At 33.3% G+C, this 144,179-nt stretch overlaps 11 protein-coding genes, 3 long non-coding RNA genes and 1 pseudogene across 19 annotated transcripts; 7 read left to right on the top strand and 8 right to left on the bottom strand.

Moving 5' to 3' along the window:
• Positions 1-12,766: 12,766 nt before the first annotated feature.
• LOC144544196 (uncharacterized) lies at positions 12,767-13,896 on the bottom strand. Its single transcript, XR_013508164.1, has 3 exons — positions 13,778-13,896; positions 13,350-13,671; positions 12,767-13,085 (listed from the first exon to the last, which is right to left on the bottom strand). It is a non-coding gene; the product is annotated as an uncharacterized LOC144544196 (long non-coding RNA).
• Positions 13,897-30,621: 16,725 nt separating this feature from the next.
• LOC144544582 (uncharacterized) lies at positions 30,622-31,958 on the bottom strand. Its single transcript, XM_078293113.1, has 3 exons — positions 31,601-31,958; positions 30,853-30,953; positions 30,622-30,760 (listed from the first exon to the last, which is right to left on the bottom strand). The coding sequence occupies exons 1-3, from the start codon at positions 31,752-31,754 to the stop codon at positions 30,677-30,679; spliced, it is 339 nt and encodes a 112-aa protein (XP_078149239.1). The 5' UTR covers positions 31,755-31,958; the 3' UTR covers positions 30,622-30,676.
• An 11,850-nt stretch (positions 31,959-43,808) lies between these two features.
• Positions 43,809-45,104, bottom strand: LOC144544567 (uncharacterized). Its single transcript, XR_013508260.1, has 4 exons — positions 44,855-45,104; positions 44,445-44,573; positions 44,227-44,310; positions 43,809-44,134 (listed from the first exon to the last, which is right to left on the bottom strand). It is a non-coding gene; the product is annotated as an uncharacterized LOC144544567 (long non-coding RNA).
• Positions 45,105-52,655: 7,551 nt separating this feature from the next.
• On the top strand, positions 52,656-54,282 carry LOC144544041 (cullin-3B pseudogene; annotated as a pseudogene). The gene is made up of 2 exons (XR_013508135.1): positions 52,656-52,832; positions 53,766-54,282. The product of XR_013508135.1 is annotated as a cullin-3B pseudogene (transcript).
• Positions 54,283-59,876: 5,594 nt separating this feature from the next.
• LOC144544040 (E3 ubiquitin-protein ligase ATL9-like) lies at positions 59,877-60,524 on the top strand. Its single transcript, XM_078292460.1, has one exon. The coding sequence runs from the start codon at positions 59,877-59,879 to the stop codon at positions 60,522-60,524; it is 648 nt and encodes a 215-aa protein (XP_078148586.1).
• A 466-nt stretch (positions 60,525-60,990) lies between these two features.
• Positions 60,991-62,610, top strand: LOC144544543 (cullin-3B-like). The gene is made up of 2 exons (XM_078293068.1): positions 60,991-61,148; positions 62,096-62,610. The coding sequence occupies exons 1-2, from the start codon at positions 61,000-61,002 to the stop codon at positions 62,592-62,594; spliced, it is 648 nt and encodes a 215-aa protein (XP_078149194.1). The 5' UTR covers positions 60,991-60,999; the 3' UTR covers positions 62,595-62,610.
• A 6,307-nt stretch (positions 62,611-68,917) lies between these two features.
• Positions 68,918-71,806, bottom strand: LOC144544641 (uncharacterized). The gene is made up of 3 exons (XR_013508281.1): positions 71,757-71,806; positions 69,976-70,052; positions 68,918-69,294 (listed from the first exon to the last, which is right to left on the bottom strand). It is a non-coding gene; the product is annotated as an uncharacterized LOC144544641 (long non-coding RNA).
• A 4,166-nt stretch (positions 71,807-75,972) lies between these two features.
• On the top strand, positions 75,973-77,151 carry LOC144544039 (E3 ubiquitin-protein ligase ATL31-like). The gene has a single exon (XM_078292459.1). It carries the CDS (start codon positions 75,973-75,975, stop codon positions 77,149-77,151), a length of 1,179 nt encoding a protein of 392 aa, XP_078148585.1.
• Positions 77,152-83,378: 6,227 nt separating this feature from the next.
• Positions 83,379-88,715, top strand: LOC144544038 (uncharacterized). Its single transcript, XM_078292458.1, has 9 exons — positions 83,379-83,474; positions 84,221-84,443; positions 84,559-84,663; positions 85,338-85,766; positions 86,092-86,337; positions 86,590-86,949; positions 87,139-87,339; positions 87,434-88,469; positions 88,599-88,715. Exons 2-9 carry the CDS (start codon positions 84,244-84,246, stop codon positions 88,713-88,715), a joined length of 2,694 nt encoding a protein of 897 aa, XP_078148584.1. The 5' UTR covers positions 83,379-83,474; positions 84,221-84,243.
• Positions 88,716-90,475: 1,760 nt separating this feature from the next.
• On the bottom strand, positions 90,476-95,859 carry LOC144544493 (uncharacterized). The gene is made up of 12 exons (XM_078293004.1): positions 95,758-95,859; positions 95,623-95,685; positions 94,731-94,907; positions 94,075-94,206; positions 93,293-93,432; positions 92,846-92,962; positions 92,154-92,261; positions 91,584-91,736; positions 91,350-91,451; positions 91,074-91,262; positions 90,757-90,830; positions 90,476-90,676 (listed from the first exon to the last, which is right to left on the bottom strand). Exons 1-12 carry the CDS (start codon positions 95,780-95,782, stop codon positions 90,550-90,552), a joined length of 1,407 nt encoding a protein of 468 aa, XP_078149130.1. The 5' UTR covers positions 95,783-95,859; the 3' UTR covers positions 90,476-90,549.
• Positions 95,860-105,905: 10,046 nt separating this feature from the next.
• LOC144544037 (uncharacterized) lies at positions 105,906-110,269 on the top strand. The gene is made up of 5 exons (XM_078292457.1): positions 105,906-105,979; positions 108,025-108,101; positions 109,172-109,348; positions 109,598-109,729; positions 110,232-110,269. The coding sequence occupies exons 1-5, from the start codon at positions 105,906-105,908 to the stop codon at positions 110,267-110,269; spliced, it is 498 nt and encodes a 165-aa protein (XP_078148583.1).
• Positions 110,270-110,751: 482 nt separating this feature from the next.
• Positions 110,752-112,643, top strand: LOC144544036 (uncharacterized). The gene is made up of 5 exons (XM_078292455.1): positions 110,752-110,843; positions 111,421-111,528; positions 111,989-112,141; positions 112,268-112,369; positions 112,452-112,643. Exons 2-5 carry the CDS (start codon positions 111,481-111,483, stop codon positions 112,641-112,643), a joined length of 495 nt encoding a protein of 164 aa, XP_078148581.1. The 5' UTR covers positions 110,752-110,843; positions 111,421-111,480.
• A 1,975-nt stretch (positions 112,644-114,618) lies between these two features.
• On the bottom strand, positions 114,619-119,585 carry LOC144544697 (uncharacterized). 5 transcript variants are annotated; one of them, XM_078293250.1, is made up of 8 exons: positions 118,727-118,996; positions 118,352-118,630; positions 118,042-118,122; positions 117,788-117,877; positions 116,795-117,040; positions 116,186-116,542; positions 115,256-115,916; positions 114,619-115,124 (listed from the first exon to the last, which is right to left on the bottom strand). In XM_078293250.1, exons 6-8 carry the CDS (start codon positions 116,530-116,532, stop codon positions 115,077-115,079), a joined length of 1,056 nt encoding a protein of 351 aa, XP_078149376.1. In that variant the 5' UTR covers positions 116,533-116,542; positions 116,795-117,040; positions 117,788-117,877; positions 118,042-118,122; positions 118,352-118,630; positions 118,727-118,996; the 3' UTR covers positions 114,619-115,076. The 5 variants fall into 5 exon arrangements, with proteins under 5 accessions (XP_078149376.1, XP_078149375.1, XP_078149374.1 ...); XM_078293249.1 differs by adding an exon at positions 119,550-119,585 and having other exon boundaries at positions 117,788-118,630; positions 118,727-118,899; XM_078293248.1 differs by having other exon boundaries at positions 117,788-118,122; positions 118,727-118,997.
• Positions 119,586-128,405: 8,820 nt separating this feature from the next.
• On the bottom strand, positions 128,406-129,446 carry LOC144544035 (F-box protein At2g05970-like). Its single transcript, XM_078292454.1, has one exon. The coding sequence runs from the start codon at positions 129,444-129,446 to the stop codon at positions 128,406-128,408; it is 1,041 nt and encodes a 346-aa protein (XP_078148580.1).
• A 10,798-nt stretch (positions 129,447-140,244) lies between these two features.
• Positions 140,245-143,928, bottom strand: LOC144544034 (ankyrin repeat protein nuc-2-like). Its single transcript, XM_078292453.1, has 7 exons — positions 143,851-143,928; positions 143,714-143,776; positions 142,469-142,645; positions 142,087-142,218; positions 141,404-141,543; positions 141,057-141,173; positions 140,245-140,480 (listed from the first exon to the last, which is right to left on the bottom strand). The coding sequence occupies exons 1-7, from the start codon at positions 143,876-143,878 to the stop codon at positions 140,277-140,279; spliced, it is 861 nt and encodes a 286-aa protein (XP_078148579.1). The 5' UTR covers positions 143,879-143,928; the 3' UTR covers positions 140,245-140,276.
• Positions 143,929-144,179: the final 251 nt, after the last annotated feature.

The raw sequence follows: 144,179 nt of genomic DNA, 5'->3' as shown, positions 1-144,179 counted from the left end.
GTAAGGTATATTAGCCCCTTTATGTGTCAATTCGGGTACACAAGTCTAATTCATACTGGTTGGGGTTTACAACAGACTTTTCATGTACCGTTATCTTAAGTTCCTCAAATGTGGTATTTTTATTAACTTAATTGGAAGGCATAACTTGAATCATGTGTATTGTGCTCCTTCCACACCTTTTGTATTTTTTTCGCCCACAAACAATGCAATTAGCATTGTTCCTTCAACAAACTATATTTGCCAATAAACCTTTATTAGTAATCTACTAATTAAAAATAAAAAATAACTAAAATTGCTTAAGAAATCGTCTTTTTTTTATCTTTCTCTTTCTCCTCAACTGCTCGAAATGAATTGTGAGTGGACAAGAGAGAGAAAACCACTATTTATAGGACATTTATTGGATCAATCCACTTCCAGAGCACCAACCCATTGTGGAGCGGTCAGGCAGATTTCGAAATTTTTTCATGTGAATAAAGAAATTATGTGAGTTAGCATAGGTCCGTGAAGCGAGTGATGGATTATTAAATAAAGAACACATTATTTGTACAGCTCGTAAAAAATAATTCAAAAAATACTATTCAAAACAGTAATATGAATTAAATATATATTTATGATTCCAAAATAATATTTCAATGAATATTTTTGTGCTCAGGCGTGATATCGTTCAATAATCATATTGTTAAATTATTGTTAAAATGTTTTTCAAAGTTTTTATTACATACTGGCTGATAAAATACACAATATTTACATCTCAATAAAATAACGTTGTTGACGCAATAGAAGAATTTTTTATGTTGGCCACTTGGCTTCACATACCCTCTCTTCTCGAATCAATGACAGGAAGAAGGAACCTCAATTAGAATAGCTTTTGAATATATATGTGATAAGGTGCTCTAAGCCAATTGCTTGTAATTAACCATGGCAATGCATGAAATGAGGTGGTAAATGAAAGTACCTACGGACTTCAAACCAAAATAAAATAGAATAGAACTTTTTTTAAGTTGAACCTTTTGACCTTCTTTATTACTTAGGCGGATAGAGGATTAGAATTATCTTTTTTTTTTTGGTTACATTGTTTAGGCAACAATTATAAGGCCTGTAAGGTTGAACTTGAGTGAATGCCGATCTTCTGTAATAAATAAAATTTTGAATTTGTTTAAAATCGAATTGATTGATTTGAATTCGGACCAAATTTAAACTTAACGCTTTAAGAAATATTAATAAACAAAAACTGAATTTGGACCAATTTAAAATTTGTTGAGTATTTTAAGTATAGGATTTTATGCTTATTTTTATATTCTTTAGACTTTTAAATTTATAAACCTAAATACTCAAATAATGGTCAGATGCAAGCACACAACCTATCCTTGTAGTACTTTGGATATCGATCTACAGGGAAATCGGGAAATACTAGTCTTTAACTCTATTGAAAGTAAAGATTGATTGGGGGATTTTGTTCTAACAATCCTAAGGTTGGGGTTCAATACCCTAGAAGAGGAGGTTTAAAACAATAAAAGTAAAAAAAAAAATCTTGGTTGCTTTCAAGAAATGGAAAGATCTAGTGACATTTGGTCTACAATCTCTTGCTATTCTATTTATTCGTTTGTTTAAATTCATATTTGATTATGATGAGGTTTTTAACTTATGTCGTCCTTGGAATAAATATTGACACCATTATCTTGGGTGGATGGTTTAATATTCCTCAAATTCTAGGAGCTACCTTGCCTAGCGGGATATTTAATACACATGCTCCAAAACAAACATCAATATTTATTCTAAGAAAGCTTGAAAAATGGTTTATAATTTGTGTTAGCCTTTGGAACAAATATTGATACAAGTACTTTGGGTGGATGGATTAATGTTCCTCGAATTCTTTGGCTGTCACTACCTAGAGGGATATTTAAGTCACATGCTTCAAAGTATATATCAATATTTGTTCTAAGGTGTCATAATTAGGTTTTGACTTCAATTTAACACTTCACCAAACCCTAACCATAATTTCTGGAAATCCGGTTTAGATATCAAAGTACGGTCGCTTCTAATCCAAATTTTAAGATGTATGTTTATGGTTTCAATTAGTATTATCCTTACCTTGACCAATGCTAGAATTTAATAAACTAAAGCGGAAAGATACGATATAACATGATTTCAAGCTACTTTAATTAATTTAAACCTAACCAGGTGAACTATAATTCAAGTACTAATGAAATTCATAAAGAATAAATCACAGAAATAACATCAAATCAAACAATCATCATAAAAACTAAAATTCGAATAAAGTAGAATTAAACAAGTTCATGCATTGACCTAAACCCCTAAAGAGAAAACTAGCCTCTCATGGAGATGCAAGAATTCAACAAAAGATTAATTAAATAGAGAAATAGATTACATCCTTCTCTAGATGAAGAACTCTTATTCTTGTTTTCTTCTTGAAATCTTCTTCTTCCTCTTCCTTGGATTACTTCCTTGATTGCAGAATTTTACGCTAAGTGGTGGAGAAGAGATTTTGAGAGATGAGATGATCTTTGCGAAGAGATGCATGCCTTGAATGGGAATGAACTCCCTCTTTTATAGCTAATGACCATTCCCAATGTGAGGTTAGTGGGTGCTATCTTTGCATGTTTTCCATATTGGCATGTCTAATTTTAGACCCTTAAAACGTGGTCAGCAGTTCCGAAAATAGAAAAACGTGTCGAAAACTCATTTTTAGGCTGTCTGCAACCAAAGTGCATTCATACTATGCTTCTCAAGTTGTAGATCTTCTCACTAGCTTTCTGAAAAGTGGTCATATGCCCAAAACAGAGTTATGAGTCAAAAGTTATGGCTATTTTAAGTTTATGCTCCAGTTCTGCGTGCTGCTACAGTGCGGCCAGGCCACCCGCACTGGCTGCTACAATGCATCCGCACTGGGCTCAGATTTTTTCTGTGCGACCAGAGTGCGGCTGCATCGATATCCATGCGTCCACACGGATTTTGATGCATAGCTCATTATACATTTTTAATATTGGCGCGTGTCCAGAAATCCATCTAAGTACTTAGTGCGGCCGTATCGCAATCCGTGCGTCCGCACTGAGCATTTTTCTTCGGTTTTCATCATTTTTCTTCATTTCCTGCAAATTAAAACCAAACAAACGCAGTAACTTGATTCTAGGTATATTCTATTCTTTTTATATTCAAAATACAAAATATTTGGCGTTATTTCATGATAAAAATTAGATCGAATATATATATAATTTAGGTCTAACAAAATTTCAAGAAAAATGTCTTTCATCGCATATGTATGATTTTCTCTAGAACAAATGGTGCACCAAATGATATGAAATTTTGAGTTCTTCCCATTCTCTTTTATTCTTGGGTCATAAATTTTTTGGACTCATATCAAACATAAAAAACAATAATTTTAACATTATAAGTTTTGCCAAAAAATTTTTTTGAGGTTAGGTATACATCAGGTCAAGACGTAGAATTTAGTGTTCACTGATCTTGCAAGAATTGTTCAAAAGCTATTTGCTTCTTGAACATACAACCTCACTTGAAAAAAAGGTATCTGCGAGATTATCATTGTGAATAAAATTGACAGAGATGATTTTTTGTTGCTGATAATATTAGTAATAGGTTTTTAATTAATTTAGATAAGATTAACAAAAGAAAAAACAGTTCTATAAGCATGTTGGAGAATATATAAATAATATATCAAAAATTTATGTGAATGTTTTAGTATTGTTTGGAGATGCAAGTAAGCAACAATGAATACAAAGATTTAGCAGGTTTTTTTTGGATTGAAAGGAGGGCTTAAGACTTGAAGTTCTTAAATCACTTTAGTGATGTGACATGCAGTCAATTTCAAACACGTTGTCTCGTATACTGAGAGCAGTGCTTTAGTCAATTGTTCGATACATGTTTCTCAAATCATCCCAAGATAGTATTAAATCTAAATTGTCAATTTTATTTTATTGAATAGTAAACACTAGTGGAAAAACTGGAATCAGGATCGGCCTATCAGGATCGGTTATATGAAACAACCGATACTAATACCTATCTGGATCGGTTTTCTGAACAAAACCGATCCTAAAAACTAGTTAGATCGGGTTTTTTAGTCAACCGATCCAAATTTGTGAACTATCATGATCGGTTTTTTATAAAACCGATCCTGATATTATCAGGATCAGTTGTTCTAAAAAACCGATCCTAATAGTTAAACTATTAGGATCAGTTGTTTAGAATAACTGATCCTGATACTATCAGGATCGGTTTTATAAAAAACCGATCCTAATAGTTAAACTATTAGGATCGGTTTTTAGCAATAAAACCGATCCTGATACAATTTTTTTGAAAAAAAAAATTGTATCAGGATCGGTTTTATTGCTAAAAACTGATCCTGATATTATCTGGATCGGTTTTTAGCAATAAAACCGATCCAGATAGTTTTTTTCTTTTATTCGGAACATCTTTTCATATGGTTATGTTTAAATAAATATAAAAAATTACATATTAGAAATATAAGTTAATTATTTAATAGAAATTTTATTTAATTTTCAAATTCTACTTAAATAATATTAAACAGCAGATAGGTACTATGCTACAGTCTTTGTTTTACTATTGTTCATCAGTTTTTTCTAAGAATAACCCTATGATCTTAGGAACTTGATTTTTGGAGATTGATTTATATTTTATTTTGAGGTTTATACAAGGTGTTGATTTTTTTTATTATATTTTTGACTGTCAAACTTCAAAATTAAATTCTGGACAAACTATAAACCAAAATTTTTGTTTTTTTTTATAAAAATGTAGAAGAAAGCTCAGTCTAAATGTCTAACATGAGTCAGAATTTTTGGAGACAGAGAACTATAAGTTTTGTTTTTATCTCTACAGGGGCATTACAGTAAACATTAGATTTTATTTAATAGTTTTTATATCCTTCAAAGATGAGATTCAAATGCACATATAAAATAGCAAAAAAATCCTTAAAATGGAAAATCAAGCAGTAAAGTGTTTGTTTTAAATTCCTAATACTATTAGGATCGGTTTTTTATTAAAAACCGACCCTTTTTTTTTTTTTTTTTTTTTGCAGAAATTTTTTTGAAAAAAAAAATTGTATCAGAATCGGTTTTATTGCTAAAAACCGATCCTTATATTATCTGGATCGGTTTTTAGCAATAAAACCGATCCAGATAGTTTTTTTCTTTTATTTGGAACATCTTTTCATATGGTTATGTTTAAATAAATATAAAAAATTACATATTAGAAATATAAGTTAATTATTTAATAGAAATTTTATTTAATTTTCAAATTCTACTTAAATAATATTAATGTAATTTATATTATTAAAATTTATGTGATCATGGTAGAGTTGATTTTTGCCTAACCAACTTTTAAAAAAAAAATAGTATCAAGATCGGTTTTTTATAAAAAACCGATCCTGATACTATTAGGATCGGTTTTTTTATAAAAAACCGATCCTAATACTTTATATGAGAAACATCACTAAACCCCACTCATATTGATGGTCTATCAACCATCAAACGGCTACCATTTATTTTCTTTTCTGTTTGGTAATGCATCTACACGGATAAATATTAAGAAAAATGTGAAAAATATAAAAATTATTTATTTGTTTTTGTATGGCCAAATCAACTCTACCATGAGCAATTTTGTACAATTTTATTATTATTAATGGCATCAAATTGTTAAATGGAATGCAGACCGTTCATTTCTGCATGATCATCCAACGGTGGATCTGTAATTAAATGAATTGTAATAATTTTTAAAATGATCAAGATATAACATGGAACATTAATAACGTAAAAGTGCCGAAGGCCCGACAACTGTAAGTCTTGATCCAACGTAAACTATTTACGGCCGTGTGATGTTGCTATATTGTTTTGCTTTGATGAACTAGTAAATGAATCCCGAATTGTATCAAATTTTATAATGGTGAAATTAATATGACATTCTTTCATTTTAACGGTTCCGATCGACCAAATGCTAATGTTCGTATTCGTTCCTTCACAACCCCACACAACAAGGGTTCAAGTCCTATGTATATTATTATATGGCACAAGTCATTGATGCATCATGCATGATTGTATAAAAAAATTCAATAGTCAAAATGACTTCAAAATGAAATATCAATGTCAAATAATTAATTATATTATCACATAAATTTTAATAATATAAATTACATTAATTTTCATCAAAATTACATTAATGAAATATCAATGTCAAATAGTACCTATCTGCTGTTTAATATTATTTAAGTAGAATTTGAAAATTAAATAAAAAATTTATTAAATAATTAACTTATATTTCTGATATGTAATTTTTTATATTTTTTTAAACATAACCATATGAAAAGATTTTCCAAATAAAAGAAAAAAACTATCTGGATCGGTTTTATTGCTAAAAACCAGGGTTCTAAATAGCTAGCTATAGCGGCGCTATAGCTACGCTATAGCTCTTCCAGACCATAAACGCTAAGCTATGAGATAAAATTGCGCTAACTCAGCTACGACCGCTATAACTATAATAGCTGACCGCTATTACCGCTATATGAGACCCGCTATAGCTACCGCTATGCTACATGATTTTTTTTTTGCAATTTATATGGACTTCTGTACTTCTATTCTTATTTCTAATGCTACATGGTCTTCTACGATAAGTATACTAAACCAAACTATGTGCTTCTATTTTTATTTGTGATTTATTTTATCATTCTATATCGAGAAATATTCAAATACTAATTCTTCATTTTGATTACTCTTTTTATAGTATTCATTTGTAAAATTATTATCGTTCGTTTCAATTGAAAGCTGATTTTGATTATTATTATAATTATAAAATGTTTAAATATGTATATTGACTTCATTTACCTTATAAAATTAATTGCTCTTTGTCTATTATAATATGTAATATCATGAAGTATAAACTATTAAATAATGTTACTTTTTAGATTTTTTTCCCCTTATTATTTGCGTAATTGATAAAAAATATAGACTTAAATTAGTTGTCATTTAGTTGTTACATCAATTCTTTAATATTGATTATGTTGATAATTAGTAGAAATATAGAATATAAAGTTTGAAAAGGGAAAATCGCTATGTGTGATAGCTTCCGCTATAGCTACGCTATTCGCAATAGCTTCCGCTATAGCTACGCTATTCGCAATAGCTTCCGCTATAGCTACGCTATTCGCAATAGCTTTTTTTTTTGGTCTCCCCGCTATGCCGCTATAATTGCTATTTAGAACCTTGCTAAAAACCGATCCAGATACTATCAGGATCGGTTTTTAGCAATAAAACCGATCCTGATACAATTTTTTTTTTCAAAAAATTTTCTGCAAAAAAAAAAAAAAAAAAAAAAAAAAAAAAATCAGGGTCGGTTTTTTATTAAAAACCGACCCTGATTTTTTTTTTTTTTTTTTGCAGAAAATTTTTTGAAAAAAAAAAATTGTATCAGGATCGGTTTTTTATAATAAAAAACCGATCCTGTTACTATTTTTTTTCAAAAAAATTAGTATCAGGATCGGTTTTTTTATAAAAACCGATCCTGATACTATTAGGATCGGTTCTTCATAAACAACCGATCCTAATGATAACTTCCTATATAACCAGCTTAGCTAGGGTTCTTCTTATTTTTATTTCGCGCCTCTCATTTTCAATTTAGCGTCTCTGTCTCTGTCTCCGTATCTCCCTCTCAAATCCTCAGTACTCTCTCTCTCTCTGTCTCCGTCTCTCCCTCTCCTCCGTGTCTCTCTCTCTCTTTCTCTCCGTCTCTTCCTCTCAAATCCGAGCCTCTCGCACCTCCGGCTCAATTGTGCCAGTTTTTATTTTTTTTTATTGTTTCAAAAATGAATTAATGATGTTTGTATATTGTTTTACAGTTTTGAGGACATCTCTCTCAAGTTACTTAATCATCCGGCCGATCAACTATTATGGTATTAGCTTTATCTAATTTTCTCATTATTATACTTTTAAAACACATTTTTTTGTATTTTTTATTGGAAAATGTTTTTCCATCTAATTGTTACCTTTGTTTTTGTTTTTAGGATTTTTTTTAATCTCAAGTGATGTGATTGCAAAAGAGGTAATTATTGATTTTTTTATTGTTGTGCTTTACATTAATTGCATAAATGTGTATATTGCATAAATGTGTGTTAATTGAAGAAATAGCCCAATTAGTCACTTGTATGTTTGTTAATTAATTTTTTTTTGGATTTAAATTTCTTGTTATAAAATGTAATGCTTCACAAAACTCTGTATGAAGTACATGAATTTTTTGTAATAGTTTAAGATGTGTATGATAATTAATTTAGAATGTGTATATGATATTTAATTGATTATTGCTTCTTACTGTGCAAAAAAAAAAAATTTAGGATGCTGGCCAGCAAAATATATATGAAAGCTGGTCAAATAAATAAAAATATTTTTTTTAGCCTCAATAAAACATCAGGATCGGTTTTTGAATAAAAACCGATCTTGATAGTATGTATCAAGATCGGTTTTTATTCAAAAACCGATCTAGATATGTAATTTTTTTTAAAAAAATCGAAAATACTATCAAGATCAGTTTTTATATAAAAACCGATCTTGATATGTAATTTTTAATTAAAAAAAAATTCAAAAAAAATATCAAGATCGGTTTTTATATAAAAACCGATCTTGATATGTAATTTTTAATTAAAAAAAAATTCGAAAAAAATATCAAGATCGGTTTTTATATAAAAACCGATCTTGATATGTAATTTTTAATTAAAAAATTTCGAAAAAAAATATCAAGATCGGTTTTTATATAAAAACCGATCTTGATAGTACGTATCTGGATCGGTTCTTAGTCAAAAACCGATCTAGATAACAACTATTAAGATCGGTTTTGTTAAAAAACCGATCCTAATAGTTTCTATTTGGATCGGTTCTTTAAAAAATATAAAACCGATCCTGATAGTATCAGTATTGCCTTCATCAGTATCGGTTGGATTCCGATACTGATATGTGTATATAACCGATCCTGATAGTATCAGTATTGCCTTCATCAGTATCGGTTGGATTCCGATACTGATATGTGTATATAACCGATCCTGATTCCATATTTTCCACTAGTGAAATAAACGAATCAAGTCGATCCCATCGTTTTTAATTTACATAATAATATAATATGTAGACGTATGGATCATGTGCATATGTGTTAAATTTTAATTATTTTATGCCTTTTAATTAATTTAGCTAGTTAATGACAAATCATTTCGTCCAATGCTCTAGCACGGTTTTTAGTGCATAAAAAGATGGAACTATGTATATTAAGAGTGAACTATATAAGAACTTTAAAGTGAAAAAATGATGAACTTTCTGATGAAACCGAATTCTCTGTCCACCTATGGGCAGAAAAATCCTCCCAACTATTGAGTTTAGTCAATCTATACTTGACACGTGGCTGCTATCTTTCATCCCATTAATGAGTATCAAAAAATAACTTTCTAATTAAATCAATTAATTAATGAGAATCTTTTCTCTCTCCTTTGTCATTTCAACTTCTTTTTTCTTTTCTTTTTAATAGAAGCCAGTAGACAGGCGTTATGTGTTAACAGAGAGGTTTCAACATTCCTCTAAAGAAAAAGTAAAAATAATAGAAGAGAAAAAAGCTAAAATAAAAGCTACAACTACGTGATAAAAACCAGAACTTAAATAAATTAACCAAATCTAAAAGTTTAAACTGTTAACTACCTTTCTATTCTAAATCATAAAATAAGGAGAGTTCGAGGGCTTCTTTGAAAACTTTATTTTACGTTCTGGTAATTCGTTGAGTATATTTGGTGGGTTTTTGCTTGAAGTTCCAATTTGTTAAATAATATGCAGAGAATCCACGTCAATGCATAAATTCAAATAGAAGGTGAAAAGACAAAGGAAAGTGTTAATTAATTTTGAAATGGAAGGTGAAAAGACAAAGGAAAGAGGAAAGATTCTCATTAATTAATTAATTTGAAAAGTTACTTTTTTTAATCCTCATTAATGAGATGAAATATAACAGCCACGTGTCAAGCAGAAAATTGGCTAAACTCAATAGTTGGCAGGATTTTTCTGCCCATAGGGGACAGAGGATTCGGTTCCCTTTCTGATAAATGAGAGATATAGACGCGCGATCTTTTATTGATGATATCATGATATAGTAGGCAACCATTTTATTTCATCAGTGCCAACTGTCAACTTATTCTTTTTTTCTTACCATTTTGACCTTAGCATAATTTCCATGTCTGATGCGTTATTATTTTTTCGAAGCAAATTATACCGATTGTCAGGAGCTGCAATAACATGCTCTCAATTAAAACCACCGATGGAAGCGGACTGGAAGGATTTTAGTTGTCAGTATGAATAAAAGGGTCTAAACTGAAACCTTCTCTTTATCTAAATTGTGATCATGATTTACATTGTAAGCGAATCTCAATCGTCTATCAAATGAACACCAAATCTGACAATGTTTAGTGAACCTTTTTCTCCAAATTGATGTTAAATTAAATGAACAAATGAAAAGAATGAATCTCAGTGCTCTCCAATATTCAAAACATGCAATATCTGTCATATGCAAGAGATCACCTTGATTCTAGTTTTATACAACTCCAGTCTCAGAATATCCATAATCCTATGTCATATGATTTATATATATACAATTTAGGCACTTGAATATCATTATTTTGTCAAATAAAACAAAAACAACTAGACTATGTAGGGGTCATCCAATTATACAAGGGACTTCCATTTTCAAATACAACCAATCTTTTTCGATACCTCTAAAAGATAACCAATTATCCATGGACTAAACTGTAAAAGCTCCTCTAATATGCCATCTCCATAAGCATTAATTTTATAATATCTTAAAAATACCGTAGATAATGTACATATACTTTGGTACATGCATTACTTTTATGGTTCAGGTTCGTTTCTCAAAATGAAAATAACACAATACTGTACATGCCATGGTACACTTACCATTATACACGTTATACTTGTAAAGATACAAATAGTGTTTTATTGGTAAGACACAAGTAGTAGCCCGGTACTTAATATCATGTCAAAATTAACAGATACTTTGGATCTGTCGAGCATCATCTGAAAAAGAAAATAATAAAATTATTCACTATGTCACGACACTGCCCGCTATGAACAAGCCTATACACCAATTTATCTCTTTCATGATCACAATCTGCTTTCAACTCTGATCGAACTTGATTGGCTTTCTCCCTCATCCATTGAATCGTTCATTGATAAGCACGGCGACAAATGTATGCAACTACATACCAACATCTCACTGAACTTGATTAGCTTCCATGTATAGTTTCTTTGCTCGTCAATACTAACTGTTCGTGAAATTTAACCGATGGCAAAGGGGGGGATTAGGAGGAGGTCTATCAATACCATCATTTTTTTTTCATAACAGACGGTAAAAAGTTCAACGTAATTACAGTGCTGTCACTCGTGACGTACACCATTGTGCAGAAGCACATCCAATTGTAAAGGGGCGATGACAAAAATATATTTTGTAGTAGTGCACGTACGCAACTAGAAATTAACCTGATGAATTCAGAATATGGTTACATACGACCACATCAAATCTTATGCAAAGATACTATTTAAAACACTAATTTATTATAAATCGTTTCTGGTGAGATGAATTAGTAAAACTAAACGGGGTAGTGTTACCAGTGTAATCTGTGAGACACTATCTATAGCTCATGCTCCGAATTTATTTTCTCCGAGTCTTAAATTCAATGAATATTTGTTTGTGTTTTCCCTCTCGCTCTTCGAGTCCATATTATCTGAGGTAACATAATATTTTTGCTTTAGATCTGACCCGCCTGATCAGAATCGGAACTAATCCGATCCAAGGTGGAATGCATGGAGCTCTTTTAATATCATGGATATTCTGATTGGATCGGCGGTCCAGTTATATACAGAAAAGTTCTGTTACCTTGAGTGATATGAATTCCTGGCTAGCTCTTCAATTCACTCAATCTCTCTCCCTCTCTCTCTCTCTCAAGGTCGCGATAAAATGCATTATTCACCTAAGATTTGGTCAAGATAGAGGCAGCCAAAAGATGTCGTGTAATTAAGAGAGTTGTTGCCTTTTTTTTTCTTTTAACTCGACCGAGGATTCAAGTAGAGGGTACTGGGTACACTATTAATTCACCATAACAAAACATGCAACAAGCCACTTACCTCATCGCTATATAATTGAAAAATTGATCTTTCTCCCTGGACTGTACCTTTAAAAACTACTTACTACGTACTGGGGCTGTTTTTGAAGCAAAATTTTGTTCCCGGCAAGATGGCCATTTTCTAGAACTTTTAACCTGTGAATCATCTCCAGCAGCTAAAATGCTACTACTAATCATATCGAACAGTGTATTTCACTTATTCATTGGTTTGACAGAATTATTTCTGTTGCTCCTTCACAAAACCCTAGAATACGGCCGTCTTGAACCTAGGCCAGGTCAGGCCCAATAACAAAACATAGGCCAGGCCGAAAATGCAATTACTTACGTTGCAGTGGTTTACAATGATTATTCTAGCGATCATAAAGCATAACTGATGTCGAGGGTTATCTGGAATAAGAAAGAGTGTCATTTCTTTATTATCGTCAATAACACTTAAAGTATAAATGATGCACATTCAGGTTAGATCTTTGCATTTGACACCTTTCATTTTTGCCCCAAATAAGTTGTCTTTTTCTAAGTCAATACAAAACAAAAAAATTAAGCCAAACATACGACTATTACAAAATGTGGATGCAATCAGATTGAAGTTAATTTATTAAAGGGCTAATGATGACAATCTTTTCTAGGTCTATTCTTCAATTTTAATAATCAACAACTTTTGCAAATAGGCAAACTTCTAGAGTGCAAATTGCAAGAGACCTCCAATGAGTCGATGACAGCATCAGAATTATGATTTACAGATTAAAGAGACCTCCAATGACAGCATCATGGAGAAGACTTGAGCCATTGGCATCTTTGACATTGAAATCAGCACCACAGTTGATGAGAGACTCCATGGCATTTGGATCCCCAAAGTTAGCTGCATAACATAACGGTGTCTTTCCTACAAATACATCATTACAATTTACAACATAAATGAAAAAAACATTCATAGGAAAAAAAAAACGAGATGAAAGAGAACTAACAGAGATGTTCAATTTTTTGGAAAAAAAAAAAATTTACTGGTTAAGAATACTAGTTTTGTTCACAAAAATCTCTAAATAATATCTACAACATTCTCCTAAAAAAATCATAGTATAATAGAACTTGCTGCAAATGCAGGGCTTTACAAGGTAGAAAAATAAAGAAGTTCGATCTCAATTCTCACCTGACTGAGCAGTCAAATTGACATCCAACATAAAATTCTTGATCAAATATTCGCATATCTCTTCTTGCCCCAGCGGTGCTTCATCATGGAGAAAATTAGACTAAAAAAGAGTAATTTAAATATTGATGTGATTAAATGAAATTGCCTCTCAATATTAGGCATTTGCTATGATCGTGATCGATCAAGGGTGCTGGCTCATAACTAGTGCAAACCTCAAGTTCCAGAAAAAAGAAAAGCATAACAGTTTCAAAACAGAACGCTAAACCTCAGCACGGTCATGGGAACCAGGCGGAGACCATGCACACAATGCCTCACCTTGCAGCTACAAATTCCAACAAATACTTGTAAGACAACGATTGAGATAAAATTAATTAAAATTAAAGAGTACCAACACAAACAAATACTCATTCTAACTAAATGTACCATACTCATCAAAAAGTTCATCACTGTTTATACAGGGACACATCTCCCCATTGTCTCGCCGAGAGTTTCACGTCGTCAAGTCCACCATCGCACTACAAACATAATTGGTTGCTCCTGAAAATAGGTAGTGCATCATTAAAATTTATAACCTAACCAATTTAGCTAATTTTTCAAAAACGCTATTAAACAGAACAACAACATGATAGTGGCCAGCAGTTATTCTATAACAGAGATGATATTTGTATTCGTACAAGTTGTCACACATTATCTCTCTCTTCGGCCAATGATTGAAAATACATTAGTTGGGATTCAGTTTTGGTCATTATCTCCAAACAAATATCATCTTTGTTATAGAATTGAACTTGCTGTTCAGTTTAGGAGTCCAGCCTTGGTCATTCGGGTGCAAATTATAAACCAGCTGACAAATATGATAAATGACACAAATATGTAAAAGGAAAAGAAACACTTATCTCGCAAAATCATCCCATTATGGACCCAGACAAACAGCTTTGGCGCTGGACCAACAGATGCCCGAATGACGCAGTGGGATGCGCTTCACCATAGAGCAAAAAGTCTGAAACCCATCTTATTCTGCAAAACAAAAATAAAATTAAAACAGAGTGCTAAAAACATCCCATGTCTGAAACACATATATCACAGCAAATGCAAAATGTACCATACCAATATTTGGATTTCGTCACTATTTATTCAGGGACATATCTCCCCATTGTCTCGCCATGAATTTCACCGCCAAGTTCACAACCCCACTACAATAATATTTGGTTGTTCCTGAAAATAGGTACCACATCATTAAAGTATATAATCCAACCAATTGAGCTAATTTTTCCAAAAAATATATTAAACAGAACTACAAGTTCATACCTTTCAGACATGATAGTGGCCAAGAATTATTCTACAACAAAGACTAGATTGGCTTATTATTTGGGAGATGATGACCAAAACTGGATCCCAACTAATGTATTTCCAATCATTGACCTAAGAGATATAATGTTTGACAACTTGTACGAATACACAAGAAGTCCAGCCTTGGTCATTCATGTGCAAATTATAAGCCAGCTGACAAATAAAAGATAAATGACACATGTAAAAAAAAAAACTTATCTTGCAAAATCATACCAATATGGAGCCAGACCTACAGCTTTGGCGCTGGACCAACAGATGCTCGAAGAACGCAGTGGAACGTGCTTCGCGCATAAAGCAACCAGTCCGAAACCGATCGTATTCTGCAAAACGAAAATAAAATTATAACATAGAAAATTAAACTAGAAAAAGTAATTTAAATATTGATGTCATTAAAAGCAATTGCCTCAGAATATTTGGCATAACAAGTGCAAACCTCAAGTTCCAGAAAAAAGAAAAGCATAACAGTTTCAAAACAGAACGCCAAACCTCGGCACGCTCATGGGAACCAGGCGGAGACCATGCACACAATTGCTCACCTTGCAGCTACAAATTCCAACAAATACTTGTAAGACAACGATTGAGATAAAATTAATTAAACTTAAAGAGTACCAACACAAACAAATACTCATTCTAACTAAATGTACCATACTCATCAAAAAGTTCTTCACTGTTTATACAGGGACACATCTCCCCATTGTCTCGCCGAGAGTTTCACGTCGTCAAGTCCACCATCGCACTACAAACATAATTGGTTGCTCCTGAAAATAGGTAGTGCGTCATTAAAATTTATAACCTAACCAATTTAGCTAATTTTTCAAAAACGCTATTAAACAGAACAACAACATGATAGTGGCCAGCAGTTATTCTATAACAGAGATGATATTTGTATTCGTACAAGTTGTCACACATTATCTCTCTCTTAGGCCAATGATTGAAAATACATTAGTTGGGATTCAGTTTTGGTCATTATCTCCAAACAAATATCATCTTTGTTATAGAATTGAACTTGCTGTTCAGTTTAGGAGTCCAGCCTTGGTCATTCGGGTGCAAATTATAAACCAGCTGACAAATATGATAAATGACACAAATATGTAAAAGGAAAAGAAACACTTATCTCGCAAAATCATCCCATTATGGAGCCAGACATACAGCTTTGGCGCTGGACCAACAGATGCCCGAAGGACGCAGTGGGATGCGCTTCACCATAGAGCAAAAAGTCTGAAACCCATCTTATTCTGCAAAACAAAAATAAAATTAAAACAGAGTGCTAAAAACATCCCATGTCTGAAACACATATATCACAGCAAATGCAAAATGTACCATACCAATATTTGGATTTCGTCACTATTTATTCAGGGACATATCTCCCCATTGTCTCGCCACGAATTTCACCGCCAAGTTCACAACCCCACTACAATAATATTTGGTTGTTCCTGAAAATAGGTACCACATCATTAAAGTATATAATCCAACCAATTGAGCTAATTTTTCCAAAAAATATATTAAACAGAACTACAAGTTCATACCTTTCAGACATGATAGTGGCCAAGAATTATTCTACAACAAAGACTAGATTGGCTTATTATTTGGGAGATGATGACCAAAACTGGATCCCAACTAATGTATTTCCAATCATTGACCTAAGAGAGATATAATGTTTGACAACTTGTACGAATACACAAGAAGTCCAGCCTTGGTCATTCATGTGCAAATTATAAGCCAGCTGACAAATAAAAGATAAATGACACATGTAAAAAAAAAAACTTATCTTGCAAAGTCATGCCAATATGGAGCCAGACCTACAGCTTTGGCGCTGGACCAACAGATGCTCGAAGAACGCAGTGGAACGTGCTTCGCGCATAAAGCAACCAGTCCGAAACCGATCGTATTCTGCAAAACGAAAATAAAATTATAACATAGAAAATTAAACTAGAAAAAGTAATTTAAATATTGATGTCATTAAAAGCAATTGCCTCAGAATATTTGGCATAACAAGTGCAAACCTCAAGTTCCAGAAAAAAGAAAAGCATAACAGTTTCAAAACAGAACGCCAAACCTCGGCACGCTCATGGGAACCAGGCGGAGACCATGCACACAATTGCTCACCTTGCAGCTACAAATTCCAACAAATACTTGTAAGACAACGATTGAGATAAAATTAATTAAACTTAAAGAGTACCAACACAAACAAATACTCATTCTAACTAAATGTACCATACTCATCAAAAAGTTCTTCACTGTTTATACAGGGACACATCTCCCCATTGTCTCGCCGAGAGTTTCACGTCGTCAAGTCCACCATCGCACTACAAACATAATTGGTTGCTCCTGAAAATAGGTAGTGCGTCATTAAAATTTATAACCTAACCAATTTAGCTAATTTTTCAAAAACGCTATTAAACAGAACAACAACATGATAGTGGCCAGCAGTTATTCTATAACAGAGATGATATTTGTATTCGTACAAGTTGTCACACATTATCTCTCTCTTAGGCCAATGATTGAAAATACATTAGTTGGGATTCAGTTTTGGTCATTATCTCCAAACAAATATCATCTTTGTTATAGAATTGAACTTGCTGTTCAGTTTAGGAGTCCAGCCTTGGTCATTCGGGTGCAAATTATAAACCAGCTGACAAATATGATAAATGACACAAATATGTAAAAGGAAAAGAAACACTTATCTCGCAAAATCATCCCATTATGGAGCCAGACATACAGCTTTGGCGCTGGACCAACAGATGTCCGAAGGACGCAGTGGGATGCCCTTCACCATAGAGCAAAAAGTCTGAAACCCATCTTATTCTGCAAAACAAAAATAAAATTAAAACAGAGTGCTAAAAACATCCCATGTCTGAAACACATATATCACAGCAAATGCAAAATGTACCATACCAATATTTGGATTTCGTCGCTATTTATTCAGGGACATATCTCCCCATTGTCTCGCCAGGAATTTCACCGCCATGTTCACAACCCCACTACAATAATATTTGGTTGTTCCTGAAAATAGGTACCACATCATTAAAGTATATAATCCAACCAATTGAGCTAATTTTTCCAAAAAATATATTAAACAGAACTACAAGTTCATACCTTTCAGACATGATAGTGGCCAAGAATTATTCTACAACAAAGACTAGATTGGCTTATTATTTGGGAGATGATGACCAAAACTGGATCCCAACTAATGTATTTCCAATCATTGACCTAAGAGAGATATAATGTTTGACAACTTGTACGAATACACAAGAAGTCCAGCCTTGGTCATTCATGTGCAAATTATAAGCCAGCTGACAAATAAAAGATAAATGACACATGTAAAAAAAAAAACTTATCTTGCAAAATCATACCAATATGGAGCCAGACCTACAGCTTTGGCGCTGGACCAACAGATGCTCGAAGAACGCAGTGGAACGTGCTTCGCGCATAAAGCAACCAGTCCGAAACCGATCGTATTCTGCAAAACGAAAATAAAATTATAACATAGAAAATTAAACTAGAAAAAGTAATTTAAATATTGATGTCATTAAAAGCAATTGCCTCAGAATATTTGGCATAACAAGTGCAAACCTCAAGTTCCAGAAAAAAGAAAAGCATAACAGTTTCAAAACAGAACGCCAAACCTCGGCACGCTCATGGGAACCAGGCGGAGACCATGCACACAATTGCTCACCTTGCAGCTACAAATTCCAACAAATACTTGTAAGACAACGATTGAGATAAAATTAATTAAACTTAAAGAGTACCAACACAAACAAATACTCATTCTAACTAAATGTACCATACTCATCAAAAAGTTCATCACTGTTTATACAGGGACACATCTCCCCATTGTCTCGCCGAGAGTTTCACGTCGTCAAGTCCACCATCGCACTACAAACATAATTGGTTGCTCCTGAAAATAGGTAGTGCGTCATTAAAATTTATAACCTAACCAATTTAGCTAATTTTTCAAAAACGCTATTAAACAGAACAACAACATGATAGTGGCCAGCAGTTATTCTATAACAGAGATGATATTTGTATTCGTACAAGTTGTCACACATTATCTCTCTCTTAGGCCAATGATTGAAAATACATTAGTTGGGATTCAGTTTTGGTCATTATCTCCAAACAAATATCATCTTTGTTATAGAATTGAACTTGCTGTTCAGTTTAGGAGTCCAGCCTTGGTCATTCGGGTGCAAATTATAAACCAGCTGACAAATATGATAAATGACACAAATATGTAAAAGGAAAAGAAACACTTATCTCGCAAAATCATCCCATTATGGAGCCAGATATACAGCTTTGGCGCTGGACCAACAGATGCCCGAAGGACGCAGTGGGATGCCCTTCACCATAGAGCAAAAAGTCTGAAACCCATCTTATTCTGCAAAACAAAAATAAAATTAAAACAGAGTGCTAAAAACATCCCATGTCTGAAACACATATATCACAGCAAATGCAAAATGTACCATACCAATATTTGGATTTCGTCGCTATTTATTCAGGGACATCTCTCCCCATTGTCTCGCCATGAATTTCACCGCCAAGTTCACAACCCCACTACAATAATATTTGGTTGTTCCTGAAAATAGGTACCACTTCATTAAAGTATATAATCCAACCAATTGAGCTAATTTTTCCAAAAAGTATATTAAACAGAACTACAAGTTCATACCTTTCAGACATGATAGTGGCGAAGAATTATTCTACAACAAAGACTAGATTGGCTTATTATTTGGGAGATGATGACCAAAACTGGATCCCAACTAATGTATTTCCAATCATTGACCTAAGAGAGATATAATGTTTGACAACTTGTACGAATACACAAGAAGTCCAGCCTTGGTCATTCATGTGCAAATTATAAGCCAGCTGACAAATAAAAGATAAATGACACATGTAAAAAAAAAAAACTTATCTTGCAAAATCATGCCAATATGGAGCCAGACCTACAGCTTTGGCGCTGGACCAACAGATGCTCGAAGAACGCAGTGGAACGTGCTTCGCGCATAAAGCAACCTGTCCGAAACCGATCGTATTCTGCAAAACGAAAATAAAATTATAACATAGAAAATTAAACTAGAAAAAGTAATTTAAATATTGATTTCATTAAAAGCAATTGTCTCAGAATATTTGGCATAACAAGTGCAAACCTCAAGTTCCAGAAAAAAGAAAAGCATAACAGTTTCAAAACAGAACGCCAAACCTCGGCACGCTCATGGGAACCAGGCGGAGACCATGCACACAATAGCTCACCTTGCAGCTACAAATTCCAACAAATACTTGTAAGACGTCGATTGAGATAAAATTAATTAAAATTAAAGAGTACCAACACAAACAAATACTCATTCTAACTAAATGTACCATACTCATCAAAAAGTTCATCACTGTTTATACAGGGACACATCTCCCCATTGTCTCGCCGAGAGTTTCACGTCGTCAAGTCCACCATCGCACTACAAACATAATTGGTTGCTCCTGAAAATAGGTAGTGCGTCATTAAAATTTATAACCTAACCAATTTAGCTAATTTTTCAAAAACGCTATTAAACAGAACAACAACAACATGATAGTTGCCAGCAGTTATTCTATAAGAGAGATGATATTTGTATTCGTACAAGTTGTCACACATTATCTCTCTCTTCGGCCAATGATTGAAAATAAATTAGTTGGGATTCAGTTTTGGTCATTATCTCCAAACAAATATCATCTTTGTTATAGAATTGAACTTGCTGTTCAGTTTAGGAGTCCAGCCTTGGTCATTCGGGTGCAAATTATAAACCAGCTGACAAATATGATAAATGACACAAATATGTAAAAGGAAAAGAAACACTTATCTCGCAAAATCATCCCATTATGGAGCCAGACATACAGCTTTGGCGCTGGACCAACAGATGCCCGAAGGACGCAGTGGGATGCGCTTCACCATAGAGCAAAAAGTCTGAAACTCATCTTATTCTGCAAAACAAAAATAAAATTAAAACAGAGTGCTAAAAACATACCATGTCTGAAACACATATATCACAGCAAATGCAAAATGTACCATACCAATATTTGGATTTCGTCACTATTTATTCAGGGACATATCTCCCCATTGTCTCGCCATGAGTTTCACCGCCAAGTTCACAACCCCACTACAATAATATTTGGTTGTTCCTGAAAATAGGTACCACATCATTAAAGTATATAATCCAACCAATTGAGCTAATTTTTCCAAAAAATATATTAAACAGAACTACAAGTTCATACCTTTCAGACATGATAGTGGCCAAGAATTATTCTACAACAAAGACTAGATTGGCTTATTATTTGGGAGATGATGACCAAAACTGGATCCCATCTAATGTATTTCCAATCATTGACCTAAGAGAGATATAATGTTTGACAACTTGTACGAATACACAAGAAGTCCAGCCTTGGTCATTCATGTGCAAATTATAAGCCAGCTGACAAATAAAAGATAAATGACACATGTAAAAAAAGAAAACTTATCTTGCAAAATCATGCCAATATGGAGCCAGACCTACAGCTTTGGCGCTGGACCAACAGATGCTCGAAGAACGCAGTGGAACGTGCTTCGCGCATAAAGCAACCTGTCCGAAACCGATCGTATTCTGCAAAACGAAAATAAAATTATAACATAGAAAATTAAACTAGAAAAAGTAATTTAAATATTGATGTCATTAAAAGCAATTGCCTCAGAATATTTGGCATAACAAGTGCAAACCTCAAGTTCCAGAAAAAAGAAAAGCATAACAGTTTCAAAACAGAACGCCAAACCTCGGCACGCTCATGGGAACCAGGCGGAGACCATGCACACAATAGCTCACCTTGCAGCTACAAATTCCAACAAATACTTGTAAGACAACGATTGAGATAAAATTAATTAAAATTAAAGAGTACCAACACAAACAAATACTCATTCTAACTAAATGTACCATACTCATCAAAAAGTTCATCACTGTTTATACAGGGACACATCTCCCCATTGTCTCGCCGAGAGTTTCACGTCGTCAAGTCCACCATCGCACTACAAACATAATTGGTTGCTCCTGAAAATAGGTAGTGCGTCATTAAAATTTATAACCTAACCAATTTAGCTAATTTTTCAAAAACGCTATTAAACAGAACAACAACAACATGATAGTTGCCAGCAGTTATTCTATAAGAGAGATGATATTTGTATTCGTACAAGTTGTCACACATTATCTCTCTCTTCGGCCAATGATTGAAAATAAATTAGTTGGGATTCAGTTTTGGTCATTATCTCCAAACAAATATCATCTTTGTTATAGAATTGAACTTGCTGTTCAGTTTAGGAGTCCAGCCTTGGTCATTCGGGTGCAAATTATAAACCAGCTGAGAAATATGATAAATGACACAAATATGTAAAAGGAAAAGAAACACTTATCTCGCAAAATCATCCCATTATGGAGCCAGACATACAGCTTTGGCGCTGGACCAACAGATGCCCGAAGGACGCAGTGGGATGCGCTTCACCATAGAGCAAAAAGTCTGAAACTCATCTTATTCTGCAAAACAAAAATAAAATTAAAACAGAGTGCTAAAAACATACCATGTCTGAAACACATATATCACAGCAAATGCAAAATGTACCATACCAATATTTGGATTTCGTCACTATTTATTCAGGGACATATCTCCCCATTGTCTCGCCATGAGTTTCACCGCCAAGTTCACAACCCCACTACAATAATATTTGGTTGTTCCTGAAAATAGGTACCACATCATTAAAGTATATAATCCAACCAATTGAGCTAATTTTTCCAAAAAATATATTAAACAGAACTACAAGTTCATACCTTTCAGACATGATAGTGGCCAAGAATTATTCTACAACAAAGACTAGATTGGCTTATTATTTGGGAGATGATGACCAAAACTGGATCCCAACTAATGTATTTCCAATCATTGACCTAAGAGAGATATAATGTTTGACAACTTGTACGAATACACAAGAAGTCCAGCCTTGGTCATTCATGTGCAAATTATAAGCCAGCTGACAAATAAAAGATAAATGACACATGTAAAAAAAGAAAACTTATCTTGCAAAATCATGCCAATATGGAGCCAGACCTACAGCTTTGGCGCTGGACCAACAGATGCTCGAAGAACGCAGTGGAACGTGCTTCGCGCATAAAGCAACCTGTCCGAAACCGATCGTATTCTGCAAAACGAAAATAAAATTATAACATAGAAAATTAAACTAGAAAAAGTAATTTAAATATTGATGTCATTAAAAGCAATTGCCTCAGAATATTTGGCATAACAAGTGCAAACCTCAAGTTCCAGAAAAAAGAAAAGCATAACAGTTTCAAAACAGAACGCCAAACCTCGGCACGCTCATGGGAACCAGGCGGAGACCATGCACACAATAGCTCACCTTGCAGCTACAAATTCCAACAAATACTTGTAAGACAACGATTGAGATAAAATTAATTAAAATTAAAGAGTACCAACACAAACAAATACTCATTCTAACTAAATGTACCATACTCATCAAAAAGTTCATCACTGTTTATACAGGGACACATCTCCCCATTGTCTCGCCGAGAGTTTCACGTCGTCAAGTCCACCATCGCACTACAAACATAATTGGTTGCTCCTGAAAATAGGTAGTGCGTCATTAAAATTTATAACCTAACCAATTTAGCTAATTTTTCAAAAACGCTATTAAACAGAACAACAACAACATGATAGTTGCCAGCAGTTATTCTATAAGAGAGATGATATTTGTATTCGTACAAGTTGTCACACATTATCTCTCTCTTCGGCCAATGATTGAAAATAAATTAGTTGGGATTCAGTTTTGGTCATTATCTCCAAACAAATATCATCTTTGTTATAGAATTGAACTTGCTGTTCAGTTTAGGAGTCCAGCCTTGGTCATTCGGGTGCAAATTATAAACCAGCTGAGAAATATGATAAATGACACAAATATGTAAAAGGAAAAGAAACACTTATCTCGCAAAATCATCCCATTATGGAGCCAGACATACAGCTTTGGCGCTGGACCAACAGATGCCCGAAGGACGCAGTGGGATGCGCTTCACCATAGAGCAAAAAGTCTGAAACTCATCTTATTCTGCAAAACAAAAATAAAATTAAAACAGAGTGCTAAAAACATACCATGTCTGAAACACATATATCACAGCAAATGCAAAATGTACCATACCAATATTTGGATTTCGTCACTATTTATTCAGGGACATATCTCCCCATTGTCTCGCCATGAGTTTCACCGCCAAGTTCACAACCCCACTACAATAATATTTGGTTGTTCCTGAAAATAGGTACCACATCATTAAAGTATATAATCCAACCAATTGAGCTAATTTTTCCAAAAAATATATTAAACAGAACTACAAGTTCATACCTTTCAGACATGATAGTGGCCAAGAATTATTCTACAACAAAGACTAGATTGGCTTATTATTTGGGAGATGATGACCAAAACTGGATCCCAACTAATGTATTTCCAATCATTGACCTAAGAGAGATATAATGTTTGACAACTTGTACGAATACACAAGAAGTCCAGCCTTGGTCATTCATGTGCAAATTATAAGCCAGCTAACAAATAAAAGATAAATGACACATGTAAAAAAAGAAAACTTATCTTGCAAAATCATGCCAATATGGAGCCAGACCTACAGCTTTGGCGCTGGACCAACAGATGCTCGAAGAACGCAGTGGAACGTGCTTCGCGCATAAAGCAACCTGTCCGAAACCGATCGTATTCTGCAAAACGAAAATAAAATTATAACATAGAAAATTAAACTAGAAAAAGTAATTTAAATATTGATGTCATTAAAAGCAATTGCCTCAGAATATTTGGCATAACAAGTGCAAACCTCAAGTTCCAGAAATAAGAAAAGCATAACAGTTTCAAAACAGAACGCCAAACCTCGGCACGCTCATGGGAACCAGGCGGAGACCATGCACACAATAGCTCACCTTGCAGCTACAAATTCCAACAAATACTTGTAAGACAACGATTGAGATAAAATTAATTAAAATTAAAGAGTACCAACACAAACAAATACTCATTCTAACTAAATGTACCATACTCATCAAAAAGTTCATCACTGTTTATACAGGGACACATCTCCCCATTGTCTCGCCGAGAGTTTCACGTCGTCAAGTCCACCATCGCACTACAAACATAATTGGTTGCTCCTGAAAATAGGTAGTGCGTCATTAAAATTTATAACCTAACCAATTTAGCTAATTTTTCAAAAACGCTATTAAACAGAACAACAACAACATGATAGTTGCCAGCAGTTATTCTATAAGAGAGATGATATTTGTATTCGTACAAGTTGTCACACATTATCTCTCTCTTCGGCCAATGATTGAAAATAAATTAGTTGGGATTCAGTTTTGGTCATTATCTCCAAACAAATATCATCTTTGTTATAGAATTGAACTTGCTGTTCAGTTTAGGAGTCCAGCCTTGGTCATTCGGGTGCAAATTATAAACCAGCTGAGAAATATGATAAATGACACAAATATGTAAAAGGAAAAGAAACACTTATCTCGCAAAATCATCCCATTATGGAGCCAGACATACAGCTTTGGCGCTGGACCAACAGATGCCCGAAGGACGCAGTGGGATGCGCTTCACCATAGAGCAAAAAGTCTGAAACTCATCTTATTCTGCAAAACAAAAATAAAATTAAAACAGAGTGCTAAAAACATACCATGTCTGAAACACATATATCACAGCAAATGCAAAATGTACCATACCAATATTTGGATTTCGTCACTATTTATTCAGGGACATATCTCCCCATTGTCTCGCCATGAGTTTCACCGCCAAGTTCACAACCCCACTACAATAATATTTGGTTGTTCCTGAAAATAGGTACCACATCATTAAAGTATATAATCCAACCAATTGAGCTAATTTTTCCAAAAAATATATTAAACAGAACTACAAGTTCATACCTTTCAGACATGATAGTGGCCAAGAATTATTCTACAACAAAGACTAGATTGGCTTATTATTTGGGAGATGATGACCAAAACTGGATCCCAACTAATGTATTTCCAATCATTGACCTAAGAGAGATATAATGTTTGACAACTTGTACGAATACACAAGAAGTCCAGCCTTGGTCATTCATGTGCAAATTATAAGCCAGCTGACAAATAAAAGATAAATGACACATGTAAAAAAAGAAAACTTATCTTGCAAAATCATGCCAATATGGAGCCAGACCTACAGCTTTGGCGCTGGACCAACAGATGCTCGAAGAACGCAGTGGAACGTGCTTCGCGCATAAAGCAACCTGTCCGAAACCGATCGTATTCTGCAAAACGAAAATAAAATTATAACATAGAAAATTAAACTAGAAAAAGTAATTTAAATATTGATGTCATTAAAAGCAATTGCCTCAGAATATTTGGCATAACAAGTGCAAACCTCAAGTTCCAGAAAAAAGAAAAGCATAACAGTTTCAAAACAGAACGCCAAACCTCGGCACGCTCATGGGAACCAGGCGGAGACCATGCACACAATAGCTCACCTTGCAGCTACAAATTCCAACAAATACTTGTAAGACAACGATTGAGATAAAATTAATTAAAATTAAAGAGTACCAACACAAACAAATACTCATTCTAACTAAATGTACCATACTCATCAAAAAGTTCATCACTGTTTATACAGGGACACATCTCCCCATTGTCTCGCCGAGAGTTTCACGTCGTCAAGTCCACCATCGCACTACAAACATAATTGGTTGCTCCTGAAAATAGGTAGTGCGTCATTAAAATTTATAACCTAACCAATTTAGCTAATTTTTCAAAAACGCTATTAAACAGAACAACAACAACATGATAGTTGCCAGCAGTTATTCTATAAGAGAGATGATATTTGTATTCGTACAAGTTGTCACACATTATCTCTCTCTTCGGCCAATGATTGAAAATAAATTAGTTGGGATTCAGTTTTGGTCATTATCTCCAAACAAATATCATCTTTGTTATAGAATTGAACTTGCTGTTCAGTTTAGGAGTCCAGCCTTGGTCATTCGGGTGCAAATTATAAACCAGCTGAGAAATATGATAAATGACACAAATATGTAAAAGGAAAAGAAACACTTATCTCGCAAAATCATCCCATTATGGAGCCAGACATACAGCTTTGGCGCTGGACCAACAGATGCCCGAAGGACGCAGTGGGATGCGCTTCACCATAGAGCAAAAAGTCTGAAACTCATCTTATTCTGCAAAACAAAAATAAAATTAAAACAGAGTGCTAAAAACATACCATGTCTGAAACACATATATCACAGCAAATGCAAAATGTACCATACCAATATTTGGATTTCGTCACTATTTATTCAGGGACATATCTCCCCATTGTCTCGCCATGAGTTTCACCGCCAAGTTCACAACCCCACTACAATAATATTTGGTTGTTCCTGAAAATAGGTACCACATCATTAAAGTATATAATCCAACCAATTGAGCTAATTTTTCCAAAAAATATATTAAACAGAACTACAAGTTCATACCTTTCAGACATGATAGTGGCCAAGAATTATTCTACAACAAAGACTAGATTGGCTTATTATTTGGGAGATGATGACCAAAACTGGATCCCAACTAATGTATTTCCAATCATTGACCTAAGAGAGATATAATGTTTGACAACTTGTACGAATACACAAGAAGTCCAGCCTTGGTCATTCATGTGCAAATTATAAGCCAGCTAACAAATAAAAGATAAATGACACATGTAAAAAAAGAAAACTTATCTTGCAAAATCATGCCAATATGGAGCCAGACCTACAGCTTTGGCGCTGGACCAACAGATGCTCGAAGAACGCAGTGGAACGTGCTTCGCGCATAAAGCAACCTGTCCGAAACCGATCGTATTCTGCAAAACGAAAATAAAATTATAACATAGAAAATTAAACTAGAAAAAGTAATTTAAATATTGATGTCATTAAAAGCAATTGCCTCAGAATATTTGGCATAACAAGTGCAAACCTCAAGTTCCAGAAATAAGAAAAGCATAACAGTTTCAAAACAGAACGCCAAACCTCGGCACGCTCATGGGAACCAGGCGGAGACCATGCACACAATAGCTCACCTTGCAGCTACAAATTCCAACAAATACTTGTAAGACAACGATTGAGATAAAATTAATTAAAATTAAAGAGTACCAACACAAACAAATACTCATTCTAACTAAATGTACCATACTCATCAAAAAGTTCATCACTGTTTATACAGGGACACATCTCCCCATTGTCTCGCCGAGAGTTTCACGTCGTCAAGTCCACCATCGCACTACAAACATAATTGGTTGCTCCTGAAAATAGGTAGTGCGTCATTAAAATTTATAACCTAACCAATTTAGCTAATTTTTCAAAAACGCTATTAAACAGAACAACAACAACATGATAGTTGCCAGCAGTTATTCTATAAGAGAGATGATATTTGTATTCGTACAAGTTGTCACACATTATCTCTCTCTTCGGCCAATGATTGAAAATAAATTAGTTGGGATTCAGTTTTGGTCATTATCTCCAAACAAATATCATCTTTGTTATAGAATTGAACTTGCTGTTCAGTTTAGGAGTCCAGCCTTGGTCATTCGGGTGCAAATTATAAACCAGCTGAGAAATATGATAAATGACACAAATATGTAAAAGGAAAAGAAACACTTATCTCGCAAAATCATCCCATTATGGAGCCAGACATACAGCTTTGGCGCTGGACCAACAGATGCCCGAAGGACGCAGTGGGATGCGCTTCACCATAGAGCAAAAAGTCTGAAACTCATCTTATTCTGCAAAACAAAAATAAAATTAAAACAGAGTGCTAAAAACATACCATGTCTGAAACACATATATCACAGCAAATGCAAAATGTACCATACCAATATTTGGATTTCGTCACTATTTATTCAGGGACATATCTCCCCATTGTCTCGCCATGAGTTTCACCGCCAAGTTCACAACCCCACTACAATAATATTTGGTTGTTCCTGAAAATAGGTACCACATCATTAAAGTATATAATCCAACCAATTGAGCTAATTTTTCCAAAAAATATATTAAACAGAACTACAAGTTCATACCTTTCAGACATGATAGTGGCCAAGAATTATTCTACAACAAAGACTAGATTGGCTTATTATTTGGGAGATGATGACCAAAACTGGATCCCAACTAATGTATTTCCAATCATTGACCTAAGAGAGATATAATGTTTGACAACTTGTACGAATACACAAGAAGTCCAGCCTTGGTCATTCATGTGCAAATTATAAGCCAGCTGACAAATAAAAGATAAATGACACATGTAAAAAAAAAAAACTTATCTTGCAAAATCATGCCAATATGGAGCCAGACCTACAGCTTTGGCGCTGGACCAACAGATGCTCGAAGAAAGCAGTGGAACGTGCTTCGCGCATAAAGCAACCTGTCCAAAACCGATCGTATTCTGCAAAACAAAAATAAAATTATAACATAGAAAATTAAACTAATATCATCCTACTAACAAATTGTCAAGTTAAAATGTCAACCTTGAAAACCAAGCCATAATTCCATAGTACATGTTGACTTAGAAAACATCTCAGAAAATAAAAGTTCTCCCATTTTGATGCTCCAAATGCTTGTCCTGCAATCGTCTCCACGTGATAAATTGCATCATTTTATATCGCCTTCTATTTTTTGTTCTTTTAATATTTTCAAAAGTAACTTGTTTTTATTTATTCTTCTTAATATTTTCTACAATATTTAAAATGATGTATACCATGACCCAAGTTGCATCTAAAGTTTGGGGACTATCATGCTGGCCTTAGTAACATAGGGTTTAGGGTTTAGTTCTAGCATAAACCAAAGCAAACAATTTACACTTGAATAAAACCAGTTCTGTCCCTAAAAAAAGTACCTCAATACCAGAAAGCAGAAGCGTTTCAGATCGGTTGACCACAATTGGCAGATGATTGCAAGGGTTAACATGTCCCTCTATGTAAGACCGGGCAACATTCCTGAATCGAATAACAAATACCTTGATCTGAATTTTATAAAGGTGAAAAAATCAAAATCAAAATAAAGAAAAACAATATAGATGTTTGACTGCAAGGCAAAATATTAATCATTCTTTTCCAAAATGAGATATAACACATCTTGCCCCTATTTCATTATAAATGACAACCTCCTTTTATCCTTCTGAACTAAAATGAGCCTATTTTATGCTTGTGTGTTATTTTCAAGGAAATATCCAAATCACTCATCTTCATAACTACTTTTTCTAATATTTCTGAAAAGTTTAAAATAGATACATGTTCTATATGGAGATTTGCACCTATTTTGTGTGTAACTATATATGTGTTCACATGAAGCATTTTCTTCAAGACAAGACATAGTTAAAGGCAACAATAAAAAGATTGACCCCCAGTTTGCCAGAGAATTGGGGAATTTTATTTAAATTGAAGAATAGGAAAGCATCTAACTGAACCATCCACTGAACTGGCTATGAAGTAAATTTCATCAGATGATAGAGAAACCATGTTGCACATATAACTTATTTCAGATTTCTCAGAAAGAAACCTCTTAAAAAACATAATACTGCATGCCCGCACTACAAAGAACCCCATTTGCTATGTTGTCAGGAATGATGCCAAAACTAACCCCATTTGCTCTTCTTCATGTGCATGGATGCAATCAACAGAGATATTCACGAGTTAACACAGATAAAATAATAACTGAAGGAATATTGTTTCTATACCTACAGACTGCAGAAGTGCTATATGTGAGTCATTGAATAACCTATTGATGAACAAAAGGATCAAATTGTCCAAATAAATAATTTTGACATTATAATATTGATTTAGTTCAACCAGAAAATGTTGAAACAACTTTATTTGAACAGTAACACATGATCCTAACCGCATGTAAGCTTGTCATGTGAGAATTTGGGCTGGCACTAGACAAATCAGAGGCCTATGTATTACCAAAAATCTGCTTTAGTCGTGGGTCAAAAGTCAATATTGACCCACTTCTCAAACCGCATAGTACAACATTTCCCTGAAAATTAAATAGCAAATATTATTTATGTAATCAAAAGATTTTTAACAAATCATGAAGGGGAAGGGAACACCCAAATTAATATGTATTACCGAAGAAAGAAATTGCAGTGATAAAATATCACTTTCAATGCGATAGAACCGTACTAGTGATCTGGTTTCCAAGTCGAGTAAAGCTGGCCCTGTACTAGTTCCTACACATAATTTCAAATTTGTCCAGTTCAGAGCAATAAGATAATAAATGATTTTTGAGTGAGGCTATGGTAGTATGCATATTACGGATCAACTCATGCTATGGATCCATAACTCTATTTTGAAAGTTCAAATAGCCAATCCGAACCGTTTTAAACATAATCTTCATATGAAAATGTAGTTACATACTGAATTTTTATATTTTTAGAATTTTTTTTTTTGTATTTTTTTTTAGATAGGTGAAAAACCACTGTTTTTGGATTGTACAAAATTTTCAAATCAAGTGATTTTCTATCTAACTAAAAATATAGTAAATATGTTCTAAAAAAGGGTAAAATTGTATGCAAGTACATTTTCATATGAAGATCATGTTGAACAATTCATATGGACTTTTTGAACGTTAAAAACAAAGATTTGAATCCATAGCACAGACCGCTAGCTGTGTAATAACCATGTAATGTGGCTTTGTCTAAGAACCATATAATGATGTACCTCCTATTTCCCCAATATAGAGTTCTTAAACAAATATACCTTCATAGCCTACATTTAGTTGGATTTCATTTTTCTATCATAGTGTGTCTTGGCATTCATTACAATATAGACAATATCACGAATCAGAAAAAATAAAAGAAAGAAGAAATGAAATAACCTAATGCAGCATAGGTTCCAGAAGAGTTGCAATCGACAGTCCACACAGTAACATTCACTTCAAAAAGGAATTCAACAGCTAAGCGGGGTGTATCATTTGCTTTAAAGGAGTGGAGTGAACCTTTAGATACGCCCAGTCTGGCAGTTGTGAGCATGTTAATTGTTGTCAAGGAACACAAGATATAATTATTTAGAAATATTTCCTATATCCCTCATCTATTGGAAAGTACCCTGTTTCCCTTCATCTATCTCACTAGATAAGAGTAAATTATTAACAAGGTATCAGATTTTTTGTATATGTTTTCCATTTCCCAGGGGAATCCAACACACATTTGTTTCTCCAGGAGTTAATGTGATATTTGGAGCCCTAATATTTGTATACCCCTCACTCTTTTATCCCTCTGAAGCCCAGATGGAGTTGAAAGTGAATCATCTTTTTCTTAATTTAATCATCGAAGTTTAGTAGAGAACAGGCTAGGATACAATACATGACCACTCAAACCACCACTTTGTTTCACGCATGAAACAGGAGATGGGAACCACACATTTTCAAATACTGAAAGGAATGGATTTGTCAAGTGGGGAAAATCAGAGACTTCATTCTGTGGACGTGGGGACCACACTGATTCTACATCAAGATGGGGATCCTCAGGATTATCTACCTCAAAAACACTATAAAACAAAAGTGTAAGATCACTAAGTCAGTAGTCTAAGAAATCAAATTAAACATATCAATTCTATCTCAAAATAAATGTTGAATAATGTCAGCCAGTACACCACCTAAACAGACATCTGGAAGTATTTCAGTGTTCTGTCTAATTTAACATCAAAGAGGGGGGAAAGGAGAAAAAAAAATTGCTTACCTTAAAACATATAACATTAACTTTACATCCGGCAAGTGCCATTTTTCACACCAAAAGGAAACGGGTCTTCCCATAATGCTCTACTTTAAATTAACCTAATCCATAAAAATAGAGAAATTAATTTTTACATTAGGAAAGAACAATGGTCAACATGTCAGCAGCTGAAAAATAAAAATGAAGATATGAACCAAATATTTTGAAACAATACTGCATTTATCCTGCATTTATCCCTTCCCGCCGTACAAGTAATCTGAGCAAATTCAAAATTATTTCCTAAGCAGCACAAATGCACAATAGCAAATCTCGAATGAAATTGATTTATCTGTGGCAAATCGCTAATCATTTCACAAATTCACAATTGAAAAAAATAAGGGTTTGATTTTGGTACCGTATGAGGGGTAGCAGTGAGCTCCTCAGGCTGCCGCGTACACCTTCTCCTCTGGATCTCCTCAGGTAGTCTCCGGCGACGCCATGCACTCCTCCTCCGTCCGACCGCGTTAATTCTATTCTTCCTGCTTCGACTTCTCTCTCCGTCGAGCGTGGTCCGACTGCTCTCTCTCTCTCACGAATCTGGGAAGCTGGATTAGGAGAGATGGGTGAGCAAAGGTTATTTACTTTTTAGTGAGGCTACTTTGGGTCGCGTAGAAGAGGAGTAAAAGGCAACAGGCCAAGAAAGATGGAAATGAGTTACGCTAACTAATAGAGAGATTTTTTAACTTTAACTCGTGTCTTTTATTGCCTTTTTTACTTCTTAAACAAGCAAGCCCAGTGACGTCACTGACGGTGCGGTGAAAAATTACGGGAGAATAAAGGAGTCAATAATTAATATGATAGCAATCAATTATAGAAACATATACAAAGTATTATGACCTGGGATTTGATTCACCATTTAATTAATTGCCTTACAATATCAAATATTTCCATACTAGACACGGGAGAATAAAGGACTCAATTAATGATCAAATATTTCCTTCCTTGACAAGTTACTTCCTTGACTAGAGACAAAATAAGTATGGTAGCAATCAATTATAAAAACATATACAAAATATTATGACCTGGAATTTGATTTACCATTTAATTAATTACCTTACAATATCAAATATTTTCATACTATATATTGATTGTATCCCTCCTTTAATGCTTTTTTTTTCCCCTTGCCCTTTTATTAATAATAAAAGTTATTATTACAGGAATGAGCGAGGCACACATGTTTGGTTCATTGTCATACAAAAAAAAATACCTTTTTTGTTCTTTTTCTTTCTCTAATATCAGCTAGCTGTATTTTTGAATTAAGGGATCATTGCTCAATTTTTTATTAAAAGATATCTTTACTAATATGTCAAAAAAATAAAAAAATGACAGTATTTACTAATATGTCAATAAAAATAAATAACATATCTACTTTAGTTTCATCATTTATTTCCTGTATTTCCATGTATCAATATCTTTCATTAATCACAAAATTTTCAATTTGTCAGTTTCCTTTTCTGAAGAAAGACAGTATAGTATAGTCCAATAAAATAATTTCTTTCATCTCAACCCTGTGGCAATTAAAATGCACATGTTAAAATATGTACCCAATTACCTGCCTATTCTATATTTCTTAAAAAGTGATTGAAATAATAAAATCAATAAAAAGTTAGGTCTTATATTCAAATAAAATAAAACTATTTGGAAAGGTGGGTTAGTATAGATCAATTTAGGTCAGTCTAAGGATCGAATTATTATATTTTAGTCCGACTCAACTAGATTATATATGTTTGACAAAATAAGTAAGATCTAAGATCTTTATTCCACTATTTAATTCACAATCAAATATGATAAAAACATGACCAAAAGATCGAATAATTAATGCTTTTCAACCAAACCAGATGAATTAAAAAACTAAGAATGAGAAAGATAGATGAGATTTGAGACAACTTTTCTGTGCAAGTCCATGTTATCCAAGACTTGTAACTTGTTGACAAGACTGCACGTAACTGCATAACTAAACGATAAGCAACCCAAACAAATAAAAGAACCTACTGCATGTCATGGTCTTCATGCACTACAGCAAATCCCACTTTCTGCAACCGGAAAACCGGTCGCAGAAAGTATTGGCGCCGGTCGCAGACAATCAATCCGGTCGCAGAAAGTGAAAAACGGTCGCTAATACCCCGGTCGCTGAAAGCATTGTCGCAGATACCCTTCTGATGACGTCACCGGTCGCTGAATGACGTCATCCGGTCGCTGATACTTTTTCTGCGACCAAATTTTTTGGTCGCAGTTCTTTTTTACTGACGTCATGAAAAGGTATCAGAGACTGGTGTAACCGGTTTCTGATACCTAAATACCGGTCGCTGATACTTATATCAGCATTTTTTTTGTGCATGCTTCACGAAAAGGGGCGTAACTTTTGATCCGTCTGTCGGATCGAGCTGAAATTTTGACAGGAGCTCCACAGCCCAAAATCCAAGCTAACTTCCTTTCGAGCCCGATCCGACCGTCGGATTCGCAATCCGAGCCTTCCTTCATGGACCTTTCTTTATAAATATATCAAGCAATTTGAAAAGCTGAGATTCAAAAATTCATAGAAAATAGTATAAAAATCCAAATAATACAAAATTTGGGTCTAAACTGCATGAAAAAGAGTCTTCTTTCTGTTTGTGAACTTGGATTTGACAGAAACATGGCCTATGCCCTCTGATTTGTCTGTTTTCTCATAGAGGGCATTTCTTGGATACCAAACAATTTATGCATATTAATAATTCAGTATAAGATGGTTTAATTACCTCTGCAGTGAGTTCATTGGAAGAGTTTGCATGACCAGTATCATTGAAAGAATGGCTTCTTGCAATCTATAGTTATTACCAGGAGGAAGATAAACACAAAGAAAAAAAAAATCAAGCAAAAAAAATCAAGCAAATAAATTAAGTAAAATTGCACTTTGCACTTTGCAGGTACATTAAAGGGCTTGAGCCTAATGTCATGACCTATTACACTCTTATAGATGGAATATGCAAGAAAAGTCAAATTGATAAGCCTTGAGTTTTCTACATGACATGATTTGTAAAGAATTTGAGCCTAATGTCATAAATAAATATACCATATATTAGCTTACATGATACTTTTAGGGTGATGTTGCATGACCGACCACTGCAAGTAGAACCTCTTAAAATATATTAATGAAATGGCCTACAACAAGCACATAATTAGTTAAATTTATGCAATATGATACATGAAAGGATATAAATTAAAGGTGAAGCACAACATACCTAAATTTTAATGGGGAATTGAAAGACTTCTTGTATCTCTTGTTCATAAAAGATTTTATGTTTGTATTTGGTTCGACTGAAATTGCAAAATAAAGAAATAATTAGGGGGGGCTTTTGCAATTGGCACAATTAGAGGCAGGGACTTACCAAATCAAGTCAGGGTTTTCCTTTGCTCCACTGAAATTAAACAACCTAGTTGTTTAGAAACCCAAATCAAACTAAAATTGGTCCCAAAATTGAGAAATTTGAGAAGAAACACTTAACACTTAACAAACAACGAAGATTGATCATTTCATATGCACTCAACACTTAACAAACAAAAGTAAAAAAATAAGCACAGCTAGCTGAAGTTGCTGAACTGAACCCACTGATCAAAGCCCGTTATACAGAGATCATACCAGTGAGCGAAGAGAAGTGGAAGAGATGCCATCTCTACTGGGGAGTCGCAATCGCAAGAGAAGTGGAAGAGGTGCCTTTTTTAGCGATCGATTTCAGCGATTGATTTTCTAGAAGAGAGAGGTTTGAGGTTTTGGCAATCGATTTCAAAGGGTTTTGATGATAGATTTCGTATCAGCGCTGGCGCCTATTTTTTTGGCGGAGAAGAAGGGTTTTGGCGGAGAAGAAGGGCGTGGGCGCCTTTTTTTTCAGCGAAAAATTTCACCGATTTTTTTTTTTAAAAAAAAAAAAACTTTCAGCGACCGGTGATGGCGCCGGTCGCTGATACCGATCGCTGAAAGTGTTGGTCGCCGCAGATTTTTCTTTTTTCTGTTTTTTTGGAAAAAATTGAGTATCAGCGACCGGCGTCAGCACCGGTCTCTGATACCGGTCGCTGATAAACCATTCTGTTGTAGTGATGTTATGAAACTAATTAACATTAAATAAATTAAAAGGAGTTAGTGAGAATAAGTTTCATATAATATTACAAGCAAATTTTGTAGGTATATATATGATCGATGTTGAACTCGGTCTCAACTCTCAATTCCGCTATTGACGGGTTTTGAAATAATTAATTTAACGGAATTAGAAATAATTTTGTTTGGTTTAGTGAGATATTGAACAATTTAGCAAGATAATCAAGTAAAAAACATTTATATATTATCAAAAGCTTCAAGAAGATGGCATGTCATCTCTTCTTATAATACATTCATCACATAATAGATAATATAGAAAAACTAAAAGTCCAACTTAGAAAATGACTATTTCTTGTAAACTCTAACATAATTAAAATAATATGAAAAATATAAATAGTAAAACCTAGAAAATGATAATATAATAAAGTTTTATAGAAAAAACAATATAATTTAATATTGTAATTATTCATCATAGAAAATGGTGAACTAGTGATCGAGATCCGTGGGATCTCTTCCTTAAGAACTTGTACTTAGCCATTTAAAAATATTAAAGAATAATTAACTTGTATTGAATATGAATCCGAATCCAAGTCCGAATCAATTTGATTTTCGTCAGTTACCCACCCAATTGAATGAATATATTATCAAATGCATGTATAGTTAATCAAATTATTATGAGAGAAATAATTTTGTTGATTTTGAATATAGCACTGCGTGTATACTATTTCATACGTGACAACCGATCTAGAGAGACCAGAGAAATAGACAATAGACAATTGTCTACTTCTGTATTTAAAATTTTTGTTAACTTAGTGATAAATTAAACTTATATTTATCTTTAGATAGACTTGTGTTTACTCCTGGATCACGTGTCGTATCGTGATCAAGTCAGATTTTTATGTGTCATATCGTGCTATGATCGAATTTGGAAGGATAATCACATTTTGACCACACGTGATCTGTTTGTCATGTTTGATCATATTTAACTATTTTTTTCATAATTTATATTAGTTTATTCAAGATTCACCATTCAATCAAGATTTAACGGTCATAATTACACGTGACCACGTTCCGTGCCGTGATTAAATATTTCGCATGACGTGTTGTACTAAATTTTTGAAAGATAGTCACGTCATGCAAACGGTCACAACACGTGACATGTGAGTCACAACACGTGATCGACAAATGTGTCGTGCCGTGATCGAAAGGTACCGTGCTATGACGTATCTAATCACGCTATTATTTTTTGAAATTTATGTCCACTACTATATGTTCTTATTCATGAGAAAAAAAAAATTACACTATTATAAATAATTTATGTCTACTCTAACTGAAATCCTAGGTCTGCCCATATTCACACGTGTACGTTGATATTAGTTTTGATGACCGCTTGTAATTATATGTATAGACAAAGAAAACCAATAGATATATTAAGCATGTAGCATCGCATTAGTTTTAAACAATAAGTAGTATATATAACCTACACATTTAATGTTTTTTTTTTAAAAACAATTGAGGATAAGCCCCTATTTATATTAATCTCGATTGGTTACATGTGTGAAGCTTCTGAAATTGGAAATCTTGTGTTGTGTAGAAGAATAAAATGCCAAAATAAAGGAAAATATATAAGAAGGAGATCCTATATTATTAATATATGAGGTGCTAAGCTGGTGAGGGTTGGGTGTTAAAGAAAAAAAAAATACAAAGCTGCTGTGCTAGCTTAGCTCTATACATTTAATTTAGGTAGAAATTAAGAAGATTATTAAATGGCGTTGACTAGAGCTTTTGAGAGATTTCACAGCCTATGGCTATGGCTATGGCTATGGCTATGTGATTCATTATTATAACTTAATTTGTACAAGAGTACAATTTATACAGACTAGCTAGATGCATACTGCATGCATGAAGCTCATGTATACTTCATCATCGTTGCATAATTAAATATTCAGCAATTTGTTTTTATAAAATCTACTATTTGACGTTCTTGAATTTTCATGGTACATGTATATTTAAAATTTAAATTTAAAGAACTCAAAATTTCTATTTCCAGATATGTATTGTAATCTTCTTTTTGACTGACAAATATATAATTAACTTTAATTACCCAATTTTAGATGGTCCAGCTTTCAATCGTGTTTGAATATCAAGTCATTTCATATCAGATCGAGTCAACTTTGAATCTTTAAGTGGTTTCAAATTAAGTCGACTCATATTGCATTAAATAAATTTTACTTTTAAAAATTGTGAGTCCAATTTGAATTTAATCGGAATAGATAAATCCTTAGGATCGGATAAATTTTTTGCTGCTTCTAATAGCCACAAATCCATTTTGCTAGCTAGCTCTGATCACAAAGATAAATTCATAGAATTAACCAACTTTGCATATAATTAAGTTGATTTTTTTTCTAAAAAAGAACATTGTAATAACGACTCGAATATTATGCCAATCACTAAATATTTAACGCCAACTGGGCCGCATAAAAAGGTTGCAGCAAGGATTTGAGAAATGGCATTGTTTTGAGAAATTTTCAAAAGTAATGATGATATTAAAGCAAATCACACTATTGCTTATACAAATTAAATGTGAACTTATCATATAATATACAAAATGCCAATTATCATGGTTAATTTTGACGGTGACTCATGATTAAAAAAATAAAAATACAATAACACCTAGCAGTACAGTAAGAAATAGACGTTGACTATGATAAAATTAATTGAGTTAATTGTATTTTAAGGTTTATGATATTATAAATTTATTTTATTAATATCAAATGCTTACAAAAATATGATAATGTGATTAACTCTTGACGTTATTTAAACTTATTTGACTTACGCAAAACCAAACTCCAAACTGATAATTTTTTCGAGTATACGGTGAAAAATAATATAGATCACATCCAATATATTTATTTTGATACATAAGTTTTACTATTTTAGTATTTTATTATTAAAAAAATATCAAAACAAAGAGGCACAAAAAAATATCTGAATCCTTTTTCAATCAAAATTTTCTATTACATATTTGTATAATAATTAATAAAGTTTCATAAGTACTGCAGAGTTTGCAAAATAGCTTTCCTCTTACAGCGCACCACCAGACCACCTGAAAGGCTGAGAATTTGAACCGCCTACATAATTATTTCTCGAAAAGTGTAAGAAAGTTCTTAAAAAAAAAAGTGTAAAAAGTATGTTTTCTTGTCTTAAGTCTTAACATGCTATGATTCTAACGAGTTTTACGTCGTTGAAACGCGCCTTCAAACGAGCCATGTAAGGTGTGTATAAAAGGAGTGTACATCTGTTGAAATTCTGAGAGGATTTCAGCGAGTCTGCAATCCTTCTCCTCTCTCTTCAAAAAGTTTAGGAGAGAGAAAGAAGAGAGAGGAGAGGGATTGCAGGCTCGCTAAAATCCTCTCAGGATTTCAGCCAATCTGAATTCGTATAAAAGTTATACGTGTAATTTATATATTGATTTTAGTCTTGAGTTTCTAAAAAAAATAGACTTCACTCTTGATTCAAAAGATTCAGGGCTGTAAACGGAGCCGGAGGATATCCGCTCCGAATCCGGATTAAATGGATGAGGATAATTTGAGATCCATCCGGATCGGATATTGGATATTTACTGCTTATGGAGAATAGTACTCGGATCGGATATTGGTATTTAAAGGCCTCAACTCTGATTATAAATTATAAATCTCACAGTGGGATGTGGGATTATTCATTTTTGAAACGGAGCAAAGAAAAGTGAATGTGTGAGACATTAGTCAATAAATGCCATGTCACGTGGACAAGGTGCATGTGTTGTGTTGTGTTGTGTTGTGTGGAACTATATATATATATTAACTCTTCATTTCCTAACTATTTATAATCATGGGAGTACATCTCTACATGCAATTTTATTTTTATTTTTATTTATTTTTCATATTATTAAATATTATGTTTTGATTATAATATATTATATTGTTATACTTAATTAGGATTGTGAGTAGATTATTCATATGACTCAATATCTGATAATTATTCGTTTTATATCTGTATTCGAATCCGTATATGTGGACTATTCATTCCGTATCCACTATCCATATCCGTTTAAAAATTTACCATCAGTCCATAGATTCTTATATGCAATTTTATTTATTGGTCAGTAAGGTACCAAGTAAATGGAATGTCAATTATTTCATCACATCACTTATTTAGTCATTAAATATACCAAATAATTGATGAAAGTAAAGGAACTGAAGTATATATTAGTAGTTAATTTGATGTATGGATATTTTTTCTAAATTTCTTCTGTTAGTTTATTGATAAAATCAATTTTAATGACAATGATATTTTTTTTTAATTTTCTGAAAACAGATCAATAAAGTATAGGGGCCGAACTAAAGATTGGGATGGAATGGAAGTAATTGTTAGTAGATTTATCAAATCCTTATGCAAAGATTAGTATCTAATAAGTCTCGAATTAGTTCCAATCAACATCAAATAAAGCAACACCATTGTTAAATAACTTACTAATTTATTTGAATTTGCTTTTGAAGTTGTGCTCATCAAACTCTCTTGATGAGCACATCACACCCTAGCTTTACTCTAATTTATTTATAACGAGATGTAACAAATATTTATTTTGATAAATTATGTTGTATGACAACAAAAAAGGGTATCTTATTCGAACTAAATCTACCGTCAAATTAAGTTCCAAAATCCAAAATCGGTCTTTTTTATAACCAGTACATGAGAATAAATTAAGATGAATATAGAGGGAGACATATAATTACCTTTCTGTTGTAAGGAAACTTTGATATGCAAATTTCGTTGTCGGAAATCAGCATGACATCATATGATAATGATACATATCTTTGTTTTGCAAAATTTGATTAGTATTTATCTTACGAATATCTCAACAGTCGCATAAAAGTTATATGCGTAGTTAATTACGTATATAACGCATATTTCATATATATATATATAGAGTAAGGCTACGCTACTTCGCGAATTAAACAAGTTATTTTAATTCGCGCTCATATCTCTAATTTTGAAGTCCAAATAGCCGATCCAAACCGTTAGATGTTTAATCTATATTAAAATGTGCTTGGAGACCAAATTTTACATTTTTTGGAATTTTGTACTATTTATTAAGATGATTTGAAAATTGCTGTTTTGCTGTGAACAGTAAAAAACGGTAAAATTTTCTGGACCATCAGATCAGCGACTTTCAAAATTGCTTAAAACTTGGTCTCCAAGCACATTTTAATATAGATTAAACATGTAAAATTTTGTGAACAGCAATTTTGAAACCATCTTAATAAATAGTAAAAAAATTCCAAAAAATGTAAAATTTGGTCTCCAAGCACATTTTAATATAGATTAAACATCTAACGGTTTGGATCGGCTATTTGGCCTTCAAAACTAGAGATATCAGCGCGAATTAAAACAACCCTTTTAATTCGCGAAGTAGCATAGCATTACTATATATATATATATATATATATATAGAGTAAGGCTACTCTACTATGCAAAGTAAAAGCCCCTCTGTGCTTTGCATTTCAGACCGTTTGATCTCCTTTAAAAATTGTGTGAATCAGTGATCAGATCAGTTCAAATTTTCGGAACTGGATGTCTCCAGTCCATTGATTATACTCTCTTCCATCTGAAACCTCTTTGAAAAGAAAAAGAACGAAAGAAACCCAATCACCTCCCGTCAGGGGCCTCCGCCTCCCGAACCCCCTCCGGCCCTCCGCCAGGGGCCTCCCGCCTTCTGACCTTCCTCGAACCTATGCTCGGAAACCCCACTACTCTCTCCTACCGACCTTATTTTCCCGGCCTCACCCTCCTCCGCTAACGTCACTCGTCTCCAGCCCAAGTCGCACCTCGCGCTCCAGTCCATCCTACCTCGTGCCTCCAAACCGTCATGTCTGCGCACCTCTCGCCTCCAACCCCTCATGCCCCGTCACGCCTCGTGCCTCCAAACTCTCCATTCCTTTCTAGCTCCCTAATTTCGGGTATGAAAACCCTAGTTTTTATTTTCTATTTTTTTCTTAATCCATGGCTGAATTGAACAAATTGATAAACCTTAGTCTGTTTCGATTAGCAGAAAAGAGGCCTTGTCAAAATTCATATATTTTTGTATTTGATTGGCTCTATGAAAATGTAATCATGAATAAATTGGCTCCCTAAGTACTCTCCATGTTCCTGACTTGAAAAACTATGTAGTTTTCTGTAGAGGTAAGGCTAGGTAAGGAAAAAAAACACAAGTGAAAGAAAAAACAATTGGAAATTACCAAAGCATGATAGCCTATCTCATAGAGAGTGATGCATTATTTGTATTAGAGAGTGATTCATGATAATTCAAATGCTTGTTTTCTTTCACTTGTGTTTTTTCCTGACATTGACAGAGTCTCTGGTTTAGATAGTGATGCATTACTTGTATTGCTTGTGGAGAAAGATGCAGCTTTCATGCGTTTGGTTGATGATAGGTTCTATAATAGGACAAAAGTACATGCTAAGATGATTTCAATTACAAAATATGAGAACAAAAGGACCATTGAAATCGGGTGATGATTGACACTAGTTGCCTCTTTGATATGTTTTGTGATCGAAATTAATGTGGGCTTTAATTTGGGTGACTTTATTGCCCATGGAACCGCTATAGAAATGAGGTTACTAAATTGGTGATTTGAATTTGTAGGTGTACATGTGCGGGTAAAAGAACATGTCATATGACAGTGCAAACCTGACATGTCCTGACATAAAGTGGTTAGGCATAAGACCCAGTGGCCTGGACAAGTACCGTGTGCCAGAGCAGTGCTGGCTTCCAATGACAGAACAGGATGTAAAGGTTGGAAAATATTTACTGGAGGAGGATTTTGTGAAGAGAAATGAAGGATGGGTCAAGGAACTGGAGATGATGATTAAATTCAGGCTCTCAGTTCAGTCAATTTCCAGTACATTACTGAGGTTTACTTGCCTCTCAGGTTGCAACAGAGGGATTGGCTTTGAATTGTCTTTTTTATGTTATTTGATTATCGCTGTAAGACAATGTGTATTTTTCTGTGACCTTATTTAGCTTGCTTAGAAAATGATAGATTGTATTATGGAATGAGTGTGATAAGATTATATCATAACAAGATGTTTTCGGCTACAGTTATTGTACTTATATTTTTACATTTGATTATATCTATAGCAATCATTCATTCCAAACCCACCCAATGCAATAGATTGTAACAAGAAATCAACAAAAAATATAGAAAACAACTCAACAAGAATTTAACGTCATTGGAAGTAAATGTTGTTTTCACATGTACATATACAATATAAAACTTTAAAAAATAAATACAAGACAAAAAAGATAGATAAATTATTAAAGCTGAAGATCTATTAAAGCTTCATTTGTGGAGCACATAAACTTTAAGAAAATAATACAAAACAAAAAAAAAAATATAGATATATCATTAAAGCTGAAGGTTTATTGACGAATTTCATTTGTTGAGCCATCAATACAGCGATTCAACAGGTACCATTACAACTCCAAGATTTTGCGGCCTCCACTCGCTTTCATATCCTTTAAAACCTAAATCACAAGTGAAAGAAAAAACAATTAGAGAAGTGGTAAGAAAACAAGCATTTAAATTACCAAAATTAACACTGATGTAAAGGACTAACCAGCAAGGAATCTCTTCTATACTCAGAACGAGTTGGCTGAAAAGTTTTTCAAAGATGGAAGATCTTTTGATTTGGAAGGTAAACCTAAAATAAACAAATATTACAATAATTTATGATCATACATGATGAACCAAGGGAGAATCAGCAGAGTTCTTAGTTGAGTACTAAGGGTAAATAGTTGTATAAACTCTAATAATTAAGCAGACTGAAAGAGTAACCTAGCTCAATGGCAGAGATGACTAGCTAGCTGCCTCAAAAAACTTCCAATTCAGATGGCACTTGTAAATGTGGTAGCTGCTGCAACTCAGATTCTTACCCACACAGTTTTTGAGCATATAAACAGTTTCCTGCACATATCAAATTAATTATATCAGAACCGATTAATAAACAGTTTCCTGCACATATCAAATCAAACAAATTATTATGCTCGTAACTAATGCAATACATAAACAGGATTATTGATTAAATAAGATAATTTACGCTAAACTACAATTAGCCCTTCTTTCATATAACAATTGAGTTAATTTGTTTACTCAACTGCAATCTAGGGTTGGCTGTCTCAATCTAGGGTTCATCAAATAAAAGGTGAGAAATTGAAGGTCAAATTGAGTTAATTTGTTTACTCAACTGCAATCTAGGGTTGGCTGTCGCACATAGCTGTCGATTTATTGCAAGCCGCCAGAGAAGGAGGGGGCAGCCGCTGGGTCGGGTGAGAGACGGTGGAGCTCTTCCATGGTCGGGTGAGAGAATGTGGAGATAGGCGTGGCCGGGTGAAATCGCCTCCCTGGCGCCTTCTATCGCCACTGGGAGTGAAGTTGCGCCAGAGAGATGGCCCTGGGAGTGAAAGTTGCACAAGAGAGAAAGACAAGGAGGGAGGAGTCGGGAGAGGAAGAAAAAGGGGTTCAAATTGCAAATGGAGGGGTCCATTTAATTTTTTCAGCGAAATTTCACAGATCAGGTCAGATGGATTTGAACGAATTTTGAAGGGGATCCAAGGGACCATAATGCAAAGCACGTATGGCTGTTTGCTTTGCAAAGCAGAGTAGCCTAACTCTATATATATATATATATATATATATATATATATATATATATATATATATATATATAGAGCTGGGCTACGGTGAGTTGCGAAGTAAAGCGACTATTTTACTTCACGCTCATATTTTGCGATTTTAAAGTTCAAAACGTCGATCCGAACCGTTCATCTTATTCTCCATATTAAAATGTGCTTGGAGACCAAATTTTACATTTTTTGGAATTTTTTTACTATTTATTAAACAATTTTGAAAGTCGCTGATCTGATGGTTCAGAAAATTTTACTGTTTTTCACTGTTTACAGCAAAACAGCAATTTTCAAAAATGCTTAATAAATAGTAAAAAAATTCCAAAAAATATAAAATTTGGTCTTCAAGCACATTTCAATATGGATTAAACATCTAACGGTTCGGATCGGTCGTTTGGACTTTCAAAATAAAAATACGGCGTGAAGTAGAAACGCGTTTTACTTCGCAACTCACCGTAGCCTATCTCATATATATATTTAATTAGAGACCACGTCGCGTAAGACGAAATGATGCATTGCGTAAATCGAAAAGAGCGGTAAGTGGTAACATTAAAAAAAAAAATATATATATATATATATATATTATTTTATGATATTGTAGTATTTTATTAACTTCCTCCCTAGCTAGTCACGCAAAAAAAAAAAATGTTTGTTTTACGGTATTAGTTTGGTTCAAATTTTGAAATTTTTTGGTTCCAAACAGGATTTCATTCTATGGGCAACAAATGAGTATCATAATCATATAATTAATTTATTTGATTCAAATTTGCATGTGAATCTTAAAAGCACATTTCATAATTAGGAATTATTGGACCATATATTCATTTATTAAAATATCATAAGATATTTTTTGAAAATACACAGTCAAAGTACAAAATTTATTCTATGCAAAAAATTAGGTCTCAGAATTTTTGGAGTGTACTATATAATATATATATATATACTTTTATCAATTTAATTTATGTATTTTCTGTGTTATCATTTGTCATGATCTTATGGCTTATTGGTCACGTTACTCTCTCATTTATTTAAAAGTAATATGTATTTCAAGTAAATTCTAAAGGAATGCAATTACTTGTTTTATGTACGAATTATTATTTTTTATGTTTTAGAGAAGAAATTTATTAAATACTTAGGCTTTTATAGAAATTTGTTATGTTTTTTATTATTTTAATTATATTAAAATAATTGTGCGACCCTTCAATCAAATCAACTTGTAGACTTGTAGTACGTCTCAGAGAAGCATGCACTTGTCATTTCCATTGCCTTAGGCGGTTAGGCCTTAGCTTACATAAAAATCACAAAACACAATAATAATATAAAACCCCTTCCATTGCAACTTTGCAAGTAGGCAGCGTAAAAAAATTGATCTTCTAAAGTAACTGAAAATTTGGGGTTTGGATAGCTACAGTACTTCAATCAGAATTTGAACATTTTGAGTTACTTTGGAGGATCGAAATTCGTTTGTCTTGGCTTTAGGCCGACGGAGAAAGCGGTGATATTCGATTTTTTTTTTAATTTAAAAATAAAATATTATTTTATATTGGATAGGAAAGTAATTTAGTTGATTTTCAAAAAATATATATCACCGTAGAATTCTTCTTGTGTAAATGTGAAAATATTACTTGCAACGTAGAAAAAATTTCATGCAAGTCATTTTTTCATTCTGACTGTGCACTCAGAGGCAGAACTAAAAAATAGAGATGGGTTCTGAAAATTAAATATAGTGTAATTTTATTTTATAAAGGAGACTAAAATATATTAATGCATATAAAAATTACAAAATTTAATAGACCAAACGACAAATTTTTAAACTATAGGGGGTGCTTAGCATTCTTTTCCTACCACTATATTCCGCCCCTGTATGCACCATCAATCCACCACATGCAATAAAGATAGAGTGTGTATCCTTTGAGATATCTCATATTTTGCATGACCAACGTGTCCGGTGCCTATTCGAGATAGCACAGGGGCTAGTATTATTTGAGCTTTGAGATTCATGCATAATGTATTTGAAAGGTTGAGATTCTCCAAAAAGTCGCGCAAAATATGAGATATCTCATGGGATGCGAATTCATAAAGATATGGGGATACTTCTTAAATCAAATTTGCATTATTCCCACATTTACATCGGAAGAATTCTACAGTGATATTTATTTTTTGAAAATCAACTTGATTATTTCTCTTTCCAGCAGAAAAAATATTATATTTTTAAATAAAAAAATCTTCGTGTTGTAGTGTTATAGAATATAGTACGGATATTTTATATCGACATATAATTCCATAATATTTTATTTTTACATAAAAAATCATCATATTACAGACTTACATTGATCTCATATTTTATGTGCTCGATCTTCTAGAGTGGTTTTGTAAAGACTTAAGCATGAGGTTATGTTTGGTTGTGGAGTAAAGTTAAACCGGATTAAATTTCTTACTCCAAGCTAAACCGGAGTAAGTTAATTATGTTTGGTGGAGTAAGCTAAACCACCTCTCTAGGTGGTGTAAGTTACTCCGGTTTAGCTCAAATCTTACTCCATCTTAAACTGCCTATGTTACTCCTCGTTTGGCTCCTTAAGCGTGGAGTAAGGGGTTTATTCCACCTCTTACTCTACAACCAAACATAGCCTAAGAATTTAGGAGAAATTAATTAACTTTTGGTTTCCTAATTAAGTAGAAAAAATAAAACAAATCAGAAGCCAAATTTGTTGGCATATTGTTGGGTTAATAAGATTGCTTATCTACCAAGTTTGTGAAATTTAAGTGTTTGATTTTGAATAAAAAATTGTTAAATTTTGGTTAAGCTCTAAATAGCGATTATTGTATTATAGTGAAAAGATTAAAATAAAAATTATTAGATGAATTGCAAGATAATGCACCAATTGTTTTCATTGTCACCATATATATATGTTTCAGGTAGAAACATCCCAAATTTTATATATGAACTTTCTAGTACATTTAATTTATTAAAAGTTGTATCTATTTTGAGAATTATTTTTGAATAACAATTATTAAATAAATTAAAGTTTTTATTTTTTTTTCAAAATAGATACAACTTTTAATAAATTAAATGTAATAGAAAGATCATAATATTTTCTGGATTACCTAGAAGTGATTTTTGAACCGGGATCAATAACTCGGAATCTAAGCATTTTTATTTTTTTCCAATAACACATAAATAAATATATTAATTTTTCTTACAGCCGCGAAAAATCCGATCTGAAAAATATTGATCCGGGTTATTTGTTGCAGTCTTTCTAATAAATCAAATTATATTGTATTCCATCTATTTTCAAAGAAATATATTCAACATTTCTAATATTTTAATACAAAAAAAAATTCTGTTTAAAAAAAAACACAAAACCGGTGCACCATTAACCGGACATATACCATACCATTTTTTTTTGCTCATTTCTGGTTAACCAATAACCGGACCCATTTCAATAATCTGGGAATTGGGTAACCGGAAAAAAAAGAAAAAATCCGGTTACTAGGTAATCGGATTGGGTAGTTTTCGAAATTCAACGTCAAATTGGTTATTTTTTGTAATTTGATTTAATTTTTGGATATAAATAAAAAATGAGGATGTATAGCTTATGAAAATTATAATTTAAATAATTAGTTTAGGACAATTCAAAAAGATATAACATTAATGAACAAAATATTTTTCATTTTAACTGGATATAATACTGAAGGAACAAAAATTATATAATTAATAGAGAGAATGTGTTATTCGAGAAACAACTAAGCTGCTAATGATTAAGATTCAATTCAAATTCGGCTCGGCTCAATGAGAAAAACAAAATGATTCGGCTCTAACTCGGCTCGCTTTTGAAAGAGAAAAGTTCAACTCAACTCGGCTCATGTAAACACTCGCGAGTTTGGACTATTTTGTGATATCAAATGAATATATGTTTGGAAATAAATATTGTGAATTGATTGAGTTTTGTGAAGTGTTTATTATTTAAATTATTGTTGCATTAATATATATAATAAACAAATCATTTATGAAAAAAATATTGCACAAATATATTTGTATTTTCAGCAGCTATATAATTGATCAACTGCATGGGTAGTAAATTTATTGAATGGGATGTTAATTGCATGGGCCGCAATTTTTTAGCCCATCTAAAAGAGGTTTGCGCACCCATGCAGTTGATCAACTGCATGTGCCCCATCCAAATAAGTGTCATTACCATCGAGGTCAACTGTATGAACTTATTTGCATGGGATACCCATGCAATTGGCACCAATTACATGGGTATCCTATGCAAATGAACATTTTTCGTCCCATGCAAATAATCAAAATTCTAGTAGTGTCGACTCGACTCAATTCGGCTCAGCTCGCGAGCCGGCTCATGAGCCAACTCATATTTTTAATTATCTATTCATATACATGATCATAACAAATTTAACTATCTCAAATACATGATCATAACAAATTTAACTATCTCAAATTTATGTGGCTTCTTACACGTCAACAAGCGCTTAAACTATCTAGAAATATAGTTATTTCATCATGACATGCCACGTCAGACTATATATATATTCAAGTGCGAACCCTCTGGGTTGATGCTTTTTCTGGAATGACTTCTCTGTGGTTGTAAAACAAACAGAAAGTTTTGTAATTCTTTAATTTTCACCAATCATATAAATTCGAAAATAATTTAAACAGATGCTGAAATAAAATAATACAAAAGTTATTCAGAAATCTTATTATACTCTAAGCACAAAAGATTTGAAAAAAAATTTAAAAATAATACAAATGTAATACAAATGTTATTTAGAAATCTTATAATACAAATGTAATAATACAAATTTTTTCAAATTTGAAAAAAAATTGAAATTCGAAATTTGAAATTAAAAAAAAATTGAAAAAAATTTGAAATTAAAAAAATTTGAAATTTGAAAAAATTTTGAAGTTTCAATTTTTTTTTTTAATTTGAAAAAATTTGAAATTTGAAAAAAAATTGAAATTTAAAACAATCTTTAATGATTTGATGAAAGATTGATTCTCAAATTATTAATTCTGGACCGATCCCAATTGAAAAGCACAGCCTGGTCCATTTTAATTAAATTTCTCTTTTACTTTATTTTCGGCTTGGGACCAAGGCCATTTTCATGTCATTTGATTGATAGCTAAGCCTGGCAAGAAAATACCAATAAATTTTCTATTTTAAGTCCTCTTAACAAGTGGTTATTACAAGACTTGTTAAAGTAAAAATATGAGTCGGCTCGCGATCCGAATCGAGTCAAGTGTTTACATGAGTCGAGTCAAGCTGAGTTTTTTTCTTTCAAAAGCAAGCCGAGTCGAGTTTGGACTTTTTTCAATTTTGAGTCCGATTAGTTATGAAATATTAAGCCGGCTCGACTCATTAGCAGCCCTAGAAACAACTAAGCAGGGTATAATTGCCCACCAGCTAGAAAAAATGATTGTTGTTGTGTTCATAACGCAAAATGTTGAATGAATATCAGCTTAAATAAATTAGATACGAAGAGGGAAACTCAATTTATAAATGTGAGATTAGTATTGATAAAAAAAAAAGGTAATGTCTTATATTATTAAAGTATTAAACCATAATCAATTTATAAATACAGAATAAAAAAATAAACAGACAAACCATCGAGACTAGGTGGTCTTGGCCGAAATTTTTATTAATATCCTCAATTAAAAAACATTACATAGGTACCTCCATTTTTTTTTAAATTGTCCTAACCGCTGGTATTTTTTATGATTTTATTTCAAAGTGAACTGCGAATTGAGTAATTGAGGAGTAAAATTGTTCATCAATTAATTTTTGTAATTATTAATGTCAACCTCACAATTTAAAATACTGACTAAATGACAGAATAAAACAATAATACTAGATTAGTTTAGTTTAAAAAAAAAGGAGCATCCTTCTTCGCTGATGGGTGTATATGAATACTCCAACAATTGTGCATAGTTTTAATATATGATCCGTGTGTGATAAAATAAATACAAATTTGTCCACGTTATCAATTTATGTCTTTCTGTTATAATGCATCTCTGTCTATTTGTTCCAAGTCATCTCTCTCAGACATCTCTCCTAAACAAAAGGATTAGGCAAGAGAGACGGTATCTTCACCAATAAGACAATATTTATTTATTTATTTATATTTTTTTAATGGTTAGCGGCAAAGGTTGCCACTAACAAATATATTGATAAAAAAAGAGTTTATGTACCTCTATTTAAAAAGAAAAAGAAAACTCCGGAGAAGACTATTTCTGACGAATAAACTTCAAACGGGCGTATCTCAGTGTCCGAGTGTTCGATTTCAGCGTATGACTACTTTTTGAAAAGCTTGTGAGGAGAAGATATCAATTTTGAACCCATAGTATAGGAGAAAGACACGACATTCTAGAACAAACAAAATTGCAAAAAACAATGGGAAAAAAATAAAAATTTGAGTTGAAGTTTTGATTAATTCTTTCTAATTTTCAATTTTGTACTCCTTTACCAAGTTATCTATTTGCACTAGTTTTTAGACATTATTCATATAAATGTATAAAGTTTTAGATCTAGAGTTTTTTTGTTGTATTTTTATTTTGTTAGTTAGAATGTTATTCATCAACTAATAATATATGATATTTTTCGGGAGACATTGTTCATATAAGTGTATGAAGTCTCATATTTAGAATTTTTTGTTATACTTTTTTTTTAATTTTAAATGTTATTCATGTAAATGTTTTCATTTTAAAATTTAGTTTAGTGTTTTTGATATTCAAATCTACGATATGCTATGAAAAACAATATCATTTTGAGATTAAATAAGTGCTTTATCAAAAAAATAATTTAGTGTTTTCATTTAAAAAAATAAATAAAAATATAAGAATTAGAAGTTTAGAACCGCTAAAAATCCTAAGAGTTATGTACCTGGTGGATCATCAGAAATTTTGGCGGTTTACTTGGGAATAGAATAGCCAAAATTTTCAGCTGTTGGGCATTTAAAACAAATAAAAAAATGGAGAGCATGTCTGTAATTTTTTTAATTGAGGATATTAATAAAAATTTCGGTCATCTCGGCTAGGTTTAGATAAGAAAATATTTTCCCTAATCGATTTGAGTTTTTTTTTTTTTTTTTAAAATAGAACTGATTTTAAATATTTTAACATGACAAAGTATTATTAATTTCGTACCGGTATTATTTAAGCTTTGAGATTCGCGCAGAACGTATATGAACGGTTGTGATTTTCTAAAAAGTCGCGCAACATATGAGATATCTCAGATGATGCGAATTCCCTCGATTTCCATTTAAAGTCTCTTTCTTGATCTGTTTTCTTTCTTTCTTTCTTTCTCTCGTTTCTTTCCCTCTCCTCGATCTCACTTCCCCAAAACCAAAACCCTAGTTCACTGGAGAGTTGAGCGATGAGTAATCAACGAAAAATCTTTGAGTTAACGGTCTTGCCGTCCAGGAAAGATCCCAATTACGCTGATCGCTCATGGCAAATCATCGAGCACGGGATTAACAAGATTCTCAATCACAACGATAGCGAACTTAGCATGGAAGAGCTTTACATGTAACGCTTGTTTTTATTTGTTTCGTAATTTGAATTGTTAGGCGTGGGGGAAGTTTAATCTAAAATGATTGGAAAATTGGGGAGCACCTAAAAAATGTCTAATTAAGTATTGGATGGGAATTTAGGCAATAGTTTCCAGTTAGGTTTGTTTTTCTCATCATAGTTTCTTTGGGTCTGTTGCTCATAATTTCAGTGAGCTGTTAAAGTTTTAGTAACCTGTACTATACCAATATATTTACTTCTCAGTTTGGTTAGACTTTAATTGTAGATCTGTCATTGCAAAGCTAGTGAATATATGCTTATGTTCTTACTAACTTGCAGTGATAAAAAAGGAAAAAAAATATCAATAGCTCTCTTTAATAGATAGAATAAATTTACAATTGTTTGTTTTGAGGGCCCCATCTTATGTATGCAAAAAGTTTTGGTAGGGAGATTGTTAAGCGCAATACATTACTGGTATTTGATCACAAGTTTGTTATCTCTAATGCCTATAATTGTGTAGCTATAAACTTTATTATTGGAAAGTTAGCATCAGCTGAGGTGTATAAAGTAAAAGTAGATAGTGTAATACTACAAAGAAAATTGAAAACCCTTTTTTTACTCTCTTTTTTGTTTTTTTCTGTAAGCACCTGGCTTGCTGCAAATAACAAGTCCTACAAGCTTTCTTGAATGTGTTCTTTAACTATATCCTTGTTGATAGTCTAGGAGAAAGACACGAGCAAATTGAGATTAATATTCTATTTTTCAGATCAGCTTAAAGAGTCCATATGCAATTTTTGTTATTTCCTTGTTAACACAATTTATGCCTAAAGATGTCATAAAGCATGTGAAAAGGGAAAAAATAAATAAATCAGATATGCATCGTGATTTTGAATGAGAAAAGAAGAGTTTCTCTTGAAATTTGTTCTCTTCTTACGAGTATCTATTTTGCAGGGTTGCATATAACATGGTTTTGAACAAATTTAAATTTGGCGAGATGCAATACAATGGATTAGTTGTGACAGTTACTAGGCACCTTGAAGAAATGAGGACATCAATAGAGTCAGCTCAAGGCTCATTTCTAGATGAACTCAACCACAAATGGATTGACCATTCTGTGTCCATGCAAAAAATTCGAGAAATACTGATGTACATGGATCACACCTACGTACTGACCCACCAGAAGACACCTATCAAAGAACTCAGATTCAATCTCTGGCGGGACCACATAATGCATTCGGCAAAGATCCAAACTCGGCTGGTCGACTCACTACTTGAGCAAATACATAGAGAGAGGATGGGTGAGGTGATAAACGACGGGCTTATGAGAAATGTGGTCATGATGCTTCTTGATTTGGGAGTGTACGATGAAGTTTTAGAGAGTATTACCAAGTCGTTTAACAATGATAATGGATTCCAGGATGTACTCAACAAGTCTTTCATGTCTTTGGACAACTATCGCCCATTTTAAAAAAATAATAATAATAATTAGTGATAGATTAATGTTGTTGCAATTAATATAGCAACTAAACAGAGGATATTGTGAATAAAAACTGAAAACTTCTTCTTTTAATCAATCTTAGATGGAATTAAATGTTATTTGCTGGTTGCACGCCACTTATTTGATGAAATTGTTCTGTTAGTAGTGACTAGTGAGGTAACTAGCACAATTAATGTGCTATATGATCGGAATTGACACCAACACATTCAGCAATACATTTTTTTTATATATATTTTGAAGAGGCAATGCTGAATGGAGGTGGAGAGGATCTTAATTAATTGCTTCAACTTCAATTTGACTAATAAGACAGATGGACAAAGCATGAGAAATACAGAGAACAGAACTACATCTTGTGTAGAAAATGAAAATGATGACTGAAAAGCGAGAGCTTGCCAGAGAGGTGCTTCAATTGTCAAGACAGACTAACAGAGTAACAGGTCATATGCCAAGCATCTAGCATCGAATATTATCACTGTGAATTGCAAATTGTAACGGGCTTTTTAAGTTCAAATCAGCACCAGCATAACAAGAGATTCAAATAGATTACATCATTAGCTTGAGTTATGTATTATTCTACTCTATCTAATGATGTAATCCACTTGAATCTCTTGCTCAGCTGGTCCTGCTGATTTGAACTTAATCTAGAAGCCCTAATTGCACAATAAACCTTTGCAGAGTGCCTGATCAATAGATCGTGTTGAACGGTTTACATCGACTGTTTAGATTGTGAAATGAAAATAAAGATGTGAAGTATGATTGTAGCACAACAACAATATATAAATTTAATTTAGGAAATTATTAAATCATTGAGGCATAGTGTTGAAAATTATAGTTTAAATATTTAATTTAGGAAAATTCAAAAATATATAAATTTAACCAAAAAAAACTTTCTCATTTGAGTAAGGCCACGGTGCTATGGGTTGCATAAAGGGCCTCTATGCAACAACTCAATATTAGAGTTTTTAACATCCTAATGGTCGATCCGAACTATTCAACATGATCTCCATATGAATATGTACTTGCAAACCAAATTTTATATTTTTTAGAATTTTTTTTACTATTTTATTAGATTTTTAGAAAATCACTTAATCTAAAATATTATGCACCATTCAAATATTTAATTTTATAAAAATCTTAAAAAATAGTAAAAAAATTCTAAAAAATATAAAATTTGGTTTGCAAGTACATATTCATATGGAGATCATGTTGAATGGTTCGGATCGACTGTTAAGATTTTAAAAATTCGAATATTGAGCCGTTGCATAGAAACCCTCTATGCAACTCATAGCACTGTAGCCTTACTCTTCTCATTTTAACTAGATATTATACCGAAAGAACAAAAATTAAATAATTAATGAAGAGAGAGAGAGCGCTTTATTTGTGAAACAACTAAGCATGGTATAATCACCCACCAGTTAAATATTTTGATTATTGTTGTGTTAATAATCGCCCACCAGTTAAAATATGTGATTGTGAGGCTAATAACGCTAAATAGTATGAATATCAGCTTCAGTAATTTAGATATGAAGAAAGAAAAACTTCTCTTTACCCGCATTAATTTAATTGTTGCATTCAAAATAGCACCGATTTTTTTTTAAAATACCAAAAAAAAATTATTTTATTAAAAATAACTATGTTCTGAGTGGAATTTTAAAAATATCTAGGCCGCAGATTTTTTTCCGCACCCCGATTTTTTTTATTATTATTTTTTATTCCGAGCGCGGATTTTTTCCGCGGCCCGGATTTTTTTTTTTTTTAGAGTGGAGAGAAAAAAAAATATTGTTTTTTTGGTTTTTTTTGGCCCAAATTTGCACCTCTGATTAACATATCAAAACACCTTCAAAAATTATGAAAATTTACTGACATGCATTATTGACTTCATAGAATAAGACTGTGAAGTTTCATACAAAATGTCAAAACAGATCGTGAGATATCGGCTCTCAAAAATTGCCCGAACTGCTGTGGAGAAAATTATATAGATCAAATCTTACAATTTTATTTTGATATTTGAGTTTTAAATTTTAAGTAAATATTAACATTTAAAAAATGAATGTATGATGGAGGCACAAAAAATAATGACATTTGAACCCTCTATTATGAGTCTATTTTTGGAATGAAGTTATTCAGAATAGCTTGTTCTATGTTTGGTTGGGTTTGAATAGCCAGAAAAGAGAATTCAGATATTTTGTCTCATTAGGATAAAGTATTCTTACAAAAAGTTAGATTTAGCTATTCTAATAAGGCAAATGACAAAAAAAAATTTGCTATTCTCTTTTGAGAAATGTTCATGTACCCCGAGCCACCAAACTCGAGTCCATCCCCGAATTGGTTTAACTGGGTTTAACCGTTCGCTAATAACGGTAATTTATTAATTTGCCATTAATTAATGAATTAATATTTTAACGCATTGCATTTTTAATTTGATTGTTTTAAACGTTAGCTTTGCATGCTTTTGTATTGTGTTCTAATATGGGCTCAGAAGCACTCCTTCAGCAGTTTGGGTAACTTTTGAGAGCCGATATCTCACGATCTGTTTTGAAATTTTGTGTGAAACTTCACAGTATTCTTCTATGAAGTCAAGAATGCATATAGGTAAATTTTCATGATTTTTGAAGGTGTTTTGATATGTTAATCAGAGGTGCAAATTTGGGCTCAGAAGCACTCCTTCAGCAATTCGAGCAATTTTTGAGAGCCGATATCTCACGATTTGTTTTGAAATTTTGTATGAAACTTCACAGTCTTATTCTATGAAGTCAAGAATGCATGTCAGTAAATTTTTATGATTTTTAAGGGTGTTTTGATATGTTATCCAGAGGTGCAAATTTGAGCAAAAAAAAACCAAAAAAACAATATTTTCTTTCTCCAAACTCTAAAAAAAAAAAAATCCGCACTTATTAAAAAAAAAATCGGGGCGCGAATTTTTTCCGCGGCCCGGAATAAAAATTCTGGGGCACGGAAAAAATCTGCGGCCTGAGTATTTTTAAAATTCCACTCAGAACTTGATTATTTTTAATAAAATAAATTTTTTTTTGGGTATTTTAAAAAAAATCGAAAATTAGCACCTTTCAAGAAAAAATTTTAAGAGGCGTTCTCAAAAATCAAAATACTGTACTGAGCGCTCAACATACTGTATGAAGAGAGAAATCCAATTTATAAATGTGAGATTAGTATTGATAAAAAAAAGATAAAAATCTTTAAGATAGCGGCCAATATAGAGGTCGATCCCAATTACGCTGGTCGCACATGGCAAATCATCGAGCACGGGATTAACAAGATTTTCAATCACAACTACAGCGAACTTAGCATGGAAGAGCTTTTCAGGTTACCCTCGTTTTTATTTGTTTCGTAATTTTAATTGTTAGATGTGGGGGGAAGTTTAACCTAAAATGAAGTAATTTGGATATTTGAAAACTGAAATTCCCTATTTTATATTTTGTACGTGGTTTTCCCGTGGAACAATCAACAATGAGAACTATGCTTTTGATTTAGTACTCCTGAAGTCCTGTGGTTAGGTTTGTAGAACAAAATGTGTAATAATTGGAAAATTGGGGAGCACCTAATTTTTTTCTAGTTAAGTATTGGATGGGAAGTTAGGCAACAGTAGTTTCCAGTTAGGTTTGTTTTTTTCATCATAGTTTCTTTGGGTCTGTTGCTCATAATTTTAGTGAGCTGTTTAAAATTTTACTAACATATATGTCATTGCAAAGCTAGTGAATGCTTATATATGTTTTTAGTAACTTGCAGTAATAAAAATGAAAAAATATCGATAGCTCTCTTTAATTCATAGAATAAATTTACAGTTGATTTGTTTGAGTTATGTATGCAAAAAGTTTTGGTAGAGAGATTGTCAAGCTCAGTACATTACTGGTACTCGATCACAAGTTTTCCTATCTCTAGTGCCTATAATTTTGTAGCTATAAACTTTATTGTTGGAAAGTTAGCATTAGCTGAGGTGTATAACGTAGATAGTGTAATACTACAAAGAAAATTGAAAACCCTTTTCTTCTGTCTCTCTCTCTCTCTTTTTTTTTTTTTTCTTCTTTCTGTGTGCACCTGGCTTGCAGCAAAATAACAAGTCCTACAAACTTTCTTGATTGTGTTCTTTAACTATATCCTTGGTGATAGCCTAGGAAAAAGATACGAGGGAATTGAGATTAATGCTCTATTTTTGAGATCAGCTTAAAGAGTCCATATGAAAGTTTTGTTATTTCCATTCTCATGCAATTTTTGTTATATCCTTGTTAACATAATTTATGCCTAGAGATATCATAAAGCATATGAAAAGAAAAAAAATAAGATATAAATCACGATTTTGAATTGGGAAGAAGAGTTTCTCTTGAAATTTTTTCTTTCTTCTTACGAGTATCTATTTCGCAGGGTTGCATATATATAACATGGTTTTGAACAAATTTGGCGAGATGCAATACAATGGATTAGTTGTGACAGTGACTAGGCACCTTGAAGAAATGAGGAAATCAATAGAGTCAGCTCAAGGCTCATTTCTAGATGAACTCAACCGCAAATGGGCCGACTATACTGAGTCCATGCAAAAAATTCGAGATATACTGATCATTTACTTGGATTGCAGCTACATACCGACCCACCACAAGACACCTATGAAAGAACTCGGGATCAATCTCTGGCGGGACCACATAATCCACTGACCAAAGATCCAATCCTGGCTGGTCGACTCACTGCTTGAGCAAATGCATAGAGAGAGGATGCATGGCTTATGAGAAATGTGATCAAGATGCTTCGGACTCTATCCACTATGTTGTCTTTTTCGTAAATATAAATTATATACAAATTTTGAATTTATATAATGTTTACACACACTATATATATTTGTACGTAATTAATTCTATATGATTGTCTTTAGATTCCATGGAAAAATATTCATTCTTTTAGGCTGGCTGAATCATAATTCAGTTGCTTTAATTTACTTTCCAGAAATTAAGCAATTTCTTGATTGACAGGATATATATAGGTTATTGCATTCGAATAACCTCACAAATCTTCCTTAATCTTTATATATATATATGGATCATGATGCTACCGCTACCAGCCTACCACTGATGTTCTGATTTATACTTTTCTTTGATTCTTTGATTTATATTATTCTTTAACGGGTACAGTTTCAGGTATTAAATTAAAGGATTGATCAAATTATAAATTTTATTTTTTATTATTAAAGAGATCAATATTAACTTCCTTTAATTATTTTACTCTTTTATATTCTAGTAACTTTTCTTACTAACCATTTCCTTTAATAACTTTCTTAATTAACGAGACAGTCAGACAGATATAAGGAATTAAGGATATATAGTTGAGCCGAAAATAGCAACCCCAATTGTTATGCATTCTAATTTTCAACCATGCATGATGCATGCAGAGTGCAGACTTTGAGTTCCTTTTTTCAGATGTTGCAAAAATAAAAGTTCCTTTTTTAGAGGCCTTCATCTCAACCCGGCCTCCTTATAAGAACCTCAATTTAATTAATTTGTCCTCGCAATGTCCTTTATCTTTCTTCTTTCTCAATCTACCATCAAATAAAGCAATTTAAAATGTGGCGGTCGTGGACTAATGGTCACCCAGTCGCCATTAGCCGAGAGAGAAACTCGCTCGGTTTGATGCTGCTGTTTCTTCTGGTCATACTTTTGCCGGCAACAGAAGCGCAATCGTCGCCACCATCAACAAATGACAACGATTCTTTAAGTCCTTTAACTGTCTTTATAATAGAATTGGTCAGTGTGGTCTTCAGTTTTCTGTGGTGGTACTTCTTTCATAAGTACATTGTAAATTGTTGCGGTGCACAACGAGGTATTGATGCAGCTGTGCTAGAGACCTTTCCGATAATGCCTTACTCGGAGGTGAAGGAACTCAAGATTGGAAAAGGGTCGCTCGAGTGTGCCATTTGCTTATGTGACTTCGAAGATGACGAGAATATTCGTCTCCTCCCCAAGTGCAGCCACATGTTCCATCCTGATTGTATCGATGAATGGCTTTTGTCTCACAGGACATGTCCGGTTTGCCGGTGCATCCTAACTCGTGATCCAAACCAACAGTCAGAGCAAACCGAAGGAGGCGAATCAAGTAGTTTGACACAAGTCGATGAGATGCACAACCCAACAAAACAACCCGATTCAGTAGTTGTAATCGATGTTGATGAGCATGAAGATGAGACGAGGAGAAGGCAAGAGGCAATTGAATAACTTATTTCTGTAGTGTTATTAGAACAGAAAAGTTTATTTTACATTGCAAGCTTAGGTTAAACAAAAAAGAATTCTTTCACGAATAAAGCCCATAAAGCCCATAAAGCCTATGAGTAGCAACCCGCAGGCCCTCAGCAGGCCGATGTAAATAATATGTCCAGATATATAGTATAACTTAAAAAATTCAGTGTAGTAAAAAAAACGATTGACTAAATCTATTAATCAATTGATATCTCCAAATTTGACTAAATCAAAAATCAAAATCAATTTAGATGTATAGAAAAAAAAAAAAAGATACAGATAAACCATCGCGACTTGGCGTGTTGCGAGGTTTAGATAAAAATCTTTTCCCTCCTCGATTTCCATTTATAGTCTCTTCCTTTCCGGCTTCTGTATTTTTCTCTCTCCTCTCTTCTCTCTTCTCTCTTCTCTCTTCCCGAAAACCCAAAACCCTAGTTCGCCGTAGCGTTGAGCAATGAGTAATGTACGAAAAATCTTTAAGATAGTGAGCAATATAGAGGTCGATCCCAATTACGCTGATCGCACATGGCAAATCATCGAGCACGGGATTAACCAGATTTTCAATCACAACGACAGCGAACTTAGCATGGAAGAGCTTTACAGGTAACCCTCGTTTTTATTTGTTTCGTACTTTTAATCGTTAGCTGTGGCCTGTGGGGGAGGTTAATCTTAAATGAAGTTAGGATATTTGAAAATTGAAATTCTCTGTTTTATATTTTGCATGTGGTTCTCCCGTAGAACAACGAGATCTATGCTTTTGATTTAGTAATCATGCTGTTCTGCAGAATTATTTACTTTTAGAAATTCATTAAAAATAATATATGAAAATTGATGGATTGTCTTGGCATTTCGATTCCATAGAAGGAACCGACTCAGTTCCTTTTGTCTGCTACACTAAATTTATATATATAATATTCTATTTATTAAAAATTCCTATGTTAATTTCTATAATTTTTGTATTAATTGTTATAAATTTTTTTATTCTTGTTATTATGAATTATTTTTATTCTTACTCTCATCATACATTAACAATTCCTAAGGAATCAAAAGCTACAAAAATTAATTAAATAAATCAATTTTGAGACTTGAGACGATTTCTTTTTGTTCCAAAAACTGGAATATTCGGGTTTCACTTCTGCAAAACTTTGTAGGTATCTTCGTGAGCTTTCCAAAATCAGGGTCATAATAAGAAATCAGAATTACCTATAATTAGTACGGTACATTATGATTGGAAACCCTGAGGTGTATAACATAGATAGCTAGTGTGCTACTACAAATAACAAATTCTAGAAGCTTTCTTCAATGCGTTCTTTAACTATATCCTTGTTAAGTCTAGGAGAAATACACGACCAAATTGAGATTAATCCTCTATTTTTTGGATCAGCTTAAAGAGTCCATATGCAATTTTTGTTATTTCCATACTCATGTCTAAATATGTCATCAAGATATGGGAAAAAATAAAAATTCAGCTATACATTATGATTCTGAATGGGAAAAGAAGAGCTTCTTTTGAAATTTCTTCTTTCTTCTTACGAGTATCTTTTTTGCAGGGTTGCATATGTCATGGTTTTGTACAGATTTGGCGAGAGGCAGTACAATGGATTAGTTGTGACGGTGACTAGGCACCTTGAAGAAACGAGGAAATCAATAGAGTTAGCTCAAGGCTCATTTCTAGGTGAACTCAACCGCAAATGGACCGATCATACTGAGTCCATGCAAAAAATTGGAGATATACTGATGTACATGGATCGCTGCTACGTACCGACCCACCACCTGACACCTGTCAAAGAAGTCGGGCTCAATCTCTGGCGGGAGCACATAATCGAGTCACCAAAGATCCAAACCCGGCTGGTTGAGTCACTACTTGAGCAAATTCATAGAGAGAGGATGGGTGAGGTGATAAACCACGGGCTTATGAGGAATGTGATGAAGATGCTTACTGAGCTGGGAGTGTACCAGGAGGTTTTAGAGATTAGTAGCAAGTTGTTTAACAATGATAATGCATTTCAGAATTCAGTCATAAACTCTTTGGAGTGTTTGTCTCTGTAGAACAATATCCCCCCAGTATTTTAGACCACGAGGTGATCAATCTAGCTTGACACAGTTTCTGGCAATAAACAAGTGTGTTCTAGTTGTAATTCTACATATTATTGTTAGTTGTTTACTTGTTTTTAAGAATATTTATTGATATGCATTATGAATAAAGTTGCATAAAGTTGTTTTTGGTTGCATGCAACTTCTTTCTAGGATGTGAGGGAAAGGGAACTAGCATAATTAATGTGCCACATGATCAAACTTTACCCCGTGTTTATTCTTCCACCATCAGCAAGCTTCAGAGCTAGTTAGATGTAAGATCCCCACCGATATCAGCCAACAAAGTCAGAACAGGACACGACGTGATGCAATTTACCAAGGTTAATCTTGAACTAGACTTCCATTCAACCAATTGCCTGTGGCAGATTTCGGAGTAACCTTGGAAAAACCAATCAACCAGAAAGTATGAAGCCTTATTTATGCAACCAGCAGTCAGGATAAACACAGAATGCATGCACCTAGATTTTCGAACCACTTTCAGTTCTGAGAACATGCTATCACCAAGACCACACAAGACCGAAGGAAGATCATTTGAGGGAACATAAAATATAATTAGCCACAAACCTCTTCATACCAAGCATCACTTTATATATAAGTTTAACATATTCAGGTATCCCTTTCACGCTTGGGATTGGGGATGCCCTGGTGTCAAACACATCATAATTCAGACTATACATATTTAAGTTACCAGAAAAGATATCATATAGCTTATTGCATATGAATTTATGAGTCAAATTAAGAGCATTATACAAGTCATCACAGTAACTAATTTGCTAAATTTATGTGATGCAAGTATGTTCCGATTATTTTATTGACATCCAATATTAAATAAAAATTAATAGAAATGCCCACGATTTTGAGGAAATTATAAAAATGCCCAGACCGCCGAGATCCACCTTTTTTCAGAAGTACTTTTGTCATGAAATTTATGAGATCCAAGTAACTGCAGCTTTAATTACACAACAAATATGCAAAGACACAAACCCACAGAGCATGGAAGGAGATCTAGAGAGTTCAGAGGGGTCAAGCCCAGGTTACCAGTGGCAGTAGGATGTGCTCCATGGTTGATCAGGTATTTTCTGGTGACAACTTTGACTTTATTGTGGCAGTAGGATGTGCTAAAATATATTTACGATTTATTGTAAATTCAGCATTACAACAAACTTGCCATAGAATTTGATGTTGTCAACTAAAAGATTTTACAAGTATCTTTAATTAGACTTTGGAGAAAAGTAAAAGATAAACAATTTTGAGTTTCAACATATTGATAGAATGGCAAACATCTATTTTTTGTAATAATGAAATGTGAATTGAACAATTGTAAATTAGTTAAATATTTTGATATAAAATTAGAAAAACAAATGAATATTTTAGTAAATTGATTTAACAATAGCAATAATAATAATATTTGTTTTTTGTCATCTATCCATGTGTCTTATATTTTTTTTGTTATTTGAAAGCCTGTTAATTGTGTTTTATAAAATTATGTATTTTTCTCTAAATTGTATACCTTTTTTTTATATATATATTTAGAGTTCAAAGTTAAGATATGATTAAGATATCAATGTTTTAAACTAATTGGATGCATGGATCGTTTTTTATTTATTTCTCATCAAAGCCCATCTGCCCGTGAAATCGAAGGATTTTTTTTTTTGGAGACACTTAGCACATCCGATCTCAGTTAATTTTTAATTCTTCTATTTAATGTACTAAATAATAGATCCATTATCGTTTATTTTTCAAAACTTCTCACAAGAATTTTTAATGATTCAATGTTGATTTTATTTATTAAATTAAAAGTTTCACCTGATAAGGTGATGCAATTATGCTAACATGTTTTTCCAAAAAAAAAATCTCTTCGCTTTTAATACAATAATAACTTTTCCGAGCCCGATTTGGTAAAAGAGTCAAAAAAAAAAAATCAACGTAGGAATTGATTTGATCCAAGATTTTAACATGTTGATGTTGTACTAAAACTAAATATAATTATATTTGGCACATATACATTGTTTTTTCTATTAAGCAAGATAAATCATTCATTCTTAGTAACTGAAATTGTAAAATTAAATTAATGTAACAACTAATATATTATTGTGATGTATCACATATGATTAGTCCGTCTTCTTGTTAATTTGCATTTTAATTATTTAGCCCTTTAGTTACACTTTTTGTAAGCATGTAAATTCTTTGAATGCTTGTTGCATAACTTGTATCATCGTTCAGTCATCAGATCAGGAAAGAGAAAGAAAAAAGAGAAAAAAAAAAAAATTGTGTAATGTCCGATTGGAGTTCCGATGCTACATCGTTAATGAATCTAAGCAGTCAATTGTAATTCTCGCTATTAGATAATCAAACTTCTCAATAACTTGTGTTTTAGTTTTGGTTTGTTTGAATAATGGGTATTGTATTGTATCTCGATATTGGGTCGAAGAATTTGAATATAATATGGGATTAAACTGTTTGAGTGTTGTAGTATTTCAAAGTCTAGTTCTAGCCGGTTAAATATGCGTACTTAATACGATATATTGTGTGAATTAATTCAAATCTATTTGTACTATTGTTATGAATAAACTAGTTATGGAGAAGCATGTTGTTCTTTGTAGCTGATTTTATTTTGTTTCATAGTTAATTTCTGTTTGAGATGTAAGTTTATGAACCGACGAACATATACTAGGATCTCGTTCGCGCCCAATCAGAATCCAGAGCGTGTATGTTATTAGAATCCTTTTTGTTATTTGTGTTTTATCTGAATTATGTTTGCTTTTAGCATGTTATTAGAGCATCATCTAAATTTTTTTCCAAATAAATCTGATATAATTTTGTTTAATCTATTTCATTTAATTTGTTATTGGTCGTTTGAATTTTTGAGGTCAAAATCTTTTTTTAAGGAAGCTAGAAGGAATGTAACACAATATTTATGAATAGTTTTAATAATATTTTTAAATTTATTCTTTAAATTGGAAAAATAAAGTATTTATTTATTTTTGAAAAACTTGAAAAAAAAAATGTGTCATGGAAGCCCCTTGTACATGCAAGCACCATTTCCTCTTGGTTTTAACGTAATCCATTTATAAAAGTTCACCGCTCTCATTTTTTTAACCACTTGGTAAAAGAGAGAAGAAAAAAAACCGAAGGAAAAAAAAGGAAAGGGAAAGAAAAATAGAAAAATGGAAAAATAAGAAAATTTTGTAATGTTCTATGAATATGAACAATCAATTCCAATCCGATTTGGATATCTGAAATTCTCGCTATCAAATAATGAGACTTCTCAATAACTTGTGTTTTCGTTTTGCTTGAATAATGAATATTGTATTGTATCGCAATATTGGATTGTCAAGTATATTTATGAATTTGAATATGATCTAGCTAGCTAGGTTTAAACTGTCTGAGATTTGAAAGCCTAGACTCATTCAGTTAAATATGTGTACTTAATATGATATATTTGTATGGATTAATTCAAATATGTTTGTACTATTGTTCTAAATAAATTAGTTATAGAGAATCGTGTCATTAAATAATAAAAAATTTGTAACTGACTTCATTTTGTTTTCTGTTTATTTCTATTTGTGAAGTAAATTTATATGTCGATACACAGATACTAAGATCTTGTTCTATCATCGCACCCCCGATCAAAATCCGGGACATGACAACTTGTCTGGATGAGCACAAATTATGTAACCGATTTATTATATTATAACATCAGTATCCAATTTGAGCTCCAGTTGAAGCTAGGTATTTACGATTTATAGTAAATTAAACATTACAACAAACTTGTCATAGGATTTGATTATATAAACTGAAAGATTTTACACTTGCTATCTTTAATAAGATTTTGGAGAAAACTAAATTAATAATAGTTTACAGGTCTGGTTAATTTGAGATTTTTTGGCTACAACAAAACATCTTTTAATCTAAATTTCTACTAATATAACAATTACTTAATAAAAAAATAAAATAAAATGTGAAGTACATTTTAATTTTCGGTAAACAAGACCGTACAAGATATGCGGTCGTTCAAAATAAATAGCCAAAAACAGAGGTGACTCGTTAAAGTTTTGCACGTGAACTAGAATGTTACTACTCTGCATCAATTCAGAATTAACATGGTAAATTAAAAAAGAAGATTTACTTTATATAAAATATATGTTGTTGCCATATAATATAATACCAAATAAAATATTTATTAGATTTTGGTCTAAATATAATTATTAGATTTAATTGTGCTATTTTAATGGTAATTAATTAATTCAACAAAATCAAATTAATTTAATAATTATTTTTCTTAAATTTAGGTGGTAATAAGCTGCATGCAGTTATCTGCGACAAAATTATGTAATTAACTCACATCCTCGCATGTTTCGCATGAACAACGAAAACAAGAACAATAACTTATAACAAAGATTACTTATATGAGGAGGGATCCAGTTACAATAATTTTGAGTTACAACAAAGTTATCTCAATCATTTTTTACATTTTGAAAGTCCAAATCGTCAGTCCAAACCGTTCAACACGATCTCCACAATAAAATGTGCTTCAAAATCAAATTTTATATATTTTGAAATTTTGTTACTATTTATTAAGATGCATACAAAATTCAATGATCTAAAATTGACTAGTTTTTGTAAAATACGTAATAAATAGTAAAAAAATTCTAAAAATGTAAAATTTGATCTGCAAGCATATTTTATTGTGGAGATCATGTTGAATGGTTTGAATCGACGATTTGAACTTTGAAAATATAAAAAATAGTTGTGATAACTTTTTTGTAACTCGATTCTTCCTCTACTTGTATATAGTAGTTATTAACTTATTATTATGACCACCGTAGTAAAATGTATTACAAATTTCGTTACTTTTCATATTTTTTAATTATGGAATTACCTTGTTGGACCATTGACACCATGATGCTATTCGCCCGTTCCTCTAAGCTCCTGCTCCCGCTCTCTCTGGGGCTGTTTGGCAATAAGAGATTAAGAGTGAAGGATTAAGAGTTTAAAGAGCACTAAGGAACTGATGTTTAGTTGTCTTAATCTGTGAATGAAAGCTAAGCAAGCTAAAAAAATGAGTAGAGATGCCTTAAGAGGTGAAGAATTAAGGTCTGAACAGAGAATTAATATCCGGACAAAATGAAGCTAAAAGAGGTGATTCTTAATCCGTGTTAAACAACCAGTGTTCGCAGAGGCAGAACTAGGTACAAGCAAAGAGGAGCCAGGCACTCCTCCATAAAATCAAAAGTTACTTATTGGAGTGGTTATTTTCATATGTATTTTTTACAGATGCATACCGATTGGCACCCCTCATGCGGTTGTTTTTTCGTCTTTCGGCGACTCCCCCCCTCCCAAATTCAAATTCTGGTTTCGCCACTGGATGTTTGACAGAATTAAGCGGCTAAAGAAGCTAAAAAAACACAGATTAAGTCTCTTATTGCCGAATGGCCCCTAAGACTAAGCATCGTTCGCTCTCAGAATCGACCTCCTGATGCAAAAGCTCTAGCGAGTTCCGCTAGTGGCAGTGCCGCGCGCCCTCTCGCGATTAGTTCGATCTTTGATTTAGGAATTATTTGATTTTTTATTTTTGTTAGTTTTATTATTGTAGGATTTCTAGTGTTACTGGGCACACAATGAAATTTGTTCTTTAGAAGATAAATCTAGAAGAATTTAAGATTAACATTCTAGTTCACTTTGAATAATATAATTGTACTTGTGATACTCTTCTTGTGGGCTGCTTTTTCAGTTTGATTGTTTTAGTAAATTCCAATTACACACTTACCAGTATTGTTCTTTTCTATGAATATAAGTTCATACTTTATGGGTTAAGTGTAGGATGAATTAGCATCAACCTTGAAATATTAAAAAATAAAAAAAAATTCGGACGTCCATGTTTCTTTAGCAAATTAACACATTAACATGAGATCATATTTGCAACTGATATTTCTTGTTCAGTCCACATGTCTGAGTTACATCTACATATAGGAAAATAGTACCAGTACCAACCATACCTAACTCAGCAGAACTGTAATAAACAAACTACCATTTTTATAACTTCAGAAAAGATAAGCACGCTATATTTCCAACAATTTCGGCACTGTAATCTAACTGCAGTGTTCTTGTTTGTTTGAACTTTAGCTTGGAAGAAAATGTGTACAATTTTAGTAAACTATACCCTATCCATCATAATGCATGTTAGTGTTATTTTGGGTTAATGTGCAGGGTAATTAGCAAAAGTAAAAGAAACAAACAAGCACATAATATAATATTTAATATGAATGAAAAAAAAAAATCATATTAGATCAAATTGTATGAGCAAACTCTTGCCCTCTATCAAAATAGAACAAAGCCACCGCTAAGAATATAAAATAACAAAAACCATCTTTCATTGGCTTAAGCTTCAGAAGAGAATCAGTAGCAAGTCTCTGAATATCTTGACCAGATCCTTTGCCTTCATCACCATCATCTCCACCGTCATCACATCTCCAACAGCATCATATCATCATTGACATCACCTTTCTCCATATCAACATCATCATTGCCATCCCTCACCACCACCATCATCATCATCATCAGAAGAAGAAAGATCGCTTTGGTGGTTTCGGGGGTGGTATGTTGCTCATGTCGATCCCCTCCAGTTCCTTTGCTCTCTCCTTCCTCTTTTATTCTGCACCACATCAGAAACAATGCTGTAACCCACTAGAACACAAAAATGTGGACGGGATAAACATTCCTGTCCATGTTTTTTTTTTCCATTCATTTTCATTGTTGATTATAGTTTGTTTGGTCAGTTGATTAGCGTGATAAGTGGGCATGGATGTCTATCCCGCCCAGGGAATGAACATTCCTATGAAACGAAATTTCATAGGAAAAAAAATCAGTAAAAACTTTGCACTACAATTATGTATTTCTTTTTTCTACTAAACATATATTATGGAGTGTGTTATATATAGATGTTATAATATAGGACCATATATTTAGGTAGGGCAGAGATTTAATTTTACCAGGTCCAAAAATTTTTATCACTCAATATGTTACTTTCATAAATTTTTGCATTTAAGGGCATCTGTTTACAGATTCATGGTGATATTTTCTGTTAACAATATAATTAAGTTGATAATATTTAATATTTAATAGCATTACTTTGAATCCTTTTAATGATTGGATTTGGATTTCAAATCACAGACTCATCATGGCAAACACAATAATTTACAATATCTCATTGGCTTATTGTAATGAGATAACCAAACATGTTAACCATCCTTAAAAATAACTATCAGCATTTAAAGTATGTGTTGCGTAAAAAAGCAGAAAGTGAGTAATGAAGCACATAGGTATTAGGCATTACCTCCTTTCCTAAACCACCCATGCCAAATTTGAGGTGAATTATCTCCATCATGACTAATGAAGCAGCCTCATGAGTATCTGCATTTAAAGAATAAAAAAAAAAAGTTTATAACATATTAAAAACAATTGTGACAAGGGCTGAAAAAATAAAATTTATATGCCAACCAGACATTATTGATTGATAAGCTAATTTTGGAGACTGATATCAACTAACTACAATTTTGCTCATATTATTGGGATTCAATCAAGGATTGTCAAAGCAGGTATACCGAGAACTATGAGGATGATCACACAATGCATTCATCTAACAGGTTGAGCTTTTGCATCAATTTTTTTTTTAAAAAAAAGAAGATAAGAATTGCACTGGAAATGTTAGATGAATAAGATCTCATTTGTTATTTCTATACACGCAACAGTTTACATTCATCAATATTCTTGAGTATGTTAAGAACTTTAGATAAAAAAAAACAATATACAGCACCAAAAGGAGTCTTTTTTTTTCCTTGTCTATAAATATGATTCTTTGAAAGGTTGTCATTTTAAAAGTTCATATTTGTCTGTGGTTTATGATTGTCATTAAAAAAACTATATGAATACAAAATGACCAAAGCAACATCCTAACTCCTAAGAAATGTTTGCTCTAATAGTACAAACTCTCGCAAACAACACATGCGATATTATGCTTCAAAACAATTAATAAGGACTAAACCTTGTAATGCTTATCTGAATACCAAATTAAATTCCAAGATGTCTAATATTTCGCATAATATATTTGCGAGAAATACAATAGAAAATAACATTCCTAGCAAGGTACACAAAACTATTTATTATATATGGCATTTTTCGATATTGATAATATTTGGGGAACTATGAATTAGACATAAAATGCATTCTGGCATTAATAACATAAATTTACACCTAACTATAAGCATAGAAAAGAGCCGAACAAGCTTATAGATTGCACTGGACGTGTTAAATAAACAAGAGTTAATTTTTACTCAGTTCTCTATACTTGCAACAGTTTGTGTTCATCACTCTTCTGAAGTATATTCTAGAATAGCACCAAAAAGTGGGGTTTTTTTTTTCTTTTTATATAAATATGGTTTCCTGAATAGTAATCACTCTAAAATTTATGATTGTATGGGGTAATCATGATCATCATTAACAAACTCCAGGGGAAAAAAATAACCAAAGTAATATATCCTAGGAAGTGCTTGTGGTAATAATACAAACTCTCGCAAACAACTAAAGTGGTGATAATTTTGAGGAACCAATCAGAAGGACTAAAACTTTCAAGTCTTTTCTCGCCATATACAAGGCATAAGCAAGATGTTGAAACTTCCGTAGAAAATATTTGCAAGATGTAACAATTGAAAATAACTTTCTTAAGAGTACTACAACTACACATTACATCATGAATATAGTCTAATTTAAGAATTGTCAACATCACTCGAGCTTTATTTTTATTATTTAAAAAAAAACAAAACTAGTAGCTTCTAGCTACCTGTTTTCATCAACAAATGCAAGAATTACAACTGTCCAATCTATAACAACTACCCTCAAAATTAAAAAAACGCAGGTAAAGCTAACTAGAAACTCTGTGTGTCAGCTGGGGATAATGAAAAGAGTTAAAGACAAGCATGCGCTATCTTATCCCTAGTACCGAATCAATTCCTATCCCCCCTACTAATAAAATATCACCAGCCTTCACCTTCTTACACAGATTGTCACAAACCCAAAGAACATCAATCAGTAGAGAAACAAGAAGAGAATTTTAGTTACCTCACCGACGGTAGAATCAGATATGGACGCAGCTGGATCCCTCTCAGATATGTGTGAATTGTGATCGATCGGGTCGGATTTGAACAGCAGAAGCATATGTTATCCCTATTTAAATGCAGCGGCTGCTTGGGTTTTATTATTCTAGGGTTTCTTAATCTCTCTTTTCCAACTTTTATTTCTTCCATTAATTATGGATTTCTTTATCTTATATTTCCATTTCTTCGCTGCTGTTTCTGGGCCCAGCTTATTTGAGCCCAAATTTTAATCTTTTTATTCAAGGCCGCCTCAGTGACAGTGATTGATTTAAGTCGTATAATTTTTGGGCTTAAGGTTATTTGAGCGTTTCTTGGTGTTTAGTTGCACATGGTATGGTATGTATAAAAAATATCTGTTTAGATTAGTTAATGCAGTGAATGCAAATTGGCAATACTAATTTTCTTGTGATCAACCATGCCTGTAGTCCTGTACCAAACTATATCTTTCCCTTCATGCATAAATTAGTTATCAAATCATATGTGGCACTCATTATTATATACAGTCATGATTGCCACAACTGCAGTTAATTAACAATAAATTTAATAGTCCTCACTCCTCACTCCTCACTAGTACATAATTGCAGTAACGGGTGACAACACTTTAATTTAGTCTATCGGTTTCAACCTAGAATGCTTAAAACCGTTAGAAAATGAGCGTAAGAAGAGCCCATTTCTGTAATGATAAATTTTTATTTAACCCCCATATATAATATTATATTATTTATTTCCATTATAAATTGGTCTATTTTTGTTATCCTTCCGTTCAAATTTCAAACGATCAAAAAATGAATAACAAATGCATTAAGTCTCTTTCACTTCCAATTTGACATTTTTAATCACCGCGCGCAGTTCGGATCTTAATAGTTACTAAACATGACAAGTAGATTTGAAAAATCTAAAGTGATGTATAACCTACATATATGTAAGAATATTGCTTATTCTTTAACTGGAGGTAGCACGGTTTGAATTTTTTGAAGAAGTGTGGATATTTTACTTGTAACGGAAAATATCTTTTTAAAAAAATAAAATAAAGAAGGAAAAGGAATTGTGTGTTGTTTAAGTTAGTTCAAACTCCAATAAGATATATATGATTAATTTTGGTAGTTTAACTCTTCAAGGCATGAGTTTTTAAACATAAATAATTAAAGACATCATAAGTTCTCAAATGGAAACATTTATTTGTTAACCCCATTTTATAGCAGTACAATTAATCCTCCAAGCCTACATATTAAACTTTTCGAATATAGCATTAGTGACAATTTCATAGCGTGTTGGAGAAAGCAATCAAGCTTTACCCTTCACAAACGGTAGCGAAATAGTATGATGCCAATATATATACGAGGATAATATACTAGGCCATGGCAAGTGCAAAATTTTACCAAGAGTTTGCATCTGCCACTATAGTTTATACGTGCGCGCGCACGGGGATTAGTGGCGGAGCCACAATGCTGCAGGGGTAGGCAGCTTGCCTACCTCAGGATTTTTTTTTTTTTTTTGGACGAGGTTCTTTAATGGATTGTGTCTACTCCTGTATTTGATTCTGTCTATCTCTGAATTCAATTTGGAGTGGCAATTGTCAGTTCAGATTTCAGAGATGGATGTGTAAGTCGTTTAATCTAATTAGGAAAGAAAGATATTTTTAAATTTTTGTTCAATTCGGAGTATCAATTCTCCTTTACCCAATTAATATCAATTATTTTAGAAATTATAAGTAATTATTTTAGTAATTTTGACATCAATTAGTAATTTAGAAATTATAACCGACTCGGTATGCAGATGCAATTTGGTAGGCGGACGGAGGTGAGAAGAGAATTATGGAAGCGATTTGAATCCGAACCCGATTTCCGTCTATTCCTGACTCAAATCATAGCTACACCACTGTGTGTAATTCAAATTTTTGTTCTAGCTAGCCATTGTGCCGTGCAGATTTGTTTGATTGTATTTTCTACAATATATCTGAATGGTAGCACCAGTCATGCAAGTTCAATTGTTTTGTTTGATTTCGTTTATTTTTCTTTTCTTTTTTTCTCAAAGAAACAAGTTTATGCTTATGCAATTATTTGTTTGATTGTTCCTTTGAAAATAGTTGTTGGATTTATTGTAATCTACCCAAGATTTTATCCTAATTAACTTCATTCCCCATTTTAGACAAAAACGAAGGAACGAGCAAATTAAGGGGCAAAATGATTGTATTCTTTTTCATATAAAATACAAAAGTATAAATCTAGGTGGAAAGAAAAGAAACGATTATTATTTATCAATCATTCTCAAAATTGATTCAAGTTTCTTTTTGGGCTCCGAGAGGTCAGGTACCGCTGTTGTTTTGCTTACCAAATAATATCTTCCCATTTTCCATTAAGCCCACCGGGCCCAAATAATTTTTTTTTTTTTTTTTTTTGAAAAGCATGGTAGTAGCTACCAGCATAGAAAAAAATAAAAAAATAAAAAAATAGTCTCTATAGTCCCATGCAGCTCAAGCACGCAGACAAATCATTCTCTATATCTCAACATGCTGCTAGCTCATGTGGCATCATTCTTTTCCTCCCTCTGCAGTACTTGATCCACATAGCAGCTTCCTCTCTGATCCTTCTACACAACAGCTCCGGTATCACATGTTTTCCTCTGAAAATTTTCTCGTTGCGTTGTTTCCACAGTGTCCAGATTATACATAGAAAGTGCGTGGCCAATTAATTCCTTCTTAGCCTTGGCTGTTAGGCTAACACACCTGATGGAGTTATCCCAAATCTCCTCTATTGTGTCACCTGTTCTCATCAAGCGAAATCCATGCAAAGCACTCATGGTTCTCCATACTCTCTGTGCATAAGAACAACAAAATAAGAGATGAGCCACATCGCACAAGTGGCACTTCATGTCACAGATCATGCCCCTCTTCTCCATAGTGAAATAATATTTTTCTTTAACGGGTACAGTTTCAATTATCAAAAGAATATTGAAACTATAAATTTGGTTATAGTCTTTATATTCTCCCTTTTCTAATACTTAAAAGAGATAAATAATGTTAGATTATGAACTAAACAATAGAATAAGAGCTTTAGTCCTTGGTTATTTTTCTAAATATGCTTTAGCCTAAATTAACCTACTTCTTCAGGTTTCTTAACTTTATGGAGCATTCTGAACTCAAATTTTGTCCTATCTCTTCATTAATCATCTTTCCTTTTCTGCGCATAAAGGGAAAAAATGCGCAAATAAAAAAGAAAATTTCTTTCCTACCTCTTTGGTCTCTCTGCCTCTGGTACTAAGCAACGAGCATAGCAATAAAAAAATAACTGACTAATCAATGCTAACTACACATGCAATATACAAATTGGAATTAAAATGGTATCTAGATTAACACGGAACTTCAAGATGAAATGAAACCCATAACCGATATCAAAGGACAGGTACCGTTCTTGCTCAAAATTACTCAATTTGATATCAGAGCATTAAATTAATACTAAGAACATGCTTCTTTTTTTTTTGCGGGAACTAAAAACATGCTTAAAGAACAAAATAACGATGAAAAGATTAGTCCAAAATTACTCTCACACACACGAGAAATGAACGGAAATGTTTAAAGCTCAAAATTACTCAATCTGGTATCAGACTGGTACTAGAAAGTGAGAAACAATATCTCAGTTTTATTGTGGTCATGCCATAAAAAAAAATCAACTTGACCATAATTTATTTTAGGCCTAAACCAAATAATAATTAATTTAAGTTTTGACTAAACTTTAGTCCTCAAACAAACATAAATAATTTAGATTGACCTAAATTAAAATAACCAATTTAGACCTTCTAAACCTTAAGCCTCAACCAAACACCATCATAGATATTAAAACTTCTTTTATTTTACTCTTTATATCCTAATAACTTTCCTTATTAATCTTTTCCTTTATTAACTTTCTTAATTAATGAGGCAGACATAAGCAATAGTTGAGCCGAAAATAGCAACCACAATTATAATGCATTGATCTAATTTTCAACCATGCAGACTTTGACTTGGCGTGCACTGTACTTCAGTTTCACGCGTTCCTTTTTTTAGATGTTGCATAAAAAAAATTCCTTTTTTAGAGGCCTTCATCTCAACCCGGCCTCCTTATAAGAACCTCAATTTAGTTTCTCCTCGCAATTTCCTTTATCTTCGTTCTTTCTCAAGCTACCATCAAATAAAGCAATTTAAAATGTGGTGGTCGTGGTCTAATGGTCACCCAGTCACCATTAGTCGAGAGAGAAACTCGCTCGGTTTGATGCTGCTGTTTCTTCTGGTATTACTTTTGCCAGCAATAGAAGCACAATCGTCGCCACCATCAACAAACGACAACGATTATTTATATAAATCAATTGGCATTGTAATAGAAGTTTTGTTATTTTTCCTGTGGTACATCTCAAAATGTGACAACACACAACGAGGTCTTGATGGAGCTGTGCTAGAGAGCTTTCCGATAATGGTTTACTCAGAGGTGAAGGAGCGCAAGATTGGAAAAGGATCGCTCGAGTGTGCCGTTTGCTTATGCGACTTTGAAGATGACGATAATATTCGTCTCCTCCCCAAGTGCAGCCACATGTTCCATCCTGATTGTATTGATGAATGGCTTTTGTCTCATGTTACATGTCCGGTTTGCCGGTGCATCTTAACTTGTGATCCGAACCAACAGTCAGAGCAAACCGAAGGAGGAGTCGAGTCGAGTAGTTTGACACAAGTCGATGAGACGCACAACCCATCAAACCAACCCGATTCATCAGTAGTTGTAATTGATGTTGATGAGCATGAAGACGAGACAAGGAGAAAGCAAGAGGCAATTGAATTGGAGAGGATCGGAAGCCAGAAGCGAGCCCTGCGTGCAAAATCGGTGCAACAACAGCCAAAATTTCCTCATTCCCACTCAACCGGGCATTCTCTCACAACGTCACCGCCACCTGCAGCTGTAAGAACAGACATCGGGAGTGTCGACAAGTTAACGCCCAGGTTACCCAATCATATCAAGAAAGAAATCATTGTGTCGGGACAACTGAAACGAGCTCGGAGTCTCCACACATTCCCTGGCCAAGGAGAGGCAAGCTCTAGGCAGGTTTACCGTGAAGGAAGCATCCAAATGGGGAGGAGCGTTCAACTTGGCCGTTCGGATAGGTGGCCATCTTTTATTACTAGAACCTTTTCGACTAAAGCCACGGCATGGATGACTAACAGACAAGGTGATTCTGAGGTATCATTTAAGAAGCCAGATGGCGAAGGATCGACCAAAGGTAATCAAGGCAGTGTGAAAGTTACCTTTGATTGTCTCGGGGATGTGTCGGGTTCAAAAGTCGGTTCAACCGATGCAGAGGAGGACGAGGCAGGGGCCATTGCCCGGCGAGTTTGACTGTTGAACTTGAGATATTTTTGGGGTTTGATAGTAAAGTGAGGGGTGGTTGAATTTTTTTTTTTTTAAAGAATGGTAAAAGTGATGCGTTAACCAATTAATGGTTTGAGTCACATTGATCTGATCCTCATTAATTAGTAATTAGAGATGTGGTTTGGATTTTGAAAAGTCGTTGTAAATAGAAAGGAGTTTTTAGAATTAGTTTCTATGATACTGCTATGAGGTTTGCACCAATGTTTATTCTCTTTATATCTTGTTTATATAAAAAATGAACAACATAAATTAAATTAACTAACTTAATTATGCCGTGTTGGGATTGTGCCTTCAGGTTTAATTTTGTGATCAACCAAATGTAGATAATCGGCAAAATTTGATAAGTTTGCTTTTTATATTTTATTTCTTTGTGTTATTAGAACAGAAAAGTTTTTTTTTTTTTACATTTCAAGCTTAGGTTAAACAAAAAAAGAAATCTTCACTAATAAAACCCATAAGTGATATTATAATATAAATAAATAATACAGGAGACCGAAGTAAATAATAGAACAAAGGGAAGATTTCCTGTGCCCATGCAAACTTTTGAAATAGCCAATTTACTCATCAAAATATCATAATATCCAATATCCCCGTACAAATTTAATATTATTTCCTTTATCCCCATTTAACTATTTTAGAAACTAAATTGACCACAATGCTCTCTAATTTTGAATAGAGGTGTCCATTAATCTCCTTTTCCTCCCCTTAGCTTACACTCTATACATCACGCTTCTATTAACTCAGTATTTCCAAACAAAAAAATTGTAAATGTTTGTTTGAAAAGAACAAGTTGATAAACAGGCTGCACTGTCCAAGCAAAGTAGCCACCTACTCTCAACATTCTATTCACCATCAAAAGCAAAAATTTGTCTTGAAAACAGTTCAAGAAATTACTCTTCACAATAATATACTAAAAAAGAGTTGATGAGATAAAAAAAACAAATTAAGTTGTCTAGAGACTTTCTAGGGTGGATCGACAAAGCCAAGGAGATATTGAACAGTCATCCCCTTGAAAAATTAATTATATGTCTAATTAAAAAGAGGCATACTTTAAACTCTGTGTTGTTGAAGAAGACATTTGAAATCAATGATCGAAAACAAAATGGAAACTGGAGGGATATAAAAAATACAAGCTACTTTCACGCTATAGCTTCGGGTACAAAGGATGCAAACACTATACCTTTCATTGAGTATCCGGGCACTCAATGTTCGGTTCAAAGAGCCAAAGCTGATGTATTTTTTTTCAATTTTATGTGAAACTAATGGGTTCTGAGTCAAAGGAGGTACCTCAAATGTTTTCGTCAAATTTATACCAGTCACAACAAGGTTTCGAGGATATTGGCAGGAACATTACAAATCAAGAAATTAAGGAAGTGATTAACCAAATGCCGAACAATAAGAGTTTGGGTCCGGATGGATATAATCTTACCAGACATAGATGTTATGTTGTCTTTTAGACTGTCACTAATAAAAAATATCACTACATCCGCCGATACGAATGAAGCGTGGAGTAGTAGTACAGAGAGGAAGGGAGAAAGGATGAAATAGAAGAATAATGGATACCTCCATTTAAAATTAGAGGGCATTGTGGTCAATTTAGTTTTTACAAAAATTTAATGGGGATAAAGAAAAGAATATTAATTTTGTACGGGGATATTGGATATTATGATATTTTCATGGGTAAATTGGCTATTTCAAAAGTTTGTATGGGCACACTGGAAATTTTCCCTAGAACAAATGCATGTCCAGTCCAGATATATAGTATAACTTGTAAAATTCAGTGTTGTAAAAAAACTGATTGACTAAATCTATTAATCAATTGATATCTTCAAATTCGACGTACTAATGTCTTTCAATAATCACTAGTTACTTTAAAATAAAAAAATTAAATCAATTAGTATGATATATTTATAAAATAAATGTTTATTTTTCCAAATCTATTCCCTGCTTTTAACAGTCCGCCGAATCTTCCTCAGCTAACTTTTATTTTTTAAATCCCGATCCATCATGTACCTAATCCCGATTAATACAAAACTGTTACGAAATTAACATTTTCTCGATATTCTAGGATAAGCAAATTATGCAAAAATTCTTCTATATCTAATTCATCACTTTTTTTCAGACCAGTATATCAATTAAAAACAGAAAAATTATAATCAGCAAATAAAAAAAGAGAGATAATTTTAGCATATCGTTCTTTTATTTGATCAATCAATTAATTAATACCAAATGGTAGACACCTGTTTTTTGCATTCGGAAAGTTGTCAAAAATAGAAGAAATAATTTTATTATGAAAATAAATCTATTGTTGACCTCTCAATTAATACTTAATCAGGACTATTTCATTAAAAAAAATAGACTGTTTCATCAAACACGAAGCCGCAAATTCCATCATAAGACACCAGAGGAAAAGGAGAATTGTGTATTTGTTTCGGTTTTGATATCTTAAAATATGCAAATTCATATAAATAGAAATGTGAGGTGAAGTTTTATTTTGTGTATTGCTTATTACGAAATGTTTAAGAGCATTTCTCTATTAATTATTTTATGTAGGCAATGCATACGAGAAGAGGACTTGGAGAAAGTCAACGAGTAAGATTATAATGTAAATTTCCATGGTTTCTTGATTTTATTTTTTTAAGTTTTTAAAGTTAATTAGAGTATCCAGCAGCAGCAGGAGAAATAAACCTCCATTCCTCAGTGTGATTAATTGATCAAGTTCCTTCTATATGTGAGCATCTTTTTTTCACTTTCAGTACTGCAAGTAATGTTTGTCTCATAAAAATATTTGAGCGAAGCTACGGTATAGTGCATAGCGCGTATCGGTTCATAATACGAATCAATTTTTATTTTTAAAATTCAAGTAGATGATTTGAATTATTCAGCATGAATTTTGTATAAAAATATACTTTGACCAAAGTTTACATTTTTTTTACTATTTTTTAAACAGGTAAATAATTACAGAGTTTGAATATTCTAGACAGTTCAAAAATTATAAATTTCTATCTATCTAAAAAAACAGTAAAATAAAATAATAAAAATTTAAAATTTAATTTGTAAGTACATTTTCATATGAAAATCATGTTCATATTCACTATATGGAATATGTAAACGAAAGTATTGGTAATTTTTGAATCTCATTAAAACTAGTTTGGTGTACGCTGTAATTCATATCTCATTAAAAATTGAGATAGTTAATTTTTTTTTTTTAAAAAGAGGCAGAGCCCATTTCATTACTGAAATATGATAATTACAAAATTGGCATCATTCAGATGACCGAGGAGGATAGTTCAAAGCAACCGATAAAAATAAAAGATAGCTATCCAACTAGTAGCCTACTATGCATCCAGCCTCTATTGGAGGCAATATACCAAAAGTAATTACAAGTAGCAAGACTTAATTCATTCAGTGTTAAACTAAGTATTATCATAGCTGTAAGCGTAGATTCATTGGTTAGCATCATCAGGAGGTGATAGGACGCCAGCCACTGCCATGTCAGGAGGAGTATATATCACCATCTCTTTATTAGGTGGAATGACGTTTAAGGGCACAACATCTTCGATCACAGGCATCCAGGATTGAGCGGCCTCAGCCGTTTGTCTCTTCATGTTACCTGTCCAGTAATCGATTAGAGATTTAATTAGAAAAACAATAGTTCTAACAGATTTAGGTGCACATTCATTAAAGCATTGGTCATTCCTATATTTCCAAATAGTCCAACATACAGCACTAAGGACTATTAAAAGACCTCTACATTCAGCTGAAGGAAGTGAGATAGCATAGTTATAGATATCTTCCCACGTGTGCCAGTGGTGAAGGAGAGTCTGACTCTTCTCTAACCAAAACCAGACCTGTTGGGCAAAGAAACAATTAAGAAAGAGATGATCTCTGGTTTCATATTCAGAACAGAACTGACACTGTTGATGACCAACCCACCCCTTTTTGGTCAATGTATCTTTGGTGAGGATTTTTTGATGCATTGTGAGCTACATGAACCCTCTAATTTTTGGTGGTACTGGTAGGATCCACCAAATGAGAGGATTAGGAGTTAAGATGCCTCTATGATTAAGCAAAAGGTAAATAGAATGAGTAGTAAACTTCCCTGAATTTTCCCATCTCCATTGAAGAGTATCAAAAGAAGGTAGAAGAGTGGTGTTACTAAGTAGGAATAGTACACTGGTCCAGTCAGTCAAGTTTGCTCCAACTAACGTCCTCCTAAACTGTACTGCCCCCCCATGAGTATCTAATACTTCAGACAATAGTATATCTTTATTGGTGCATAGATTGTAAATTTGTGGGAATCTGGTAGCTAGTGTACAATGTTGGTACCATATATCTACCCAAAACCTAACAGTCGAATGCTGAATTCCTGGTTCATATCTAATACTCATATTTCCTAGATTTTCTAATCTACTAATAGTTAACCAAAAGGAAGATTTGTAAGTAATATGATGATTGTAATACTTGACCATGATCAAGTTTTTCCAAGTCCCATTATAATGGGGATTTTTGAGTTTCCACCACCACTTAAGTAACAGTGAAATGTTCATTTCTCTAAGGTTTAATACCCCCATACCCCCAAGTTGTTTAGCTAAACATACCACAGACCATTTCATGAGAATGTATTTTTTCTTTGATCTTTGACTACCTTGCCATAAGAATTGTCTACGAATTTTATCAATCCTATTCAAGATTGTAATGGGAACTTTGAAAACTGATAACGTGTATAAAGGAATAGAAGATAAAACAGAATTTACTAGGGTAAGTTTACCTCCTAGAGAAAGCAATTGGCCTTTCCAACTAGGTAGCCTATGTTCTACTTTATCTACCAAGAATTGCCAATCCCGAATTGTTAATTTTTTATTACTTAAAGGAAGACCTAAGTATAGAAAAGGAAAGGATCCCCATTGACATCTAAAGAAGTGGTTGTAATTTGAGTCTCTATCAATATGAATTGGATACATAGAGGTTTTGGAATAATTCATTTTTATCCCAGAAAGGGCCTCAAATGCCATCATGGCCCACCATGCTGATTCTATATTTTCTTCAGTGGCAACTAAGAAGAGAATAGTATCATCAGCATAATGACAATTGGTTATTGATTTATTGTGTAGACAAGGTGGACCTAAACCTAGTATTCTATTATGGTCTCTACCTTTAAAGAAAATTTTGCTGAGGGTGTCAGCAGCCAAGATGTACAAAAATGGTGATAGTGGATCACCTTGTCTAACCCCTCTTTTACAATAGAAATATTCAGTAGTGTGACCATTGATAAGAATACTGGATTGGGAACTATATAACCAGTGTGTAATCCATTGTATCCATTTAGATCCAAAATTCCTACTTTCCAAAACTTCAAGTAAGTAGTCCCAGTGTATCTTGTCATAGGCTTTCCTCCGTGTCAGAATCTGAGAGAGGTATGGCTTTGTCAGGAGTGGATCCTGGACCAGCTCTGAGGTGTGCGGTGCGAAGTCTGGCACTGCTCCGAGAAGCTGTCCCAATGCCAGGATGGGGGGATGGTTTCTTACCAGCAAAAGTCACCTGTTTCTTGACTGAGAGATGGTTGGGTTTTTTTGGTTTTCTCCCCCAGGTGTTTGAGATAGTTAATTGATATAGTGAATTAATTAAAACGAAGCAGCTGATGATTTAATTAAATGCTAGGATGTTAATTGATATAGTTCCTTCTATTTGTGAGCATCTTTTTTCACTTCAGTGCAAGTAATGCTTGTCGGATAAAAATATTCATTTTTATTTGTCTTTTTATAATTGATTATAAAACCATGTGCACAGCCATTGCAGTTAAGAAAATTCAGAACTGAGTTATTGTTTAATTTTATATTTCTTGTTTACTTAATCGATTTATTTTGTTCGAAAGTTAAGAAAAAGCCAAAATTTTACATTTACAACCCTGCTTTATCGAAATCTATGACAAAATTTACCTAGTTTCAGTTCCTTTTTTTATGTTTCTAACTCGAAGGATATTTTGGGAATTCTTGATAAAATACACGTAGGCACCTCCGCACCTGTAACGAAGGACATCGACCAATTGACCGTCTGGAATGGACTAAAGGTGCCTACGGGTATTTCTCAAAAAACATATTTCACAGGGTTGAATGTGAAAATAAGCAATGAATTTATTTAATTATTAAAAAATTAAAGGTATATTGTCGTAAATTCCTAATATGGCATTGTGTTTCCGTCTTCCCTTCTTTTTCGATTGCTCAAAACACTCGGAAACTAGAAATCAAAGATTTGTGCTCTCGCCTCTCTTTCTCTCACCAAGGGTTTAGGTAAATTTGTGTTTCTCTCTTTTTCTGTTGAATGTCTTTTTGTCTTAATCTCGTCTAGTAAGATGCGCGAGCATCAGAGCGACCTGCTCGTGAAATTTCGAAGAAATCCCGTGGTGATTTATTGGATTTTATCGTCGTTTCAAACAAATTATACGAGCTTTCTTTCTCGAAATATTGTGGTCCTGAGAAGCAATTTATGTGGAACCTTCTTTACCTGAATGCTACAAAATTAAAGGCATGACTTTCTTGGCGCCAATTGAGAAAAATTCGTAATAGGTTGAAAATTCGCACTAATATTCCCTCCTCCTTTCGTTTGGAAAGGAAGTTTGTTATTTTAAGAAATTCTTTCTTTAGGTTTATTTTAAATAACAATAACAGAGGGTTATCCTAATCCGACCCTGTTTTTAACTTTAGGTTTTAGGCTTAAGCATTTCTTTGTCTAAATGTGGAGGAACTTCTTACCCCCGTTTTTGATTTACCCAAAATGATGTCAGCTTACGGAATTAGGGTTTATGTAACCATTTTTAGTTTGAGCTTCAAATGACAGTATTAACGTTGTATTAATGTATTATAATGTAGTGCAAATTGGGTTTATGTGAAAAAGGGTATATGGGTATTTTTGAAAAATATCTAGGGGAGGCTTTCTCCCAAGTTTTTTTCATTGTAATAGCTCGTTTAACATTACATTCTTTTTAGCATACCAAAATAGTTTTGATTGTACTTCATGATTCAAATTTTGCTAACAGAGGCACAAGCTTGAGAGAAAACCATGGCTGAAAAAGGAGATGAAAGAGAGCAGCCTAAGCCTAGCCCATGGGAGACCCTAGCTTCAGCTCAAGAAGCTCAACCTCAGAACAACAATGGGTGGAACCGGTCTGACAAGTGGGGCCAGTCGTTAAACGATGATGTCAAGTGGAAATCTGATGGGTGGGGCACATCTTCTGGTCAGAAAAACCGCACTAGAAGCAGGTTAATAGTTTATTTTGATGGTTTTATGTTTTGTGTGTGTTATGCTTTACCTTAATTACTTATATGAAGCAAATAACCAAGTTGTGAAATTCTTATTCTTTGGTAGAAATGTTAGAAGTTCTAGAAGCCCTACAGGTGATTTCAGGCAACTTCTTAACAGAGGTGCAAATTGGAGAGAAGATTCTCCATCTCCTCCACACTGTGGTGGGAATGCAACTAGGTAGTTTTTATCATGGGTCTTTTTGCAAATTTCACCTTGTGGTATTTTATTGTGTGATACAAACTAATGGATAATTTACTCCAATAGAACGACTGATTTAAAAGAGCTGGCAACTAGCGTCTCATGAACATAACGAGCCGAGTTGAGCCTAGCGTGACTCTGATCTCGAGCTAAAGGCCCTGGCTCATGATTGACTCATTAGAAATCAAGCCGAGCCGAAGTAGCTCCCAATTTTTTTTTTATTTAATTGTTATTTGTTATAATATATTATTTTTTTTTTTTTTAAAAAGGCTGAAGACCAGCCCTGAGAACTTTTACATTAACCATTACTCAGTACAATTATAAAGCTACAATCTTTGTCTAAATCCCCTAATTAATCCCATATTACTAAAAGCCCCAGGGGAAATGCCTTATTTGCTTCAGTCAGACACACCATACATCATGAACTAGTTACTGAATCCAGTTTAACTGATCCATTAAATGAGCAGTAACAAGGTTTTAGCACACACTTCATTCACCTCATCGGCAGGGCTATATTGTTATAATATTAGGACAGAAGCCTTATGCTTCTTTAGTCTTACTTATCAGTTTGTCTTGGTTCTTTTTATTGTTTAAGTTTTGGTTGGGCAAGTTATTTTACCAACAGCTTTAACCTTTTTTTAAAAAAAAAGCAGGAGCCAAGGAACAAGTCTTGTTTGTAACAATAAAACAAATGCGGAAAATGAGAATCAACCAGGCTTATCATCTCCACGCATCAAGCTCCCTGGTCATAATGATGAAAACAGACATAATGGGCGGGGCCCACACTCTCCAGCAATGACCCGATCCAGATTGAGGTCTTCATCACCTTTTTCTCATGCAGCACAGGAGGTAAATAAGGGCAACATTGAAAAGGAATCTGATGAATGGGGCATGAGGTCTTCACATGCAGAGCGATCCAAATCAAGGTCTCTGTCTCCTTGGTCTCAGGTGGCACATAATATTAAAGGGGACTCTGACAGCAAGGATACTGACAGGTGGGGCAAGGCTCTTGATCAAACCGGCCTTGATGCATGGAATCAGACTAACTCTAATGACCTCTTACCTAATCATGATTCTGACAAGTATGTCATTTCTCCTATAGATAAAACTTGCCACATTTATTTCTATATATATATTTTTTTTATGTTTTTTAAGTTAGCATTTGTGAAGACCTTTTAGGGCTATAAAAGGGTGGGCTCTTAAAATATTGAACTAAAACACTAAGATTGCATTTTCTGTGATATGGTGCTGGCCATTGCTGGACCTGCTATATATTAGAGCACTTTAAGTACTAATGCAGTAAACAAATGATGAGCTAATGACTTTGCAACTATAAGCTTAAATTACTAAAGTGTACGTCATTGCTAGAATACTCTTTCTTTGATCATTCACAAAATCAATATACAGATGGAGAGGTGGGCATGGTGCATTTAGATCAAGGGACAGAAGATTTTCAACTGACAACAAATGGAAAAGAACTGGACGGGACAGTAGCTGCTCACCAGAACACAAATGGAGAAAAACTGGACAGCATCTGGACAGGTCAAGATACAATGAGCGTAGTGTTTCCCCAGAAAACAGACCAAGAAGAACTGGATGGGACCAGGGTAGGTCCAGAGGGAGAGGTAGTACTGGTCCGACTCATCTTAGCAGGTACATGATATTATGCAAAAGTAACCTGAAAGCTTATATATTTTCACTGCAGTAGAATATAAGCATTTGAGTCACGTGACAATGTTATACAGATATTTCGGTTAATGCTGGTCAGGGGTCAATAATTGTGTATACATGTTTTCTTATTTTTGTTTTTTTTTCTTTGCTATTTACTCAAATATAAGAGTCCTTTTGTTTCGACAACTTTTGTCTCTGGTCTGACACCCATTTCTCTCTTGGGTTTTGTAAAAGATTCAACAGGAGTCCTACTGATGCGAACAAAACAAAAGACGAAAGGGAGAAACAGCTAGGCTTTTCATATCCCCAAATAAAATGCTCTGGTCTAAATGAAATGACTGGATCTGACAGGTGGGGTCCAGAATCAATGAAGAATAGTAACCAAAAGGAATCTGATTGGTGGGGTCAAGACTCTTCACCGGTCAAAAAATCAAGATCAAGGTCTGTGTCCCCTTGGTCTCAAGCTGCAGTCCACATCAACAAGGACTATAAAAATAAGGAGACTGACGGCTGGGGCACGGCTCTTGATCAAACTGGCCCTGATGCATGGAATCAACGTAGGTCTAACCTTTCACCTGATCGTGGTTTCAAGAGGTATGTACTATTCCACATTGGTAACTAAACAAGTAATTTGAGGGAGTTATACTACTGAAGAACTTTCTAAATCCGTCGTCTTCGCTAAAATTTAAGCTTTAAGGTTCTTGTTACTTTAATCCCCATTACTGTCGTTGTCTTAAAATTAGTATGCACTAATTTAAGCCATTCATAACAATGAATTTGCAGAAGAGGACAAAAATCAAGAGACCAAAGTCATTCACCAGCACCCAAATGGAGAAAAACTGGATGGCACGTGGACAGGCGCAGGCCAAGAGATAGAGACAACAGTTACTCACCTGACAATAAACAAAGAACTGGCTGGAACCGAGGTGGGTCCAGGTCCCGAGGAAGAGGTCGTACAAATTCACCTTACAGATGCCAAAAGAGGTATGAACTTTTTCTATTCATTTCCATAATCAGAGGTTCCGTCTCTGCTTTAATGGTTGACCCTCACTTAGTTTCACACTTGATCACATTACAGGAGAGAGAAGAGGGACTCTTCCTACAGCCCGATTAGAAGGTCTAGAAGATCACCTAGTTTACAAAGGAGCCCCAGTCGTTTGCCCAGAATGGATCAAAATAGAGAGAAAAGAGATGGCTCGGAGGGTAGGTATGAGAAGAAAACGAATTACAGAGATAATGCTGCTAAAGTGACATCATGGGAAGGCCAGAAATGGCATGACTGGTCGGTAAATGCTCTCAGAAGTTCACTTAAAGATCCAAATTTGATTTACAATTGGGGTGATCTCGCAAATACTGGACATGGCAGTGAGTCAAGGGCTACTCATACCACAACACTGCACCAAAGTAGCACTGAGGGGGCAGTGCCCAGAGTAGCAGGAAATAGTACGGCTATACTAGATGCTTACTGCAAAACAAAACAAAGGGGGGTTGTATTGGAAGAAAACATTTCACAGGAGCTGGAGATTTCATCTCAATATCGCGATCATGTGAAAGAAAAAGTGGGAAAGAACTCACCAGGAATAGAACTTCCAATGAATCCAATGACATCTCAATGGGATAATGATGTGTGTATTGCAAGTTCACATGCTACCGGTACCCTTTCAGTGAATCCAACAGCACCTCAATCTCTCTCAAATCAACAGAATCCAGTACTGGTTTCCAAGGTGGGGCTGTCACAAACAAATCAAAATTGTGTTGCTGAGAAGCCAAATACTGATGCAGTTGTGCAACCAGTGGAGCCAACTCCTGAGGTTCCCAAGCTAGGGCAGTCACAACTGAATCAAAATCTCGTCACGCCAAATGGAACAGGAACAGGAGAGAAAACAGATGAGGTTGATAATCACAGCTTCAAATTGGCATTGGCAGGGTTTGCAAAGCCAAAGCTGAAGCCATTTTGGTTAAAACGACACTTGAAAGAAGCTGATTACCAGCAGATACTTCATAAATTTGTGAGTAAGGTCATTCAGTCCCTTGGAACTTGTGTCCCTCAAACCCATAAGAACTGCTGCAAGTTTGTAAAAGAACAAAATGATAGTCTGAGCAAATTTCTACAGGTGTGTATTAATTTCTCTTTTGATTGAGTAAATATGTTCCTTTTACTTTGTGTTATTTTTTTTAAAATGAAACTTATGTTAAGTTTTCAGCTTGTTCATCATAAAATATCTCATACTTTCTTTTTACAGATATACCTGGAAAGGTTTGTGAGTCATGACGTCATAAAAAATATGAGGTACATTGTCAGTTCTTACGTATTATTGAGTGGTTTAAATGTTTTAATTACATTTTTTTATTTTAATTGAGATCAATAAATCTTTCTAATTTTTGCAGATATGATGGGAATGAAATGTCGATAGTTTTCCCATGACAGCAGAAAGCATAGAATGTGGAATTTTTACAACATGAATTTGTATATGAAGTTCTACATTTTGCAGATAGCATAGTACTGTCACATGCGTTGTTATGTTGGTGAACAATCATTCTACACATGTTTCATATGCATTATGTTGATATCATTTAAAGAAGGATATTGTTAACAATGGAGATTAAAGTAGATTCGTTCGGTACACAGTAAACAAAAAGGGAATATTTAAGGCTTAGTGTGTTATCTGTTATATAGGTAATTTATGTGAGAAGGGACTAGAGAAGAGCTGAAATTAACGGGCTGTTCTGTGCAATTTATATCTCAGGCTTCACCATTGCTTAGTTCGATGTTTTCCAAATGAACTAGTTTAGCAGAGAACTTCATTCCTGCACACTGTGTGATACAAATATTATTCTTATTATATCTGAGCCTTTTCTTTTGTAGGACAATTTAGTGCATACGTCTCTGATCTGATAATTTTTCATGTATAATATATTTCATGTCTGTGTCGTAATTGTATACCAGCCATTAATATCAGGACTCGGTATTTATTTCTCTTTTTTTTATTTTTGTTTCCTTCTTTGGTCTGATTTTCCTGTTGCAACTTCAGGATGAAATGCTGTCTGCACTTCTGCTTCATCTTAGATTCCTTAATTTATTATTGGGTAATATTGTAAAAATTGTACGTTCCTGCTTCGTACAAATTCATGTTTTCAGAGCAGGGAAGTGTACCGGTAAAGGTTCACATTCACCAGATATTTTAATTTAGTTTTCCTTTTAAAACATTATCTTTGAATCTCTTTAAAACATGCTAACTTGGTTAATTATCATATCTTGATAGCTCACCTGACATCTTATCATCTTAATTTATTCAATTGATAGCTTGACCGATTAACAATTGTTGCTTATCTTCCTTGTGAAATGCTTATTGATTCAATTGGCAAAGCTTCATTCCTGTTCAGTGAGATTAGAATAACGATAATGGTACATTTCATAGATCAGATGAAACAAAACGTAGTTGTAGAGCTTCTGATAAGGTACAAAATATTGCTATTCTAACACTTGCATTTGGTACTTAAAAATTAAATCCTCTTTTTTTGTAGTTCTGTAAATTACTACTACATCATTACTTGTAAGATATACCCAACATTGATTATGTTCATCACTTGACACCAATTATATATATTTCAGGTGTAAAATAACACCTTTAAATCTATGTCAAAACACAGCAAGGTAGCCCAGATTTTTTCGTAATCAAGTCAACCGAATCTTATTTATGATGAGTTTGTAAAATTGGAAATTGGAAGCCTAAATTTTAGTTCACTTTGATTTTTTTTTTCAAGTGTCAGTTACTATATGAAATTCACTTATCCGTCAAAATAAGATATTGGTGGGTTCAAAATGTCCTTGAATTTTGTGCATTATGACTGAGGTATTTTACAAAATGGCCCAGTTGAAACTGATAAATAAAGCTGATTCTTTAAAATATCAAATAAGGGTCCCGTGTTTTAAATAAAAATAAAAAAAATGGTGCCAGCCAAATTTTACTCCAAAAGAGCCCTAATAGTACTTTTCTAAAGGAGAGCTCATTTTCCTTTCAAAGGAAACTGATGGTATAGTCAATGGAGAAGAAGAAAGCAGAAAAAACAACTCGTACAGAACTCTTAACAAAAACAACTACAGTTTCTTCCCTACAAGACATAAAAAGAGAACAAAAATACCAAAATAAGGGCTTATGCACCAAAGCAGTATGCAACTGGTGCAAAAGATAATTACTCCTTAATACTGGCCGTCATTTTGTCAATATCAATTGTCACGGTGAATGCAGGTTTCCCCATTTCTTCTAGTTCATCTGGCAATAAGTGATCCCCAGATTTGAGTGCAGAGTCCACGACTCCCCTGCAATGTAAGACATGTCAACAAAATTTACTAATGAAACTAAACTAGATCAGCGAAATAAAAAGGAAAGCAAAATTAACCTCATTTCATTCTTAAAATCTTCAGAATCCAAACTCAAGCCTGCGGCAAAAGCAAGTGCAGCTGAAACATGATCCTGCAAAATAAACAACAATAATTCAAAAGTAAGAATAATTACCATGATAACTCTAATCATCTTAGAGTTGAGACCACCAAAATTGATTACGAAACTGTATGAAACATAAATGTTGCTTCAAAACAAGAGACTTGTATCCAAAACCAAGTAGTCCTGGTACAGTGACATGCTGTGGCTATTTTTTTGTTAAGAGATGAGTCCAGTTAGGTATAAATTGGACAGCATTTAAATAGTCAAACTTACATTTCGTGATAGATAGTCCTTGCCTAGGGTACGGATATCTTCTGACGAATTGGATTTGTTAACATCCATGGTAGAATTAAGTTTGTAAGTCATAGAAATAAATCCACACTGGGCATTTCCCAAATGCATCCAACAACGGCTTCTCTTCACATAGTAGGCACTTGCATCCTCAGGACGTTCCTCCAATGCCTACCATTAAAACAACTCATGAGTAGCTTCAGAACTATTGGACAAAAGAAAAGTATTCTAAATTATGACAAACTAATTCGTACTTACATAAGTACAGAGGACTAGCGCCACAAGATACTCTTTTTGGGATAATGCAGCTTGGATTTTCTTGTTCAATTCCACAAGTCTCTTCTTGGAAAGAACTTCCCTCTGAATCAATTAAAAGAAACTAGTTCATCTTTGTAGTTTGATGGTTCCCAGAATAGTAGTATTGAAACAATAATCTTTAACAAAAGGTTTTGACATGGATGGAACAATAGAGCTAGGATCTAGATTACATACCTCCTTTTTATATTCTTGAGATTCAACATAATTAAACAAGCCATCGATACTCCAATCTGGCATGGTTGGAATAGGTGCTGTTAGCGGAAACAGAGTTTCCACAATCTCCTTTTTACCCCTGACTGCTGCTACTATTATTGGCAACCTTCCAGACTGCAAATTAAGAGCAGATTTGCTAAAATTTGAATTATATAATGACCAGATCTCCATTTGTCAAAAACAAGGGCACTAAACTCTATTTAAGTAATGCCTTGACATAAATTTATTTTCAATTAATTAACCCCCGAAAAAAAATATTAAGAAATATCAGATATTGGCCAGCAGAAAATACATAAACCAGCTACCATACCTCTTCTGTTTTGCATCTTACATCATTCAAAAGAAGACAGCCTAACTTAGCACACTATAACATAAGAGCCGGTGGGGGTAATTCTGTATAAATTAACTATGGCGATTGAGGTGTGGTTATCTTTCCAGCTGTTAAGGACTACGTACTAACTCACATTTTGCCGAGGGGTATGTTGCATGTTGCACAAGTTTTCACTTAAAAAGAATAAAAGGGGAACTAACTTCATCAGTGAGATTTGGGTCTGCTCCGGATTCCAACAGGTACTCCATTAGCTCCTTTGAATGATAGGCCAAGCCTAAAATTGGTACCTTGTTCACATCAGCCCCAGCCTACAAAAATTAAAAGGAACATGTGCATGAGGACTTCTTGTCAGTTAATGAGAGCAGTTACTGTTTAGTGGCATAGCAATGCAATTCAGTGATACAAAAAACAAAAAGGTTTGTCACGACAAAATAATACTCAACCTTTTACATGTCCTGCAAATTAGACATGACATTTCCTATTTTTCAAGTTACTGCCAACAATTTTGATGGACATGCAACTGAGAACCAACAATTAGGTTACTGGGACAGAATAAGTGGAGATTCCAATTGATGCTGCATTTGCCCTTAAAATTATTAAAAGAATCACAAAGTAGCAACACAATAAGAAAATGAGATGCACACAAAGCAAATTTTGCTTATAGGTGCGATTTTTGAGCGGCGAGATAATACAACTATAAATAACATATATTTGAGTTACGTAAAAAGTATTATCAGTATTAGTCATTTTTAGTGGGATGAGCATTACTGTATAAGTCCAAGTGTTATTTGCAACTAACGAAAATAATATGTTGGATGTTACTGGCTAAAATAAGAAATGATTAATTTTATTTAGCATTGCTTGTTGCAATCAACACATCAAATCTCTCTACCTTTATGAGAAGTTCTGCAAGCTCCTTAGCTTCAGCTTGTTGCTGAAACAAACACTTCTTGTTGTTCATCACAGTAACCAGAAGAGGCGTGACCACATGGCATAACATCTTGTTTGGCTGATCAGAAGTGTCAGCGTAATTAGAAAAAATTAATTACAAGTCCTAACAAAGCTTTACATTGTTTGAAATTAGCAACAGTAAAAGTAAGTTGGGTTCACACAAGGATTCATTTGCATGCCAGCAGATCAGGACTAAACCTAATCAAATTTAAAATTTTGAAGCAAAAAGGTCAAAACAACCATGCATATACTTCTTTTTCAAACTTATATGGTAAGAAATGGAAATAAAATGAAGTATTGCAGAAGATAAAATAAAAAAAAAAATCTATATATATAAGCATGCATAATATTTGAACAAAAGAGAAAACTGAAGAAGAGGAACTAGTACATCAGCACTGTGGTCCAGCAAAACCTTCATGCAAGGTATGTCGCCCCGCAATGTGGCAAGAAGAAGAGGCGACCCAACAAAGCTCTGTGTGTTGACCTGAGCGCCTCTTGACAGTAGCACTTCCAGTGCTTGAGTTTGCACTGAAATGAAGAGTAATTTATTTCTTCGTTATTACACATAAAACCTAAATTACAAAAGGTGCTTAGTTTCATAATAGTCTTGTGGAATGACACATTCTCCTTTTTCTCACTGACATCATATTAAGACTTGCAAGGAAAGCTAGCCATAGTTCAGTACGATGCAAAAGATATAGCACTGAGTTCTCATTATTTGCCAAACTGTATATATACTTTTTATAAGTCAGAACCAAAACAAATATTAAGCCAAGCATATGTCAGCTCCAAGATAGTATTAACTGCTTGTAGAGCTATTCGGTTGTAAGCTAATATAAGAAGGTAATTCAAAATATTTTTCTAGGTTTAAACTAGTATTAACTGCTTGTAGAGTTATTCGGTTGTAAGTTAATATAAGAAGGTAATTAAAAATATTATTCTGGGTTTAAACTTCAGTTTGGATGCGAATAGGCTACATGTGAGTAGCACAAGAAATATTTTCGTGTGAGATCGATGCTGTCTTCATCTGGTGCTTGAAATAGCACAAGATATGTGGGATGCTTGTTGCAATACAAGAAACAGGTGCTATTGACAATAATGTGTTTGGTTAAATGTGGTTTGCAAAATAAAAAAGAAAGAAAAGACTGTTATATATAGAAAATTAGAGACCTCCTACAACAGCATCATGAAGAGGAGTATAGCCATTGGCATCTTGCATGTTGAGATTAGCACCACGCTTGATAAGATACTCAATGACATTTGGGTTTCCAAAATTAGCCGCAAAACCAATAGGAGTTTTCCCTACAAATGTACATTAGAGCACAAAGAGATAATTCCCACAAGAGAAGAATTAGAAAAGAGAGCTACATATCAGCAAACTTTATTTCTTTATTTGGCAAAAGGAGTAAAAGGAGGTAAGATGATTTGGTGTAATTTGCAGAAACTGGATTCACACAAATAGCTTTGGAAAACAGTAAGAATTCCTTCTTTATTTGGCAAAACGTGCCTCAAAGAATTCCTTCTTTGAAATCCCCCAGTTAGTATGGTGGTACAAAGTATAAACTGGTACAGTTCTGTGTCACTTCGGTTTCAGGTATGACCTTAGATCCAGAAAAATGGTCTCAAATTCCATGAAAATTCCAACAGCACATAAACAGTTCAGAAAAGCTCAGTTGTTCTTTTCATTAAAATCCATGTTTAAAAAAAAAAAAAAAGGATGGATATAATGCTACAGAATTGTTTTAGAACAAATGATTGTTGATTAGCACTTGTTGAGAATTCACAAACCTTTGAAGTCAGAAAAAAGAAAAGAAATGAGATCTGACCTGACCGAGACACCGAATTGACATTAACATTGAATTTCTCAATCAAGTACTCGCATATCTCTGCATAGCCCCGGCCTGCTGCATTATGGAGAACTCCATTTCCATCTTTGCCAACCAAGCAATTAATCATCTCACTTATTCTTTCTTTTTTCTTTTTGGATATACCTTCTCCTATTACTGCATCAAGAATGTACCAAAATTTCAGAGATGGTCACCACACAAATTGGAATCACAAAACTTTTCTACGTCTTAAATAAAACAATCAGTGCTTTTTTAGCTTCAATTTTTTCAAAAACATGTTTAAACTTTGGGACACTGGATCTGTCCAGTGAAATAGTGTAAAAAAATTATCACTGCAAAACCATCATTAGGAAATAATAGCATTTGTTTCCTCGTGCTTGATTTGTCTGTAAAAATGAGTAAAATTTTACGACTGTCCTAATTTGTTGGAGTACGGAATAGAAAATGAAATACAGAGAAAAAGAACAGGCGTCTTGTTTATGTCTAGTTAGAGGTATATATAAACGAGAAGTAGTAAATTGACTTCTAAAAGGAAGAACTCTTATTAGTGATTTTTTTTCTTAAACCAATAAGAAACTAATGAATTACCAATTTCATCTGTATCTACTCGGATTAGAAAATAAAATACAGAGAAAAAGAACAGGTATATGGTTATGCAACTAGCTAGTTGGAGGTTTAAACGGGAAATAGAGACATAAATCAAAAGTCTAAATAAACAACTCGCATTAGTGATTTTATTTTTAAACCAATAAGAAACGAACAAAAAAAAAAAACTAAAAAAACATTATGAATTATGATCCTCTAATCCTCCTTAAAAGGACCAAAACTAAACAAAACAACAAGCAACAGTATTTTTTTTACATAAACTCACGCTTAACCATGCCGAGGTTCCCTGATGAAGCCGCATCTGCAATCTTTAGAACCTTCTTCACATCTGCAAGTGGAAAATGCCGATTAAAGATTATAGAGAGAGAGAGAGAGAAATAAAGATAGAATCATAGTTAACCTGAAGGATTCCTTTGTCTCGCCATTGTTATGTTTCTTTTTCCTTCTATTAACAATTTAGCACAGAGAGAAGGCTTGTCTGAGAAGCAGAGAGGAAAAGGAAAATAAAGAGTGCTGAGAAAGTAAGACGAGAGGCTTTGGGTTTTAGGGAGGACGCTGTCAGTTGAGTGTAGACATGGTCTACGAAATAGTTTTAAACCGTGATGTTGATTTATGTACGGGGTACAGCACCGAGCCACCGACTATAGTCGTCTACACTCTACAGTATATGGAATGGAATGTTCCTATGTCGGTTTAGGTAGGGTACACCGAACAACTGATCTCTCATCACAAACGACAAAAAGACATAATTCAATTGCACCATTTCTCTTTACATACTTGTACGTTTCAGCTGCTACAGTTGAGCCTTTAACGTGCTTTGTGCCTTTGTCATTGACGGTGTAAAAAGTTGTATCGTTCTGGTGTGAAAAGTTGTATCATTCTTGTGAAAAGTTCCCAGCAAACTTGGTTTAAAAAAGTTAGAGAATATGCCTTATATAAATAATATAATTTATTGTTCAGATTAACGCCCGGTTAAATTTTTTTTAATTCGATATTGATATTTTTTTACTTCCTTGATTTTTAGAGATGGCATTGAAGATTGAAACATTACTAATAACGCAATTGAATTATGGTTGGGTTACATTCATGAAAGAACCAATGTTCAACAAAGTAGTAAATGATGAAATTACTTGGAGAAGAAGTAAACGAAAAGAATGCCCCTCTATCCAATTTTACGAGTTTAATTTAATACTTGCAGAAGAGGGCATAATTAGAAAAGGAAGAAAATTTGACTAAAGAGTACAAAATTGCTCTACCAAATACTTTTTGTGCAGATAATGACAAAAATAGAAGCATCATTGCAAAACTGCAGTATTGGAGTATTGGTATCGATGCGTGATGTCCTTATCTTGACTAAATCATACTTCTAAATTAATGATGTGTTCGGCGAACAAGTATATGGCAATTTTAAACCCATCCGTCTTTTAATTTATTTGTTTCTTACATTGGTTCAAGTTCAGTCGATTGCCTACGGGCTTTTCCTCAAAAAAAAAAAAAAAAATTCAGTTGATTAATGTAACAAAAAATATAAAATTTGAGCCTTTTACCCGCTCGCGAAATAAAGGTCAAAATTTTATTCTTAAAGTTGGCCATATTTCCATTTAAAAAAAAATCAAATCAATTTAAAAAAAAGATAAATAATTCTAATCCTTTATTGAACATAATTATATTTCAGAAAAATCACAGCCGACCACTTTTTTCTGAGGAACGGGGTACGGACTCAAATCTGACGGGAATTTTGTATTGGTAGTAATTGATAGAAAATAAGAGAGGGAAACAGAAAAAGTACAGTTGCTTTTTATGGGTAGTAAGATTGGTACTTTTCATACCGATTCTAATTTTTTTTTAAGTTAAGATCAGTACTGTTCATACCGATCTAAACTTTTTTTTTTTTAAGTTAGGATCAGTACTGTTCATACCGATCTAAACTCTTTTTTTTGTAAAGTTTGGATCGGTACTTTAAAACAAATCAAAGTTTGGATTGGTACTGTTCATACCGATCTAAACTTTTCTTTTTGCAACTTAAAAAAGAAGAAGTTAGAATCAGTATGTGTTGGGTTTCGGGGTAACCAAAATCCGTTTAGACTTAAGCTGCGGAAAGAACATACAACAAAAATTTTACTTCTAACTTAAGTCAAGGATTAAACGGGGCATGTCAGGAAACTTTCCAAGGCGCTCCACCTTCAGTATTCCTTTGGCATCAAAACTCAATTTAATCATTTTACAGATCTACTCCATGATTGATTTCTAAAACTTTAATCTACTTACCAATTAAATAGATTAATATAACATATTTATACCTTGTTTCCAAATCACAGTTGGAATGCAGACCGAGCGAGTAGAGCTACATCACGGGAATGATTCTCCTCGGAGCACCAAACGTATGGTGCCTCTATAGGTTATCCACCAGGACTAACCAGAGAGCGGTTTATTTCTTTTGCCAGAAATACCGTAAACCGCGAAATTCTGCAAAAACACTATTCACAGAGAAAAGACGAAAACCCGTAAACACGAATTTTCAGCTACTCAGTTTCACAAATAAGCAAAACTGACATACTGCGAAATTCGGGAAAACACTATTCACCAATCCCGTAAATATACTTCACAACAACCCGCAAGATTATACATCAACTACGTATAACTTTCTTTTCTCAACCGAAACACTATTTGGAAGAGAAACCGAGAAAGAGAGAAAATACCGATTCGTTTCGACACGAAACGATACTAGTGAATTAGTGGTTTTTCTCTTTACATGTACCCCTCTATTTATAGGCTTTTGAGGAGGTTCGCAAAAGACTGAAATACCCCTCAACATATGCCTATTTACAAGATATGTCATTGAATGGATAAGGATGATGACATGTCATGTGGATAAGATCGATGACGTGTCATGTGGATAAGGATGACATGTGCAAAGACCAAAATACCCTTGGCCCGAATTCAATTAACATCCATATAATTATTCTGAACAATTATATTTCTTGCGGTTGTTGTTTCGGTAACTTTTATACAACGTGTCCGGCACGTTTATAAATTAACCAGTGTTTTTGCTTTGTCAACCGTATGACATTTATATATTAATTATAACCAGTATAATTAATTATAACCATCTTACTATTGATCATAACCAATTTATAATCAATCACAATAAGATTCTCCGATTAACTCCTATATGGTGTGACCCGATAGGATCTGTGTTATGTTGGTAAATAGAATTAAAACTGTTTTAACTTCTATAATCATGAGAGGCATCTGGCAAAACGCATCATGACCATCCAATTACACAGATGATGCTGTACAGTACAATATCACGATCCAGTAAACAATTTACTTGTGTCAGTTCTTTTGTCACATATCTATCAGATTAGTTTCAAGGTAGGTGTGTGTCATCCTTGTAAACTTAATCTTTTCTTGATCTTGAGCAGATTATCAAATATGATTACTCTTGTAATCATACCGCGCGCTGATAATCTTACTCTATCAAGGGGCCCAGTGATGCTATAGCTCGTATAGAGATACGATGGACAATAGTACTTTTGGTAAACCATCACTACCTCAGCTAAGCCATGTATATCGAAGAGCTACCGTTATAACTGCATTTTACCGACAGCGTTTGATAACAATCACACATATACATTTCTTAGTAGGAAAGATGAATACCTCATACTTTAGAACTTAACACTGAATGAAAATATTAATGACACGAACACAATTCCGTATAATGTTTCATTCGGGGTCTGTGAGATATCATGTTCCTGGAACATATATCTATGTGATTAAAATGACAACTCCTTGTCTATGGTCTGTAAAACTTGACCATCATTTAATCCACATACTAACCTTATCGTGGTAATTAGTGTTCCTGCTAATTACCTTGGTCAGTGACTTTTTTTAGAGTATATATCATCTATATTATGAAGTTTCACAATTCCAGTCATGAACTCGAAATAATTCATAAATACAATAATACTCAAGGCAACAAAATGATATTAATCATCCAATTCATGAACAAAGCTTTATATAATCAATTATCGTATTCTTGACTTCTAGATTATTACACTAATAGTATGAACAGTACCAATCTTACTATCCATATAAAAACAGCTGTACTATTTTTGTTTTCCTCTCTTCTTTACTATTAATCCAATAAAAAATTCCCAAATCTGACTTCAATGAATTCTCCTTTCGTTCCATTAATTTAAGATTCATACATGCTACTTTAATAATCGTGCAAGTTAACTCCAGTAATCGTATATATCAAGTACAAATTTTAAACGAATCGAACTCAAACTAGAGTCTGATGGACATCAGACAAGGGGTGGCAACGAACCGAACTGAACCGAACTTACCTTAGGTTTGAATTTGGTTTGAATTAATTTCGAACCGAACCTGGTTTGATTCGTTTCGAACCGAACCCATTTCGAATCGAATTAATTGCGAACTACACATTTTTCGAATCGAACTCGAATCGAATCACGAAATAAATTATTTTTTAGCAGCCCTAGTTATACCGGTAGTTTATACATTATTTTTTTCTCGAGGGACAAAATTCACATGGCTTCCTTTTACCGGTATGAACTATGAAATAAGTGTTTTTAAGTTGAAAAATTGTTCATGAAAAAAATCCATCAGAGACGGCTTTCCTGGTATGAACTATGAGAGACGACCGAAGAGAGAGGAGAGACAGTCATCTAGGCCGGAGAGAGGAGTGACAGCCGGAGAGACAACCAGTCGCCGAGAGCGTCGGCTAGATTTTAGAGCTAGAGGGAGAGTGAGTTAGGGAGAGGTTGAGATTTGAGAGCGAGGGAGTGTCGGCTAAGTTAAATTATGACTCTCTATCTTGAATTTTAATTTCATCAGGTAAATGGATGGCCGGTGATTTTATGAGATTTGAACCACAAAAAAATCACAAACCTATTTCGATCGAACCAGGCTAGGCTTGAGTTTGGTTTGAATTAATTCCGAACCGAACCTAGTTTGGTTTGTTTCAATTTGAACCCATTTCAAATCGAATTAAACTCGAATCAAACCCGAATCAAACCCGAATCGAATCACGAACCTCGAATTTTTTTGCCAGCCCTACATCAGACACACTCTTTTCCCCTTTTTCTGATGCGAGGTATACAGCTTTGAAAAACATAATTAAAGACACAAAATATGGTCTTATTTGGTTAAGACATTTACTTTTGGTAGTCTACTAGTTAATTAACACGTGTAGTTATTTATGACATTTTAGCGTATTAAACAGGGTAATTATGCCATGGTATAAAAAAGGTGAGAGTCGAAGTGGACAATTAGCACTAATAAAATACTAGGGAATTGTTAATTATGGTGTATATATATAAAATATCATTTATATATCTCTCGTCCATTATAAAAATTATATATATATAGAGTATGGCTTGGGTGCTATGGATAGCATACGAGACTATAGTCCTACGGCTCAATATTCGAGTTTTTAAAATACTAACGGACGATCCGGACCGTTCATCTTGTTCTCCATATTAATATGTGTTTGGAGACCAAATTTTACATTTTTTGAAAATTTTTTACTATTTTTTTAGATAGGTAGAAAATCAAATATCTTAATGGTGCAGAATTTTTTAGATCAAGTGATTTTCTACCTAGCTAAAAAAATAGTAAATTTTTTTCAAAAAATGTAAAATTTGGTCTCCAAACACATATTAATATAGAGAACAAGATGAACGGTTCGGATCGACTGTTAGGATTTTGAAAACTCGAATATTGAGCCGTAGCACGGTAGCCCTCTATGCTATCCATAGCACCCAAGCCAATATATATATATATATATATATATATATATATAGAGTATGGCTAACATGCTTCCTCTAGAACTTCAGCAATATGCTTCTAACTGTCTGGATCGTTGGATTTCCTTTTAGATTCACTTTTTCATCAAGCGCTGATCAAATTTGATATAACGGAGGAAATTAAAAAGTCGCTCCGTTAGATAAACTAGGTTTGGTTCAGTGAATTGACTCCCTCCTCCCGCCTTGTCTTTTCGTTCGACTCTCCCTGTCGTTCGAAATCTCTCTCTCTCTCGTTCAAACTGGTGACCTTGCCCTGGAATCTTGCCGCACACAGCCTCAGCATCACTTCGCACTACTCTCGTCGATCCTCTTCCTCGCGCCTCAATCGCTCACAGCCCGCCTCCTGTCTGCCGTCTCTTCCTCAAATCGCACCTCTGAATCAAAATCAAGGTAACCTTTTTTTGGAAATTCTTCAAATTATTAACGCCTCTTTAAGAATCGCACCTCAATTTTGTTTAGAAAAATCTGAATAAAGCCATAATTTTACAAAAATCGAAATGCCTCTTTTAGAGTCGCACCTCTTATTATAAATGTCTCTAATTCATTTTTATTCAATCAGTCAGAGAACTATGTTATTGATGGAAAAATTGATCCAAAAAAAAAAACTAACTTAGCAGTACAATCCTACCAAAAAAAAATCTATTTCAGTTAAATTATCTTTTCTTTATTAAAATTAATTTCCATGTGTTATGAGATTTCGTGGCTGTAGCTTTCTGATATGCTAATTTGGTTAAGTTTGATCTTCAATTAAAATTTAAAATTGATATGTACCATATGCATTGAAATTGGAACCATTAACCAATTCACGATATTATTTTCCTCATGTGCTGAACCTTTGATTAATTGAAAATTCACTTGTTGCTCTCCCAAAATTTGAACAGATTTATTTGTATGTTTTTATGCTTGCTGTTTACAAACAGATTTGTATTCTTTCTATTTAAATTGGTCCAATTTTTCATATTTTTTTCCAATTTCTAGTGTTCTTTTTGCAGCAATTAAATAATTGTTTAATTATGCTTATTAGATCATTTCTTTTGTAGATAAATGGATGCTTTAGAGGTAGATGAGATGACTGATTTGGAAGAACATTTAATGGACACATTAGAATCTGTCGTACCTGAAGCGGATGAGTGGGGAGACCGAGAAGTGTGTAACCTTATGGAATCTGTCGTTCCTTTAGAAGAGGGAAGCATGGAACCTTATGTAGGCATGGAATTCTCTAGTAAACAAATGGCTTATGATTTTTACAACACATATGGCTTCATAACTGGATTTAGTATCCGTATGAATACCTTCAACAAGAATGTGAAGAATGAAGATTACAATGAGGACGACAATGCAGATTACATTGAAGGCGATAATTCATATGATAGTGAAGAATGAAGAAGATGATCGATGATTTAGGATTTTGTTTAATGTAGTAACTAGTGCTTACTTTTTGTCAAGGATATTAAATATAATATGTTTTGAGACTATTTTGAGACATAGTAGTGTGCTGTTATGGAAATTTATGATGCAAATTTATGTTGGAAATGTATTGTTTTGTTCAATTTATGTTGAAATTGTTGAATGTGAGACTTTGTATGCATATACCTTGTGCTGAAATGGCTTTACGTTACTTGCTCATTTATACTGTCTGGTGTCCGTTTAAACTAGTTTGAATGAAATTGGGTTAAATTGAAATGTGCTTTGCTGAAAAATTAGGTGATCTCGTATAGGTAAGTGTAATAAGAATCAAGGCGAGCTCGTTTGTTATATATATATGAAATTTATGTTGGAAATTTATGTGAGCACTCATTCTTTGATCAAGTAAGAGTACAAATATCGGCTTTCATAATTGTGTATTTTGATTTGTTGTATCAGAATACATAATGTCTTTTAATATTTTGAAATAATGGAATTGATGCATAATTGGTACTTTTGTTGTTTTGCTATTGTAATTTTCAATGGTGTTGTTCTGCAGAATTAGTACCATGTATAAAAATTACAATTGAAGAGAAACATACTGTCAAAAGCATTTATTATTTCATCTTTGCTTCCAGTTGTACATATAGCCATTGCATAAATTAATTTACAAGTTTTTGTACAAATAAATTACAAGATGTTCTAATAAGCTCTGCCTCTTCCTTGTGCCTCTCATCTCCTCTTCCTAGCGCCTCTTCTAACAAGCATCCATTTGATTTTTCTTTGCATAAACAACAAGCAGCAAGAGTTGAAACAACAAACACCAATTTCTTTTTTCATCAAGCATAACAACAATACATGAAAAACATACACCACAATAACCTGTTTCTATTTCTTTGCATAAACAATATAAAAAATTACAACCCTAGTCTCATTATAAAAAGGAAAAGAAACAAAAAAAAGAGTAAAAAAATACAGTTACACATATCAGCAGCATCCAATTTCCCATAGCAAAATTTTCATATAACCAATTTTACTCGAAACTATACAAATAACTTTAGCTATACCTCTTAATTTTCAGAATAAGCATCTATTTACTAAAAAGTAATTAAAAAAAAGCAATGCAAAAAATGCAATAAATACCCTTGCACTAGGAATATGATTGCCCATTTTAACCAGCATTTTAACACAAAATTAAAGTATTCAAACGCACAAAATTGGCATAGAGAGAGAGACGCTAACCCATTTTGTGCAAATCTGTCACACAGCAGTGAGTAAAATTCGAATAGAGAGTAAAACTGAGCTCCCAATTTTTCAATAATAACCAAGTTCCCTATATTTCAAATAATTAAAGAAAGAACCAAAACTGAGATAAAGGCCAAAATACTCTTAATTTGGCTGTGAGGTGCGAACCAATTTTGTAGATAGAGACCAAATTGGTCTTAATTTTGCAATAATAAATGAGCTCTCAATTATGCACATAATTATTACTATTTTCAACTAATCTGGCTTGCAATTGAATTAAAGAGGAAAATCATATCTAGGTTTTCACATTTCAGTAGATTACTCAGATAGAGAGAGAGAGAGAGACGACGACCTTACCAAGGGATGGAGAGAGAGAACAGCGAGGGCTACGCGAGTCCACGGACTGGAATCGGTCGAACGCTCGCGAGACGAAATATACCTTCAGTGGTTCAAGAGCAGAGGAGATGGGTGCGCGCACAGAGAGAGATGGAGCCGTGCAGGTGGGAGCACGAGCAAAGAGAGCCGCGGAGGGAGAGCAAGAGCGGCAGCTGGAGTAGAAGAGAGAGAAACCCAAGGGAGAAAAACAGAAGCGGAGAAACCTAAAAGACCATTTTGGATTTTGCTGCAAAGATAACGGGGTCCGTTAGCGCTCTCCGTTCCGCACATTTTCAGATCATCCAGCACGAATCTAATAACGAATCCGACGGTTTAAAGTGTTAGAAGCATATTGCTGAAGTTCTAGAGGAAGCATGTTAGCCATACTCATATATATATATATATATATATATATATATATATATAGGACTTGGCCACGGTGATATGGGTTGCATAGAAACCTCCCGTGCTACGGCTCAATATTTGACTTTTCAAAATCAAAACGGTCAATCTGAACCGTTCATCTTGTTCTCCATATTAATATGTGTTTGGAGATCAAATTTTATATTTTTTGACAATTGTTTACTATTTTTTTATATTTATTGAAAATTGCTGTTTTTCAGACAAATCTGAACCATAAAAAACAGTGATATTCAATAAATCTAAAAAAATAGTAAATTTTTTTCAAAAAATGTAAAATTTGGTCTCCAAACACATATTAATATAGAGAACAAGATGAACGGTTCGAATCGACCATTAGGATTTTGAAAAGTTGAATATTGAGCCGTAGCACGAGAGGCCTCTATGCAACCCATAGCATATTAGCCAAATCCTATATACACACACACACACACACACACACACAATCTATGAGGTGGATTTTTTTCTTCATTCAATTTAACCAATATTTCTAACGATCTATGAGGAATTTTGAAAATCTAAAACCATAAACGTATTCTGCATAATTTTTTCTTTCAAATGAGATCCATAATGACACACTTTGAAGTTGCCTATTGCACAAGTATTCGTACCTTGTCATGCAAGTATTCATACCTTATCGAGCAAGTATTCATACCTCGTCGTGTAAGTGTAAATGGTTCACGTATCAAGAGTATTACAAGCATATGTGTATACCTCGATTAATTTTACAAGAGCAGTCGAATAGTATTAAACATTACTTTATTGCTTTCTAGTTCAATTTTATTTTTTGAAAATAAAAATGGTTGTCATATGTTTCACTGTCGAAACAAAAATAATTTATCAAATTTTACAGATTATGTAATTGAAATGTTACAAATAAAAAAAACAAAAATAATATTTAAAAGAAACAAAACATATTCCATTCATTGAAGTATTCATCCATATACGTTGTGAAATATTCATACCTAATATATCAAGTATTAATCATACATGTTGAAGTATTCATATCTACTATATCAAGTATTCATTCATATACCTCTACTTTTTTTTTCAAAATTTATTTTTCTGTCATTTCTTAGTACTTAGTACGTAATGACCTAATTCACTATTAATGAAACTTTGTTCTTTGCAAATAACTCGCTACTACATGAAGAAGAAGAACATAGACACGATAGTGATTAATTGCATCTATAGAGACAAAACTAGTTGAACTCGATACATTTAGCACTCATTTTGAGACGGTCAACAGTGATGGATCTGACCCGGTGGAGACATGCTTGATTGGGATGGAGTGAAGGTGGGAGGTGGGGGCGGAGCTGGGAAATTTCTTGTAGAGTGGAGGCAAAGGTGGGAAAGTGTGAGAAGATCGTCCGATCTCAGCGTAGCTAGCGGTGGAGTAGAGACGGCGGAGCTGGGAGTACCGCGATGGGGAAAAAATTAAAGGGTGATAAAATCTGCCAATTAATTTGTAGGGACCACTAAGTAGTTAGAATTGATAATTATAGGTAGAAATGAAAACTAGTTAGTTGGGGAAAAAAATGAAGAAATGTTAGATAGAAAAAGTATAATTACTTTTTTTTTATATTAATATTTTGGTAGATTATTAATATTATAAAAGCAACAAATGATTTTTGAATCATATTCTTTTATATCGGAATCAATATTTTTAAAATATGGCAGCATTTTTTTTTCGAAGTGCGAACTTCTGAATTAGCAAGTAACATGTGTGCGTCAGTGCGTGTGCCTTTTCGGTAGGCTACAGAAACAATCCATTTTGAAAAAGGCAAAAGAAAATATTGTATTTTAAAGAGCGTAGACATAGCACGTCATCATCAATCCCAAGATTCAATATCTGTGTATATCATGATTCTTGTTGATTTCCGAGGAGGAGATTATTTGCATATCCAAAAAGTGATCATTATGTCTCTCCATTTAATTATCTTTTATTTCTCTATTTGTTTTCTATAATATTAACCATATTTTGAAAAGTGTCGACCTCTGCATTATTGTTTGTCATAAAATGTAAAGTACCAAAATAACAAATACTATAATATTAACCATATTTTGAAAAGTGTCGACCCCTGCATTATTGTTTTTCATAAAATGTGAAGTACCATAATAAGATATTTGTTAAACCGCAGCTTTAATATTAATTGTGCTATGTGAATGCTAATTAAACTAACAAGATCAATCTAATACATTAATTATTTTTCTAAAGGTTAGGTTAGGAGTAAGTAAATTGCACACAATTATATACGACAAAGTAAAGTAATTATAATTAATTATAATTATTATTTTTACATATCACAGTGAGAGAAAGAAATTGTCATAACTCATGAGTATAGTTCATATGTAGTATAAATGTATAATTGTCACAACTCACAAGTATAATTAATATATTTTTTTAATGCCATATACTGAGCCATAAGTATAGTTCATATTTGGCACGCAGACACCCAAATATTATTTGGGCATTGCGATTCGTGCAGAACGTATCTGAACGGTTGAGATTTTCCAGAAAGTCGCGCAAAATATGAGATATATTAGAAGATGAGAATTCGTTCGAAACAGTTCCAGTCATTTGTCATTTTGTGATTGTGAAAGCGACAAAGCGTACAATAAATGAATACCCAAATATTATTTGAGCTTTGAGATTCGTGCAGAACGTAATTGAACGGTTGAGATTTTCCATAAAGTCACGCAAAATATGATGTCTCAGAACAGTTCCAGTCATTTGTCTTTTTTTTTTTTTTTTTTGAAAACTTGGTAGTAATTCCAGTCATTTGTCATTTTGTGATTGTGAAAGCGTACAATAAATGAATAAATCTCTCAGCCACCAAAATCATACCTATAAATTTTACGCAGTCTACTTGGCTCATTCGAAGGCTGCAGGTCACACGGCAGCAAAACTCAATAAAAGGGATGACATGTGCAACTGTACAAGTATGTCAAGAAAACTGGTGTATAAGTAATTCAAAATTTTACGCTTACTGAGAAATTATTTTGAGGAAATAAATCTGCTGTGATTCAAGATAATCACAGGAACCTGAAATTGAATATCTACCCATTTATTTGTTTTGAGATTCGTGCCTGAAGGGAAATGAATACGTAGATTTTGAATTGCAGGTCCCTGTAATTCTTTAGAATCACAGCAGATTTATTTCCTTATTTTGAAGCCAGTCCGTATTTCTAGGTGTTGTTGTTACCTTTTGTTCTTGCTCCCTCAGTCCCTCCCACTCTTCACTTCTCCATCTCTGCTTCTCTCTCTTTCTCGATTGAAAGGATACCAAGTACGACAATGGCGAGACGGGCTGATGTTGCTGCAGGTATACTATAATTTAAAATAATACTATCTTTCTGTATATATGCGTGTGTTTCTTCCTCCCTAATAGACACTCACTTGCAGATTATAACACGGCGATAAAGATTGCAAATGCTGCTCGATCAGGAGATCTCCGTGTGCTTCAGCGTGAGTTTCTTCGTTTCTATCCTTCTAATGGCGACTGGAGTTTCCATAACCTTTCGATTTCGTGTTTTTTTGGTTTTTAAATTGTTTTGAAAGGAAAATAGAATTTATGTCTCTGTTTCCCATTGATCAGTATAATAAAGGCTAAAATGCAATGCACTTCACGGAGAAAACTGTGCATCGCGATCCTGTCCTTCTGATACGTGCTATGATTTGTGCAGATCAGAAGTGTTGATAAACAAGTTCCATTAATTCCTTTTTGCTCCGTCAGATGCGTTCCCTTGTAGTTTCTTCACTACGTCTCCTTTATAATTCAGCAACTTAGTCTCCCTTTTTCGTAGAGAAACATAGCAAAGAGAAAATATTTGCACTTCCTCTTTTTATAATTTAGTCTATGAAATTTTGGGGAAGAATGAGCATAGTGTTTTCCAGAAAAAAAATTAGTTGAAGCAGGACTTTGATGTAAAATTCCAGTTGAAGAGGCTTCTTTGTAAAATTTCAGTTGTATGTATTACTGTTGATGATCAATTCTGTTGTTGTCCAGCTTTAGGTAATTAGGTTTAATTTTTGTCCAGTTTAGTTAATTTTAGTAGCTATACTGTACTATATGTTACTGTTTTTACATTACAATCAATTTGGTGGAAGCACAGCTTTCTCCGAGCATTGCATTGCATTTTAGCTTTTCGATTTCACGTTTTCTTTCTTCTAACTAGGATTGCACGACGCAATTGTTCCCCTCTTTATCTTCTTATTTTTTACAAGTAAATCCGAGAAGATACAAAAATAACCAATTCGTGATACCAGATTAACAGCCTGCTGAGTGTGGGGCACTATGCACTAAGTAGTTGTTCTCCCACACTATTCACTGGACAGATCCATCGTAAGGAAACAAAGCATTATATATAGTTGCTAGCTTTATCGAATAACTTCAAAAGATTGCTTTACCTATGCATTCAGTAGCTTTACTTGCACAATTTCATAGGACAGATCCAATTTTCTGAATCTAAAAAGTGCCAATTTACTTGCACCTTTATTTTAGACTCATTTAGTTGTATATACAAACAATGATACAGAAATTGGTGGAAGTACATCCAGCAGCAGAAGAGAAAAAATAGGTAAGATTGTTTCTGAATTGTGTGATGAAGAAGGAGATAGACCTCTCCATTATGCAGCACGGCTGGGGCATGGAGAGATATGTGAGTATTTGATCAAGAATTTTAAGATGGATGTCAATTTGACTGCTCACTCAGGTTAGATCTCATTTCTTTTATTTTACTTCCTTAGTCCTGAATTTGCTTTAAGTTCTCTTCTACTATGGTTCTTTTAGAACAATGTTGCAGAGACAATTTAGGGATTTTTGCAACTACACCTAGTATTTCTTAACTTGAGTAACTCCTTTTACCAAAAATTGAACAACATCTCTGTTAGTTGTCTTTTTCATCTCGTCTATTTTCTTTGGTGGATTTTTGTTTGATTTTTGTTTCAATGATTATTTGTAGGGAAAACACCATTATGTTTTGCAGCTAATTTTGGGGATCCAAATGCCATTGAGTCTCTCATCAACTGTGGTGCTAATCTCAATGTCAAAGATGCCAATGGCTTAAGTCCTCTCCATGATGCTGTCATTGGAGGTCTCTCTAATCTGTTAATTATAATTCTAATGTTATTCTTAGTTGCTAACCAAACTAAGCCCAACATCTTGTCATTTTTCAAATAACAGCCTTGTATTGCAATTTGCGCCCTAGATTTTTGTGTATTTGCGATAACAGTTGATTATTAAAATTGTAGCATAGACCTTAAAAGAAGTGTCTTATTTACCCCTTTAATGAATTAAATTGAATCTGAATTGTACCATAATTAGTAAAAGTCACGTGTTGGCTTAATTTTTTATTTTCTTATTTTGACTTAGGAAAAGACAACTCACTAGTGTTTTGGGCAAATAATTATAATTTATTGCAATATACCTTTTGCATCATGCTGAACTATAGCTCTAATTATTCAACCATTCTTATGCTTTCTTTTTTCTTCTTTAATTTCTTTTGGGGTTGGAATGGTTCTTATGATAAAACTGAAACATGTAAGATGCAAATGATCTAATCTGAATGTGTACCAATTTTAATTTAGGAGTTATAGGCGATAATAAAGAAATGACTCACTCTTTCTTATTTTAGATAAACCTCGGGCAATTGAAGTGCTATTGACTAAAGGTGCTCAACTTGATGTGCAAAGCTTTACCGGGTCACCCTTGCTTTTGGCTTACTTTGCATGGTCACATGTCTTGTGTGAAGGTTTTGTTGGTTCACAAAGCCAATGTACTTGTCTTTCTCACTTTTCTCTTTACTCAAATAATTGTTATTTTATCAGAATATTAAATTAGACTAGGTTATGTTGTAACCCAAGAATCTCAACCTAACCAATCTGACATGCAAATGCAAATTCTTGCCTCAACTTGGGAAAAACTGTTGCTAATTTTAAAGAATGTAAAACTTAGTTTTTTTTTTTTGAAGGACAGTTGGCCACTAGCCAGATGTCGATATATTGAATAAGAAAATTTATTTACATCTCCCAACGGGAGCTTTTTATCCTGTTATAACCTGTATTACATTCACCAACTGAACTATTGTCTTGTCAGCCAAATGAGTTGTTATGTGGTGTTGTGACCCCTCTCCTTGTTGCCGTGATGAATAGAATTGTACATTTCACCCATCAGATGAAACAAAGGAAATTGTAAAACTTCTGATAAAGGTACAAATCTTGCTATTTTGACACCTATATTTAGGAGTTTGAATCCTCCTTTTTGTTCCGATACTTTTGCAAATTGCTGCTGCATCAATACTTCTAAGTTATACCAAACATTGATTATGTTTATCACTTAACACCAACCATATATCTTTCGGGTGTAAATAACACTCAACCTTTAAAACTGAGTCAAAACATGGCAAGTTAGCTCAGATATTTTCGTAATCAAGTCAATCAAATCTTATTTATGATGAGTTCTGTAAAATTGGATGACTACATTTTAGTTCATTTTGTTTGATTTTGTTTCCAAGTGTGGTCAATTACTGAATGACATTCACTTATAGGTCAAATAAGCTAATGGTGGGTTCTCAGTTGGAAATGTCTCAAATATTCTATTTCTTTGGTGTTAATTGAAAACATTTAAATGTAGAATATCCTCCTCATTATTTGTATGTACTCTAAAATGTCAACTGTTATTTGTCCAAAATTATTTTTATTGTCATTGAGTTGCAATGTTATATGTCAAAAGACTTTCTTCTTAGAGCTATCATTACATCTCATATGTTCATTTTGAATATTGTAGGCTGGGGCTGATGTGAACAAGATACCGGTGTTAAGCTTGGCTTACCATTCCAAGGAGCTGATGGAGTACTTGTTGGAAACTGGAGCCAACCCCAATCTCCCTGATGAAGTTAGTTCACCTATCTTTTTCATTGTAACCGCTAAAATTATGTGATGTTCACCTTGATAAAAGGGAGATATTGCATAGCAGATAACTCGATCTTATAACTGAGAAATATCACCATATCCACATCTCTTTGTTGTAGTATGACATAAGTAAATAAGGTACTTCTATGCTGTCCATTTATTAATGTAATAGTTGTTTGTCTTTTGATTAAAAGGATGGAGAAAATAGGTTTTTTCTTATTCATGCTTTGTAATTTCTGTAGGGTTATATGGATATTTCTTGTGTTATTTTTAAATTATGTTGAGGTTTTTTGAAGGATAAAGGAATTAGTTGTCCTTGTTTTTGAAAAAATTGCAATATCAATCAAGCATATATTGACAGTCATCATGGCTGGTGATTATATAATTTAAATTTAACAAATCTGCAATGTCAATCAAGTACCAACTTTCAACATGTGTTGCAGTCTGGAAGGTTACCCATAGAAGTAGCAGCAATGAGGGGTAAAAGTGAGGTTGTAGAAATTCTCTTTCCTGTAACCTCTCCTATTCCAACGATGCCAGATTGGAGCATTAAAGGTTTACTTAGTCATGTTACATCTGAGAAGTTTAAAAAGGAGGTATGTACTCTCTATTTTTATGTTTGGATCAATGTTTATGGTCAAAGATTATATTTTGAGCAACAATTTTGGGAACAATAAATTAACCATGTATTAGCTTTGCTGACTTACTTTTAATGGATCTAGCGGAAAGTTCTTTCCAAGAAGAGACTTGTGGATCTGAAACAGAAAATCAAAGATATGCTGTTCCAGAAAGAGTATCTTGCAGCCCTAGTCCTTTGTAATTATGTAAGATACAATTTTGACCTGTTTGTTGGAAAAATAATTTTCATTGAATAATTCTAAAGCTATTAAGCTGCTTTGATTGTAGGCAATAGAGGAAGACCCCGAGAATGCAAGTGTCTACTATGCAAAGAGATGCCTCTGTTGGATGCATTTGGGGAATGCTCTGCGTGAAACGACCGGCTTCATGTACATGGTCAATGCCACCACTGATGCTGATTTGTCCAAAATGCCAGAAGTTATTCACACGCTAGGCAAGGAGCAGTTGTCTAACATGTAAGTTCAACTATGTAGATGCTCTCCATTTTTATACTTAACCAGACTTAGCCCTATGGAACTAAACAGTCACAAATGTACTCAGCTTCAGTCGGTTCATGATAAATAGCATGCAACAACATCAATATACTTGCCGGACATGTTGTGTCTTCCACCACAACTCCAGCCGCCCAAACCATGCACATTGTTTGGATCACGGGTCCCTTTCGTTACACTTGGTTGTCCCAATCTCCAGCTTCGACGAATAGTGCCTCTATCCACAAGCTGAATGTTGGGTTGTGCGAGAAGGCCTTGCCAAAAACTTTTCGCACAAGGGCACGACCACATGATATGATTAGATGTTTCCATTGAGATCGAACTGCACATGATATGATCACATGCTTTAATTTTTCAATGAATGATTCAGATTCTTGTGTTGATCACATGATGCTGTGAATTTTTAATGGTACAACACTTTTTAATATATTTTAAAGGCGCATATGCAAAGCATAAAGTTTTAGCTAAAATAATGGGTCCGGACGCTGTAGTCCATTACGGCTCAAATATATTTTCGTTTTTTCATATGCAGATATGCTTTGTGGACGTTACGGACTATAGCGTTCAGACATTTATTTTCTTCTGTTTAGTTAATTAGCGGACGGACTAGTTTGGACTTTGGATTGAGAAATTAGCTGCACATTTGAATTATAACCGAACGTTATAAATAATAGATCATTTTTTCCTATATTTCCAAATTTCAAAAATTCGTTCTCCCGTTATTTATTTATTTATTTTCCTATTAACAAAAAAATGGATTCGCGTTCGGGTGGATTGTACAAATTAGTTTTCTGAGGCTGTTAATTAAATTGATAAATTTTCGACAGACAATTATTTATAATTAATGTTTAACTGTCTATAGATCCTTATATTTAATTTGACCTTCCATCTATCAAACAAATTAAATAGCAAAGGGTTTAAATATGTTTAGTCTTTGTATATACATCCATTTTAAAATTTTAATTCTTCGTAATAGAAACTTTAAAACCCAAATAACAAAGTAGAACCAATAAATCGGCAGACCTATAAAAAAATTCATACACAAAACAGTCTCAAGTGGGAATTAAATTGACGGAAAGACAATTGTGAAATTAGAATTGTAATTCATATAAGAAAAGCAGTGAAATTCGTTCTATCTTCTGAAATGAAACGAGAATATGAGAACATCTTGTACAATATTATTCGGAACAATAAATGAGGCATGCTTTGATATATTTCTTTATATTTTGAACTACAAATTTTATGCAATGTTTCCAAATTTTGAAGACCGAACTAAATAGTACAATTTCATGCAAGTTTTTTTTTCATACATATATATGTTTTCTTCTTTAATTGCCGTGAAATCATCTGGTTTTCTAAATAATGTAGTTATCTTGCTTATTTTGCAGAACAATTCGCTTCAATTTTCAGCCTACGAAGCTTGCTTTCGTAAGTTCATAATAAATTTAGGGACCTAAAACCAACTTTTCTCATAAAAATTTGAACTGAGAAAATTAACAAACATGAATTGCAAGGAACACCTTTTCAAATTATTCCAAAAATTATAAGTATAATAAAGGATGCTTTATAAGTATATTCCATTATTTGGATTGCTGGTCAGGAAGGATTACAATTTGGAGACAGTTTAAGAAGGTGAAGATTTCATCATCATCAATGTGGATTTCTGAAGTTATTTAGCCATATATTTTTAAGAGATTAAGATCATACCATGAATAAGATTGTCATTAATTTATGGTTAAACGCAGATGTCAGACGTAAGAATCAAATACGAAGCCAAATTCGTTTCCATACAGATGACAAAATCCAGAGAAAGATGACTTGATTCTGGTTATATAAGAACCAACAATGACGAAACAAACAATATGAAAGGACAATTATGAAACAAATATTTATAGAAAAAGAAAAATTAATCAGTACTGAGTTCTGATATGTAATGACTGGCACACAAGACATGAGATAATTAACATACAAATTTATCAGTTCAGCGATATATGCAATAAATTGTTCTACATAAATAAAGGCTTAGATACAATAAGAATAGCATCAGTATCACACAATGAGGGAGCCTGGAATGGAGCTCTCGGCTCAACCAATTAGTTTGGAAAAAGATAGAATTAAGCAATTGTGATGCTTGACATATAAATCTTGCACAAAAGCCCATAAATTTTTACTATTCTTCAGTCCCTTCTCTTGTAAATTACCTACATAAACAAACAGATAAAACAGTTAGTCTTAAATAGTCCCTTTTTGTTTCTTCTGTACCTACCAAATCTACTTTAAACTCCATTGAAAAGTCCTTAACAACATCCTTTTTCAGATGATATCAACATATTGCATATGAAACATATGTAAACTGATTATCATAACAAAAACATAAAATTTCATGCCGTTGAAAAGTCTCTTAAATATTCATCATGACGTCCTCAGTCACAAACCTTCCCAGGTACATCTGTAAAAGGAAAGTATTAGACATTATATGATGAACAAGCTGCAAACTTGACACAAGTTTTTTAAGGAAAAAAAATCCAAAGCAAAAGGAAATTAATTACTAAATCAAAAGAGAGAAGAACTAATACACACCTGTAGACATTTGTTCAGACTGTCATTTTCTTTTTTAACGAACTTACAGCTGTCCTCGTGGGTCTTTGGTGCAAAACTTCCAAAGAATTGAGTGACATTATTCACAAATTTGGAAAGTATTTTCTGGTAATTAGCAAAATCCAAGTGCTTTTTTTCCATAAATGGTACCAGCTTTGGCTTCGCAAAACGAAGCAGTGCACATCGGAGGCTGTCATTATCAATCGCATCTGTTATCTCTACTGCTGCAGTTCCAGTTGCCACAACAAGATTTTGATTTGGTTGTGACGGCCCCAGATTAGGGACCTCAGGAGTTGGGGATACTGGATTGACAGCAAACAACCTCGGGAGTTCAGTCCCCACAATTGCATATGGGGATGATATAGGTTGCATATCTGCATCAGTTCCTCCAGAACAAGAGGTGCTTACCAATGGGGAATAAAAATATGGATACTTCAGACCAAGATAAGGTGAAAGGTTAGACTCCTCGTTGTTATTGTTGGTATCGGCTGCGGCTTGAGAGCTATGGGTCAAAGACCTTGATAGTGACTTTCTTATTGGTGAATAGTTTTGACCCCACCCATCAGATTCCTGTGCCGCCTTAGACCATTGAGACAGAGTCCTATATCTGGAACCATCCACATTTGGAGAGGCCGGACCCCACCTGTCAGAAAAAGTATTTTTTCCTTAGATCAGAGCAGTTTTTTTTTTTTCTGGTAATTTTGGCTCTACAAGATTATGTCTCACTGCTAAGTATACATCGCACTATGTGTATCATACTAGAGTTACCAATCTAAGGCTTATATAGTGTCAGAACTTTCAAGGAAAAATTTAGAAGAAAAAAACCGTCCACAGATGGCGCTCCTCGAAAATTTAGAAAATTTATAACATACCACAAAGCCATAAAAGAAACAAATTCTAAGTGAACTAAACCTTTTCATTTTGCCAGAAGACGTCCTACTAGATGATGAGGTTGATAGTTGAGGATCGGGTTGAACAGTAGATGTGCCCAACCCATCAGATTTCCTCTGCTCGTCATTATTAATAGACCGGCTCCGCCCGTCATTGTTCTGAGATGGCACTCCTTGAGCTTGAGCCAAGTTGCCCCGTACCCTTGGGTTAGGCTGCTTCTTTTCTTCTCCTTTTTCAGGCATGGGTTGCCCTGCATCAGATTGGCCCCGCTCAGCTGACATTGTTTGCTTCAAGGTTTGTTTGGGAGATAAAAAGCCTATTTTTTTCTCCCTTTCGTCCTTTGTTTTCTTGGTATCAGTAGGACTCATTTGTGGACTCCTATTCAAATTTTTTACAAAACCAAAGAGAGAAATGGGCGTTAGACTAGAGACAAAAGCTGTTGAAATTAAAGAACCCCTATATTAGAGAAAATAAAAAAATAATCTGAAGCAAACATGTATTCACAATTACTGACTGCGGGCCAACGAAACAACCAAGTATCTGTATAAAATTGTTACACAACTGAAATGCTTATATTCGACTGCAGTGAAAATTTACAAGCTTTTGGGTTACTTTTGCATAGTAATGTACCTGCTAAGATGACTTAAATCAGGACTGCCACTCCCTCTGGACCTACCGTGGCACCATCCAGCATTTCTCGGTCTCTTTTCTGGGGAAACACTACGCTCACTGCATCTTGACCGATCAGGATGCGGTCCAGTTTTTCTCCATTTGTGTTCGGGTGAGTGGCTACTGTCCCGTCCAGTTCTTTTTCGTTTGTCCTCAATTGGAAGGTGTATATCCCTCGATCTAAATGCACTACACTCACCACTCCAACTGTATATTGATTTTGTCAATGATCAAAGAAATAGCATTATTGGAATAAGGCTCACATTAGTAATTTAGGCTCACAAAGTCATTATCTCATAATTTGTCCAGTGCATTAGTATTTAAGGTGCACAATATGGCAGGTATGTAGGGGTGTAAAAAGTCGGATACGGATCAGATAGTGATCAAACAGTATCCTTATCCATTATAATTTACGGATAGTCTCATTAACAAATCAGATATTAAATGGATACGAATTCGGATAGAATATCAGACGAATACGAATACGAATACGGATATGAATATATATCAGATAATTAAAAATAAATTACTAATATACATTCTAGCAAAGAATAACATCCAAGTATAATTCTTTTAATCTAATTATTTATTCAATTGATAATAAGGATAATACAGATTTGAACCAGCAGCAAGTATTGTTCTTCTAATCTAATTAATTATTCAGTTGATACTGATTATACAAATTAGTTTATTTATTGATTGTCATTAATCAATCCTTTGTCCATTTATTGGTTATCATTAATCATTGGTATCTGTAAGGGCGCTGCCATACTGAGGGCACAAATTGTGATTTTGAGTAGATTAAAGGACCCCTATATTAGAGTAAATAGAAGAATTATCTGAGGCAAATATGTATTCACAATTACTGACTGCTGATCAGTAAGTTTGTCGCAAGAATCAAATTAGTAATAAATAAATTTGTCGCAAGTTCTATCTATAGGAGAAACAACATACTTGTTGGAGCCACGATTAGGTAAAAGGTGACAGGCAGAGTCCTCTTTCAGCGAATCACCGGGCCTCTCGTTGCCTGGATTCCTTTCAGCCCTGCTTTGAATAATAGTAAATAAATAAATAAAATATTACAGATTTGATATAGAGGTCTAGCATTGACCTTGAATCTTGATCAAACAAAACATCTGCACAGAATACACAAAGAAAACGAAGAGTGGAAGTCTAACAAAACAATACAAAACAACTAATTAAAGTACCGGTTATGATAATTTAAATGTGAATCAGTTGAAACGGGATGATATGTCAGTCTCCCTGCACTGGATTCACCTCTTTCTCCCCTGCATTAGACAATATATTTGACGTTTCGTAGATATACAAAAGAATAAGTAAGCAAATAATTGTTACATTACACCAAATATCATTGCACAGCATCATTCTTACATGTGCTGACTTAAAAATTCAGGTTGTAACCAACTTTTACTGAAATTCATTCACTACTGACTGTTATGGTGCCAATAGATTATGTCTCAACTGTTTAAAAGGTGATATTTCATGATTGCATCATACCAGTCAAGTCGGAAAGCTTCTCTTCCTAAACATAGAGTCGAGCATCTAGGATTTGTAGAAGCTTGCTTCTTGCCATTGCTCCATGAAACCCTCCTAAGATCACAGTCAGGTTCTCTATATCGTCAGAAGTACCTAAGGTGAAATTTGCAAAAACACTCGTAATAAAAACTATCTTGAATGCAGTGTAGAGGAGATAGAGACTCTTCTATCCAGTTTATCCCTCTGTTAAGAAGTTGCCTCAAATCACCTCCATGGCTTGTAGAACTTCTTCAAACATTTCTACATAATTGCACAGCTTGGTTAGTGCTTCATGTGTAAACAAGGTAGAGCATACCACACACAACATAAAAACATAAAAAAAATAAAATAATGAACCTGCTGCTACTTCCCGGAGAAGACATCCTCCTAGACCGGTTCCATGAAAGAGGATCAGGTTCTTTCTCACGATGCGCTCCTTCTGTTGAAGCTAGAGTTTCCCGTAGGCTAGGATTAGTATGCTGTCTTTCATCTCCTTTTTCAGCCATGGTTTTCTCTCCTTTTTAGCAAATCTGAATCATAAAGTGCAATCAAGAACTATTTCAATATCCTAAAAAGAATGAAATGTTAACATGAGCTACTACAATGAAAAAAACAAAAACAAAAATCCTGGGAGAAGTCTCCGCTAGATATACCCATACACCTTTGTTGACATAAACCCTATTTGCATACTATTATAATACATTAATACCGCCATTTAAAGACTGGAACTAACTAAAAATGTTTACATAAACCCCAATTCTGTAAATTGGCATCATTTTTGGGAAAATAAAAATAGGGGGGATGTTCCTCTACATTTAGAGAAAGAAATTGCTTAAGCGCTAAATCTAAAGATCAAAAACAGAGAAATTTAGACAAACCCCAAGTTATTATTATTTAAATTAAACCTAGAGAAAGAATTTCTTAAAATAGCAAACTTTTCTTTCCAAACGAGGGGGGGTTTGGAATTAGTGCGAGTTTATTTTTGCTTTGATTACGAAAATTTAACATTTGGCGCCAAGAAAAAAGTGGCGCTTTCTTTGATTTTAGGGGAATTGAGGTAAATATAAATTGCTTGACAGGACCACAAGTTTTGGAGAAAGAAGGATCATAAATGTAACTATTAGACGAGATTAAAGACAAAACGTTGATAAGGGATAGAGAGAGAGAGAGAGAAATTTACCTGAACCCTAAAACCTTGATTGGGAGAGAGAGAGAGAGAGAGAGAGAGAGAGAGTTCTTAAAACCCTTGTAATGAGTTGAGAGAGAACGTGGGTCGACTTTCGGATAACAAGATTCTTGTGCTATTCTGGAATTTAAGGTGATTGATCTTTTGCACTTTAAACCTTGTAAGATAAATTAATTATTACACAACCCTTTGTCTGAAATAAAAGATGTCGAGAATAGTCGGTGTATGGCATAGTCTGAACTTTGACTTTTAATTATTTTCGGTGCATTTCATTGCAAGTCAGACAACTTTTTTGTGCAAAACTCTCACATACTTTGTTATTATTGTTAGAAAACTAAAGGTTTTTAGTGAATTCGAACATATTTAATGCGGCTACAATATTTTCATTTAATAATTAAAAGTCCGTTTAAATAAATTAATGCAAAACAATCACTGGATCGATCTTCAGGTTGAGTCCTTTACAGGATCTTCAGATTGAAATATATATATTGAACCTTTAATTTTTTGCAATTAACTAAACCATCGTGATAAGTGATACCAAAGCACCGTAATTTAAATCTTTAGAAAACAAATGATTTAATCCCTTATTGCACCAAGCTCAACTATTCCAGACTTGATTTTGTCCAAACTAAATATATGTTAGCTTCAAACAATCACTGGATTTGCATCATAGCAAATGCTAACATCAAGACTACATATATATTTCATTTAATACAACATGAAGTATAACATCACAAGGTACGTACAAGTATCACAATTAGTAAGCATATAAATTAAAGTACTGCCAATAACAACAATATATAAGAGCTCCTCGATCTCAAGATAGAGCAAAATAATTAAGAAGGTTAAAACTATTACTAAACTCAATATTCCAATCTCAAGAGTCAAGCCAATGATAACTTCAAAAGCATCGATCTGGAGCGATAGCCTGCAATAATAAAACATTTTTTTTTTGTGTGTGTGTGTGTGTGTATATGAGGGGTTATATTTAACATTATAATTTATCTAAAATATTACTAAATCACCAATTAATTATCTAGTTCCTTCATAGACATATTTATTATTTTAATCTTTAGCTTTTATATAGCTAATTTTTTATTTTACTGAACTAGTCGTGTAGCGGAGTGTCATCTTGCAAAGTTTAAATCATGTATAGAGCAGTACTTTATTTTGGCCAAATTGGTTGTATACTCATCATATTTTAGCTTTTTAAATATTTTTCTTTGAAAATTTTATATTTAATATTAATCATCGAATTTCAAATTGTTAGATATTTTCTACTGTATACTTTGAACTCATTTTTTGAATAAAGATACTTAGAACTCATTAAATCGATAAAACCATTTCATGACAAAATATTTACAGCTAGCTCCCGGGAAAAGATGCATGGCAGTCTTTTGAATCATTAATACATCAAGAATTCATCCATAAAATAAAATGAACACAATAAAGTATAGATTAATGTACAAGCAAGGCAGGCCTAATTTGTTATTCTCTCTTTATATATTGTCGGTGATAATAGTTTTGAACTCTTGTTTTATTTAATTAGATCATGTATTTATTTTCATTTTCTAAATATTAATTATGAACTCTTTTCATGTACTCCTCATCTAAATTAATTTGATCTTCCTAGAAAGACACAAGAAATATTGCTAATAACTTTATCATAAATAAAATATTCTAATTCATTCTCTAAGTAAATGGTTTTCTATTGTTACCTGTATATTACTTGTGAGCAAACAAAAAAGTTATCCATAAACATCTTATCAAAAACAATATGAATAATCAGGCAATTGAATAAACAAATTTCATTTTAAAATTGGTCTTTGGTTGTACAAATTAATTTGTTGAAGCTGTTAATTAAATTCATAAAAAATCAACAGACAATTATTTATAATTAATTAATGTCCTAGTGTCTATAGATACTTAATTTGGACTTTCATCTATCAAACAAATTAAAGAGTGGAGGGTTTAAATATATGTTTAGTCTTCATATATACATCCATTATTAAACTTTTAATTCTTCGTAATAAAAAATTTAAAATCCAAAAAACAAAGTAGAGCCACTAGCTAGATTGTTAGATTTATAAAACTCCCTCTATATCTACGTAAAAACAAATATGGTGTTTATTTTGACATTATCTTAATAAGGATAAACACTTAAGAAAACAATATCTAAAAATTGCAACATCGAGATAAAATACAATCTTTTAATGTCAATCTAAACAGATCGACATATCTTGTTCTTAAATGTTTTCATTAAAATACGATGTAGATTTCAAACAAAGGATTCGTTTATAAATTTTTAAATTTTAAATTATGAGTTATTAAAATTTTAAAAATATTTTAGGTACTAAAAATAAAAACAAATACATCCACCTTTATTTTAAACGTAATTGAATTGTTACAGTAACTACAAAATACAATCCTTGTACAATTCCAACACAAACTAGACATTCAACCACTTCAAAAAATACCAAATACATTTAAACTCGTACTTTTAGTTTTTTACCATTCCACCTAAATGAATTTACTCTTACCTCCAGAATAAGTTATTTAGATATATTAGTTCCAAAATAAAACGTACGTGTTTGATTAAATGAATTGTTTACTTTTTACAGTAGAAAAGATGAGACAAACAAAAACCTCTTAGAAACTCAGATGGAAAAAATCATTTATTGTATTATAAACGTATTAAATAGTTTGGTGGCTTGACCTTCAACCTTTACTAAAAAAAAACCTCTCAGCAACAAAAAAATATTGATACTCTTCCTATTTCAAAACTTTTAAATGAGGTAATTTTTTTATTTCTTTCTTTTCGCATCTTTATAATTTTTACTATATTCTTATTATTAGTACTATTTTTTATTTCTTTCTTTTCTCATCTTTATTATTTTTACTATATTCTTACTTACTGTTGCTGCTGCTATTATTATTGTGATGATGGTGGTATTATTATTGTGATGATGGTGGTGGTGATGGCGATAGTGGTGGTGGTTATGAATAGAGAGTGACTCAAAACTGTACACTTCTAGGTGGAACTAGCTATCAGGGGTTTTGTGATGGAACGAGACAAAAAAATGAATAACATCAACTGGATAGAAAATAGTGGTCTGTCAAGAGCAATTGTATTAGAGAAAGTGCGGTTCGATTTGATCAATATTGGCATTTTGGCTGCTGGAGATGATTCCAATTGAAGTTCTAGAGTAGAATATGGTCTTATGATTTTATCTGAAACATCCAATTAATTCACAAATAACATTTTAGAGACTGTACGTAAGTAAAAATAAATAAATATGATGTTTGTAATGTTCAATTTAAAAAATATACAATTTATTTTGTGATTTTTAGAAAAATGTAACATTTTAAATATTTGTTCTTTTTTTTAAACAAAGACGATATAAAAAGAAAGGGTATTTTGGGATTGGCTCAAAAGTTACTTGTATCATAGTGGTTGCTCTTCTGACTTGGTTGATTTCCGGCTTTTTTCTCAGTTTTGACTTTAGACTGAATTGGCATTGCGCATAACATAGAGTTAAGATTCTTCGTTTTGGCTCGATTTTTCACGATTCCTATAATAAAATAATTTTTTTTATGAAATAAATAATTATTTCAATTTTTAGTCCGGATCTCATTTCATGCACAATATTACATGTATTTAGTAATTTTAATGAATTAAATGTTCCGAAATACAAAACGAAACCATTGAGCACAAGAATGTGTTCGGAGTTTATTGTGAATTAATGCAGGTGTTCAACTCCTGAATCCATAGTTGTTCTTTATAAAAAAAAACTAAATAAAAAATAGGCCTTTTTCTAGCTCTTAAAGCATGAATAGCATAACTTGTAAACACATACACTCAGAAAAATAATCATGAAATTGTCGAACATTTTTTAATGGAGCACAACAGTTATGTTTTACGCCTTTTGCTTGTTAAACAAAATTTTTGCACTCATATTTGTATCAGAATCTGTGCTGTTAAACGGAGTAATTGAATTAGCATAAAATCCAAAAGCCCTAATATATTGGAAAATTTCATGGGCTTGGCTATTGGGCCGAATACAAGATATTTAAGCTATAATAGCAAAATTTGAAAATCAAGCGGCCCGGTACGAAATCATGGAAAAAGTGTCATTTATAGCGGATCAATATCTAAGAGCTAAAAATAGTGCATATAGTCCGGTTTAGTTCAGTAATTAATCCCACAAAGAATAGTTTACAGTAATTCAGTGTTTTAAATAGTTTCTTCCCAATAGGTTAAATGTGGTCGTATGCAACCACATCCTGGATTCCTCTGGGCTCCAGTTGAGTATGTGCGCATGCACATATAGCTCGTATCTTAACTGAGGAATTTACCACTCATGTTGAGTCCTGAGGTAAGCAGCACGTGTCATGCGTGCTTAGCCACACCCCAACCTTTTTTCATTTTTTATTTTTATTTTTCTGATGGCTCTCATGGTTGTGGCATGTGGGAGAACTTGAATTCAAATTCTAAATACTACATTATACATATTCGTGTGATTTAAATTATTCTGTGTATAATTTGTTATCAGTAAAATAAATAGAATCTTCTTAACTTTAAACTTTCGTTAAATACGAATAATTTAGACTTGTCTTAGACATCCAAAAAACATCACATAGAGTAGGACTACCAAAAAAACTCGTAGTTCGTAATTCGATTGACTTTGATTCGAAAAAAAATTGCAATTAACTCGTTCCGATTGAAGTTCGTTCTGAAATCAAACCAGTTCGGTTCGAATCTTATTCAAACTCAAACTCAAACTGGGTATAGTTCGTTCTAAATTGATTCACCAACATGTACCGTTCAAATTAGAACAACACCAATGGCTCAGTGCAAAATCAAGGTTTCATTTCAAATAGGTACAAATAGGTACCTGATATGATCAGATAAGATCTAATGCAATACTTAGTTTAAGGTATTCAATTTTCAAAAAATAACTAAGAGTGGTAAGGCTGCCAAAAAAAAGCTCGTAGGTGATTCGATTGACTTCGATTCAAAAAAAAATTCGCTATTAACTCATTCGGTTGAAGTTATTTCTGAAACAAATAAAACCAGTTTGATTAGAATCTTATTCAAATTCAAACTCCAACTAGAGTAAGTTTGATTCGGTTTGATTAGTTTGCAGCCCCAGAGAGTGATAGAATACAAGCAGTTGATTATTTTGATAAAAAGTGTAACTTACCTGATCCGTTAGATTTGAGCACCGTGCGAATCCCAACAAAAACCATGGCCTCGAAGCTTAATTACCGACCCTTTTGTATACTGTATTGTATATTTGTATTCAATTGTCTAAGCGTATAACCTGTAAGAAAACATATTTTTCAATGCAAAACATGGTCTTAGGATCTGGGATTCTGGGCCGGACATGAATCTCTGGGCTGGAATATATTGTGACAAGAAGGGCCCAGCTGTGGCCTAGTTTCAATGTCTAACAGATTAACACACACTTTTAAGTCCATCATCCATCTATAATTGTACAATTATTATTTCATCTACTGCGTAACATTGTTCCAGGATGAAATCAAAACCCCAAATAAATCATAGATTTGGCATGTCAGTAATTTATCAAATAGATTATTTACGTTGATTATATGTTCATATAATCATTATGAAGCAAGCAGAAACATAATTAAGAAAGAAACTGAGGAAGGGAGGAAACCTTAATTATCCTCCAGAAATTGTCCAAATTTTTCCCTTTGTACGGATGTGAGTATAAAATTGGGAATCACTTTTTATTAGATTTGAATCTGCGTTTGGTAATTTTAATTTGGATGAATTTTATTAACTTTGGTTACTTTTGTATAAAAATGGGCTATTCAACATAATTGCAATCGGATGCAACATTTTTTTTTTTTGGAAAAAAAATACTTAATTAAGTGTCATTGATAATTTCATGTTATTTTTTGAATGATTATTTATTTTTGTTTCCGTCTGAACTAGAAACATTTATTTTACAAAATAAAGACATACTTAACTGTTGGTCTCAAAGGCACTTGAGGGGAGGGGTTGGTGGGTAAATAGAGTCTTTTTAAATTTTTACTGTAATAAAGTTCTTGTGTGTCTATAAATTATTTTTGGCGGAAACTAGAATAACTTTGTCATAAACTAAAAATATAAAATAAATAAAGTAAATAGTAGAGTTTAGAGACACTTGACACGAGAATTGTTTACGAAGTTCGGCACTAACGCCTACGTCTCTTGGGATTAATCTCCATTCTCTTTTATCAAATGGGATTAATCCCCATTCTCCTTTTTAATTCAAAATCAATGAATTAGGTGCCTTCAAGATTCGTGCTGGATCGAGATAAGACGATTTAAACAATTTAAGTAGTTCTAAATTGGTTTCAATTTATTGGTTCATAATCTGTTACGGTTATAAATTTTCGAATCGAGGATTTGTAAATTTTATGATCAAATTCATACGAATAATTTGAATACTTGAATTTCACATTTAGAACTCGATTAATTTTATGAGCAAATTGGCTCTCCATCAGTAAAGAACTCCATAGCAAGAACCCTCTCTGTTTTTCCAAGAACCACAGAAAGTCGATGGCTCCTTCAATATTGCTTCTCCTCCGTGCTATATTTTTCTCTCTTGTACTCCTTATGGCCACGTCTCACTGCATAGTGGTCTCCACCTCTAACAACCTAGCAATCAGCCAGGCGACCCCCGTGCAACTTCCCTACATTGGTTTATGGTGAGTCCCATTCCCTCACCTCAGGAGATGTTTTCACATGTGGGATTTATGGGGCCTACATTGTTCCCGGCTGGGGATCCGGTGCAAAATTGATTCAGAGGAATTTAGCTGGTGTACAAATGAGACGTTTGATTGCAGGTGGGGACCCCATGTCCATGTGTGGTCTGAACATGACTGGCGATCTTATATGTACTGGAAAAAAATTGAATGTGCAGTCTGGTGAGGCTTTTGAGTTCACAAGCTTTGCCATACGGGGGAGCCACACCTGTGCAATTAGGAGAAAAAAATGGATGGCTGTTTGTTGGGGCCGGTTCGGTTCGTACTTTCCTATGGGCAGTAGTACAGGATTTGAGTTCTTAGCTGCAGGAGGCAATCTTACAAGTGGCTTGACAACAGGTCATTTTTTTAGTGGAGCATGTTGGGGCTTGAATGGAACAAACCAGTTGGTATCTATAAAAATCCTACCTGGTGGTTCTTTGCCAGACGAGACCTTTCGTTCTTGCGGGTTTTTTCACAACTCAGGGAATCTGTGCGGTGGATCAGGTTTTATTTGTACAAGGTCTGACACTGGTACAAAGGACTCTTGCCCAATTTCGGCAATAATTGAAATGCCGCACGCTCCTTCACAGGGAAAATGGTGGTTTGTTTATGTCATTTTTGGTATAGTATTTGCCATAGTCGGTATTGGTATGAATGTCTGTTATAAATGGTTGAAGTTAAGGCAAAAAAAAAAGTAAGTGCATTCCAACTGAGCTCACTTTCCCAGCCTTGAACAATGTGAAGGTATTCAGCTTCAATGAGCTCAAGAATGCAACTAATAATTTCTCCAAGGATTCTCTGCTAGGTTGTGGGGGCTTTGGTATAGTGTACTGTGGCCAGCTTTCTGATGGCTGCCTGGTGGCAGTGAAGCTCTGTTACACCACAAATTCAGGTTGGGAGTCTTGTTTCAAAGCAGAGCTGGAAACTCTTGCCACAACCTGCCATGTGAATGTTGTCAGTCTCATCGGTTACTGCACAGAAAGCAATGAGCCTCTTTGTGTCTTTGAATTTATGCCAAACAAAGATCTTCACAGGCACATTCACCCAAGAAACTGGCGAATGAAGTCGACGACCGTGCTTTTCTATTCCTGGAAACTGAATAAGAATTTGTTCAAAGAACATCATTCCTGTATTTTGTTTTTATGAGATTGAGGCCTTTTTTTTAGATCGACTTTGAGTTTTTGACAATTAATTGAGGTGCTTTGATTAATGAGCTGGTAACTTGCCACAAACTTCCAATTCCAAAGTGTAAGACTGAGCATGATTCAGTATACCAATTGCATTTCACACACACTCAGATGCATGTACGGTGAGAGAGATTTACATTCTACAGAGAGAGAGAGAGAGAGAGAGAGAGAGAGATATTATGTCCAAAGCTTTGCAGTCCATGTATGGTTCCTTCTGAGTGAAAGGATAGGCTTCAGCATCAGAATTCTGGGGCCGGACTTGGAAACTACGTGGATCCAGACACTGAGCTCACTCAGGCGTCGGGGGGGAATCTGGAAGGAAAAGGGAGCTCCATTACTACTCTGTACACTCTGGATGATTTGGAAAACTAGGAACGCAAGAATTTTTTCTGATGAAAGGGTGCCGCCGAAGGTGCTATCGGATCAGATTTGGCAAGAGTGCCAGCTGTGGGTAAAGCATTGCTGATGGCCCTAATTGAAGGGATGTGATGGCTGTATGGTTGTGATGTGGTACTATAGATTTTTATTTCAAGTTTTATTTTCAACTAGTGCAGCAGGATGAATAATTAATTGATGTAATAGATGATAGCGTATGTGTGGCAGGCTGCCCTAGGAGAATGTTGTAATTGATGTAACAGACTCTATTCCATGGATAAATACAAACACTTGACAGCCGCTGTCAAGTTTTTCAAAAAAAGATATTATGTCCAAAGCAATATATCATTTAAATAGTTTAATTTGTGAATGCATTGAGTTATCAACTTATCATTATTAGATTTATGTCCTCTACATATACCATTTAAAAAGTCCAATACATAATAATTTACAAAGCAATACTGCAAGTACTCGTGCATTATAAAAATAAAAACCAAAAATGAAGAAAAAATTGTGTAGGTTTTAAAAGCTAGCACAAACTCGGTACAAACCATATAGCATCGGGTGATTTCATGACCACCTCTTCTGTAGTCCCATCTTCCATGTCATATCGACAAAAATGAGCATTAGGATAATGGTAATCACGATACCAATATTCCTTTTTGTAATAGATATAGTTTCCTTTAAGTCCCCTAATATCACTGGCCCTCAAACAAAAACCATAATTAAAATCCTGCAAGAATATAATCCGATCACCAATCTCATTCAATTTAGACCATCGGTAACAACCAAAATCATCTGTATGTTCCAGCCGGTACACCTCAAATTGATACTTCCACGAGACTTCGCCAAGGCCAACTACGTCAATGTATGACATCATCACCCCAAGCAGATCTCCCATGCCATTAATCAAGAAATTAAAATTAACCTCTTCACCTGGATGCGGTATCTCTATACTTGTCTTAGTTCCAGTTGAAGCGTCATAAACGCAAGTGACTCTTGGTATTGCCAAAGACCAAAATAATCTTCCTTTGTAGTATGCAAACGCAGAAGGTTCCGGAAGTACAATTGAGATGTGTTTGATAGTTTCAGGTGGTTGAAACCTGACAAATTGATATTTCATTGTTTCGGTAGGAAAAACTAGATTCTGTACAAGTATTAAATAGATCTCGGAACCCACAAAGCTCGAATTATGGTTAGTGACATGGCCAAGGCAAGCTATATGATAAGACAATGAAGGATTCAAAAAGGGAAGGGTGACTTTGGTACCAGTAAGCGGATTGAGGAAATAAAAAGAGCAAAGATACTCAAAAACAAGCAAGAAACCAGCAGTTGTACCTACAAGTACATTATTCACCGGAAGGGGTATTCGTTGGGTTGTGTTAGATGAGAGAGAGTATACAAAGTATTCATTATCCCGTACTTGTTGGCTTTGGTCGATCGGCATTGTGGTTGTAGCTGTTGGCCAGATAAGCCAAGGTAGCTGTACGGGAGTATCAGTTAGGTCTATGGCCAAACGCCAATTCTTACATACAGCACGAAAAATGATGAAGTTCGAAAGGCTTTCCATTTTCTTCGATATCAGATGAAGCAGCTCTATATTAAGCTCTGCCCAATCCCTTTTATTCTCTTCTTTATGAGACGTTGTTAGTTCTTTCTTTGCTTTGTGAAGGCTCTGATTACATTTGATTTGAGCAAACAAGTGAAGGTTAAGTACTTTTACATATATAGTGTGTTCATACTGTTCTAATTAAACCATGCACGAAAAATTGCAATTCCATAGTGTTTTTAAGCCCAAACGAAACACTAGACCAAATATTGGAGAAGTACAGCTATAACGACCATAGTGTTATACATAGTGGGCTGCTATATATCACGGATCACATTTCATGATTTTCACAAACAGATAATCGACATGGAAACAAATATGCTAGCTTTTATTTCTTAGGAATAACAGGTACACGTATTCTGATCACAACACTTCAAACTTTTTCATGTGAGAATCTCAACAAAGTAAGTTTTTCATGTGTTAATCTCAACGCAAATCAATATTTGGGATTGGAATAACAGGTTCCTGTTATTCTTATTTCCGAATCAACATAGTATACTATGTCGATATATTAGCTGTTTGTGGAAACATGAAATGAAATGTGACCCAAATAACTGCAATTATTTTAAAATCATTATGAAATTGTTTTCTTTTTGTTGCAATTTGTATAATTCATGTAATAATTACATTAAAATTTTAATTAAAAATCATAACGTAGCTTGGCTTTTATTTTGTAATATCTTTGATACTCGTCAAATTTATTTAACCCTCTCTGCAACATCATGCGAATTGTGATTTAAAACCTTAGATGCTATGTATATATATACAATTTTGATCTTTAGGTTCTTGTACATGCATGGTGGACTTGAATTTTTGGAACGGAACAAAAATCACTTAGAAATTCAGACTTAGTTTTAATTTCAATTATTAAAGTTTACACGAGACTTTCCAGCAATCTAAAAATCAGAACCTATGAATAATAAAAATATAAAATATTGATTTGTACCTTGTGAAAAGCTAGAATTACTGGTAGAAACTTAGCCCACATCATAGAATACTTTCTTTCTTCTTTCTCCTCCACAGTTTCCAAACAAACATATAATTTTGCTAGTGATAAACCCATGAAAGTTTTTCTCGAAGTGCTCTTACAAACTTATGAGAAATAGATAACAAAAACAGATATCAAAGACATAAAACCAAAATATATATATATATTTTTTTTGGAATTATTTATAGTACCCTCGTAACATATATATAGTCTCATCCTGTCTTCCATTATTTTTGGAAGAACGTGTAAATTGAGAAATCAGAAATTAGAAAGATTGTAATTGGGAGGCTCGAACAGGCACACTATTTCTGAAATAATTTGTATATATATTCCTGATAGTCTGCAAATATTATGTCTGAAATAATTTATGTAGCTCATGCAGCTTTAGCGGGTTCGGATGACGCGAGCTTTCTGACAACATCACAGAGATACCTCACTTAGTTGAATTATACTTTCTTTTGGGTAGTGCTATTTTGAGATGAGAGGGTTCATATGCCTTCATTTTTTGTGTCTCCATCATACCTTCATTTTTAAAAACTTAAATAACTCAAAGTTTAAAACTTAAAACGTCTAAATAAAACCGTTATATGTGATCTATGTTATTTTCTTTCTGTGTCCATAAAAAATTATCACATTTTAATTTTGCTTTTATATGAATTAATAAGTTGAAAAATCAATGTCTAAAAATTATTTACATTAGTATACATTTTACCAAGCTCAAGATGACAACTAAAACAAAGTTGAAATGCCATAATTTTTTACATGTGCATATATAAAATAATATAGTTTATATCCAATGGTTTTATTTTGAATTTTAAAATTTAAATTTTGAGTTATTAAAGTTTTTAAAAATGGAGGCATGATGGAGGCACAAAAAATGGAGACATTTCAACAATTAGATTATTGAGTGCAGACTGCTGAGAGAGTTTTTCCTATATATTTTCGTACCCAATTTATCCTTCTATATATAGATTTTTCTAATTATGGTTGAAACTTAATAAATGTTTGTCTCAAATATGTAAAATGAAACTATTAAATGCTATTGAAATGAAAAAGTTTCTTTACTTATTGGTTTTTTTATTTTATTTTATGGTGGACACTGCTATTTTGAGAGCTAAATGTTCAATCCAAAGAAACTTCTATATTTTAACTCAATTTTAGTAGTCACTACCAGTGCATTCTTAAGGTTATTTTTCATATTAAATTAGAAAAAAAATTAAAAATTGAAATATATTAATGTTAAAAGAAGAAATACTTTATTTCATACATAATATTTTACCATCTTTTTTTAACAATTAATGCATTGAGGATATCGATAAAAGTATTTATGATAAAAGATAAGAAGAATAACATTCATTAATTGTTGATGACTTTAACATCTATTCATAGATAAATTCACATTTTTCACATAGACAATTTTTTTTCTATTTGCAACAAAATTTATTCAATTTACTCTTTCTTTAAATGTACTTGTTAATTTTTGTCCAATCCATTCAATTGATGCAAAAATGACTTGGCTTATTCAATTTAATTCTCAAAATAGCAATGCTGTTATATATAATCCATAAAGAACGGCAATAAGCTAAGAAATTAATTATTCATTCTCTTTCAATAGTATTTAATAGTTTCTTTTTGCATATATGATACAAGCTTTTATTAAGTTTCTATTATGAATAGAGAAAATTTTCTGTATGTTGCTTTCAAAATAGCATTGTTCTTTTTTTTTTTTATCTTTGACTATAATTTTTTGTTGTTGTTGTTGTGAATCATGTGATCTTGTGTATTGTCAATTTGGAGATTATTTGTTCGGATTGACTACACATTTTGCTATTGGTAGAAAATAATTAGAAATAAACCATCTCCAGATTTAGGAACTCTCTTGGCAGTTTGCCTCGAGTGCATATCCTCTGCATTAGTTAATGCAAAAGGGAATCTTTTGAGTTAATAAATCTCAATCATCTGATTATAAACAGAGTCAATCTAGTTTCTGCCTATAACACAAGGATCTTTTAATATTAGTGCGGATTTCATTTACATAAATTTTAAAATAGATCGAATGGTCGATATGCATTAACTCAAAAAAGATTCTCCTTTGAGTTAATGCAAATTCGTTGGCCTCTCTCCTCGACATTTGAAGGAATTGATCGGCAGAGGCTTCTTTTGTGTTTATCTGTGAATTTTCGAGCGCATGGAGCGTCGACAATCAACAATTAAACAATTCTATACGGTGCAAATGGGAGATAATATATAGATAATAATGGTGGTAACTCCTAATTCCTAAACCTAATACGGTCATCAGCATGATAACAGAGTTTGGCAACAATTAATATTCATATTATGTTCCCATTATTCTATTAATTAATTGTTTAATAGTTCTGTAAAGAACGTCGATACTTTTTTGGATTGGATGTGATTTGAACGTCGATACTTTTTACATGGCCCTAGTTAATTCAATACTTCAACCTGTGTACTAGATAGCTGCTTCGATCTATGTAGGACTTGAATGGTTGCTTCAGCTTCGATCTTCAAGCTCAATTTCTTACTATCATGTTGAATTCGACCAATAATTTTTGTTTCCAATATTTCTTCCCACCACCTGTACGTCTTATTGCCATTATATTTTTTATTTGAGAAGCACCCTCCTCAGTCCTCACTGTAGGCTGACCTTTTGCATCAAATTGCTTATATGTACTTTCTTTGCTGTTTTGCTTATGTCCGAATACCATATTCGATCTTCAATTTTTTATGTTAGTTTTTTCCCTCAAATTTTTTTTATCTGTCATATTTTGCATCAAATTCGCTCATTTTTTTGGATGCCTGGGTAGCCTATTTTTTTAGCTGGCCGGAGATTGTAGTTATGCTATTGTCTAACTTAATTACCTAATCCATGTCAAAATAACAGAAATTGAGAGAAAAGAAGAGTTTGCTATTTGCAATCACTTGCAAGATCCATTTCAATAAATTATCTGTGAGAGTTATGCCCCACTTAATTAACATATAACTCAAATTAGATGACTCAATTAATAAATCTCGTCTAAGGAAATTTGACCCGGATATCATCACAACTGCTAGATATATAATTTTATGCATAGGTGATGCCGGGACAGTGGAGCTATTGGTGCTTTTTCATTACTCGCTCCTTAAAAAACAATGTGTTTAAAGAGGAAAAAATGAGCTTTATTTTTCATTTTCATCCGTACAGCGTGGTTGTAATTCGGATTTGAATCCAATATGTTTTGCGGAAATTTTCGCTACACCTTTTATTTATTTTATTCAATTGAGGACTAAAACGAAAGATAAAAAATTTAGCTCATTTCAGTGACCAAATACAAAATTTTATGATGACTCTCATGTTTGCTTCTAAATTATATAATAGTTGTGGCATGTGGGAGAACTTGAATTTAAATTACATCTCCTACATTATACATATTCATGTGATTTAAATTATTATGTGTAGAATCTGTTATCAGTAAAATAAATATAATCTTCTTAACTTTAAACTCTCGTTAAATACCAATAATTTAGACTGGTCTTAGACATCCAAAAAACATTCCATAGAGTAGGACTACCCAAAAAGCTCGTAGTTCGTAATTCAATTGACTTTGATTCAAAAAAAATATTGCAATTAACTCGTTCGATTGAAGTTCGTTCTAAAACAAATCAAACTAGTTTGGTTCGAATCTTATTCAAAATCAAACTCAAACTGGGTATAGTTCGTTCTAAATTGATTCGCCAACTATTTAGGTTCAAATCTCAAATTAACATATGTACCGTTCAAATTAGAGCAACGCCAGTGGCTCAGTGCAAAATCAAGGTTTCATTTCAAATAGGTACAAATAGATATCTGATATGATCAGATAAGATCCAATGCAATACTTAGTTTAAGATATCCAATTTTCAAAAAAAAAAAATACTAAGAGCGGTAGGGCTGCCAAAAAAAGCTCGTAGGTGATTCGATTGACTTTGATTCGAAAAAAAATTGTTATTGACTCATTCGGTTGAAGTTCTTTCTAAAACAAATAAAACCAGTTCGATTCAAATCTTATTCAAACTCAAACTAGGGTAAGTTTGATTTGGTTTGATTTGTTTGCAGCCCTGTTGAAGAATAGAATAAACTAGAAGGGTTAAATTGTAAAATAAAGAGAAGAGTAAAATTGTAATTTATAATAGTTAGAAATGAACCGTTTGGAATGCCAACGGTAAAATAGAAAGGGAGGTATATATACCCCAGTATATGCTTTAGAGAAATATAAGAAAAAAAAAAAAAAAACTCAAGTTCTCTAATCTCTCTGTTTCTTATAAAATTAACATGGTATTAGAGCTCTAAGCTCCTGAGATCAGAAAAAATACACACAAAAACCCGTAACAGCAAAGAAAAATAGAAGAGAGCAAAATGGCTCACGAGGAACAAAACGAGGCTTCCAATAATGCTTCCAAGCTCACCAATGCTTTGCTCCACGGCAGAAACTATCTCACATGGACAAAGGCTGCGGCACGAGCGCTCAGCGGTCGAGAAATACGAGAATATATTTTCGGTGATAGTAGTTTTATGAACTCTTGTTTTATTTAATTAGGCCATGGATTTATTTTCATTTTCTAAATATTATGGCCTCTCTTTATGTACGTCTCATCTAAATTAATTTGGTCTTCCTAGCAATACACTAGAAATATTGCTAATAACTTTATAATAAATAAAATATTATTTTATAAATATCACATAGTTCTAATTCATACTCTCAGTTAGATTTTTTTTTTTGTTGTTATCCGTATCATTACTTGTAAGCGAACAAAAAAGTTATCCATAAACATTTTATAAAAAAAAAATATGAATAATTAGTTCAATTTATGAATTAATTTGATGAAGCTGTTAATTAAATTGATAAATTTTCGACAGATGATTATTCATAATTAATGTCACAGATCCTTATATAGTCCTTAATTTGGCCTTTCATCAATCAAACAATTTAAATAGTGGAGGATTTAAATATGTTTATTCTCTGTATATAGAAACTTTAAAACTTAAATAGCAAAGTAGAACCACTGATCGTCACATCTATAAAACTTCCTCTATATATATAAAAAAAAATACGGTATATATTTTGACATCATTTTAAGAGAAATTTAGATATATATCCATCATAACTTCATCAATTAGATATTTATCCATAAAAACTTTAAATTTAGTTATTTGCCCATTCAAACCTCTTCATTTTATTTATATCCCCATTGAGTGATTTAATCAATTAAAAGCACTAATTAATACTAATAAAAAAATAAAATAACATTTTTGTCCTTGTCCCTTCATTCTCTTTGGTAATAACCAGCCCACTTCTTCTTCCCCATAACTCGTTTCTTTTGTTTTGTTTTTTTTATGCATAAAAAGGACTTCTAAGAAAATATCAGTAGGATTTTATATAAAGCATGGTTGCAACATTTTATCAGTTACATGAGATAAAGCCTATATGCATGTCAAATTGTCAAAACGTATACAGCATAGAAAGCAAATCAAAATATGTATATGCGTGCAGAGTTCAAAACTTCAAATCTAGAGCATTGCATATGCACATACAACACGAGAACATTAAAAACGAAATATTCCTGATGCATCCTTCATTTTCTAGCAATTCCACCCGTGCTTATAAAGAAAGCCACTGGTACAGAGGCAACAACCAAGCTCACAGGGAAATTTTACAAATCGCCCTACTTTTTAAAATTTTCAAACAAAATATTCATCCTCTAAAATAATTAACAAAATGTCCTTGTGGGCCCCTCATTTCCCCCTCTCCCCCTTTCCCCATCTCTACTTCCTATTTACTCTCATCACGTTTGACACCTCTTTATCTCTCATTAGACTTTAATGAGTACATAAAAGCCTTTAAATAATATGTAATTAAAATTAAAAAAAATTGGTAAACATACAACAAATTTTTCCGTTAGATATATATATATATATATATATATATATTGAATACATGTTTTTTTTTAAGTATCTATACTAATCTGCATCATGATGAATTATTTACACGATTATACGGTACTTTATTAGAAAGATAAACTCTTAAATTTGTATTTTACTTATTTGAAGAATAGGATCATATGTTTGTCATTTTTTTTTAAACGCTAATTATAATAATCATATTTTGAGAATTTTTTTATTATTGATGAGTATATATGCATTAATTTGATGTATTGCGGTTTAAATTTACAAAAATGAACCTATCCCAAATGCAAAATCAAACACTAATATATATTCCCATTTCAATCTACTAATTGGACACCATCAATACCGAAGATAATTGTCATTTTCATCTAAGTATTGTCTTATTTCTAACCAAAAGGAGAAGAAAATGTCCTGACAACATATAATTTTTTGTGTTAAAATATAGAGATGAATTATTTTTTGTATATCATATTTTGTACTTTTTATTTAAATCTCAAAAGTATTTATAATTTTTGGTAAAGTTTTCAATTTTATATTTTTTTTGAATGATTATAAGAAAGTTTAATTAAATGAAATGCTGTCAAATAAGTAAAATATAAATTTAAGAGTTTATCATTTTAATAACGTACTATATAATCATATAAATAATTTCATCATGATGCAGATTAGTATAAATACTTTTACAGAAAAAAAAACATATATTCGATATATATATTATCTAACTGAAAACTTTGTTGCATATCTACAAAAAAAAAAAATTATTGCTTGAATTACATATTTTTTAAAATCTTTATGCATTCATTAAAGTCTAATGAGAGATAAGGAGGTGCCAAACTTGATGAGAGTAAAAAGGAGGTAGGGATAGAGAGAGGGAGAGAGGGAAAAATGGGGGGCCCACAAGGGCATTTTGTTAATTATTTTAGAGGAGGGATATTTTGTTTGAAAATTTTAGAAAGTCGGGTAATTTGTAAAATTTCCCAAGCCCACACCGGTACTTCAAACCCACACTAGTACTTCACTGGTACTTGTCAGTATAATGACATTAATTTGGTACTGAACGAGTGCCTTCTGAGGTTAAAATCGATTCTAACGTTCTAGAAGAATTGCTATCAATTTTAGCTTTGCTCGAATTTTGTCTCTCTGAAAAACTTAAGCTGCAAAGAAAAAATGGTTTAATATGGGATACTAGGCCCACACCAAAATTCTTAATTGGTCCAATCATGAATCTTTGGTGAAGTATCCTGATAATTCTCTACACCTACAGAATACCAAGAGTTTCTAAATGAAATTACGGAAAAAAAAAAGTGAAAATCCAAATATTTGAATCAGTTTTGTTTCTTTCATTAACAATTATGTTCATTGTTACCTTTGCCCTTCTTGCTCGAAAAGCTGATTCTTGAGGACTTCACTTGTCCATCCTGAAGCATGTAGTTCTTAAAAGCTATTTTTCTCAAAAGAACCAAAGAAACGAGTAATGGAGAAGAAGAAGAGGCCTGGTTAATAGACCAAAGAGAATGAAGAGACAAGGGAAAAAATGCCATTTTATTTTTTATTAGTATTAATTAGTGTTGTTAATTGATTAAATAACTAAATGGGGATATAAATAAATTGAATGAGTTTGAATGGGAAAATAACTAAATTTAAAGTTTTGATGGGTAAATATCTAATTAATTGATGAAATTATGATGGGTATATATCTAAATTTCTCTTATTTTAATGAGGATAAAACGTTTGAGAAATCAATATCTAAAAAATTTCAACATCAAGATAATTTTACAATCTCTTAAAGTCAATCTAAACAAAATTGACATGTCTTATGTTTTCGTTAAAAATGATGTAGATTGCGACAAAAGATCATTTTTTTTAAATTACGAGTTTTTAAAATTTTAAAAATATAAAAATATTGAAGGTACTAAAAAAATAAAAAACATCTACACCCACCTTTATTAACCTTCATTGAACTGTTACAACAACCAAAATGCAATCTTTGCACAAATCCAACAAGAACTAGACATTCAACCACCTCAAAAATACCAAATATATACATTTCAACATACTTTTGAGTCCTTTACAGGATCTTCAGGTTGCAGTATATTGAACCTTTAATTTTTGCAATTAACTAAACCATCGTGATACCAAAGCACCATAATTTAATTCTTTAGGAAACAAATGATTTAATCCTTACTGCACCAAACTCAACTATTACAGTCTTGATTTTGTCCAAACTAAATGTTAGGTTGAAACAACTGATTTGAAAACAAAATAAATTAGAAAAATACAACCCCCCAATTTGCATCATAGCAAATGCTAACAGGTGCATCAAGACTACATATTTCATTTAACATCACAAGGTACAAGTATCACAATTAGTAAGCATTAAGTACTCTGCCAACAACAACAATAAGAGTTCCTCTCAAGATAGAGCAAAATAAGAAGGTTAGAAATATTACTGGACTCAATTTCCTAATATCATCCAATCTCAAGCCAACGATAACTTCAAAAGCATCTGGAACGATAGCCTGCAATAAAAAAAAATTTAATATTAACTACCATAATGCTTTCCAAATCACCTTTAGATATCGAAATCTTGAAATAAGGCTGTGAAAGAGGATGACAGTGACAGCCAAACAAATCTGTTACAAAGTGTCTTCATAATTCTAAATGAGAAATAAAAAAAATAATTGAATCTCTTGTTGGAATAGGGGAATTGGGCACAATTTGCAGTGGCTTGACAATGATTATTCAGTGACCATAAAGTATAATTGAAGCCGTTGTGTGCTATTATTGTAAACCGACTGAAACTGTGATAGGTACATTTGTGAATGTTTAGTTCCCTAGGGCAAAGTCTTTAGGCATAAAAATGGAGAGCAACTAGACAGTTAAACTTACATATCAGACAAGTGCTCCTTGCCTAGCATGTGAATAACTTCTGGCATTTTGGACAAATCAGCATCAGTGGTGGCATTGAACATGTACATGAAGCCAGTCGTTTCTTGCAGAGCATTTCCCAATTGCATCCAACAGAGGCATCTCTTTGCACAGTAGACACTTGCATTCTCAGGATCTTCCTCTATAGCCTACCAATTAAAGCAGGTTAATAGCTTTAGAATTATTCAATGAAAAAATATTTTTCCAGCAACAATTAGAATTCTATCTTACATAATTACAGAGGACTAGTGCTGCAAGATACTCTTTCTTGAATAGCATATCTTTGATTTTTTATGTTTCAGATCCACAAGTCTCTTCTTCGAAAGAACTTTATGCTAGATCCATCAAAAAGTAAGTCAGAAAAGCTAATATATTGTTAATTCAGTATTGTTCCCAAAATTGCTGCTCAAAATATTATCTTTTACGATAAACATTGATCCAAACATAGAAATAGGGAGTACATACCTCCTTTTTAAACTTCTCAGATGTAACATGACTAAGTAAGCCTTTAATGCTCCAATCTGGCACCGTTGGAATAGGAGAGGTTACTGGAAAGAGAATTTCTACAATCTCACTTTTACCCCTCATTGCTGCTACTTCTACGGGTAACCTTCCACACTGCAACACATTTCGAAAGTTGGTACTTGATTGGCATTGCAGATTTGTTAAATTTAAATTATATAATTAATTACCAGCCATGTTGAAAGTCAATATATGCTAGATTGATATTGAAATTTTGTCATAAACAAGGACATCTAATTCTTTATACTTCAAAATACCTCAACATAATTAAAAATAACACAAGAAATATCTCATATAACCTTACAGAAATTACAAAAGACAAGCGACCTGCCCAAGAACACTATTACATTAATAAATGGACAGTATAGAGATACCTTATTTACTTATGTAATACAACAACAAAAAGACGATGTTATGGTGATATTTCTGCTATGCAATATCTCTCATTTATAAAGGTGAATATCACATAATTTTTAGTGGTTACAATGAAAAAGATAGGTGAACTAACTTTATCAAGGAGATTGGGGTTGGCTCCAGATTCCAACAAGTACTCCATCAGCTCCTTGGAATGGTAAGCCAAGCTTAACACCGGTATCTTGTTCACATCAGCCCCAGCCTATAATATTCAAAATGAACATATTTAGATGTTATGATAGCTCTAAGAAGAAAGTCTTTTGACATATAGGATGCAACTCAATGACAATAAAAATAATTTTGGACAAATAAAAATTGACATTTTACAGTACATACAAATAATTATGATAGTCTACATTTGAAACCAAAGAAATTTAGAATATTTGAGAAATTTAGAATATTTGAGACATTCCCAACTGAGAACCCACAATTAGCTTATTTGACCTAGAAGTGAATTTCATTTAGTAACTGACCACATTAAGAAACAAAATAAAAAAAAATGAACTGAAATGTAGTCATCCAATTTTACAAAACTCATCATAAATAAGATTTAATTGACTTGATTACGAAAATATCTGAGTTAACTTGCCATGTTTTGACTATGGTTTAAAGGTTGAGTGTTATTTACACCCGAAAGAGATATGGTTGGTGTTAAGTGATAAACATAATCAATGTTTAGTATAACTTAGAAGTATTGATGCTGTAGCAATTTACAAAAGTATTGGAACAAAAAAAGAGGATTCAAACTCCTATATTTCAGAATTGCAAGATTTTGTACCTTTATCAGAAGTTCTACAATTTCCATTGTTTCATCTTGTGGATGAAATGTACAATTCTCGTTATTCATCACGGCAACAAGGAGAGGTGTCACGACACCACATAACAACTCATTTGGCTGACAAGACAATAGCAATTGGTGAATGTAATACAGGTTATAACTAAACTTTACATTCTTTAAAATTAGCAACAGTTTTGTCTTAAGTTGAGGCAAGATTTTGTCAAGTATGTTTGCATGTCAGGTTGGTTAGGTTAAGATTCTTGCGCTACAACAAAACCTATTCTAATTTAATATTCTGATAATACAACAATTTTTTTAGCAAAGAGAAAAGTGAGAAAGACAAGTACATTGGCATTGTGGCCCAACAAAACCTTCACACAAGATATGTGGCCATGCAAAGTAGCCAAAAGCAAGGCTGACCCAATAAAGTTTTGCACATCGACTTGAGCACCTTTAGTCAATAACACTTCAATTGCCCGAGGGTTATCTGAAATAAGAAAGAGTGAATCATTTCTTAATTATTGCCCTAAAACCCCTAAATTAAAAATTGTGCACATTCAAATTAGATCATTTGCATATTACATGTTTTATTTTTATCATAACAACCATTCCAACCCAAAAGAAATTAATTAAGAAAAAAAAAGCATAAGAATGGTTCAACAATTAGAGCTGTAGTTCACCATGATGCAAAAGGTATGTTGCAATAAATTATAATTATTTGCCCAAAACACTAGTGAGTTGTGTCTTCATAAGTCAAAATAAGAAAAAAAAAATTAAGCCAAACACATTACTTTTAACTAATTATGGATAGATTCAGATTCAAGTTAATTCATTGAAGCAAGGGGTAAATAAGACAATTTTTTTAAGGTCTATGCTTCAATTTTAATAATCAATTTTTGTCGCAAATACACAAAAATCTAGTGTCAAATTGCAATACAAGGCTGTTATATGAAAAATGACAAGACGTTGGGCTTAATTTGGTTAGCCACTAAGAATAACATTAGAATTATAATTTACATATTAGAGAGACCTCCAATGACAGCATAATGGAGATGACTTAAGCCATTGGCATCTTTGACATTGAGATTAGCACCGCAGTTGATGAGAGACTCGATGGCATTTGGATCCCCAAAATTAGCTGCAAAACATAACGGTGTTTTCCCTACAAATAACCATTGAAACAAAAATCAAATAAAAATCCACAAGAGAAAATGGACAAGATGAAAAATACAACTAACAGAGATGTTGTTCAATTTTGGTAAAAAGAGTTACTCAAGTTTGAGAGTACTTGGAGTAGTTGCAAAGATCCTTAAATCATCTCCACAGCATTATTCTAAAAGAATCATAGTAGAAGGGAACTTGAAGCAAATTCGGGACTGTAAGGAAGTAAAATAAAAGAAATGAGATCTTACCTGACTGAGCAGTCAAATTGACATCCATCTTCAAATTCTTGCTCAAATACTCACATATCTCTCCATGCCCCAGCCAGGCTGCGTAATGGAGAGCTCCATCTCCTTCTTCATCACACAATTCAGAAACCATCTTACCTGTTTTTTCTCTCCTGCTGCTGAATATACTTTCACCAATTTCTGTATCATTGTTTTTATATACGACTAAATGAGTCTCAAATAAGGTGCAATTCAGAAAATTGGATGTCCTATGAAATTGTGCAAGTAAAGCTACTCAATGCATTGGTAAAGTAATCTTTTGAAGTTCTTAAATAAAGCTAGCAACTATATATAGTGCTTTGTTTCCTTGTGATGGATCTGTCCAGTGAATAGTGTGGGAGACCAACTGATCAGTGCTTAGTGCTCCGCACTCAGAAGGTTGTTAATCTGGTATGACGAATTGGTTATTTTTGTATCTTCTCATATTACTTGTAAAAAATAAGAAGATAAAAGAGGGGAACAATTGCGTTGTGCAATCCTAGTTAGAAGAAAGAAAACATGAAATCGAAAGGCTAAAATGCAATGCACTGCACGGAAAAAGCTGTGCTTCGCCAAGGATTGACTATCCACCAAATTAATTGTAATGTAAATACAGTAACATATAGTACAGTACAACTACTAAAATTAACTAAACTGGACAAAAATTGAACCTAATTACGTAAAGCTAGACAAAAGCAGAATTGATCCATCACTGTAATACATACAACTGGAATTTTACAAAGAAGCCCCCAACCCCCTTTCAACTGGAATTTTACATGAAAGCCCCTCTTCAACTAAAAATTTCTGAAAAACAGTATGCTCATTCTGCCCCAAAATTTCATGATGGACTAAATTATTAAAAGAGGGAGTGAAAATCTTTTCTCTTTGCTAGGTTTCCCTACAAAAATAGGGAGACTTGAGTTGCTAAATTATAAAGGGAGACGAAGAGCAGAAACTAAAAGGGAGACGAAGAGCAAAAAAGAATTAATGGAACTTGTTTATCAACGCTTCTGATCTGCACAAATCATAGCACGTATTAGAAGGACAGGATCGCGATGCACAGCTTTCTTGGTGCAGTGCAATGCATTTATCCTTTATTATACTGATCAATGAGAAACAGAGACACAAATTTCATTTTGTTTTAAAAACAATTAAAAACGAAAAAAACATCAAATCGAAAGGCCATGGGAACTTCAATCGCCATTAGAAGGGTCGAACAAAGAAACTCACGCTGAAGCATACGGAGATCTCCAAATCGGGCAGCATTTGCAATTTTTATCGCCGTGTTATAATCTGCAAATGAGTGTCAATCAGGGAGGAAGAAACACGCATATATACAGAGAGTATTACTTTCAAATATAGTATACCTGCAGCAGTATTAACCCATCTCGCCATTGTCGTACTTTTTTCCCTTTCAATCAAAGAGATGGAGAAGTAAAGAGTGCAGAGTAAGAGTGGGAGGAAGCAAGAAGAAAAGGCAACTACTACACCTAGAAATACGGACCAGCTTCAAAATAAGGAAATAAATCTCTGCTGTGTCGCTGTGATTACAAAGAATCACTGGGATCATACAAATCAAAATCTACCCGTTCATTTTTCTCCGTGCACCAATCTCAAAACAGATGAATGGATAGATATTGAATTGCAGGTTCCTGTGATTCTTTGGAATCACAGCAGATTTATGTTTTCAGAATAA

Source organism: Carex rostrata, chromosome 26 (genome assembly GCF_964058835.1).
Source record: "Carex rostrata chromosome 26, lpCarRost1.2, whole genome shotgun sequence".
Taxonomy (NCBI): Eukaryota; Viridiplantae; Streptophyta; class Magnoliopsida; order Poales; family Cyperaceae; genus Carex; species Carex rostrata.
The sequence above is the reverse complement of the archived record's forward strand: the minus strand, read 5'-3'. Positions and strand labels throughout refer to the sequence as shown.

Bases quoted from the DNA above. Each gene is read 5' to 3' on its own strand.
- LOC144544582 (XM_078293113.1), bottom strand. From the start codon at position 31,754: ATGCTCACAACTGCCAGACTGGGCGTATCTAAAGGTTCACTCCACTCC. The intron at 30,954-31,600 runs GTTATTTCATTT...AATTATGTGTAG, and splicing joins TGGAACCTATGCTGCATTAG to GAACTAGTACAGGGCCAGCT. The intron at 30,761-30,852 runs GTAATACATATT...TTTAATTTTCAG, and splicing joins CACTGCAATTTCTTTCTTCG to GGAAATGTTGTACTATGCGG.
- LOC144544040 (XM_078292460.1), top strand. From the start codon at position 59,877: ATGTGGCGGTCGTGGACTAATGGTCACCCAGTCGCCATTAGCCGAGAG.
- LOC144544543 (XM_078293068.1), top strand. From the start codon at position 61,000: ATGAGTAATGTACGAAAAATCTTTAAGATAGTGAGCAATATAGAGGTC. The intron at 61,149-62,095 runs GTAACCCTCGTT...TCTTTTTTGCAG, and splicing joins AGCATGGAAGAGCTTTACAG to GGTTGCATATGTCATGGTTT.
- LOC144544039 (XM_078292459.1), top strand. From the start codon at position 75,973: ATGTGGTGGTCGTGGTCTAATGGTCACCCAGTCACCATTAGTCGAGAG.
- LOC144544038 (XM_078292458.1), top strand. From the start codon at position 84,244: ATGGCTGAAAAAGGAGATGAAAGAGAGCAGCCTAAGCCTAGCCCATGG. The intron at 87,340-87,433 runs GTATGAACTTTT...ATCACATTACAG, and splicing joins CCTTACAGATGCCAAAAGAG to GAGAGAGAAGAGGGACTCTT. The intron at 88,470-88,598 runs GTGTGTATTAAT...TTCTTTTTACAG, and splicing joins GTCTGAGCAAATTTCTACAG to ATATACCTGGAAAGGTTTGT.
- LOC144544493 (XM_078293004.1), bottom strand. From the start codon at position 95,782: ATGGCGAGACAAAGGAATCCTTCAG. The intron at 92,262-92,845 runs GTAGAGAGATTT...TAATTTTTGTAG, and splicing joins TTGCAGAACTTCTCATAAAG to GCTGGGGCTGATGTGAACAA. The intron at 90,831-91,073 runs GTAAGTTTGACT...TTTATTTTGCAG, and splicing joins AGGACTATCTATCACGAAAT to GATCATGTTTCAGCTGCACT.
- LOC144544037 (XM_078292457.1), top strand. From the start codon at position 105,906: ATGCTTGATTGGGATGGAGTGAAGGTGGGAGGTGGGGGCGGAGCTGGG. The intron at 108,102-109,171 runs GTGAGTTTCTTC...ACAATGATACAG, and splicing joins AGATCTCCGTGTGCTTCAGC to AAATTGGTGGAAGTACATCC. The intron at 109,730-110,231 runs GTCTCTCTAATC...TAGGAGTTATAG, and splicing joins CCATGATGCTGTCATTGGAG to GCGATAATAAAGAAATGACT.
- LOC144544036 (XM_078292455.1), top strand. From the start codon at position 111,481: ATGGAGTACTTGTTGGAAACTGGAGCCAACCCCAATCTCCCTGATGAA. The intron at 112,142-112,267 runs GTATGTACTCTC...TAATGGATCTAG, and splicing joins CTGAGAAGTTTAAAAAGGAG to CGGAAAGTTCTTTCCAAGAA. The intron at 112,370-112,451 runs GTAAGATACAAT...CTTTGATTGTAG, and splicing joins CCCTAGTCCTTTGTAATTAT to GCAATAGAGGAAGACCCCGA.
- LOC144544697 (XM_078293249.1), bottom strand. From the start codon at position 116,532: ATGAGTCCTACTGATACCAAGAAAACAAAGGACGAAAGGGAGAAAAAA. The intron at 115,917-116,185 runs GTTTAGTTCACT...TTTTTCTGACAG, and splicing joins TCTTCTGGCAAAATGAAAAG to GTGGGGTCCGGCCTCTCCAA. The intron at 115,125-115,255 runs GTGTGTATTAGT...TTCCTTTTACAG, and splicing joins GTCTGAACAAATGTCTACAG to ATGTACCTGGGAAGGTTTGT.
- LOC144544035 (XM_078292454.1), bottom strand. From the start codon at position 129,446: ATGGAAAGCCTTTCGAACTTCATCATTTTTCGTGCTGTATGTAAGAAT.
- LOC144544034 (XM_078292453.1), bottom strand. From the start codon at position 143,878: ATGGCGAGATGGGTTAATACTGCTGCAG. The intron at 141,544-142,086 runs GTCTCTCTAATA...TTCTTATTTCAG, and splicing joins CCATTATGCTGTCATTGGAG to ATAACCCTCGGGCAATTGAA. The intron at 140,481-141,056 runs GTACAAAATCTT...TGAATATTATAG, and splicing joins TTGTAGAACTTCTGATAAAG to GCTGGGGCTGATGTGAACAA.